The 144,179-nt window shown below is 37.7% G+C and overlaps 6 protein-coding genes across 9 annotated transcripts; 1 reads left to right on the top strand and 5 right to left on the bottom strand.

The window, feature by feature from the left end:
* Window positions 1-30,441: 30,441 nt before the first annotated feature.
* On the bottom strand, window positions 30,442-83,561 carry satb2 (SATB homeobox 2). 4 transcript variants are annotated; one of them, XM_089133175.1, is made up of 14 exons: window positions 83,468-83,561; window positions 77,824-77,949; window positions 65,459-65,674; window positions 61,431-61,613; window positions 52,691-52,817; window positions 50,530-50,653; window positions 49,732-49,834; window positions 48,561-48,602; window positions 47,896-48,473; window positions 46,998-47,210; window positions 45,495-45,581; window positions 44,553-44,705; window positions 42,165-42,359; window positions 30,442-35,740 (listed from the first exon to the last, which is right to left on the bottom strand). In XM_089133175.1, exons 3-14 carry the CDS (start codon window positions 65,628-65,630, stop codon window positions 35,120-35,122), a joined length of 2,598 nt encoding a protein of 865 aa, XP_088989301.1. In that variant the 5' UTR covers window positions 65,631-65,674; window positions 77,824-77,949; window positions 83,468-83,561; the 3' UTR covers window positions 30,442-35,119. The 4 variants fall into 4 exon arrangements, with proteins under 4 accessions (XP_088989301.1, XP_088989303.1, XP_088989300.1 ...); XM_089133177.1 differs by lacking the exons at window positions 77,824-77,949; window positions 83,468-83,561 and adding an exon at window positions 76,075-76,448; XM_089133174.1 differs by lacking the exons at window positions 77,824-77,949; window positions 83,468-83,561 and adding an exon at window positions 76,075-76,165 and having other exon boundaries at window positions 65,459-65,641.
* Window positions 83,562-99,580: 16,019 nt separating this feature from the next.
* On the bottom strand, window positions 99,581-103,458 carry dnajb11 (DnaJ heat shock protein family (Hsp40) member B11). Its single transcript, XM_039655958.2, has 10 exons — window positions 103,282-103,458; window positions 102,639-102,795; window positions 101,594-101,691; window positions 101,187-101,319; window positions 100,905-101,047; window positions 100,745-100,827; window positions 100,586-100,643; window positions 100,355-100,466; window positions 99,978-100,137; window positions 99,581-99,848 (listed from the first exon to the last, which is right to left on the bottom strand). Exons 1-10 carry the CDS (start codon window positions 103,353-103,355, stop codon window positions 99,784-99,786), a joined length of 1,083 nt encoding a protein of 360 aa, XP_039511892.1. The 5' UTR covers window positions 103,356-103,458; the 3' UTR covers window positions 99,581-99,783.
* Window positions 103,459-103,807: 349 nt separating this feature from the next.
* rabl3 (RAB, member of RAS oncogene family-like 3) lies at window positions 103,808-105,776 on the top strand. Its single transcript, XM_039655280.2, has 8 exons — window positions 103,808-103,915; window positions 104,184-104,275; window positions 104,388-104,517; window positions 104,632-104,746; window positions 104,905-105,055; window positions 105,144-105,215; window positions 105,357-105,395; window positions 105,596-105,776. Exons 1-8 carry the CDS (start codon window positions 103,870-103,872, stop codon window positions 105,650-105,652), a joined length of 702 nt encoding a protein of 233 aa, XP_039511214.1. The 5' UTR covers window positions 103,808-103,869; the 3' UTR covers window positions 105,653-105,776.
* Window positions 105,777-112,444: 6,668 nt separating this feature from the next.
* LOC120467250 (granzyme B) lies at window positions 112,445-114,371 on the bottom strand. Its single transcript, XM_039656069.2, has 5 exons — window positions 114,074-114,371; window positions 113,719-113,869; window positions 113,412-113,574; window positions 113,071-113,331; window positions 112,445-112,982 (listed from the first exon to the last, which is right to left on the bottom strand). The coding sequence occupies exons 1-5, from the start codon at window positions 114,162-114,164 to the stop codon at window positions 112,833-112,835; spliced, it is 816 nt and encodes a 271-aa protein (XP_039512003.1). The 5' UTR covers window positions 114,165-114,371; the 3' UTR covers window positions 112,445-112,832.
* A 385-nt stretch (window positions 114,372-114,756) lies between these two features.
* gzm3.4 (granzyme 3, tandem duplicate 4) lies at window positions 114,757-117,253 on the bottom strand. Its single transcript, XM_039656071.2, has 5 exons — window positions 116,475-117,253; window positions 116,087-116,234; window positions 115,792-115,939; window positions 115,461-115,718; window positions 114,757-115,378 (listed from the first exon to the last, which is right to left on the bottom strand). The coding sequence occupies exons 1-5, from the start codon at window positions 116,518-116,520 to the stop codon at window positions 115,223-115,225; spliced, it is 756 nt and encodes a 251-aa protein (XP_039512005.1). The 5' UTR covers window positions 116,521-117,253; the 3' UTR covers window positions 114,757-115,222.
* A 140-nt stretch (window positions 117,254-117,393) lies between these two features.
* Window positions 117,394-122,426, bottom strand: ercc1 (ERCC excision repair 1, endonuclease non-catalytic subunit). Its single transcript, XM_039656095.2, has 9 exons — window positions 122,259-122,426; window positions 121,099-121,470; window positions 120,406-120,509; window positions 118,938-119,037; window positions 118,699-118,775; window positions 118,499-118,598; window positions 118,318-118,389; window positions 117,851-117,919; window positions 117,394-117,671 (listed from the first exon to the last, which is right to left on the bottom strand). Exons 1-9 carry the CDS (start codon window positions 122,319-122,321, stop codon window positions 117,606-117,608), a joined length of 1,023 nt encoding a protein of 340 aa, XP_039512029.1. The 5' UTR covers window positions 122,322-122,426; the 3' UTR covers window positions 117,394-117,605.
* Between the last annotated feature and the right edge of the window lie 21,753 nt (window positions 122,427-144,179).

Below are 144,179 nucleotides of genomic sequence, written 5' to 3'. Positions count from 1 at the left end.
TAATTTTTCACCCAAAAAAAAAAAAAACGTAAGGGGTACCACTGTCGTTTTTTTTTTTTTCGGGCCGAATTTTTGAGTTTCGATATCTCAGCTCTGGAAGGGGCTAGAGCCTCCATTTTTGCACTCAGGTCTAAGTCTCATGGCCCTCTATCAGAATACAGAGTTTTGGGAAGATTGGAGAAACTTAATTTTTCACCAAAAAAAAAAAAAAAAACGTAAGGGGTACCACTGTCGTTTTTTTTTTTCGGGACGAATTTTTTGAGTTTCGATATCTCAGCTCTGGAAGGGGCTAGACCCTCCGTTTTTGCACTCAGGTTAAAGTCTCATGGCCCTCTATCAGAATCCAGAGTTTTGGGAAGATTGGAGAAACTTAATTTTTTTTACCCAAAAAAAAAAAAAACGTAAGGGGTACCACTGTCGTTTTTTTTTTGGGCTGAATTTTTGAGTTTTGATATCTCAGCTCTGGAAGGGGCTAGAGCCTCCATTTTTGTGCTCAGGTCTAAGTCTCATGGCCCTCTATCAGAATCCAGAGTTTTGGGAAGATTGGAGAAACTTAATTTTTCACCCAAAAAAAAAAAACGTAAGGGGTACCACTGTCGTTTTTTTTTTCGGGCCGAATTTTGAGTTTCGATATCTCAGCTCTGGAAGGGGCTAGAGCCTCCATTTTTGCACTCAGGTCTAAGTCTCATGGTCCTCTATCAGAATCCAGAGTTTTGGGAAGATTGGAGAAACTTAATTTTTCACCCAAAAAAAAAAAAACGTAAGGGGTACCACTGTGGTTTTTTTTTTTTTCGGGCCGAATTTTTGAGTTTCGATATCTCAGCTCTGGAAGGGGCTAGAGCCTCCATTTTTGCACTCAGGTCTAAGTCTCATGGCCCTCTATCAGAATACAGAGTTTTGGGAAGATTGGAGAAACTTAATTTTTCACCAAAAAAAAAAAAAAACGTAAGGGGTACCACTGTCGTTTTTTTTTTTCGGGACGAATTTTTTGAGTTTCGATATCTCAGCTCTGGAAGGGGCTAGAGCCTCCATTTTTGCGCTCAGGTCTAAGTCTCATGGCCCTCTATCAGAATCCAGAGTTTTGGGAAGATTGGAGAAACTTAATTTTTTTTACCCAAAAAAAAAAAAACGTAAGGGGTACCACTGTCGTTTTTTTTTTGGGCTGAATTTTTGAGTTTTGATATCTCAGCTCTGGAAGGGGCTAGAGCCTCCATTTTTGTGCTCAGGTCTAAGTCTCATGGCCCTCTATCAAAATCCAGAGTTTTGGGAAGATTGGAGAAACTTAATTTTTCACCCAAAAAAAAAAAACGTAAGGGGTACCACTGTCGTTTTTTTTTTTTCGGGCCGAATTTTTGAGTTTCGATATCTCAGCTCTGGAAGGGGCTAGAGCCTCCATTTTTGCACTCAGGTCTAAGTCTCATGGTCCTCTATCAGAATCCAGAGTTTTGGGAAGATTGGAGAAACTTAATTTTTCACCAAAAAAAAAAAAACGTAAGGGGTACCACTGTCGTTTTTTTTTTTCGGGACAAATTTTTGAGTTTCGATATCTCAGCTCTGGAAGGGGCTAGAGCCCCCATTTTTGCGCTCAGGTCTAAGTCTCATGGCCCTCTATCAGAATCCAGAGTTTTGGGAAGATTGGAGAAACTTAATTTTTCACCCAAAAAAAAAAAAAAAACGTAAGGGGTACCACTGTCGTTTTTTTTTTCGGGCTGAATTTTTGAGTTTCGATATCTCAGCTCTGGAAGGGGCTAGAGCCTCCATTTTTGCACTCAGGTCTAAGTCTCATGGCCCTCTATCAGAATCCAGAGTTTTGGGAAGATTGGAGAAACTTAATTTTTCACCCAAAAAAAAAAAAAAACGTAAGGGGTACCACTGTCGTTTTTTTTTCGGGCTGAATTTTTGAGTTTTGATATCTCAGCTCTGGAAGGGGCTAGAGCCTCCATTTTTGCACTCAGGTCTAAGTCTCATGGCCCTCTATCAGAATACAGAGTTTTGGGAAGATTGGAGAAACTTAATTTTTCACCCCAAAAAAAAAACAAAAAAACGTAAGGGGTACCACTGTCGGTTTTTTTTCGGGCTGAATTTTTGAGTTTTGATATCTCAGCTCTGGAAGGGGCTAGAGCCTCCATTTTTGCGCTCAGGTCTAAGTCTCATGGCCCTCTATCAGAATCCAGAGTTTTGGAAAGATTGGAGAAACTTTTTTTTTTTTACCCCAAAAAAAAAAAAAAACGTAAGGGGTACCACTGTCGTTTTTTTTTCGGGCTGAATTTTTGAGTTTTGATATCTCAGCTCTGGAAGGGGCTAGAGCCTCCATTTTTGTGCTCAGGTCTAAGTCTCATGGCCCTCTATCAGAATCCAGAGTTTTGGGAAGATTGGACAAACTTAATTTTTCACCAAAAAAAAAAAAACGTAAGGGGTACCACTGTCGTTTTTTTTTTCGGGACGAATGTTTGAGTTTCGATATCTCAGCTCTGGAAGGGGCTAGAGCCCCCATTTTTGCGCTCAGGTCTAAGTCTCATGGCCCTCTATCAGAATCCAGAGTTTTGGGAAGATTGGAGAAACTTAATTTTTCACCCAAAAAAAAACAAAAAACGTAAGGGGTACCACTGTCGTTTTTTTTTTCGGGCTGAATTTTTGAGTTTCGATATCTCAGCTCTGGAAGGGGCTAGAGCCTCCATTTTTGCACTCAGGTCTAAGTCTCATGGCCCTCTATCAGAATCCAGAGTTTTGGGAAGATTGGAGAAACGTAATTTTTCACCCGAAAAAAAAAAAAAAAAACGTAAGGGGTACCACTGTCGTGTTTTTTTTTTTTTCGGGCCGAATTTTTGAGTTTCGATATCTCAGCTCTGGAAGGGGCTAGACCCTCCGTTTTTGCACTCAGGTCTAAGTCTCATGGCCCTCTATCAGAATCCAGAGTTTTGAGAAGATTGGAGAAACTTAATTTTTCACCCAAAAAAAAAAAAACGTAAGGGGTACCACTGTCGTTTTTTTTTCGGGCTGAATTTTTGAGTTTTGATATCTCAGCTCTGGAAGGGGCTAGAGCCTCCATTTTTGCACTCAGGTCTAAGTCTCATGGCCCTCTATCAGAATACAGAGTTTTGGGAAGATTGGAGAAACTTAATTTTTCACCCCAAAAAAAAAAAAAAAACGTAAGGGGTACCACTGTCGGTTTTTTTTCGGGCTGAATTTTTGAGTTTTGATATCTCAGCTCTGGAAGGGGCTAGAGCCTCCATTTTTGCACTCAGGTCTAAGTCTCATGGCCCTCTATCAAAATACAGAGTTTTGGGAAGATTGGAGAAACTTAATTTTTCACCCAAAAAAAAAAAAAAAAACGTAAGGGGTACCACTGTCGGTTTTTTTTCGGGCTGAATTTTTGAGTTTTGATATCTCAGCTCTGGAAGGGGCTAGAGCCTCCATTTTTGCGCTCAGGTCTAAGTCTCATGGCCCTCTATCAGAATCCAGGGTTTTGGGAAGATTGGAGAAACTTTATTTTTTTTTACCCCAAAAAAAAACAAAAACGTAAAGGGTACCACTGTCGTTTTTTTTTCGGGCTGAATTTTTGAGTTTTGATATCTCAGCTCTGGAAGGGGCTAGAGCCTCCATTTTTGTGCTCAGGTCTAAGTCTCATGGCCCTCTATCAGAATCCAGAGGTTTGGGAAGATTGGACAAACTTAATTTTTCACCCAAAAAAAAAAAAAAACGTAAGGGGTACCACTGTCGTTTTTTTTTTCGGGACGAATTTTTGAGTTTCGATATCTCATCTCTGGAAGGGGCTAGAGCCTCCATTTTTGCACTCAGGTCTAAGTCTCATGGTCCTCTATCAGAATCCAGAGTTTTGGGAAGATTGGAGAAACTTAATTTTTCACCCAAAAAAAAAAAAAACGTAAGGGGTACCACTGTCGTTTTTTTTTTTTTCGGGCCGAATTTTTGAGTTTCGATATCTCAGCTCTGGAAGGGGCTAGAGCCTCCATTTTTGCACTCAGGTCTAAGTCTCATGGCCCTCTATCAGAATACAGAGTTTTGGGAAGATTGGAGAAACTTAATTTTTCACCAAAAAAAAAAAAAAACGTAAGGGGTACCACTGTCGTTTTTTTTTTTTCGGGACGAATTTTTTGAGTTTCGATATCTCAGCTCTGGAAGGGACTAGACCCTCCGTTTTTGCACTCAGGTTAAAGTCTCATGGCCCTCTATCAGAATCCAGAGTTTTGGGAAGATTGGAGAAACTTAATTTTTTTTACCCAAAAAAAAAAAAAACGTAAGGGGTACCACTGTCGTTTTTTTTTTGGGCTGAATTTTTGAGTTTTGATATCTCAGCTCTGGAAGGGGCTAGAGCCTCCATTTTTGTGCTCAGGTCTAAGTCTCATGGCCCTCTATCAGAATCCAGAGTTTTGGGAAGATTGGAGAAACTTAATTTTTCACCCAAAAAAAAAAAAACGTAAGGGGTACCACTGTCGTTTTTTTTTTTTTCGGGCCGAATTTTTGAGTTTCGATATCTCAGCTCTGGAAGGGGCTAGAGCCTCCATTTTTGCACTCAGGTCTAAGTCTCATGGCCCTCTATCAGAATACAGAGTTTTGGGAAGATTGGAGAAACTTAATTTTTCACCAAAAAAAATAAAAAAACGTAAGGGGTACCACTGTCGTTTTTTTTTTTCGGGACGAATTTTTGAGTTTCGATATCTCAGCTCTGGAAGGGGCTAGAGCCTCCATTTTTGCGCTCAGGTCTAAGTCTCATGGCCCTCTATCAGAATCCAGAGTTTTGGGAAGATTGGAGAAACTTAATTTTTTTTACCCAAAAAAAAAAAAAAACGTAAGGGGTACCACTGTCGTTTTTTTTTTGGGCTGAATTTTTGAGTTTTGATATCTCAGCTCTGGAAGGGGCTAGAGCCTCCATTTTTGTGCTCAGGTCTAAGTCTCATGGCCCTCTATCAGAATCCAGAGTTTTGGGAAGATTGGAGAAACTTAATTTTTCACCCAAAAAAAAAAAACGTAATTTTGAGTTTCGATATCTCAGCTCTGGAAGGGGCTAGAGCCTCCATTTTTGCACTCAGGTCTAAGTCTCATGGCCCTCTATCAGAATACAGAGTTTTGGGAAGATTGGAGAAACTTAATTTTTCACCAAAAAAAAAAAAAAACGTAAGGGGTACCACTGTCGGTTTTTTTTTGGGCTGAATTTTTGAGTTTTGATATCTCAGCTCTGGAAGGGGCTAGAGCCTCCATTTTTGTGCTCAGGTCTAAGTCTCATGGCCCTCTATCAAAATCCAGAGTTTTGGGAAGATTGGAGAAACTTAATTTTTCACCCAAAAAAAAAAAACGTAAGGGGTACCACTGTCGTTTTTTTTTTTTTCGGGCCGAATTTTTGAGTTTCGATATCTCAGCTCTGGAAGGGGCTAGAGCCTCCATTTTTGCACTCAGGTCTAAGTCTCATGGCCCTCTATCAGAATACAGAGTTTTGGGAAGATTGGAGAAACTTAATTTTTCACCAAAAAAAAAAAAAAAAAACGTAAGGGGTACCACTGTCGTTTTTTTTTTTTCGGGACGAATTTTTGAGTTTCGATATCTCAGCTCTGGAAGGGGCTAGAGCCTCCATTTTTGCACTCAGGTCTAAGTCTCATGGCCCTCTATCAGAATCCAGAGTTTTGGGAAGATTGGAGAAACTTAATTTTTTTTACCCAAAAAAAAAAAAAAAACGTAAGGGGTACCACTGTCGTTTTTTTTTTGGGCTGAATTTTTGAGTTTTGATATCTCAGCTCTGGAAGGGGCTAGAGCCTCCATTTTTGTGCTCAGGTCTAAGTCTCATGGCCCTCTATCAGAATCCAGAGTTTTGGGAAGATTGGAGAAACTTAATTTTTCACCCCAAAAAAAAAAAACGTAAGGGGTACCACTGTCGTTTTTTTTTTCGGGCCGAATTTTGAGTTTCGATATCTCAGCTCTGGAAGGGGCTAGAGCCTCCATTTTTGCACTCAGCTCTAAGTCTCATGGCCCTCTATCAGAATACAGAGTTTTGGGAAGATTGGAGAAACTTAATTTTTCACCCAAAAAAAAAAAAACGTAAGGGGTACCACTGTCGTTTTTTTTTCGGGCTGAATTTTTGAGTTTTGATATCTCAGCTCTGGAAGGGGCTAGAGCCTCCATTTTTGCACTCAGGTCTAAGTCTCATGGCCCTCTATCAGAATCCAGAGTTTTGAGAAGATTGGACAAACTTAATTTTTCACCCAAAAAAAAAAAAAAAAAAACGTAAGGGGTACCACTGTCGTTTTTTTTTTCGGGCTGAATTTTTGAGTTTCGATATCTCAGCTCTGGAAGGGGCTAGAGCCTCCATTTTTGCACTCAGGTCTAAGTCTCATGGTCCTCTATCAGAATCCAGAGTTTTGGGAAGATTGGAGAAACTTAATTTTTCACCCCAAAAAAAAAAAAACGTAAGGGGTACCACTGTCGTTTTTTTTTTCGGGCCGAATTTTTGAGTTTCGATATCTCAGCTCTGGAAGGGGCTAGAGCCTCCATTTTTGCACTCAGGTCTAAGTCTCATGGCCCTCTATCAGAATACAGAGTTTTGGGAAGATTGGAGAAACTTAATTTTTCACCAAAAAAAAAAAAAACGTAAGGGGTACCACTGTCGTTTTTTTTTTTCGGGACAAATTTTTGAGTTTCGATATCTCAGCTCTGGAAGGGGCTAGAGCCCCCATTTTTGCGCTCAGGTCTAAGTCTCATGGCCCTCTATCAGAATCCAGAGTTTTGGGAAGATTGGAGAAACTTAATTTTTCACCCAAAAAAAAAAAAAAAACGTAAGGGGTACCACTGTCGTTTTTTTTTTCGGGCTGAATTTTTGAGTTTCGATATCTCAGCTCTGGAAGGGGCTAGAGCCTCCATTTTTGCACTCAGGTCTAAGTCTCATGGCCCTCTATCAGAATCCAGAGTTTTGGGAAGATTGGAGAAACTTAATTTTTCACCCGAAAAAAAAAAAAACGTAAGGGGTACCACTGTCGTTTTTTTTTTTTTCGGGCCGAATTTTTGAGTTTCGATATCTCAGCTCTGGAAGGGGCTAGAGCCTCCGTTTTTGCACTCAGGTCTAAGTCTCATGGCCCTCTATCAGAATCCAGAGTTTTGAGAAGATTGGAGAAACTTAATTTTTCACCCAAAAAAAAAAAAAAAACGTAAGGGGTACCACTGTCGTTTTTTTTTCGGGCTGAATTTTTGAGTTTTGATATCTCAGCTCTGGAAGGGGCTAGAGCCTCCATTTTTGCACTCAGGTCTAAGTCTCATGGCCCTCTATCAGAATACAGAGTTTTGGGAAGATTGGAGAAACTTAATTTTTCACCCCAAAAAAAAAACAAAAAAACGTAAGGGGTACCACTGTCGGTTTTTTTTCGGGCTGAATTTTTGAGTTTTGATATCTCAGCTCTGGAAGGGGCTAGAGCCTCCATTTTTGCGCTCATGTCTAAGTCTCATGGCCCTCTATCAGAATCCAGAGTTTTGGAAAGATTGGAGAAACTTTTTTTTTTTTACCCCAAAAAAAAAAAAAAAAACGTAAGGGGTACCACTGTCGTTTTTTTTTCGGGCTGAATTTTTGAGTTTTGATATCTCAGCTCTGGAAGGGGCTAGAGCCTCCATTTTTGTGCTCAGGTCTAAGTCTCATGGCCCTCTATCAGAATCCAGAGTTTTGGGAAGATTGGACAAACTTAATTTTTCACCAAAAAAAAAAAAACGTAAGGGGTACCACTGTCGTTTTTTTTTTCGGGACGAATGTTTGAGTTTCGATATCTCAGCTCTGGAAGGGGCTAGAGCCCCCATTTTTGCGCTCAGGTCTAAGTCTCATGGCCCTCTATCAGAATCCAGAGTTTTGGGAAGATTGGAGAAACTTAATTTTTCACCCAAAAAAAAAAAAAAACGTAAGGGGTACCACTGTCGTTTTTTTTTTCGGGCTGAATTTTTGAGTTTCGATATCTCAGCTCTGGAAGGGGCTAGAGCCTCCATTTTTGCACTCAGGTCTAAGTCTCATGGCCCTCTATCAGAATCCAGAGTTTTGGGAAGATTGGAGAAACGTAATTTTTCACCCGAAAAAAAAAAAAAAACGTAAGGGGTACCACTGTCGTTTTTTTTTTTTTTTCGGGCCGAATTTTTGAGTTTCGATATCTCAGCTCTGGAAGGGGCTAGACCCTCCGTTTTTGCACTCAGGTCTAAGTCTCATGGCCCTCTATCAGAATCCAGAGTTTTGAGAAGATTGGAGAAACTTAATTTTTCACCCAAAAAAAAAAAAACGTAAGGGGTACCACTGTCGTTTTTTTTTCGGGCTGAATTTTTGAGTTTTGATATCTCAGCTCTGGAAGGGGCTAGAGCCTCCATTTTTGCACTCAGGTCTAAGTCTCATGGCCCTCTATCAGAATACAGAGTTTTGGGAAGATTGGAGAAACTTAATTTTTCACCCCAAAAAAAAAAAAAAAAACGTAAGGGGTACCACTGTCGGTTTTTTTTCGGGCTGAATTTTTGAGTTTTGATATCTCAGCTCTGGAAGGGGCTAGAGCCTCCATTTTTGCGCTCAGGTCTAAGTCTCATGGCCCTCTATCAGAATCCAGAGTTTTGGGAAGATTGGAGAAACTTTATTTTTTTTTACCCCAAAAAAAAAAAAAAAAACGTAAAGGGTACCACTGTCGTTTTTTTTTCGGGCTGAATTTTTGAGTTTTGATATCTCAGCTCTGGAAGGGGCTAGAGCCTCCATTTTTGTGCTCAGGTCTAAGTCTCATGGCCCTCTATCAGAATCCAGAGGTTAGGGAAGATTGGACAAACTTAATTTTTCACCCAAAAAAAAAAAAAACATAAGGGGTACCACTGTCGTTTTTTTTTTTTTCGGGCCGAATTTTTGAGTTTCGATATCTCAGCTCTGGAAGGGGCTAGAGCCTCCATTTTTGCACTCAGGTCTAAGTCTCATGGCCCTCTATCAGAATACAGAGTTTTGGGAAGATTGGAGAAACTTAATTTTTCACCAAAAAAAAAAAAAAAACGTAAGGGGTAACACTGTCGTTTTTTTTTTTCGGGACGAATTTTTTGAGTTTCGATATCTCAGCTCTGGAAGGGGCTAGAGCCTCCATTTTTGCGCTCAGGTCTAAGTCTCATGGCCCTCTATCAGAATCCAGAGTTTTGAGAAGATTGGAGAAACTTAATTTTTCACCCAAAAAAAAAAAAAAACGTAAGGGGTACCACTGTCGTTTTTTTTTCGGGCTGAATTTTTGAGTTTTGATATCTCAGCTCTGGAAGGGGCTAGAGCCTCCATTTTTGCACTCAGGTCTAAGTCTCATGGCCCTCTATCAGAATCCAGAGTTTTGGGAAGATTGGAGAAACGTAATTTTTCACCCGAAAAAAAAAAAAAAACGTAAGGGGTACCACTGTCGTTTTTTTTTTTTTTTCGGGCCGAATTTTTGAGTTTCGATATCTCAGCTCTGGAAGGGGCTAGACCCTCCGTTTTTGCACTCAGGTCTAAGTCTCATGGCCCTCTATCAGAATCCAGAGTTTTGAGAAGATTGGAGAAACTTAATTTTTCACCCAAAAAAAAAAAACGTAAGGGGTACCACTGTCGTTTTTTTTTCGGGCTGAATTTTTGAGTTTTGATATCTCAGCTCTGGAAGGGGCTAGAGCCTCCATTTTTGCACTCAGGTCTAAGTCTCATGGCCCTCTATCAGAATACAGAGTTTTGGGAAGATTGGAGAAACTTAATTTTTCACCCCAAAAAAAAAAAAAAACGTAAGGGGTACCACTGTCGGTTTTTTTTCGGGCTGAATTTTTGAGTTTTGATATCTCAGCTCTGGAAGGGGCTAGAGCCTCCATTTTTGCACTCAGGTCTAAGTCTCATGGCCCTCTATCAGAATACAGAGTTTTGGGAAGATTGGAGAAACTTAATTTTTCACCCAAAAAAAAAAAAAAAAAAACGTAAGGGGTACCACTGTCGTTTTTTTTTCGGGCTGAATTTTTGAGTTTTGATATCTCAGCTCTGGAAGGGGCTAGAGCCTCCATTTTTGCGCTCAGGTCTAAGTCTCATGGCCCTCTATCAGAATCCAGAGTTTTGGGAAGATTGGAGAAACTTTATTTTTTTTTACCCCAAAAAAAAAAAAAACGTAAAGGGTACCACTGTCGTTTTTTTTTCGGGCTGAATTTTTGAGTTTTGATATCTCAGCTCTGGAAGGGGCTAGAGCCTCCATTTTTGTGCTCAGGTCTAAGTCTCATGGCCCTCTATCAGAATCCAGAGGTTTGGGAAGATTGGACAAACTTAATTTTTCACCCAAAAAAAAAAAAAACGTAAGGGGTACCACTGTCGTTTTTTTTTTCGGGACGAATTTTTGAGTTTCGATATCTCATCTCTGGAAGGGGCTAGAGCCTCCATTTTTGCACTCAGGTCTAAGTCTCATGGTCCTCTATCAGAATCCAGAGTTTTGGGAAGATTGGAGAAACTTAATTTTTCACCCAAAAAAAAAAAAACGTAAGGGGTACCACTGTCGTTTTTTTTTTTTTCGGGCCGAATTTTTGAGTTTCGATATCTCAGCTCTGGAAGGGGCTAGAGCCTCCATTTTTGCACTCAGGTCTAAGTCTCATGGCCCTCTATCAGAATACAGAGTTTTGGGAAGATTGGAGAAACTTAATTTTTCACCAAAAAAAAAAAAAAACGTAAGGGGTACCACTGTCGTTTTTTTTTTTCGGGACGAATTTTTTGAGTTTCGATATCTCAGCTCTGGAAGGGGCTAGACCCTCCGTTTTTGCACTCAGGTTAAAGTCTCATGGCCCTCTATCAGAATCCAGAGTTTTGGGAAGATTGGAGAAACTTAATTTTTTTTACCCAAAAAAAAAAAAAACGTAAGGGGTACCACTGTCGTTTTTTTTTTGGGCTGAATTTTTGAGTTTTGATATCTCAGCTCTGGAAGGGGCTAGAGCCTCCATTTTTGTGCTCAGGTCTAAGTCTCATGGCCCTCTATCAGAATCCAGAGTTTTGGGAAGATTGGAGAAACTTAATTTTTCACCCAAAAAAAAAAAAACGTAAGGGGTACCACTGTCGTTTTTTTTTTTTTCGGGCCGAATTTTTGAGTTTCGATATCTCAGCTCTGGAAGGGGCTAGAGCCTCCATTTTTGCACTCAGGTCTAAGTCTCATGGCCCTCTATCAGAATACAGAGTTTTGGGAAGATTGGAGAAACTTAATTTTTCACCAAAAAAAATAAAAAAACGTAAGGGGTACCACTGTCGTTTTTTTTTTTCGGGACGAATTTTTGAGTTTCGATATCTCAGCTCTGGAAGGGGCTAGAGCCTCCATTTTTGCGCTCAGGTCTAAGTCTCATGGCCCTCTATCAGAATCCAGAGTTTTGGGAAGATTGGAGAAACTTAATTTTTTTTACCCAAAAAAAAAAAAAAAACGTAAGGGGTACCACTGTCGTTTTTTTTTTGGGCTGAATTTTTGAGTTTTGATATCTCAGCTCTGGAAGGGGCTAGAGCCTCCATTTTTGTGCTCAGGTCTAAGTCTCATGGCCCTCTATCAGAATCCAGAGTTTTGGGAAGATTGGAGAAACTTAATTTTTCACCCAAAAAAAAAAAACGTAAGGGGTACCACTGTCGTTTTTTTTTTCGGGCCGAATTTTGAGTTTCGATATCTCAGCTCTGGAAGGGGCTAGAGCCTCCATTTTTGCACTCAGGTCTAAGTCTCATGGTCCTCTATCAGAATCCAGAGTTTTGGGAAGATTGGAGAAACTTAATTTTTCACCCAAAAAAAAAAAAAACGTAAGGGGTACCACTGTCGTTTTTTTTTTTTTCGGGCCGAATTTTTGAGTTTCGATATCTCAGCTCTGGAAGGGGCTAGAGCCTCCATTTTTGCACTCAGGTCTAAGTCTCATGGCCCTCTATCAGAATACAGAGTTTTGGGAAGATTGGAGAAACTTAATTTTTTAACCAAAAAAAAAAAAAAACGTAAGGGGTACCACTGTCGTTTTTTTTTTTCGGGACGAATTTTTTGAGTTTCGATATCTCAGCTCTGGAAGGGGCTAGAGCCTCCATTTTTGCGCTCAGGTCTAAGTCTCATGGCCCTCTATCAGAATCCAGAGTTTTGGGAAGATTGGAGAAACTTAATTTTTTTTACCCAAAAAAAAAAAAAACGTAAGGGGTACCACTGTCGGTTTTTTTTTGGGCTGAATTTTTGAGTTTTGATATCTCAGCTCTGGAAGGGGCTAGAGCCTCCATTTTTGTGCTCAGGTCTAAGTCTCATGGCCCTCTATCAAAATCCAGAGTTTTGGGAAGATTGGAGAAACTTAATTTTTCACCCAAAAAAAAAAAACGTAAGGGGTACCACTGTCGTTTTTTTTTTTTTCGGGCCGAATTTTTGAGTTTCGATATCTCAGCTCTGGAAGGGGCTAGAGCCTCCATTTTTGCACTCAGGTCTAAGTCTCATGGCCCTCTATCAGAATACAGAGTTTTGGGAAGATTGGAGAAACTTAATTTTTCACCAAAAAAAAAAAAAAAACGTAAGGGGTACCACTGTCGTTTTTTTTTTTTTCGGGACGAATTTTTGAGTTTCGATATCTCAGCTCTGGAAGGGGCTAGAGCCTCCATTTTTGCGCTCAGGTCTAAGTCTCATGGCCCTCTATCAGAATCCAGAGTTTTGGGAAGATTGGAGAAACTTAATTTTTTTTACCCAAAAAAAAAAAAAAAACGTAAGGGGTACCACTGTCGTTTTTTTTTTGGGCTGAATTTTTGAGTTTTGATATCTCAGCTCTGGAAGGGGCTAGAGCCTCCATTTTTGTGCTCAGGTCTAAGTCTCATGGCCCTCTATCAGAATCCAGAGTTTTGGGAAGATTGGAGAAACTTAATTTTTCACCCAAAAAAAAAAAAACGTAAGGGGTACCACTGTCGTTTTTTTTTTTCGGGCCGAATTTTGAGTTTCGATATCTCAGCTCTGGAAGGGGCTAGAGCCTCCATTTTTGCACTCAGCTCTAAGTCTCATGGCCCTCTATCAGAATACAGAGTTTTGGGAAGATTGGAGAAACTTAATTTTTCACCCAAAAAAAAAAAAAAAAACGTAAGGGGTACCACTGTCGTTTTTTTTTCGGGCTGAATTTTTGAGTTTTGATATCTCAGCTCTGGAAGGGGCTAGAGCCTCCATTTTTGCACTCAGGTCTAAGTCTCATGGCCCTCTATCAGAATCCAGAGTTTTGAGAAGATTGGACAAACTTAATTTTTCACCCAAAAAAAAAAAAAAACGTAAGGGGTACCACTGTCGTTTTTTTTTCGGGCTGAATTTTTGAGTTTCGATATCTCAGCTCTGGAAGGGGCTAGAGCCTCCATTTTTGCACTCAGGTCTAAGTCTCATGGTCCTCTATCAGAATCCAGAGTTTTGGGAAGATTGGAGAAACTTAATTTTTCACCCCAAAAAAAAAAAACGTAAGGGGTACCACTGTCGTTTTTTTTTTCGGGCCGAATTTTTGAGTTTCGATATCTCAGCTCTGGAAGGGGCTAGAGCCTCCATTTTTGCACTCAGGTCTAAGTCTCATGGCCCTCTATCAGAATACAGAGTTTTGGGAAGATTGGAGAAACTTAATTTTTCACCAAAAAAAAAAAAAAAAACGTAAGGGGTACCACTGTCGTTTTTTTTTTTTTCGGGACGAATTTTTGAGTTTCGATATCTCAGCTCTGGAAGGGGCTAGAGCCTCCATTTTTGCGCTCAGGTCTAAGTCTCATGGCCCTCTATCAGAATCCAGAGTTTTGGGAAGATTGGAGAAACTTAATTTTTTTTACCCAAAAAAAAAAAAAAACGTAAGGGGTACCACTGTCGTTTTTTTTTTGGGCTGAATTTTTGAGTTTTGATATCTCAGCTCTGGAAGGGGCTAGAGCCTCCATTTTTGTGCTCAGGTCTAAGTCTCATGGCCCTCTATCAGAATCCAGAGTTTTGGGAAGATTGGAGAAACTTAATTTTTCACCCAAAAAAAAAAAAACGTAAGGGGTACCACTGTCGTTTTTTTTTTCGGGCCGAATTTTGAGTTTCGATATCTCAGCTCTGGAAGGGGCTAGAGCCTCCATTTTTGCACTCAGCTCTAAGTCTCATGGCCCTCTATCAGAATACAGAGTTTTGGGAAGATTGGAGAAACTTAATTTTTCACCCAAAAAAAAAAAAAAACGTAAGGGGTACCACTGTCGTTTTTTTTTTCGGGCTGAATTTTTGAGTTTTGATATCTCAGCTCTGGAAGGGGCTAGAGCCTCCATTTTTGCACTCAGGTCTAAGTCTCATGGCCCTCTATCAGAATCCAGAGTTTTGAGAAGATTGGACAAACTTAATTTTTCACCCAAAAAAAAAAAAAAAAACGTAAGGGGTACCACTGTCGTTTTTTTTTCGGGCTGAATTTTTGAGTTTCGATATCTCAGCTCTGGAAGGGGCTAGAGCCTCCATTTTTGCACTCAGGTCTAAGTCTCATGGTCCTCTATCAGAATCCAGAGTTTTGGGAAGATTGGAGAAACTTAATTTTTCACCCCAAAAAAAAAAAACGTAAGGGGTACCACTGTCGTTTTTTTTTTCGGGCCGAATTTTTGAGTTTCGATATCTCAGCTCTGGAAGGGGCTAGAGCCTCCATTTTTGCACTCAGGTCTAAGTCTCATGGCCCTCTATCAGAATACAGAGTTTTGGGAAGATTGGAGAAACTTAATTTTTCACCAAAAAAAAAAAAACGTAAGGGGTACCACTGTCGTTTTTTTTTTTCGGGACAAATTTTTGAGTTTCGATATCTCAGCTCTGGAAGGGGCTAGAGCCCCCATTTTTGCGCTCAGGTCTAAGTCTCATGGCCCTCTATCAGAATCCAGAGTTTTGGGAAGATTGGAGAAACTTAATTTTTCACCCAAAAAAAAAAAAACGTAAGGGGTACCACTGTCGTTTTTTTTTTTTTCGGGCCGAATTTTTGAGTTTCGATATCTCAGCTCTGGAAGGGGCTAGAGCCTCCATTTTTGCACTCAGGTCTAAGTCTCATGGCCCTCTATCAGAATCCAGAGTTTTGGGAAGATTGGAGAAACTTAATTTTTCACCCGAAAAAAAAAAAAACGTAAGGGGTACCACTGTCGTTTTTTTTTTTTTCGGGCCGAATTTTTGAGTTTCGATATCTCAGCTCTGGAAGGGGCTAGAGCCTCCGTTTTTGCACTCAGGTCTAAGTCTCATGGCCCTCTATCAGAATCCAGAGTTTTGAGAAGATTGGAGAAACTTAATTTTTCACCCAAAAAAAAAAAAAAAAACGTAAGGGGTACCACTGTCGTTTTTTTTTCGGGCTGAATTTTTGAGTTTTGATATCTCAGCTCTGGAAGGGGCTAGAGCCTCCATTTTTGCACTCAGGTCTAAGTCTCATGGCCCTCTATCAGAATACAGAGTTTTGGGAAGATTGGAGAAACTTAATTTTTCACCCCAAAAAAAAAACAAAAAAACGTAAGGGGTACCACTGTCGGTTTTTTTTCGGGCTGAATTTTTGAGTTTTGATATCTCAGCTCTGGAAGGGGCTAGAGCCTCCATTTTTGCGCTCAGGTCTAAGTCTCATGGCCCTCTATCAGAATCCAGAGTTTTGGAAAGATTGGAGAAACTTTTTTTTTTTTACCCCAAAAAAAAAAAAAAAACGTAAGGGGTACCACTGTCGTTTTTTTTTCGGGCTGAATTTTTGAGTTTTGATATCTCAGCTCTGGAAGGGGCTAGAGCCTCCATTTTTGTGCTCAGGTCTAAGTCTCATGGCCCTCTATCAGAATCCAGAGTTTTGGGAAGATTGGACAAACTTAATTTTTCACCAAAAAAAAAAAAACGTAAGGGGTACCACTGTCGTTTTTTTTTTCGGGACGAATGTTTGAGTTTCGATATCTCAGCTCTGGAAGGGGCTAGAGCCCCCATTTTTGCGCTCAGGTCTAAGTCTCATGGCCCTCTATCAGAATCCAGAGTTTTGGGAAGATTGGAGAAACTTAATTTTTCACCCAAAAAAAAAAAAAAAACGTAAGGGGTACCACTGTCGTTTTTTTTTTCGGGCTGAATTTTTGAGTTTCGATATCTCAGCTCTGGAAGGGGCTAGAGCCTCCATTTTTGCACTCAGGTCTAAGTCTCATGGCCCTCTATCAGAATCCAGAGTTTTGGGAAGATTGGAGAAACGTAATTTTTCACCCGAAAAAAAAAAAAACGTAAGGGGTACCACTGTCGTTTTTTTTTTTTTCGGGCCGAATTTTTGAGTTTCGATATCTCAGCTCTGGAAGGGGCTAGACCCTCCGTTTTTGCACTCAGGTCTAAGTCTCATGGCCCTCTATCAGAATCCAGAGTTTTGAGAAGATTGGAGAAACTTAATTTTTCACCCAAAAAAAAAAAAACGTAAGGGGTACCACTGTCGTTTTTTTTTCGGGCTGAATTTTTGAGTTTTGATATCTCAGCTCTGGAAGGGGCTAGAGCCTCCATTTTTGCACTCAGGTCTAAGTCTCATGGCCCTCTATCAGAATCCAGAGTTTTGGGAAGATTGGAGAAACTTTATTTTTTTTTACCCCAAAAAAAAAAAAACGTAAAGGGTACCACTGTCGTTTTTTTTTCGGGCTGAATTTTTGAGTTTTGATATCTCAGCTCTGGAAGGGGCTAGAGCCTCCATTTTTGTGCTCAGGTCTAAGTCTCATGGCCCTCTATCAGAATCCAGAGGTTAGGGAAGATTGGACAAACTTAATTTTTCACCCAAAAAAAAAAAAAAAACGTAAGGGGTACCACTGTCGTTTTTTTTTCGGGACGAATTTTTGAGTTTCGATATCTCATCTCTGGAAGGGGCTAGAGCCTCCATTTTTGCACTCAGGTCTAAGTCTCATGGTCCTCTATCAGAATCCAGAGTTTTGGGAAGATTGGAGAAACTTAATTTTTCACCCAAAAAAAAAAAAAACGTAAAGGGTACCACTGTCGTTTTTTTTTTTTTCGGGCCGAATTTTTGAGTTTCGATATCTCAGCTCTGGAAGGGGCTAGAGCCTCCATTTTTGCACTCAGGTCTAAGTCTCATGGCCCTCTGTCAGAATACAGAGTTTTGGGAAGATTGGAGAAACTTAATTTTTCACCAAAAAAAAACAAAAACGTAAGGGGTAACACTGTCGTTTTTTTTTTTCGGGACGAATTTTTTGAGTTTCGATATCTCAGCTCTGGAAGGGGCTAGAGCCTCCATTTTTGCGCTCAGGTCTAAGTCTCTTGGCCCTCTATCAGAATCCAGAGTTTTGGGAAGATTGGAGAAACTTAATTTTTTTTACCCAAAAAAAAAAAAAAACGTAAGGGGTACCACTGTCGTTTTTTTTTTTGGGCTGAATTTTTGAGTTTTGATATCTCAGCTCTGGAAGGGGCTAGAGCCTCCATTTTTGTGCTCAGGTCTAAGTCTCATGGCCCTCTATCAGAATCCAGAGTTTTGGGAAGATTGGAGAAACTTAATTTTTCACCCAAAAAAAAAAAACGTAAGGGGTACCACTGTCGTTTTTTTTTTTTCGGGCCGAATTTTTGAGTTTCGATATCTCAGCTCTGGAAGGGGCTAGAGCCTCCATTTTTGCACTCATGTCTAAGTCTCATGGCCCTCTATCAGAATACAGAGTTTTGGGAAGATTGGAGAAACTTAATTTTTCACCAAAAAAAAAAAAAAAACGTAAGGGGTACCACTGTCGTTTTTTTTTTTCGGGACGAATTTTTGAGTTTCGATATCTCAGCTCTGGAAGGGGCTAGAGCCTCCATTTTTGCGCTCAGGTCTAAGTCTCATGGCCCTCTAGCAGAATCCAGAGTTTTGGGAAGATTGGAGAAACTTAATTTTTTTTACCCAAAAAAAAAAAAAAAAACGTAAGGGGTACCACTGTCGTTTTTTTTTTGGGCTGAATTTTTGAGTTTTGATATCTCAGCTCTGGAAGGGGCTAGAGCCTCCATTTTTGTGCTCAGGTCTAAGTCTCATGGCCCTCTATCAGAATCCAGAGTTTTGGGAAGATTGGAGAAACTTAATTTTTCACCCAAAAAAAAAAAACGTAAGGGGTACCACTGTCGTTTTTTTTTTCGGGCCGAATTTTGAGTTTCGATATCTCAGCTCTGGAAGGGGCTAGAGCCTCCATTTTTGTGCTCAGGTCTAAGTCTCATGGCCCTCTATCAGAATCCAGAGTTTTGGGAAGATTGGAGAAACTTAATTTTTCACCCAAAAAAAAAAAAACGTAAGGGGTACCACTGTCGTTTTTTTTTTCGGGCCGAATTTTGAGTTTCGATATCTCAGCTCTGGAAGGGGCTAGAGCCTCCATTTTTGCACTCAGGTCTAAGTCTCATGGCCCTCTATCAGAATACAGAGTTTTGGGAAGATTGGAGAAACTTAATTTTTCACCAAAAAAAAAAAAAAAAACGTAAGGGGTACCACTGTCGTTTTTTTTTTTTCGGGACGAATTTTTTGAGTTTCGATATCTCAGCTCTGGAAGGGGCTAGAGCCTCCATTTTTGCGCTCAGGTCTAAGTCTCATGGCCCTCTATCAGAATCCAGAGTTTTGGGAAGATTGGAGAAACTTAATTTTTTTTACCCAAAAAAAAAAAAAACGTAAGGGGTACCACTGTCGTTTTTTTTTTGGGCTGAATTTTTGAGTTTTGATATCTCAGCTCTGGAAGGGGCTAGAGCCTCCATTTTTGTGCTCAGGTCTAAGTCTCATGGCCCTCTATCAGAATCCAGAGTTTTGGGAAGATTGGAGAAACTTAATTTTTCACCCAAAAAAAAAAAAACGTAAGGGGTACCACTGTCGTTTTTTTTTTTTCGGGCCGAATTTTTGAGTTTCGATATCTCAGCTCTGGAAGGGGCTAGAGCCTCCATTTTTGCACTCAGGTCTAAGTCTCATGGCCCTCTATCAGAATACAGAGTTTTGGGAAGATTGGAGAAACTTAATTTTTCACCAAAAAAAAAAAAAAAAAACGTAAGGGGTACCACTGTCGTTTTTTTTTTTCGGGACGAATTTTTGAGTTTCGATATCTCAGCTCTGGAAGGGGCTAGAGCCTCCATTTTTGCGCTCAGGTCTAAGTCTCATGGCCCTCTATCAGAATCCAGAGTTTTGGGAAGATTGGAGAAACTTAATTTTTTTTACCCAAAAAAAAAAAAAACGTAAGGGGTACCACTGTCGTTTTTTTTTTGGGCTGAATTTTTGAGTTTTGATATCTCAGCTCTGGAAGGGGCTAGAGCCTCCATTTTTGTGCTCAGGTCTAAGTCTCATGGCCCTCTATCAGAATCCAGAGTTTTGGGAAGATTGGAGAAACTTAATTTTTCACCCAAAAAAAAAAAACGTAAGGGGTACCACTGTCGTTTTTTTTTTCGGGCCGAATTTTGAGTTTCGATATCTCAGCTCTGGAAGGGGCTATAGCCTCCATTTTTGCACTCAGGTCTAAGTCTCATGGTCCTCTATCAGAATCCAGAGTTTTGGGAAGATTGGAGAAACTTAATTTTTCACCCAAAAAAAAAAAAACGTAAGGGGTACCACTGTCGTTTTTTTTTTTTTCGGGCCGAATTTTTGAGTTTCGATATCTCAGCTCTGGAAGGGGCTAGAGCCTCCATTTTTGCACTCAGGTCTAAGTCTCATGGCCCTCTATCAGAATACAGAGTTTTGGGAAGATTGGAGAAACTTAATTTTTCACCAAAAAAAAAAAAAAAACGTAAGGGGTACCACTGTCGTTTTTTTTTTTCGGGACGAATTTTTTGAGTTTCGATATCTCAGCTCTGGAAGGGGCTAGAGCCTCCATTTTTGCGCTCAGGTCTAAGTCTCATGGCCCTCTATCAGAATCCAGAGTTTTGGGAAGATTGGAGAAACTTAATTTTTTTTACCCAAAAAAAAAAAAACGTAAGGGGTACCACTGTCGTTTTTTTTTTTGGGCTGAATTTTTGAGTTTTGATATCTCAGCTCTGGAAGGGGCTAGAGCCTCCATTTTTGTGCTCAGGTCTAAGTCTCATGGCCCTCTATCAGAATCCAGAGTTTTGGGAAGATTGGAGAAACTTAATTTTTCACCCAAAAAAAAAAAAACGTAAGGGGTACCACTGTCGTTTTTTTTTTTTCGGGCCGAATTTTTGAGTTTCGATATCTCAGCTCTGGAAGGGGCTAGAGCCTCCATTTTTGCACTCAGGTCTAAGTCTCATGGCCCTCTATCAGAATACAGAGTTTTGGGAAGATTGGAGAAACTTAATTTTTTTTACCCAAAAAAAAAAAAAAAAAACGTAAGGGGTACCACTGTCGTTTTTTTTTTGGGCTGAATTTTTGAGTTTTGATATCTCAGCTCTGGAAGGGGCTAGAGCCTCCATTTTTGTGCTCAGGTCTAAGTCTCATGGCCCTCTATCAGAATCCAGAGTTTTGGGAAGATTGGAGAAACTTAATTTTTCACCCAAAAAAAAAAAACGTAAGGGGTACCACTGTCGTTTTTTTTTTCGGGCCGAATTTTGAGTTTCGATATCTCAGCTCTGGAAGGGGCTAGAGCCTCCATTTTTGCGCTCAGGTCTAAGTCTCATGGCCCTCTATCAGAATCCAGAGTTTTGGGAAGATTGGAGAAACTTAATTTTTCACCCAAAAAAAAAAACGTAAGGGGTACCACTGTCGTTTTTTTTTCGGGCCGAATTTTTGAGTTTCGATATCTCAGCTCTGTAAGGGGCTAGAGCCTCCATTTTTGCACTCAGGTCTAAGTCTCATGGCCCTCTATCAGAATCCAGAGTTTTGGGAAGATTGGAGAAACGTAATTTTTCACCCGAAAAAAAAAAAACGTAAGGGGTACCACTGTCGTTTTTTTTTTCGGGCTGAATTTTTGAGTTTCGATATCTCAGCTCTGGAAGGGGCTAGAGCCTCCATTTTTGCACTCAGGTCTAAGTCTCATGGCCCTCTATCAGAATCCAGAGTTTTGGGAAGATTGGACAAACTTAATTTTTCACCCAAAAAAAAAAAACGTAAGGGGTACCACTGTCGTTTTTTTTTTTCGGGACGAATTTTTGAGTTTCGATATCTCAGCTCTGGAAGGGGCTAGAGCCTCAATTTTTGCACTCAGGTCTAAGTCTCGTGGCCCTCTATCAGAATCCAGAGTTTTGGGAAGATTGGAGAAAGTTAATTTTTCACCCAAAAAAAAAAAACGTAAGGGGTACCACTGTCGTTTTTTTTTTCGGGCCGAATTTTGAGTTTCGATATCTCAGCTCTGGAAGGGGCTATAGCCTCCATTTTTGCGCTCAGGTCTAAGTCTCATGGCCCTCTATCAGAATCCAGAGTTTTGGGAAGATTGGAGAAACTTAATTTTTTTTACCCAAAAAAAAAAAAAAACGTAAGGGGTACCACTGTCGTTTTTTTTTTGGGCTGAATTTTTGAGTTTTGATATCTCAGCTCTGGAAGGGGCTAGAGCCTCCATTTTTGTGCTCAGGTCTAAGTCTCATGGCCCTCTATCAGAATCCAGAGTTTTGGGAAGATTGGAGAAACTTAATTTTTCACCCAAAAAAAAAAAACGTAAGGGGTACCACTGTCGTTTTTTTTTTCGGGCCGAATTTTGAGTTTCGATATCTCAGCTCTGGAAGGGGCTATAGCCTCCATTTTTGCACTCAGGTCTAAGTCTCATGGTCCTCTATCAGAATCCAGAGTTTTGGGAAGATTGGAGAAACTTAATTTTTCACCCAAAAAAAAAAAAACGTAAGGGGTACCACTGTCGTTTTTTTTTTTTTCGGGCCGAATTTTTGAGTTTCGATATCTCAGCTCTGGAAGGGGCTAGAGCCTCCATTTTTGCACTCAGGTCTAAGTCTCATGGCCCTCTATCAGAATACAGAGTTTTGGGAAGATTGGAGAAACTTAATTTTTCACCAAAAAAAAAAAAAAAACGTAAGGGGTACCACTGTCGTTTTTTTTTTTCGGGACGAATTTTTTGAGTTTCGATATCTCAGCTCTGGAAGGGGCTAGAGCCTCCATTTTTGCGCTCAGGTCTAAGTCTCATGGCCCTCTATCAGAATCCAGAGTTTTGGGAAGATTGGAGAAACTTAATTTTTTTTACCCAAAAAAAAAAAAACGTAAGGGGTACCACTGTCGTTTTTTTTTTTGGGCTGAATTTTTGAGTTTTGATATCTCAGCTCTGGAAGGGGCTAGAGCCTCCATTTTTGTGCTCAGGTCTAAGTCTCATGGCCCTCTATCAGAATCCAGAGTTTTGGGAAGATTGGAGAAACTTAATTTTTCACCCAAAAAAAAAAAAACGTAAGGGGTACCACTGTCGTTTTTTTTTTTTCGGGCCGAATTTTTGAGTTTCGATATCTCAGCTCTGGAAGGGGCTAGAGCCTCCATTTTTGCACTCAGGTCTAAGTCTCATGGCCCTCTATCAGAATACAGAGTTTTGGGAAGATTGGAGAAACTTAATTTTTTTTACCCAAAAAAAAAAAAAAAAAACGTAAGGGGTACCACTGTCGTTTTTTTTTTGGGCTGAATTTTTGAGTTTTGATATCTCAGCTCTGGAAGGGGCTAGAGCCTCCATTTTTGTGCTCAGGTCTAAGTCTCATGGCCCTCTATCAGAATCCAGAGTTTTGGGAAGATTGGAGAAACTTAATTTTTCACCCAAAAAAAAAAAACGTAAGGGGTACCACTGTCGTTTTTTTTTTCGGGCCGAATTTTGAGTTTCGATATCTCAGCTCTGGAAGGGGCTAGAGCCTCCATTTTTGCGCTCAGGTCTAAGTCTCATGGCCCTCTATCAGAATCCAGAGTTTTGGGAAGATTGGAGAAACTTAATTTTTCACCCAAAAAAAAAAAACGTAAGGGGTACCACTGTCGTTTTTTTTTCGGGCCGAATTTTTGAGTTTCGATATCTCAGCTCTGTAAGGGGCTAGAGCCTCCATTTTTGCACTCAGGTCTAAGTCTCATGGCCCTCTATCAGAATCCAGAGTTTTGGGAAGATTGGAGAAACGTAATTTTTCACCCGAAAAAAAAAAAACGTAAGGGGTACCACTGTCGTTTTTTTTTTCGGGCTGAATTTTTGAGTTTCGATATCTCAGCTCTGGAAGGGGCTAGAGCCTCCATTTTTGCACTCAGGTCTAAGTCTCATGGCCCTCTATCAGAATCCAGAGTTTTGGGAAGATTGGACAAACTTAATTTTTCACCCAAAAAAAAAAAACGTAAGGGGTACCACTGTCGTTTTTTTTTTTCGGGACGAATTTTTGAGTTTCGATATCTCAGCTCTGGAAGGGGCTAGAGCCTCAATTTTTGCACTCAGGTCTAAGTCTCGTGGCCCTCTATCAGAATCCAGAGTTTTGGGAAGATTGGAGAAAGTTAATTTTTCACCCTAAAAAAAAACGTAAGGGGTACCACTGTCCTTTTTTTTTTCGGGCTGAATTTTTGAGTTTCGATATCTCAGCTCTGGAAGGGGCTAGAGCCTCCATTTTTGCACTCAGGTCTAAGTCTCATGGTCCTCTATCAGAATCCAGAGTTTTGGGAAGATTGGAGAAACTTAATTTTTCACCCCAAAAAAAAAAAACGTAAGGGGTACCACTGTCGTTTTTTTTTTTCGGGCCGAATTTTTGAGTTTCGATATCTCAGCTCTGGAAGGGGCTAGAGCCTCAATTTTTGCACTCAGGTCTAAGTCTCGTGGCCCTCTATCAGAATCCAGAGTTTTGGGAAGATTGGAGAAAGTTAATTTTTCACCCTAAAAAAAAACGTAAGGGGTACCACTGTCCTTTTTTTTTTCGGGCTGAATTTTTGAGTTTCGATATCTCAGCTCTGGAAGGGGCTAGAGCCTCCATTTTTGCACTCAGGTCTAAGTCTCATGGTCCTCTATCAGAATCCAGAGTTTTGGGAAGATTGGAGAAACTTAATTTTTCACCCCAAAAAAAAAAAACGTAAGGGGTACCACTGTCGTTTTTTTTTTTCGGGCCGAATTTTTGAGTTTCGATATCTCAGCTCTGGAAGGGGCTAGAGCCTCCATTTTTGCACTCAGGTCTAAGTCTCATGGCCCTCTATCAGAATACAGAGTTTTGGGAAGATTGGAGAAACTTAATTTTTCACCAAAAAAAAAAAAAAAACGTAAGGGGTACCACTGTCGTTTTTTTTTTTCGGGACGAATTTTTTGAGTTTCGATATCTCAGCTCTGGAAGGGGCTAGAGCCTCCATTTTTGCACTCAGGTCTAAGTCTCATGGCCCTCTATCAGAATACAGAGTTTTGGGAAGATTGGAGAAACTTAATTTTTCACCAAAAAAAAAAAAAACGTAAGGGGTACCACTGTCGTTTTTTTTTTTCGGGACGAATGTTTGAGTTTCGATATCTCAGCTCTGGAAGGGGCTAGAGCCCCCATTTTTGCGCTCAGGTCTAAGTCTCATGGCCCTCTATCAGAATCCAGAGTTTTGGGAAGATTGGAGAAACTTAATTTTTCACCCAAAAAAAAAAAAAAAAAACGTAAGGGGTACCACTGTCGTTTTTTTTTTCGGGCTGAATTTTTGAGTTTCGATATCTCAGCTCTGGAAGGGGCTAGAGCCTCCATTTTTGCACTCAGGTCTAAGTCTCATGGCCCTCTATCAGAATCCAGAGTTTTGGGAAGATTGGAGAAACGTAATTTTTCACCCGAAAAAAAAAAAAAAACGTAAGGGGTACCACTGTCGTTTTTTTTTTTTTTCGGGCCGAATTTTTGAGTTTCGATATCTCAGCCCTGGAAGGGGCTAGAGCCTCCGTTTTTGCACTCAGGTCTAAGTCTCATGGCCCTCTATCAGAATCCAGAGTTTTGAGAAGATTGGAGAAACTTAATTTTTCACCCAAAAAAAAAAAACGTAAGGGGTACCACTGTCGTTTTTTTTTCGGGCTGAATTTTTGAGTTTTGATATCTCAGCTCTGGAAGGGGCTAGAGCCTCCATTTTTGCACCCAGGTCTAAGTCTCATGGCCCTCTATCAGAATACAGAGTTTTGGGAAGATTGGAGAAACTTAATTTTTCACCCAAAAAAAAAAAAAAAATCGTAAGGGGTACCACTGTCGGTTTTTTTTCGGGCTGAATTTTTGAGTTTTGATATCTCAGCTCTGGAAGGGGCTAGAGCCTCCATTTTTGCACTCAGGTCTAAGTCTCATGGCCCTCTATCAGAATCCAGAGTTTTGGGAAGATTGGACAAACTTAATTTTTCACCCAAAAAAAAAAAAAAACGTAAGGGGTACCACTGTCGTTTTTTTTTTTCGGGACGAATTTTTGAGTTTCGATATCTCAGCTCTGGAAGGGGCTAGAGCCTCAATTTTTGCACTCAGGTCTAAGTCTCATGGCCCTCTATCAGAATCCAGAGTTTTGGGAAGATTGGAGAAAGTTAATTTTTCACCCAAAAAAAAAAAAACGTAAGGGGTACCACTGTCGTTTTTTTTTTCGGGCTGAATTTTTGAGTTTTGATATCTCAGCTCTGGAAGGGGCTAGAGCCTCCATTTTTGCACTCAGGTCTAAGTCTCATGGCCCTCTATCAGAATACAGAGTTTTGGGAAGATTGGAGAAACTTAATTTTTCACCCAAAAAAAAAAAAAACGTAAGGGGTACCACTGTCGGTTTTTTTTCGGGCTGAATTTTTGAGTTTTGATATCTCAGCTCTGGAAGGGGCTAGAGCCTCCATTTTTGCACTCAGGTCTAAGTCTCATGGCCCTCTATCAGAATCCAGAGTTTTGGGAAGATTGGACAAACTTAATTTTTCACCCAAAAAAAAAAAAACGTAAGGGGTACCACTGTCGTTTTTTTTTTTCGGGACGAATTTTTGAGTTTCGATATCTCAGCTCTGGAAGGGGCTAGAGCCTCAATTTTTGCACTCAGGTCTAAGTCTCATGGCCCTCTATCAGAATCCAGAGTTTTGGGAAGATTGGAGAAAGTTAATTTTTCACCCAAAAAAAAAAAAAACGTAAGGGGTACCACTGTCGTTTTTTTTTTTTCGGGCCGAATTTTTGATTTTCGATATCTCAGCTCTGGAAGGGGCTAGAGCCTCCATTTTTGCACTTAGGTCTAAGTCTCATGGCCCTCTATCAGAATACAGAGTTTTGGGAAGATTGGAGAAACTTAATTTTTCACCAAAAAAAAAAAAAAACGTAAGGGGTACCACTGTCGTTTTTTTTTTCGGGACGAATGTTTGAGTTTCGATATCTCAGCTCTGGAAGGGGCTAGAGCCCCCATTTTTGCGCTCAGGTCTAAGTCTCATGGCCCTCTATCAGAATCCAGAGTTTTGGGAAGATTGGAGAAACTTAATTTTTCGCCCGAAAAAAAAAACGAAAGGGGTACCACTGTCGTTTTTTTTTTTTCGGGTCGAATTTTTGCTTTTCGATATCTCAGCTCTGGAAGGGTCTAGAGCCTCCATTTTTGCACTCAGGTTAAAGTCTCATGGCCCTCTATCAGAATCCAGAGTTTTGAGAAGATTGGAGAAACTTAATTTTTCGCCCAAAAAAAAAAAAAACGAAAGGGGTACCACTGTCGTTTTTTTTTTTCGGGTCGAATTTTTGAGTTTCGATATCTCAGCTCTGGAAGGGTCTAGAGCCTCAATTTTTGCACTCAGGTTAAAGTGTCATGGCCCTCTATCAGAATCCAGAGTTTTAAGAAGATTGGAGAAACTTAATTTTTCGCCCGAAAAAAAAACAAAAACGAAAGGGGTACCACTATCGTTTTTTTTTTTTTCGGGTCGAATTTTTGAGTTTCGATATCTCAGCTCTGGAAGGGTCTAGAGCCTCCATTTTTGCACTCAGGTTAAAGTCTCATGGCCCTCTATCAGAATCCAGAGTTTTGAGAAGATTGGAGAAAATTAATTTTTCTCCCGAAAAAAAAAAAAACGAAAGGGGTACCACTGTCGTTTTTTTTTTCGGGTCGAATTTTTGAGTTTCGATATCTCAGCTCTGGAAGGGTCTAGAGCCTCCATTTTTGCACTCAGGTTAAATGTGACCTGTTTTAGAGACATACATTGAGCAGAGAAAAGCCAAACAGTTTGAGAGGAAGCACACTCTGGGTATTAGCGTGTTTATCAGTGTGTGTATTAATGTGCAGGAGTGAGATTAGGGGGGTGGGTAGCAAGCGTGCCAACGGGAGACCACAGGTGTGTGTTTGCACTTCACCCCGCTGAATTCTGGGTAATAACAGGCATTGGTGCACCTGCGTCCTGTGCCGCCCCCTCTCTCTCACCTCTAATGGCCCCTAATCACGCTGCCATCAGGCCCTAATACCCCAGCAGCAGTGCCCTGGCAGCTGCCCCCTCTCCCCTGGCAGAGACCTGTCAATCTCAGTTCATCTGTTTTCTGTCCATCACCCTCCATTCTGCGATCAGCCGCTCAGTTCCCATCTAAAAGACACACAACATCAGAACTCCATAAATCTCCTTGACTAGATGTGTATTTGATGTCATGCAATCCCATAGTGTTGCAAACCATTGTTTTCCAGGATGTTTTTGTCACTTAATCAGGAAATACGAGTCCCTGGTACAATTTAAAAGGCATTAACGAGGGCTCATACAACAAACAGAATCAAATTATTTGTCAAAAAGGCCACACACAGACCTGCTCACAGGCACATTGATGTAAACACAAAGCAACAAAGTGAAACCGCATATAGCCACGACCTCACAGCTCTCTGTCACATGGAGTGCGACATCTAAACCTTTCCCACAGAAACAATGATGCATTTAATTGTGTCCGCTTAAATCCTTTGGCCACATGGGCCCCTTGAGTTTCCTCACACGCACTTTTCTGTGGTTTGATAATTACAAACAGACAGCGCAGTTTTAGCAAGTTTAGATGGTGCTTTGGTGGGCCAATATTTATTCAGGGGTGCGTGCTTCGCTCATTGCCCAAGTGATGCCCAGTTACCCAGAGGGCCTGACCTGATTATCATATCCACATGATAAACTGAAGAAGTTGCTATGATCCCTCCAAACAGTGTCCAATTAAGCGTAATTTTGTAGAAATTTATTGAAGTGTTGTTTATTTGTTAAAGCCATTTAATTGCTTGTCAAAGTGTCAGATGTCGCAGACCCTCTGGAATTAAACATCAATCTTGCAGCTTATACTTTCCAAGAACCACCTACTTAGGAAGACAGGTCATAATGACATGTAAAGCGACCAACCACAGTTACATGCTTTTAGATTATGCTTCAATAGGCTGCATTCGATAATAATTGCAAATTTCCTTAAAAGTAGACGAAAAACAGTATGTGAGTAAGCAAAAAGTACCCGGATGACCTACTTCTTCCAACGAGAAGTGTGCATATGATGGATTCTTTACTATGCCATGAGGCCAGAGGAGAGGATTTATGAATGGCTGTGAAGCGATGCAACTGATCTCTGGTAGGTCACATGATAATGACAGCATGGAGAATGGAGTATGTCCAGATTACATTCATTCTACACACTCATACTATATTTTTAGCTGTCGTGAAGCAATATTTTTTTTCAAAATAAGTACAGATTCAAGACAGCCCGTATTTTAATTATTTTTTTCCCCCCAAAATATATATTTGTTTAAATATTCTATGTTTAGGGACGGGGTTGGGGTAGGTCATATATTTATATATACAGTAATTCAATGGCATTCATAAACATGCTGAAAAGTGATTATGCGTGTTGACACACTGTAAAAAAATATTTTCATGATTTGTTATCACAACATTTTTTCTTTTGTCAAATCAACTTAAATGATTTATATAGTTCAGATAACATAATATTTTGAGTGTCTGATAATGATCTCTTTCATTGTATTAACTCTTTTTTTCTATTTCAATGAACTTAAAATTTTAAGGCAGCCAGGTTACTTAATTTTTTAAGTTAAACCACCAATATTTTTTTTTGCAATGTAGCACACCAAAAATGGAAATACAAATTGGCATGTCACACATAAGCCATTTCATGAGATCAGTCTGGTATTGCAAACAATTTTGCTGATACTGAGGTTGGATACGGGTAAGGTTCGGGGTGGGTAGGTTTAAGAGTGGGTTAAGGGGGTAAGGAAATTAATTTCTTATAGGTGTAATTACATGCAAGTATTTTTTAAAATATAAATACAATGCAAAAACAACAAAAAAGTGCATTGTATCAAATGTTAGTGCATAGTAGTTAAAGAAGACACTTAATATGAAGTGGGACCTAAATGCCAATTACAAGGCTATACTCTTATATTCATTTGCCACATGATAATATCCATACAGTCATGGAATAACTCTGTCCTATTGATATGCGATGAAGAGCATCTCACAGATGGCCGTTAAAATGTTTACATCAGAGAGAAAGAAACAGAGAATGAAGGAGCAGAGAGAGAGAGAGATCCAGGTCTCAAAAGCTATCAGCTGAGACTAAAACTCATCAGCCAGAAAACAAACTGGGCCACACATCCCTGTCTGGGTGGTCTGGCTCCACTGCACTCATAGAATGAGCGCTGACTCTCTTCCAGCGGATGCAACTGCAAATCCTGCCAGGGACCACGGGTTTATAGCTACACCCCTCCAGCTCCTGACGCTCTCGCTGCGACCGAAAAATCCCCTGGCTAATGACATACAGGCCTGAACCTGGAGGGGGAGAAAGGGTTAAAGCAAGCCAATTGAGCGAATAATAAGTTCAATTTAGGAGATTGGAGGGCTGGTGTGGAATGAAAACCAGAGGACACCACTGCAAGCTGTTCTGCAGAGAAGGGAACCATGGGATGGAGCAAATCATGGCAGGTGGCCAGAGACAGGACACTGAGTTAGTTCTGCGGTACTGCATAAGGTCAAGGAACGGATGGGCCTTCACGTAATTAATCCAATTCTTACCATTTCACAAAATAATAAATAACAAAAATTGTCATACATGCTGAGGCAATTCAGTGGCGTTAACGCCAGTGGAAGTTTATCACTTGTATGTAAATGTGTATTTCATAACCCACAATAAGCCCAAGAGAGCACACAATGGAATGAATGCGAAGAAGCCTCCAGCAATCACGTTGTAAAATGCAATAAGGCGTGGAATTATTGATGCAGGAAACTTTTCCTCAGTGTAGTTCTTGTTTATTGTGTTGAAATGAAAGTCATGTTTTGTTTTCAGTTGGGACAAAATGGATATTTTGAATAATGTCTGATTCTAAGGAATTTACTTATGCAAGTGTGATTTATAGAGACACTTCAGATAGACATCGAAGCAATATGCTAGAATATTTTTCATTACTCACTAGATTGCAGTATCAAGTGGTTTATTTATTCAAATTCTCCTAAATGGATAAGCACGAAACACTAGATTGCCATTTCCAGTAACATTTTTTCCTATTATGGTTTGTTTGATTGCTTTAATGTACAAGCAAAACTGTATTTCGTTTCTTTCCACTCATTTGTCTCCACTTCTAATCCCTCTACTAAATACAACATAGCACTGTGCATTAGTCACTACTTTCTTTTAACTTTTGTGACTGTAATGTGGACTAAGGATAAAGCAATTTGAGCCATAGACTTGTAGACCACCCAGCTCAGTCAAGAGTTTGCAGGTAGAACAAACACACACGCAATAGTTCTATAAATCTTTGAATGCACTTTATTTAAACAACAGCATTTGAAAAAACAAAATCAAAGAACAAAACATTGTCATACAAACAAAGAAGCCAATTGATGCACATAAGTTAATTATCACTTAGTGATAATGACAATGCATTCGATTGACAAGGAAAGTACCAATTCAGGAGTGGCAATCCTGATTCACATTGTAGGCGTTTATGAGTACAAAAACGATGAAAACAATGATGAAAATTATGAGATCGTCTAATTTTTGTCATCTCCGAAGCAAAGAACTGGAGCATTGTGCTTAGTTCAGAGGCACTGTAAGATAAACGAAAGCATTAGCAAGACGAGCAAGAGCATCCTTCCTCGCAAATCCATATTGAAAATGCATTTTCTTCCTCTTTTGTACAGTATGTGATATTCTTGTGTACCTGTACATTTAATATCTAAGTCACACATTACAAACACAAGGAAAATCAAAGTTAGGAACATTGTCCAAATCTGTATGTGTGTAAATATTAGAAAGTGGCAATGGAGACCTTCAGCTTTTCCACCCAAAACTTTGAAAGTCAACCTAATGTTATAGTGACTTTGTACTGTAGATGAACAAAAGCCTTTGTCTTAACTGCAACACTTCTCAGACATGCCAATCCAGGAGTCTGCTGCCTCTCAAGAAACTACCCTCGCCAGAAGACATGATCACCTCCGCTTAACCTCGACACCACAGCATGAGAGACAACGATTACTTTCCCGCCTGGTGAACGAGAAAATGAGGGAACCGCGAGATGGTACAGAGTGAAAATGAAAGACGTGGATAATTGGGCAGTGACCTTGACCTAGTGCTCATCAGGGACTCTTGGAATCTTCTTTGTTTTCTCTTTGGCGTCACTCTCACCACTAACTCTGACAAAGATGAAGAGGAGGAGGAGATGGAGTAGAAGAAGTGCGAGGTTGTTCGCTCCCGCTGAGTGGTAAGCCACCCCCATAGTAGGTCAAACACCAGTCTAGGACACACAGACACATGCGTGCACACGCACTCATCATTTATGAGGGTAATTTGAGAAGTGTATATGGACGGACTCATCAGAAGTGCTTGTCTCCAGCTGATCTTGGCTCAGCAGGGTGGCGGGATTTGGAAAAGATGCACGCAGTGTAACGAAAGAGGCGGTACAGGCCTCCCAAAGTGACTGATGATTGACGGGCTTAAGTAAGGTGTAGATTAAGCAGGCAATCACTACCGTATTATTAAAGACCTTTTGCAAAACCTGCAGGTATCCAAGATCTCCCAGCGAATATTGTGCATCTTGAATTAAATGAATTTGTTTCATTTAAAGTTCAGAAGAAGACAAAGCATTTCGACCGCTTAGAGGGGAGGATAATACTTAAATGTAACAAACTTTAAAAAGTTTAAAAGTTATAGGGTGAAATATCCTAAGAGACTGTAGACATGCCAAAAGCCACGTTGCCTTGGCTTTTGGCTTGCTTAGTTTGGGACATTTAATATTCAACAATTTTATTGATCTGTGTTGTATTATTTTCATGTTACCACTGTGAAGCTGCTTTGATACAATCTGTATTGTAAAAAGCGCTATATAAATAAAGGTGACTTGACTAGACTGCTGTCAGTGAACAAGATTTTTAGGGGAACTACGATGACAGACAGGGACGTGCGCACTGTAAGGTTTATAACCACTTATGATTGATAAAGACCCTAAAGATCCTAATTGGGCAAATGCAGACCTGGGTGAGTGCAATCGAAACAAGGAGACAATGCAGATGGGTAAATTGGTTGGAAAATGGCTAGAAGAATTCAATCTCTCTAGAGAAGTGAGCAGCAGAGAACCACAACACACTCTTGGGCTGTCAATAGTTGCCAGGTAAGTACACCAGGCTCTTGTGTCTCTAACACTTTCATATGAATTATTGTCACTCCCTGATCTTAAGTCTTTAAGGCCTTACTCTGTTCTTCACTTAGAAAATATAGCACGTGAAATCATAACAAGGTACAAATGATCAACGGTTAAACCAATCTCAAGGTTATATACTTACAATACAACCCAACAGATACAACAGTGTGATGTTTATCCTTGTGGTTGGGATGCCATCTTCTATAATTTCTGATAAAAATATGTTTATACCCATTTTTAACTAATGTTCTGCTGGAATGCATTACTCATACGTATGTGCAGGTGTGGACACTGTGCCTATGTGAAAAGGGGCTTCCGCAACGGGAACTAGCAACCAGGGTGGTTCCCCGAGAACTAAATATTCCCCTAGGGTGATGCATTCGCACTAACAGTAGGAACTCTGAAGTGACGTATACCGCACTTGTTGACTTTTATTTTGACGGTTATTAGATAATAAGTGTTATATAAATGGTATATAAAAATGTATTAGTGTTGATATCCAATGTCCAATACAGGTCCCCTCAAAGTCATGTTTTTCTCAGCATAAAGGTAGAGTTCAAGTTAGTTTGTGGAGTAAATATATAGCCTATAATCTGTGTGTGTACATGGATTTTAAAAATGGCAGGTGCTAGTGTTTTGTATGCACTTGGCCAATCGACGTACAGTTACGTCACTGGTAGTTCCTATTGTGCTGGGTTAGACCCTTCTCTGAAGTATAGGAGCTAATTTAGTTCCCCACCAAAAGGCATTCCTAGAGCTATCATCATTCCCAGTTCCTACGGTGTGAAAACGGCAAAAAGCGGGTACTTCCACCATTAGTTTTAGGAACTAATGAAAAGGTTCCTCCGGTGTGAAAGCCCCTATAGAGTCAGGATGCTCAAAGTAATTGCAAGAACTACATCAGCATTTTGCACATTACAGATTCTAAATAAAACATTTCCATTTGAAATAGACAAAACATGGACATAGACCACAATTATCACTTGTTTAAAACAAAGTTTAAGGGTTAGCATATGGTTAACAACAATATTTTGTCTATTATCTGTGAAAGAGCAAGTAGCAGCTGATTTTTTAAAAAAAAACCAAATCAGAACCCTGGATCCAAGTGTTTTGCCATGGTGTCATGGACGATTTGCAACAGGTGGCCATGTTGCCTCAAGTTACACTGATCAAATTTTCAATCAGAATGCAGAGTTCATGCTTGCTGAGTTCTGATTGGCTCAAAAGAAGGATTGTCATCGTATGCACAAAAAGATCATAGAAATTCAAATGATTCCTCGTAATTCTATTGTTTTAATATTTAACGCCTCATCTGCCAAGTGCTGTTCTCTTTGGAAAAGTACATAATGCTGATAGAATTGACAGTATATATCACATGATTCACTCAGTAACTGCTTCTAATTCTTTCCTCTGTGTTTGGCAGTGTTCTTTCTTTCACAATGTCTATCATCACCATCTGCTGCAAGTCAAGAGCTGATACCAGACCATGAAAATAGAACTAAAAATAACAGCAAGAACAACCATAATAACAATAACAACAATAATAATTGAGGGTGAAAATAGCAATAAATAGTGCTGTGGAGATGGGTGTGGCTAAGTGTGGTCAAATCAGGACACTGTGGGCAACAGTCAGTAAAAGAGAGAGCCGTGGGAGGTGACTGAAGAGAGAGGGACTACCGCACTTTCTCACAAGCGCGTTTGCTTGAAATGGTTCATTTTTCTCCACTAGGTCAGAAGCAGATGCAGTTTGTCCTTCTGTCAATAGCAGTCAGTCCATCTGCCTTTTACGTTTTATTCTCTCTGTCTCTGAGAGAGCAAAACTGTAATGAAACCAACAGTTTAAACAGATCTGTATAAAGCAAACCTTGCGGATTAGTGATGTTGTGCGCAGTCCGTGTTGGGTGTGCATAGGTGGTGGGGGTAAAGGAGGGATTTCTTGAACTGTGTGGGACTGCTTGGAATGATCGTTGTGGCTGGTTGTGGGAGGGATGGCGTGGTCTTCAAAAGCGCCATTGCGCTAACTGTAGACCTTTCAGCACACCACATGTTTATAGTAGGGTTCCTGGGCTGGGCTGATGTGTACACCCAAGAGATCATCTGTACCTCCAACCCAACTGACTGCTTTAGCAGTCTAGCACAACCCCTCCGTTGGCGACCGACAGAATGCCCCATCATGGAGGGGAAGATGAGGACAGCCACAGCCGCCCACTAGACTCCCTGATTGGGAAGGAGTAAAGTTGTTTGTGTCCTATAGGAGATCCATGGCTCATCTAAAGCTCTGTCCCTGCCATTTTAACCCTGTAGAGGTGAAGAGGGGTCATGGATAGTGGTATCTTATAATAGATCTGCTGCTTTCTGATTAGAAAAGAAATACTTGGTGAAAGACTGGCCTTCTTGACATTCTTAGCATGCAAATTTGAATGCTTGTGACAACATGGGGTTATGGCAGCCGTCTTGAAACCTGCCGTAATTTGACGATTTACATCTAGTAAATGAAAGCTTTCCAGCACGCCAAATACTTTCCTTGTAGTACACTGTAGGGATACTGTAGCCTCTGTACCATCACATCCCTGCAAGTAACTAGTGAGGTATGAGGCCAGGAGTAGCTCACAACCAATTTCTCAACATCAACACTTTACATACCTCCTTAATCAAAATGCAGATCTTGGTTAGGACACTGTCTTTGTCAGTCAATTTCTAATCTATCCGGTACACTCTCCTCTCCAACAGAATAGTTGTAAGTGCCCACTCCTTGCCTCTACCCACCAACAGTATAGTCTTTGTGGAGGCTGTTTTATCTCTGATATTCTGCCTGATCTCGGGGACTTGAGGATGAACCACATGGGGGCAGGGAGCTGGGTCTGGCTGACCCCAGAGGCAGGCCTTTGTCTTTATTCTCATCTTGGCCAGAAGAAACAGCTGGAGTTGAGACAGAGTTGGCCCCTCCGGCCGGCACACTCTCATGCCCACCGTAGATCTCCTCGTGTCCATCTTCACTGGACTCTGCATCCTCTGAACTGGAGAGCAGCTCCTCATCGCGGTATTCGGACACGTCTACACCGCCGCCCTCAGATCCAAGCTCCTTCAGTCGGCCATGATGCTTCACGTGGTAGCGCTGGTTCTGGAAAAACTTAACGATGGTGTGTTTGGGCAGATCCAATTGGGCTGAAAGGGTGTGAATCGCTTCCTGGTCAGGGTAGAGGCCCACATCTTGGATAAAGCTCTGTAAAATGCCTAGAGCCTCTAGTGAGATCTTGGTGCGGGAGCGAGGTTTCTTGGTAATGTTGCTAACCCCTCCACTGTTGCCTGAACCAGCATTAGCCTGAGGGTTCTCTTCGGCTCCAGAACTGGGAACAGGTTCCTCTCGGATTGGAGAGTGGTCCTTTAGCGGCTGCATGGGCTGTCGGTGAAGTGCCTAGTGAGAAAGATGAGAAGTTGTATTAGTAAACTTATAAACAAGAGTCAGCAGTATGGAATAATTGAAAACTGCTTAACAGTTCAAAGTGTCCTTTCAATGAATGTCTCTTGGAGTTAATGTCCTCTCTGCACTTAAGTATGCGATCAACTCTGGTAAAAATCCAACCAGACTGCCCCAGGCTATGATTGTTTAACTTTGTATATTGTACACATAATTCCACAAGATTGAATATTTTGTGTTTAGAGGGCATCAAGGCAACTAACAGCATCCGAGCTGACGTATCAACCCCATTTTAACCCAACAGAGGAAGAAGCTAAACAAATACTCACCAAAACCAAAATAAATTGCATCAAAAGAATCAGTTATGAAGAAATGTGTTTTAAAACAACAGTACATTTGATGTAGTGACAAGTTGGTTTTCATGTAATTTTGACAGGGATACATCCTAAATTTAACAGAAAAAGTCATGCAAACACCAAAACAAAGACAGCCAGAAACGACACTTTTGACTTCGACATGAGATGTAAAATTGTTAGCATATGCAATATGATTTTGTCTTGTACAAACACAGTGTAACTATTAGCATTTTCCACCAAGTTAATAGGCTATCAGAGCTACACTATTGTTTTTACAGAGGTTCTGAGGCCCTCCATATGTTTCATATGTCAGTGAATCTGCCATTTTCTTCTTGTGTGGGTGGCAAAATATGTAGGTGTAGGGAGAGGCACGGAAGGGGGATTGGGGGAATAGTGCAAAACAGTGGTAAAATAGGATTAGGAGTACATAGTATATATTTAGTACAGGAAAGAAAGAGGTGGGCTATCTGTGAGCTCTGATACAAGGGAAGGTGCAGTGTGTCACAGCTGAGCTATCAAATACTGTGGCGCTGTCCTGCTGAGTTTATGACCAGGGTGGGGTGCCCAGTGCCTCCACACTGGAATGCTAAGCTATAAATCTGCGGTGCATTAAAATTAAAGGACCTACATAAAGATAATAGTCATGCGCCTCTCTCTCTGTCTCTCTCTCTATTCCCTAAATAATAACAGGGTATTTTTTAAATAATATTGAGGGCAGGCCAGACCATGGAATTGCTCCGATTTCACTTGTGGGGGCTGTTTTGGGCTGGCGCTTTACAGGAAGTGTGTAGGTTTGTTCTTTTTTCTTCTCTATTTCTCCATAATGTATTACTTTCCATGTCTCAGAGAAACAAACAGAGGCCACAAGAAAGGATGAGAAAAAGAAATTTGAAGAAGTTTAAAGATGGTGAATAATTAGATTGACCACAAGGCATAACAGCACAAAATACTCGTTAGCTTAGCTAAAGAGACCACACACACACACACACACACACACACACGCACGCACCTTGACAAACCCATTCATTGTGAATATGTTTTCTTGTTGTGTATATTATTTTATGAAATTCTGGGAACAAGTTAGTTAAGTTTCAAAGAGACATGAACAGTACAATCCAAAATGCACAACACACACATTTAATAGCAACTTATAGCATTGTTTTGGCTTCCTAAGGGATATTTTCAAATTCAGGGATGGAGCGTGAGTCCTCTAAAATCCCAATCATAGTAAATCATCTAAGAGGCCTGTTCCTGTGCACCAATGTGGACGCTAATGAAGAGTTGGTAACACTTTATAATAAATGCATGCTATTAATCATTTGTTCAGCATGCGTAAACAGTTAATTCATCATTTATAAAGCATTAACAGTCATTAATAAGCAGTTTAGAAATACAGCTATAAATGTTTTTTTTCTTGATTTATAAGGACATCTATGTGTTTAGTAATTGTATTTTCATACTTTGTTAATGATCAATTAATAATTTCTAAATTAATTATAGCATAATTTACAAACCAGTTATTTAGGAGTTGTCAGTCATTCATAAGAACACTTAGAAAGTGTAAGTAAATGTAAATTCAGGTAGCTATAAAGCATTTAGTAGTGGTCAGTTAACTATGTTTGTGAGCTCATCTAAAGTGAGGACTATTCATGCCTTGTAAAGGATTTATAAAGGAGATTTAAAGGCTGTTAAATATTTCTATGTTCTGTATCACTGTGTTGTGTTTGTTACATTTGACTGTTTAAAAGATTGATGCACCTTTAAATCTCCTTTATAAATGCTTTACAAGGCATGAATAGTTCTCACTTTAGATGAGCTCACAAAACATAGTTAACTGACCACTACTAAATGCTTTATAGCTACCCGAATTAACCCGGAATTACAGCATTAATACATGTTAATAAAGCATTTATTAACACACTAAGTAACCATCACTATATGTCTGATTAATAAGATGTATGAATGTACATTTAAATAGTTTATTAGTCATTTACTTGCATGTTCTAAGTAATCTTATGAACCACTAACAACTCTTAAATAACTGGTTTATAAAAAATGCAATTCTTCATTTAGAAATGATACATTTATCATTAATAAAGAATGAAAATACAATTATTAAACAAATTATAAATATGCTTTTAAATCAAGAAGAAAGCATTTATAGCTGTATTTATAAACTGCTTATTAATGTATATTAATGCTTTATGAATGATGAATTAACTGTTTACTCATGCTCATAGTTACTATAAAGTGATACCGAAGAGTTTATCTACCGATCACCTCCAACGTCCAATTCATTCACATACTCAGGTCTTAAACAAAGTCTTCTCAACCACTTTTTTTCTTTCAATGTTCCATTTTTCCCTTGAAACTTTTTTTTTTTCAGTGTTCATCTCCATCACTTCCAACTTTTCTAATTCCAAGGACGGGTCTCTGAATTCATTGCATTAAGAAAAAGTTAAAAAAAAATTCTTTAAACACAAATCAAGGCAAATTATGGTGAAGTATGAAAGAATTATAGAACATTAAAAATTCAGTTGATTCTTAATGAGGACTGGACCTCGTGGGGGCAGAGGCAGGATTAAGTGGGGCTGTGTTGCCACTGGAGATGCCATTAACAGGCAGATAAATATGTAATGATGAGAAAGACACTTTCCTGTTGGTTTGCTTTTGCATGACTTCACCTTCTCCAATTATCATGTGCATCATAATTTTTCTTTGCTGCATTGCAATACCTCAGGAATGGGCGAGTCATGTATGTGTGTGTGTGTCTTGATATTATTTTAAGAATAAGTTTAGGCAATCCACAAAAATAAAAGAAACAGGCAACAAGTAACTAAATATAACACGATGATTAAACCCTATTTATCAACACAGCACACATTAATCACTCATCCTAGTATGAAAGCATGTTACTGCCTAATAAACTTAAATTTTATCTCAAAATGTATATGATTTTCTTTGTAAATGTATATCTCGTAATTGTGACTAGTACTTATTTCAAACTTTCAAATCTTTTTTTTTTTTTTTTACTTTTTCACACTGATGAAGAAACAGGCTTCCGTACCCTATACTCAATCAATACTACATTATATTAAATAAAATAATTGATCAAACAAAAGCTGCAGGACCAAACTTGTTCACTGAGCTCTGAATAAGGCCTTAATATCTTTATTAGAGGGTCAGTGCTGTCTGAGAAAATGTTTGCCATGCTAAGTGTGTGTGTAAGCAAGCAAGTACAGTATGTGCATTACTCGCTCTTCTCCAACCCCAGCACTCAATTGGGGTCCCAATCCACATGGCAGGGTCTAGGGGCACTCCAGTGCACATCGCAGCATCCAATTTAGCAAAAACAAAGGAGAAATTATTCATAAGAAATGTCCTGCCAAATGAGCAAAGAGAGGCACTTAAGACCACGCACACACACAGCAGATAGTGTGAGGACGATCTGGGACCAGGTCAGCCATCTAGATTGTGTTAGTGTGACTGAGTTTGTCCCTAAGGTAAGATAAGATGCACCCAGGGGCTCACATGGACCCATCCTGGAATGGTTGAAACCTATAAAAAAAATTCTCCATGATTCATTTTTTAAAAAAATGGGATGTGGCTTCCCTTTGGGGAGGTGTGGGGGGGGGGGGGGATATGGGGGGGGGGCACAATAGGTGCTAGGGAGTCTGCAAAAAGGACATAATTTTTCTTTGATTTGATAAAAGTCAAAGACAAAACATAAAAGAGAATGACAACATTCTTTATAAAACTGCTTTGGAACAATATTTGTTTATAAGTTTGAAAAAATTAGAAAAAAAAGAAAAGTTTAAAAATGTGTCTGTTTAAACGACAATAAAAAATTCTAGGATATCCATGTAAACACCAAGCATTGTTTTACTGTATGAGACAACACAAATAACATGCTTTATTTGGTCTGACATGTGAATGTAACAGGATTTCATGATTTAAACCAGAGGAGGACTTGTGCTGGATCTTTGAGTTATGTTTGATTATCTTATCTTAAGGTTAAAATAAATACATCAGTGTAGTCTGTTGGACACACTGAGGTGGTATCTGCTAAATAAACTGTATACATGTATGTGTTGCATGTGTATACATTCATTAACATGCTCAAGCATGAGCAGCTGGGACACATGTGCTGACTGTGGTGGCAGGCAGGCTGGAGCCGAGGGGGCTGCTTGGGATCTAAAGAGGGTCCTTCATAACTACATCAACAACATGTACTGTATGGCATTTACGTGTTGACACAAAACAATATTGTCAAACCTGTCTAATTTTTTTATTTCCTTTAGAAATAAAATAGTCTGTACACAAAAGTGTCAACAATGGCTCAGTGAAGTGTAATTTATGAATTTATTAAAATGATCAATACATTAATATTACATCACATTAAAAAAAAATACTTTAAAAAGTGTATATATGTATATATTAGGGCTGTGCAAAGATTAATTGCGATTAATCACATCCAAAATAAAAGTTTGTGTTTACATGTATGCTGTGTATAATTATTTTGTATACATAAATACACACACACATGCATGTGTATATTTAAGAAAATTTGTTATTCATACATAAAATATTTATATTTATATATAATATAGATTATGTATTTAGTAGTTACATGCAAATAATTATATATATATAATAACTATGAAAAAAATAATTATGAATATAATAACGCTGTAGTAAATGCTGACTTTCCTTATGTTTTTATGATTAAAGTTGTGCAAGAGTTCATGACCAAAGTCATGTGGAGTTTCTAAAGAAACCTGAGTCATTACACGCGCGCGTGTGTGTGTATATGAGATTTCTGAGTGTTCCTTCTCTTCCCGTAATTATTAATATCAGGGCTGTGGTGGAACTGTCTGTCAGGGTGTGTCCTAATGGGGCATTTCCTTCTGCGCCCAAAACACATGAGTATATTTACACACAAACACATGCTGCCAGCAGACTGTTTATTCCACTAACATAAAAGAGAAGGCATGCGAGAGAGAAAGAGCTGCAATGGGCAAACACAGTAACTGAGAGTCACTGTGTCTCCATTTGTTAGTACTTAATCTTAATACGGCTGCTTAACTTAAGTTAATAAATGTTAATAAACAGCAATCATTGTGAGTGAATTAAACTGCAATGCTTTACTGACAGGGTGAGAAAGAAGAATAGGTTAACAGAAGGTTGAAAGCATTGATCCAAGTGTTTGCAGATTTATGTGTATGCAGTTGGTGTGCGCATGTATTTACATACAAGTATTAGTGTGTAGATGTGTGTGCATACTGTGAATGAATACGTGTCTATGTTAATACTGGAAAAGTGTGTGTCCACGGTCTATATTATAATGACCCTGGCTGGCATAGGGGAAAGTCCATTTAATCAGTAGTGCGTTATTTGGAATTCTGTGTATGTGTGCGTGTGTGTGTGTGTGTGTGTGTGTGTGATTAAAGAGGTTGGGGTGTGCTGGGTTATTAGCTGTTGGCAGGAATGCTGCATGAATGATGCTGATATTAAAAATGAAGTCTCAAAGAAGTGTGCATTCACACAATGAGCACACATTCATATTATCTTAAGAATTATGCTTAAAATATTTATGTGGAATTCGCTTTCCCTCCACTTTTAACACAAAAGTCTTATACACTTAGGGGTCAAATTATATATATATATATATATATATATATATATATATATTAATATTAATATTTGGGCAAAACACAACAGGCAATAAAGAGAACTAATAAAATAAAATAAAATAAAATAAAAAAATGTGAAAAATAAAATGAAAAGTTAGGGTCAGATTGTTACAAATATGTTTTTTGAATAATAGACTGAATATCTGGTTTTGACATAAATGCAGGTGGTTTTGTTCATTTCATCTGCCTGTCATCAGAAAGTTATAGAAGATCAAAATGAACATTTAATAAACGGCCTATCTGTACAGAGAGGAATCATGTAACATTTCATTTCTCAAAATATGACCATCCAGCAGTGCGAATGCCACATTCAACTGTTTTCTTTTGCCATATGTATTGGAAGTATGCAATTTGATGTTTCAAAAAACTCACCTGAGGATCAGTGGGCAAGTGTAGTACAGTGTGCAGCCGTTCGCTGTGGTGATGACGGGACTCTTCTTCATACACAAGATCCCTGTCTGTCTGCGGAAGGCTCAGAAACCTCCTGATAGTACACAGGTTCTCCCAGAGAGTCCTGTTCTCTGGGCTGGGACTCTCTTTCCAGCGAAGCAGCTCGCATAGCCAACCCTAAAGAAAGAAAAAGGGTTCATTGCATATCTTGTTAGCTGAAGGTATTTTTTCCAACAATATCTCTAAATAGTATCACTAAATCATTTGGCATTTACTGTATGTCACTTTAATAGGAATGATGGGCAGAATGTGACGCGAAACAACCCTCATTCATGTTTTTTATGACTAAAGTTAACAAGTACCACCACAATGCATCACAAGTGCACTGAGAGAGCTGAGAGTGTGTGAAAGAGAGAGTGAAATGGTGAGAGATTAGGAAGATTTAATTATCTCTGCTAGACTGGTCCAGTCTTTGACACCAGCTGTTGTGTGCAGCCAACCTCTTCCAGCACACATTGTTAATGACCTGAGCATCTCTCTCTCTCTCTCCTTCTCCCTCAGCTCCTCCTGGCCAGCTGCAGCAGATGGACGCGTTCAGCCGTGACCCCCCACCCGACCCCAGACCTGTGAGACCTAACCACATCTGTCACACACATTCGTATATATATACACACACCACCAGAGAAGCACTTTGCTGACACATCTCATACACGCAAACAAGCAAAGATGCCCCTGAAACATGCCTTTAGATGAAGGGGTCACACTTGCAAAGCCATGCCACAATGACACAGAGTTCCTCAGTAAAGTGAGCATCAGAGACCAAAGCTCTCTCAGGCTATTACATGGTAAGAATTAGGCGCAGCTGGGAGTGGGATCATATTTGACTAAATCAATTATCTCTCTTTGAACTAAATGAGACAGAGACAAACAAATGGTCCAATAGCGTTTGAAAAAAAAATCTTTATCAACACTCTGAAATGAATGCCTTTTCTAGCTAAAGAATAAGCTAAAAGAAAATTAAAGAACTACAGTATCATTGTTGTCCTTTGCACTCAAGACAATGTGGCCATTAACGTTTTTCTATACCTGTCAATGAAAAGTGAATTTAAAACAATTGGATATATGGATGGATAGACAGATAGATACACGGATACATAGATATCCACTACTGTTCAGAAGAAATGTCCCCAAGGCTGCATATTTGATCAACAATCATTCGAATATGCTCATTTACAGCTCAAGAAACATTTCTTATCATTAGGAATGTTGAAAACAGGTGCGGTGCTTAATATTTTTGCATTTATTTTTTATGTATGGCAAAGGAAAATAGAAATTGAAATTGCTCTTTTTATTTGCTCACCAAAGCAAATAAGAAGTGGGTTTTGCCAGGTGTTAATTTTGGACTCGGGACAACTTTATGAATAAGCTTAAAGCTTATAAAACAAAATATTTGAGATTTTAAAGGCCTCAAAAGCACTGACTATTGCACTTGTTTGACATATAGTCACAATATTCTGCATTCTTTATATAGCTATGTGGGAACAAGTGTCAATGTAAAAGGAATGAGGACAGTAATCAGATCACTCTATGGAACACTGCATGCACGTCTGGATCACAACATAATTCACGATGACTCATTGGACAGAAGAGAAAAGCACTGAAAGAAAGATTGAAATCCTTTGGCAGGATCTGGAATGGTAAGCCAGAGATGAATAAATGGAAGGCATTTATCAGACTATCTGTTGATGTTGATGTTTTTTTGTTTATCAACTACAGAGACGCGCCAGAATCAGATATAAATTACTCCACAGACGGAGACGGACACCGTTACTTCCCCTACACTGACTGAGAAAAGAACATGTAAGCTAAGTGTGAGCTTAGTCTTTTCAAAATAAAACAAATCACATTGAAATCATGGTCTCAAATGTCCTAGCCTTCAATATAAGCACACAAAAATAGATTTTTTAAAATTATATATATAAAAGGGTCCCTCAATAAGCTATATAAGTTCATAAATCCATCAAAAGCAGAAGCACCTGAAAGCACCTCAAGTAACCAACCTCACTTTTACAGTGTACACTTTTTATTAAATGCATTAAATGTATTAACAATTATCATATGAAGATACCAAGTTGATTCATTTCTCCAGCACAATGACATAGAATGGAAACTTATGTATAAGATGTCCTTGAAAAGTAGAAGTCTGTGTATTTGTCATTTGAAAATAGTTAACCGAAATTAGAACTAGCTAGTTCAGTTGAAGGTTTAGTTTTGCCATTATGTTTTATATGTATATGAATGGATGGAAACAGGTCAGGATTATGAACAATTACGTGAAAATGTGTAAATAATTACTGAATCAGTTCTTACTTGGCTCTTATTGGCTGCCACCTTGGCAAAAAGTGCCTGAGACACTTTTGCGCGTTTCATCTCTTGCTGGATTTCATCGTAGACGGTTGAGGTGATGTTAACCAGTGGCTCCAGTTTCAGGGAAAGGTCGGGGTTAGGACCACAAGTCTTGGACTGTGAGGGTCCAGCGGTCAAAGTTAAAAGTAACAAAGAAGACAGATTGGTTAGATATATATATTCATACTGAAATTGTAACTGTAAACATTCATGGATGATATTTCAGACCCTTGCCTTGTTTGTACCTACAATGTACTGAGATTTTAGCAGATAAATCATTAAAGCATCCATAAGTAAACTCTTTGTAGTACATGTTTGAAGTATGGTGTATTGATTTTAGAGTGGTGTGTTTTCTCATTCAATGTTTGAAGTTGCGCTGCAGGCACAGGCAAGTAATCTCACATTCCCCAGTAAAAACGATTGCAAGATAAACACATACAGACATAATAGTAATGATAATACACAACCACATTCCCAAAGACCAAAGAATGAGAACTTTGTTCTCGTATCAGGAGGATTTTTATTATCTGCATGGGTTCATTCACCAATGGTCCTGAGGTTGGAAGCAGATGCATACTTCATACAAGCAAGTCCACGCACCAGGTTCCAGGTCATTTAATATAAACATGCCATGACAGGAGCAAAGCCATGCTTTCCAGAATTTGTCATTTTAGAGAATCAAGGACAAGAGCTTGTGAACCTGAAGTTTTAATTGGTGTGTGAACCCTGTAATCTCTAACAAACATTAGTATGAACCGTATAAATTTGACCTTATGCAGTAGCTTGACTTATTGAGCATTTATTTTCAAAATTGGAAAAGTGTAATGCCTACTCAGACAGATCATGGAAGTCTCGGATGAGGTACACTCAATGAGGAAATTAAGTGAGTGATGATGTAATCCTCACCGAGTTTGTGATTTTGGTCTTATTCTTCCAAATAGATGCCCACGCGTCAGGAGTTAACTGTTCATCAATGCTGCGCTCCCACACTTTCTGCATTGGGAGGTATGGTGTGACATTAGCAATAGGAAGGTAGCAATCTGATATACGCTAGCTTAGAGGGTCTTTCTTGAAAGTCATAGTGGTTGTTTAAGTGAATTATCCAAATTGTTATTCTCAGTATGTCAATATGTATTAATATTCCATATAATGTACATCATACTAGAATAATAGCTGCGGTAAAAACACTGACTTAAGGCTGGAATACACTACATGACTTTTGTCCAGATTTTTGCCAGACTAGTTGATGCTAGTTGCCAAAAATCAGAGCCACTCAGCAGATTTGGGGCAGTTGGAATTAACATATTAATATTTTAACATATTAATATTTAATAATGCAAAATTCTGTGAATAAAAATTTATATTTATATACATGATATAATAGCATTTGTGAACCTGTACCACAAAACCATCCATTAGAGTCCATTTTGAAATTGAAGATTAGATTGAATAAATAAGCTTTCTATTGATGTATGGTTTGTTAGGATAGGACAATGTTTGGCCGAGGTACAACTATTTTCAAATCTAGAATTTGAGAGTGCAAAACTATTCTAAATATTGAAAAAATGGCGCAAGTTGTCCAAATAAAGTCCTCAATTTTGCTGCATCCACTCACAAATATATATATATATATATATTTCCTACCGTATATATATATATATATATATATATATATATATATATATACGGTAGGAAATTTACAAAATATCTTCATGGAACATGTTCTTTACTTAATCTCCCAAAGATTTTTGGCAAAAAAAGAAAACTCTCCCAAAGATTTTTGGCAAAAAAATAATTCTGACCCATACAATGTATTGTTGGCTATTGCCACAAATATACCTGTGCAACTTATGACTGATTTTGAGGTATCACATAAGCACAGACTCAAATTTATTAGCTCCAGACTATGATTCCATCCAGTCGGAGGATATATTTTCGGATGTTTGATATTTTGAGCTAAATTTTGAGTTTGTTGTGTTCTGAACAACTTGAAAGTCTGGTAGACTGTGAATGTTTAGTATATCAAGCCCAGTTTTTTTTTTATAACTATTTAGTTGGCACTTGTGTGATGCCTAGTATTTTAAAATCTCTTCAGATTTTAAAAGTCATGTAGTATATTCCAGCCTTCTTGTATTTAAAAAAAAAAAAAAACTTAGCTGTATAACAATACGGATACGGATTAAAAAAAAAAAACAATTAAGTGTAAGCCAAACAAAACAAGTAAATAGATCACATGAGTTCAGACAAGAAACAAAAGCAATCTCATAGGCCTACAGATAAACAATTCAGAATCAGACACAACAAAAGATTTCAGGTATTTTTACAGAGGGACAATAATACACACAAATGCAACAGGGGAAGAGGGATTTGTAGGGGGCTGAACCTAGTCAAGTGTGAGATCGTGGGTACCTGAGAGATGCGGACGCCCCCAGGGCTGGGGTTTGTGCTTGGGGGCAGACTCACAGGGGGGTTCATGCTGCGTTCTCGCTCTTCCTGGTAAATGCGGTCCCTCTCGCTCTCATGTAAGTTCAGAAAGTTCTGCATCGCTTTGAGATTCACCAGCAAGGACTGAGATGCCGAGCGTGGGTCTTCCTCTTTTCGCAAGATCTCTGACAACAGGCCCTGGTGTACACACATAAACACATACGTAAGCACAGAGGAAGCATTTTGTAACACATTTTTGCAGTTACTTCACCTGCACCATGTAGGACTCTCTACCCACACTTTGACTGACTGTGCACGATGTTTGGATGTAATTGAACACAATTTAGACCTGCAGTGACTGTGAATTCACCAGGTGTGTTTTTCGCTGAGAGGGTGTATAAACTTCTGGATACCACTGACACGCTCAAAGCGACTCATTGATCTGAAACCTCCAACAGAACAACTTTGACACCTTGATGATCCTCTTGTATTTAGTTCAGTGCCAAATTAAACTTGATTAGTCCTGATTTGTACATAACTTAGTCTGTATATGGGATAGTGACCAGGGCTAGCAATAAACCTTATAGATATTATATTGTGCTAATCTTTTTTTGTGATAGATGTTTGCTGACATTCAATATATTTCTCAATATTTATGTACTTTGCATTAGTCTTTACAAAAAGACCATTACAATTAAAAAGTGCATTGTAATATTCATGTTACACAAGCCAAATCATTACGAAAACATCATGAATATTCAATACATTGCCCCACCCAAGTGATTGGTATGTTCTGAAGAAGTTCTCTATTATACTTAGTGTACGTTCTTTGAACTGTCTCCATCCTGTGTACTATTTCAGCACCATGCTGTCGGAACTGTACCTGTGTACGGTTGAAGGCAACTCGAGCGAACACTGCCTGCGAGACACTGGCCCTTTTCAGCTCATCGCGCACCAGTTGGTAGATATCAGATGAGACTTCTGCAGCCGAGGGGTTGGACCCGGGTTCTCCAGGGCCACCAGACTTGCTAGGCCGCGGGATGGGTGGGTGATTGAGAAACTGCTGGTTAAGAGCCTGCGGGTGCTGATGCAGGAGGCGGCTGACGGCCAGCTGCTGGTTGATAAGATGGGCCATGGCTAACTGCTGTCTCACCAGCTGTGGACTGAGCTGGGGTGAGAGAATCCCTCCAGGTGCCAAAAGAGGTTGCAAGGAGGCAGGCGGAGGTGGAGGAGGCACCTGTGGCCGTAATGGAGGACTGTGATGGAGCTGCCCATGAGATGATGGAACTTGCGGCTGGCCTTGGGATGGAGGCTGAGACTGGGCTGAATTCTGAGGTTCTCCTGAGCCAGCTTTCACAAGAGAGCTGGTGCTGTTCAACGGACCGAGCTGTGCCAGACCAGACAGGTGAGGGGGCGGACGCTGGGCTAATACACAGAAGTCAGCAATACTGTCCCTTTCGACTGTATAGAGGGATGGATATGCGTATCAGACACAAGAACAAATTCTGTAGTCTTTTCCCAAACAACCATCAAAATGTAGACGCTTACCCTTGATTTCCGAGCTCTCCCGCCCCTGCCACAAATAATCCCCTAAAACAGACAGAAGGAACACATGGTAAATGACAAAAGCTTTCACTTACGCTTACAATAAAACAGCCACATTCTTTCATGAGTAGAAAGTTTTACAACTTCGGCTTACAATCGTATGACTGACACGCGAGTTATCCAATGGGGTCTCGCCGCACTGGCACACACATCTGGCAATGCGGACTTAGTGTTTAGCTCTGGGAGGCAAAGAGCAGAACTAATGGAGGGGGAACGGTGTAACTCAACACCACTTACTCTGTCAGCGTGCAGAGGATCGCTTTATTCTTTGTTGGCGCTCACTCTCTCACTGCACTTGGGGTTTAGCCCCCACTTTGATCTGTCCTGCTGTGTAATTATTTCACTTTTTGAAGAGGCAACGAGAGGAGGAAAATTGTCACAGGCATTTGGATGCTAAGAGGCTTAAACAGCGGAGCTGTGGGGCAACTCCCAGTAGGACTTGCCGCTGGAGACCCCCTGCTGAATTTTGGGGGAAGAAACAGTGGTTTCTATTAAGAAGTGAGGAGGCTTAGGTTACCCCATCCTGTGTAAGGAGTCATTAAGAGATAATGTATAAAACGCAGCACAAAGCTCAAGACTTGCTCATGACCCTGAACACCTTACCACGCTAGAAATAGGACATCTCATTAAAAAAAAAAAAAAAAAACGCATTCACTGTGTCTGAATATGACTATTTCCCGCCTATATAGTAGGCGAAGAACAATGTGTTGAAAAGAGTAGTATGTCCGAATTCATAGTATTCACAAAACAAGAGTCAAAAAGTATGTGGACGACCTATTGCTTGACAAAGTACCCAGATGATAGGCGAAATTCTGAAGTGAACATTTAAGGGCCAGTTTACTACTCAGGAGTCGGTAAGTCAATTGACAGTGGATATGTGGTCAATTGACAGTTGATAGTGGACAACATGATGGATATAGTATGTCCGGCTTTCATTCAAATTATACATATTCATACTACATAGAACATAGTTTTTAATGGTTACTTCATCAAATAGTTCTTCATCAAATGTAATACCTACTCTGCTGTGCTGAAGTCAGCTTAGCCTTTTTTCCCCACTTGTTTTACCATATAACAAAAATATAACCAAAAAAGTAATTATCACAAGCCTTACCTTTAATTTTTTTGTATTTCTTGTACCAGCGACCAAACTCTTGGCATTTTGCAGTTGAGACGTTAGCATAGTAGGAACTATTCACTATCGAGGAGATCATACTCTGGAAAAAGTCCAAGAAATGAGAGAGGTCAGAAAGGAAGAAATAGGAGTAACGATAGAGGATAACGGAAATAAACACACATGGTCAAGATCTTAAAATTGCAATGATAAATGGCCTATAAAACACATTGCTGCGGAAAGCCACCCAGGCAAAGCTGATCGCGAATGCCGCGACAAGCTTCAAGCCGCAATGACACAAGTAGAGATGAAGAGCCACACACATATGCAAACAATTGATATGAGGATCAACACCCACACAGAGCTCCACTTAAACACATCATGCACAGATATCACATAAATCTCAAAGATTGCTTGCTTACTTGGAAATGAGCACAGCAAGAATCTCGGATGCACACCCACATAGACACACACGCATACTCTCTCTCTATCATGGTGAAGTCATTTCTGGGTTTTAGAAATGGCCCATGAATGCGGGGAAATGAATGAAACACTCTAAGACAATTTAGGCTACATTAAGCATGTACTGACGCTATAGATTGGAACAACTGTGCAATATTGAGCCTAACACTTCCTTATGTGTTATACTGCTAAAGTTGGTCGTTTTGGCATAGATGTACTGTACCTGGAGGATATGTTTTAAATATCATCTTAAATGACATGTTTTACAAATCCTCTTAAAGCCAAATCTTTGTCTGTTGGATTTGAAAAAAAAAAAAAAATGGGTAGCAATTGTACCTGTGAGAGTGGACATTCTTTGGCCAGGGTGCTCTGGTTCATCTCTTTGAGCAGTTCTTTGAGGGCGTTGCGTACTGTAGCGTGGTTCCACTGTTCTGATGGGAGGTCCTCCAGTTTTGAAAAGCTGTATACATAAAACATTATTACTCATCCCTCCATGAACGTAATCATCTTCAATTCCAAATCAATAAACCATGCAGCAGGCCAGGTCAACAATAATATAATCATGAAGATACAGGGAAACAAACCTGGATAGTACACAACTACACAATGCCTACAATCATCTTTTTTGAAGCCTATGTTTATTTCCCCAGAAGTAAGCTGCAATCAGTAGGCATGAAAGAGCTCATTGAAAAAGTGCAGATAAAATTTGACCTTGGCCTACAGTATCTCCTGTTCTTATATATGCACAGAGCTTTAGATGCTTGCTCAACATAGTCAAGTCATTTTATGAAAAAAGGTTGAACAAATTGCAACAGAAGCAAACTCAACTGATTTTGTATCCTCAATATGTCCTGAGTAAGGAAAAAAAATCCCAGAAGAATCCCATTAGGGGAACGTTTCGAAAAAGACCCAAATATATCCCATTCATTCGCCTATTCATTCTTTTTCTCACGTGAAAAGGGTAAAAATGTAACCTTTAGATATCATCATGAAAATCACTGAGTTGATTACTTTCATCAAGACAAACTAAAACTGTATTACAAGTTTTTCGAAATTGTTTGTTAACAAGTTTAAACGGTGCATAAATAAATAAGTATTAGCTAATTTGCATTATTACCCAAACAGATCTATTATTGACAAAATAAAAATAATGCCCTAATTATCTGGACACTTGAAATGTTACAATACATATTGAAAACGGAAACTTTTGTACGTGTTTCCTCAATGCACAGAAAAAAAATAGCAATAATACAAGATATAGTATAACACTTAATAATTTGTATTAAAGGAGCTGTATGAAAGATTGTGGTCAAATTAGGGCGTATCCCCGCCTTCCTCCATGACTCGAGTTTGCTAGATATGCTGCAGGTTCCAGCAGGAATGTAGGCTGCTACAAGAAGCTTCCAATTGCAAGTGACAAGTCCTACACAGTGAGTTTTTTTTCTTTTTTTTTTCTGTTAATTATTTATTTCGGACTTTCTAACAAAGTATTTCGGATTCACATCGAGTTTTGGAGGGTTTCACAATGTTAGAATTTTTGTTTTTGTTTTATCCGATTCTGAAATATTCATATCAGCAGCTGTGGTCACTAGAGAAGAGCTGGCAACCCAAATGCTGCAACACTAGAGAGTCCGTGATTGGTAGATCGGTGGAGGGTGGAGCATCAGAACAAAACACAAAATGACAACATCAACACCAGTCAAGGGCTGCGACTTCACTTTTTAAATGACAATATCCTGGCTGGACAACTGTTGTCAGTGATATAAGTATTTGAAATGAACATGATTTCTTAATGTCTAGTGACATATCAGGGAAAATGTATGATTAATTGAAATAAATTTCTTGCATACAGCTCCTTTAAATATAATATATTTTATAATATATTTAATATTCATAAAAAGTTTTAAATTATATATATATATATATATATATATAGGCCTATCAGTTTTTTTTTTATAAATAAATAAAATATATTATTTATTTATTTAAAAAAAAAACATACAACCATTAAGATTATTGATATTCAGAGGGGTCTCAGCAGAACCAAGGGACTTTTGAAATACTTTTATTTTTAACTCTTTCCCTGCCAGCGTTTTTGAAAAAAGTTGCTTTTCTAGCTTCATGCATTCTTTTATTATGTAGCAAAAAGCTGAGAAAATAGTGCTTTTGTCAAAGCGTCTAGATGGGATTCACAATGATGATCAAAACACAGAAGGAGTAGATCGAGTCCATCAAAACCCACGAAGAATTGTTATGTTGATGATTAGGTTGTTTTACATATGATATCGCCAGTTGTCTCTGCTTCTTCTTTTGCTGTGTTTTGATCAGGAGATTCTGACCTCTTTCAGAAGATGCTTTATAGCGCCCCCTATCTTATAACAGTGAAAACATGGAAAGTCTGTAATTTCCATCAATGGCTGGGAAGTGTTGTCCTACAAATGATGGAAATGTCAGTCAATGGTGGGGAAAGGATTAAGAGTGCTCTGTGGTCTCGTACCTCTGTAGCTGGATGCGTAGCGTGACCATGTGGTAAACGTCCAGCAACATATCAGCAACTGTTGCCTCTGGAGCATCTGTCAGGTAATGGATGGGCAGGGGGTTCCAGCGGCCCACCTTAATAATGCCTGTAAGAAGGAAGCAGAGAGAGAGAGCGGGAGTCGATTAACCCCACTTGATCTCATTGTGCCGCAAATTTGTGTAGCATATTTCCATGACATCATCAGAGATGGCCTCATGTCAATGATGGCTGTAATGAAATCTCAATAAGAGAATAAGTTAGGAGGGGCTCCACTACACTGAGTAGGCAGCTCCACCAAACCAGAACCAAAGCTGGCACATTACATCATCACACCAGCACCCACTTAGAGCAAAAATCAACATTAGCGGGCATACAAAACATGATGATTGAAAGACAGGGAACAAGGAGTGATTGTAAAGAGGGGATTGATGTAGGTGGGAAACCAACATGATTGACTGCATATGGCGAAATATATGATTATACATAAGGTATTTAAGTGACAAGGAAGCATAGTGGGAAGTCATTTGCGAAATAATTTAGACTACCTGTGGGTTATTTCATCAAACAATTTGGAAAACACACATTTCAGAGGACTTTGTTTCCTCACTTCTTGTTTTCTGTGGTGCTTCATCTTGTGCTATAAAAGCAGACAGCAAAGGAACAATAACACCAATGATAAGGCTTTATCTATTAAATACTTATCATCAGGTCAGGAAGAAGCATCTCTCATGCATACTGAGGGCCACACCAATAACTACGGGCCCAAGGGGCGCCTGTGGATGTTTTATAACCGAGGAGTATATATAGGAAGCAGGCACTCGTCTAGCGCATCGCAGCCTCTGACAATTACGTCCACCCCCAATTCCCCCCCACCCTCCATTAATGGGCCATCATAAACACAGGTCAATGATTGTATGATTAACCCAAATTGACTGTTATAAATGCCTCTTGTTGTGCAAAGGAAGAGACGAGCATTTATGACTGAAGCGTAATCTGTAATCGGGGTGTCATTGTGAGACAAAGCCATATTTATGAACGATGCCTGATCTGATTGTTTTGTAAATACTCCAGGTAACTAAGGCCATCCCACTACGACCTGGGTGAAGGTACGTCAATTGCTTCCCATTTTAAAGGGATAGTTCGTGGAAGTATGACAATTCTGTCCTCGTGTCATTGTCAATCTGACTCTTTTTCTTCTGCACAACACAACTCATGCAGTGAAAGAGTAGTTGCAAATAACATTGGACCTCACTGGCTATTATAGTGTTGACAAAAAAAAAAAACTAAAATTAACAAAATATCTTCTTTTGTGTTCCAATTAGAAAAGAAAGCAATTCAGGTTTGGAATAACATTAGAGTAAATGAGTAGAAGATGATAGCATTTTTGAGTTACCTATCCCTTTAATGGTTAATGAGAAATGTTTTGATGTGTTTAACTATTATTAAACACAATAAAAATGAGAGTAAACTACCAAAAGTCAAGCAGTGATCATCTTTTTAGACTTTTTAACTTTTCAAATGTATTTTTAGGGCAATTTCAGTGCATTCACCTTTAAATTTTCTTCATTGACATAAATGATTTAAATGATACTGAAGCTGAAGGTTAAAAGATCAGGGTGAGGATAAAACCTAAGCAGCAGCGCTTGGCATCTACTGAGGGTGCCATAATTTTTTTCCAAGAACCACACTGTGCTATTAAAAATGAATTAGCTGAATCTATTATGCCTCCGCTCTATTTATTTCCAGATGTCGCAATCATTGTCAAGATGCGCTGTACATGTAAACTGGACCCTGTGCTCACTGCATTATTAACCGTTTTCCAAACACTGCACGCGCCCGTAAACACTTTTCAACACGCACTGCTCGTGTGCATGTGTGGTCAATGTACATCCCTTGTGCGAATGTATATATTCAACATATCCGACAACAGGACGTGAACCTGACCAAAAACCAATGGTGTGCAATGAATAGATATACAAAACACATCCACACCCACAAACACTTGCACAAAAGTATTTCCCGTGGTCTTAAGAAGGACTGACTGAAGCTGTGAAAACTAAACAATGCTAATCACATTACTATCCACTAAATGAGACCCAGACGCTACCCAGCTTCCCTCTCTTTCTCTCTCTTCTGTAGTTTTTTTTTTTTTTGTGTGCTTGCCTTTAGGCTGTTTGTGTCATCTGAAGAGCTCCAGCTGCTCAATCACACACAGACATGCTGATGGATCACTTACCTCCATCCAGACACTGTATTGCCATGCCAGTGCTGCCACTAAATACTGATTGAATGAATTCATTTTTGACAGAAACTGCTTTGGTAAATATGCAAGGGCTCCATTGTTTCTCTTAGTTCAGGGTTTGTTTTTTGACTAGCGATAACAAGACATTCTGTGTGACCCATTCCACTGTTTTCTGCCCCTATTGGCTGTTTGCTGCTTATGTGGCAGCTTTGCAGTGTCAGAATCTAAACAGGGCCTATGATCTCTGTATAATATCAGTCTTTAAATGCAAGATATTTAAAGTGTACCTAAAGTATACTTGGAATAGTTTCACTTTAGCACAATACATTGTACTTCAGCACTGTTCTGGATAACATAAGTGCATTAAGTACAAAGTTAGGTACAATTTAGCAGATTTTAAGTATATAAATTTAGTATACTAAAAGTACAATTTCAGGGTATTTATATAAAGTACATAAATATGTAAATATATTTGAAGCATACTTAGCATAAAATAATGTATTTCAAATACATTTTAGTATATTTATTTCACTGTAAATACATTTTTACAGTGTGGTACATACAAATAAAAAGACAAGTTTTTTGCAAATAAAGAAAAGTGTGCATTCAGTAAAACATGTAAGCAAGAAATATGGTACAAAAAATATGCATAAATAAAGTTAATAAAAATATTGACAAAATATTAATACATATTTAATCAATATAATTTCTCACAGACATTATAAAACAGATTTATCCAGATTTATCTAGCTTCTCATACAGTATTTGTCATCAGCAGTGCTTGAATTCCTTCCCCATATTATTCTTGAGAAAGTGTGACAAGCCTTATGCTTTAACAGATGCTGTTTCTGTCATCCAAAAGTGTTTTAAACATTAAACGTTATAATGTAATCACTGTTAGACTTGCTATGCATTTGTTTCATAATATTTCATTTATAATTAAATCCATAATTTCATGCATTCATCCCGCATTCATCTCCATGTACTGTATGTTGGACCCTAGAGAACCACAACATGACAGGCCGTCCCTGCTGGTGACCCTTTTAACTACAGTGAACTTCTATCCTCTGAGACACAATCTTCTAGTCTTTGTTCTAAAGGTATTTGTGGAGATGTATTCCCCAGACAGTGAATTAAAGAAGAGAGGCAAGTCAGACAGATGAAGACAATTTGTGTGATTGTGCCCCGCCCACCTTTAGATCTGTCCTCCTTCTTCAAGTCTGTGTTTATATTACTGGTTTTGCTATGATTTTTGAGGAACACTGCTGTTTTGTCTTATTGTGCAATGCTGAATATATGCCCACAACAGACTTCTTGAGTATTCAAGACATATAAGACAGATGATTCCAACTTTGAGCAGTGTCATCAAATTTGACTGAACTGATATGCTCTAAATGTACTTTAAAGGGATAGTTCCCCCAAAAATGAAAATTAGCCATCCCAGGTGTATATGACATTCTTCTTTCAAACGATACAATCTGAGTTATATTAAAAAAACATAAAAAAAAACATGTCCTAGCTCTTCCAAGCTTTATAATGGCAGTGAATGGCCATCTCTGTTTTGAGAAGTCCATAAAAGTGCATCTATCCAGCATACAAGTGACCCACATGGCTCCGGGGGTTAATAAAGGCCTTCTGAAAAGCAGCGATACGTTTGTGTAAGAAAAATATCCATATTTTAAACTTTAGAAAGTAAAATAACTAGCTTCTGGCCAAACGAACATACGGATTCCGCTTAGATTCAAGCACAACTTATGAAAGTAATGCAACCTACTGCTGATATTTACAATACGCCATGACGCACTACACTACTTGAGACTTCACAAGACAACTCTGATTGTATTCGTCTGAAAGAGGAATGTCTGTCATATATCCATAGTATGACTTGAGGGTGAGTAAATCATGGGCTAATTTAAATTTTTGGGTGAACTGTCCCTTTAAGTTATGCTCTCAATGTAAGTGATCCATTTCAACTGCTGTCGAACATTTCAAAAGCCCTGAACACCAGCGAGTTTACTCCATTCAATGTTGAACAGACAGCTCACTGCAACCAATCTGAAAAAAAGCAATGAGCTCTGTTCCAATAAAAAGCGGTAAAATGTATGCCTATTTACAGTATGAGCAGGCATCATACAGAGACTGTGGTAATGTCATTAATGAATCATTTTTAACTTGGAAAGACTCTGTTCCTTGTCATTTTCCTCCCCCAGTACAAACCATTGTTCCCATTGCCACATTAAAATTCCTCCTCCCAGTGCTGGGCTTTCATGTGGTTGGCTGGTGGCTTGGCTAAAGCTTATGTGTATCCATCCATACACACTCGCACACACAAACGCTACCTCACACACAGTCTGAAAATGTTCCCTAGCACACATACTCTTTTCGGCAGAGCTAGTTTGGATAGATGCACTGAACTCCTAATGCTTGCCGCTCTGAACGATTTGACTCCATTGGAAGGGACGCCTCACTTGTGAAAAACATCTCTATGGTGTCATTATCAATCATTAGTAATACACACAGGAAATGATAAAACAGGAACGGCAGGCCTACAGAAATACTTTCAGAATGTATTATGGTTTTGGTTTTACTATAATATCATAATATAAGCATCTTAAATCTGTTATATCAGTATTTTGTTGGAAATCCATAAATTATCTTTTTGGGGACCCAATTAAAGGGATTCACCAAAAATGAAATGTGGTCATCATTTGCTCACCCAAACATGTGTGAAGCACAGATTTTTTTAAAAAAAAAATGTCTGGGTGCTTTTTGTACAATGAAAGTCATTGAGGTCCAATGTTGTTTGAAAAAAAGAAAGAAAAATATATATTTGGAAGGACATGCGGGTTTGAAAGTTTGTCTGGGAAAGAAATGGCTGCAACAACAATGGCAGAACCGACTTGTTTCTGATTGGCTGCCAGGTGTGTCAGATGGCAGATGGAAGGCTTACTCACTTTGGTCATAAATCTAAGTATATCAAAGGATTTGTTGAAGACTGAGATAGATCATCACCTAAATATTCTTCAAGAATCCCCCTGTAATTTTCCATGGTGAAAAAGCATAGAGGTTTCGAACAAAATGATGCAAATTATCTCCGAATCTTCATTTTTTGGGTGGCCTATCCCTATAAGTAAATCGTTTCTTCAAATGTCTACATTAAAAGTGGAAATAAGTTAATTGTCATTACTTAAAGAAGTGACGGTTCGGCCTCTATCAGGCAACAGAGCGTATTTTCATCAAACTGCCCCAGTTCGACCTGTTGTGGCTGCACGTCAAACGTGGCAACACAACAATGCGCTAGCGCTGTAATCCGTCACCACTGTTAATTGTCTGAAGCCTTAAAGTACAGGTCTGTCCATACAATTCTATAAAAGTACTCAGACCCTTATAATTGAAATAAACAATATCTCCCAGTTAATTACTGGTCAGGCTAATTAAAGAAAGGCAGCGGTGCTGGGAGAGGAGCTTAAATATACCACTACGAGAGAGCTATGCAGGACACAATTCAAACAGGGAGAAAATAGATGGGACTCTGTGTAATTTTGGTTGTGAACCGCAGAGGAAAAAATGTATAATTTAAGCCAGAAATTATTCATTTAACATAAACGCTTGCTTTAAAAACAAAAAGTATTCATTTGAGAGGAGAGCTCTCCCTCTTTCCTTCTATCGCTCATTCTCCGCTCATTTTAGGACTACATTGAAGTCGGCGCATAGTAAGTGCGTGAGCGAGCGCTCTTTTAGCCGTGTCCTTCACCTTTTCTTTTATCTGGCCTCATCTGAACTGATGACTGTAAGGGGGTGTGTGGATTATATTGAGTCTAAATGGTTTGTTTCCCACTGCTGTTCTCTCCTCCTCCGTGTCATTTTGATATTGTTTTGCAACCGTGCAGAGGTGACCTCTCGTGTTTCTGCGTTCAGAGGAGCAACGTCTGGGACTTCCTCACAGATGTGGCGCCATTGTGTGGGCCAGACAGGACTATTCTGCCTTTCCAATCATAACGCCGCTTCTATCAATTTGCATACTTGTTTAATTTTAAAGCACATTTTGGTATTTTTGGAGGTTACGCAAATGGCTTAAGGAGTCGCTGTGTGGGTAACATATTGATCCTGTTTTTGGCTCTTCAAAGGAATCTCTAAAGGGAGTGCTTTGAGTGAATTTAAAGACACGCTGTTGACCTGCGAGTGACTAATGTCTTTTTTTTCCTGTTTTCGTTACTGTTTATATTTAGTCGTCACAAAAAGAGAAAGGAGGCTTATTTAACATTATTTTGAATAACAAGCTGCAGTCACACTTGTAAACACAACCACGCAGCATTCAATTTTAAAAACTACAATCACTACAAAAAACGTAGCAGACATTTCATCAGCCTGACTTAAACGATCGTTTAATTAAAGGTTGAAACGTGGCCTTAAATTTTCGCTCTCTAAACTTTTAAAAAACCTTTCAATAATACGCAGCACCGTCAAATCACACAACAAACTTCTTACTAGACAGAACGTGAACTGTGACTAACACTACAAAAAAATAAGTTCACATAAAAGCCAAATGCTCAACCTATGAAGTAAATCGTGATGTCTTTTGTTACCGTGGATCAACATGAAGCAATGACCGTTTTAAATGTTCTTCAAACTTCACAGAATACAAGTAAACTCTCAATCTTCTGGGAGATGACAATCATGTGCACAACAATAAAGTAAAGCATTATGTTGCTTCTTTGGCCCACATACTCATAAACATTCTCCATATACACACACAAACACACACAGAAAACGGACACATACTATGTGAGTACAAAGACCTCGAGCAGACACAAATATGCATTCCCACAAATACCACATACACACAAATATAGTTCACACGCATCTTTTGGTGACGTGAAAGTACCGCATTCTTTGCCTCGACATTTCCTTTGTTCTTTTTTAATGAGATTTTCAGACTGTCTGTGATTTAGTTATGTTGAGCAAAAGCCCTTCCTCCTCAGTGTTCTCAGACACATAAGCCCAAAACTGTATATTCTCCTGTCAACATCTCTTCAACCAGACCTCCTCCTAGCTCTACTTGCCACTCTAATAGCTCTGAACTGTACTGGAATAGCATACTAGTGTTTTACTCCCTGCATACTGTTCCATACTGTATACTGCCTAACATATTGCCTGATGTATTTTGGAATGATACAGGTAAAATGCATCATAATATAAATATGATTATGATCACTTTTCTGTAAGTTCCATTTCATTCACATTAGTTAATCTAAATCATAATCTTATTTTAATTTATAAATAAACATAACATTATCGTTCTGTTTAGAATAAATGAACATCTACTCTGAATGAATGCCAGTTATCAACAACAAACAGTATTTGTGAATTATTATTAAACTAGATTAATAAATATTGAAAAACAATATATAATTAAGATATCAATATATATATATATATATATATATTATTAATAAATATTTTTGTTATGCATATTTCATACATTATCTAGTGATGATGAATGAATCTTATTGTAAAGCGCTTCCTCAATGAAAAAGATGTACACTTTAGAATACTTTTAAAAAGCGCACGTATTACTGAAATAATATAATTTAAATGTATCTAATTACTTGCAAACTGAATGTAATGCTTTCGGAAACGTAACTACTGCATGATATTTGCAATTAAATGAAAATTTGTTATAGTTTAAATTAATTCAATTCAAATTCAATTGTCGAATGTACTGACAAGCATTTATAGTAAACTAAAGTGTACCTTAATGTCATTTCTATTCAATTACATTTTGTACATTTAAATTATATACATTTTCAGGCAAGTTACAAACTTAAATTGCCTTTTATTTAATGAATATTATTTAATGAATATATATATATATATATATATATATATATATATATATATATATATATGAAGAGTTCAGATGCAAAAGCCTCTAAATGCCATTTGAAATTTTCTTCTTTAATGATGATTTTTTTTATCAAACTTGTATATTTAAGTTCAGTAATTTCACTTAAATAACAATTAATAGGTAATTATCATTGCCATTTAAGTGAAATCACTGAACTTAAATATACAAGCTTGATAAAAATTATCATTATAGAAGAAAATTTCAAATGGCACTTAGAGGCTTTTGCATCTGAACTCTTAATATATATATATATATATATATATATATATATATATATATATATATATATATATATATATATATATACTGTATATATATATATATATATATATACTGTATATATATATATATATATATATATATATATATAATTAAATTATTGTAAACTATAAGAGACTTTTGTAAAAACGTTTTGGCAGCTCGATTAAATAGTAAATCATAAAATGTTAAAATATCTGATATTGCTTCTGGAAATGGAAGTAGAAGTTCTTATAAGTTTTTTTTTTTCCTTCTTTTTTTTAATAAAATTGTAGACGTAAATTCATTAACTCTGTTGAACATGCACTCACCATGTGCCTGTGCTGCAGAACTATGTGAGTAGCCAAGGGCGAGAAGTGCAGTCTCAACAAGCTGAGTGAAAAGGATGTCCTTCCTGACCAGCACAAACTCAGCGTGTTCCTCCCGGCTCTCTCCATCTGATATCATCCCTCCATCCATCTGCTCCACCACGCAGAAGACTGGAATCATCAGACCTGCAAAGCAGTTTTTAAATATTAAACATTTTAAATATTAAAGTGGATATCATAAATTCCATCCACTGCTCTATCCACTGATCAAGTGTATATAGCATAATTTTGAATAGTCGCCATGTGCTGTTTACGAGAAAAGTCTTTTCATTTGAAATCATTAATGATTAATGGGTTCATCATTGCATTTGAATAAGATGGACAGGGTCAGTCAGTTGTCCACCGGCCCATGCAAATACTCAACATGGACAAACCGTCCAGAATGTGTATCAAACCAACCATCAAACCAGCTCCATTATACTCCATTATAGCTATCATTTTTTATGATGCCTCCCTCCACTTTGTCAGAGCAGCTGAGCTGATATCTCCTCAAGTCAACGGACTACATGCTAATGGCAGGGTCACTTAATAAAATTAGTTGCATGAGCCTCCAACGGATATGCAAACGTGGTTTCTCCTTGTTCGAGGTTACGGCTCATTGCGCTGTAACTTAACACATTATTTTAGAAGTGTTGACTTTGTTAAAATTTAAGTAAAAAGCGTTTATGATTAACCTGTAAAATATGTTGGCAAGTGATTTGGTGGGTGCAGAGTCCCGTCTTTTAATGGGATGTCGGGATGCATAGTCATTCACGGCTTGTTGAGAAATAGTACGCAGTACCTAATGATGCCTGAAAAACACACATCCCACCCAAGTTACCTGGTTAATCTAGGCCTAACCAATCTCCTTTGGTTTGTTCAATTTCCCTGAAGTGCTCAAAAGCCTTCAGACCATTAATTAATACCCCTCAGAAAATATAGGCTGAAAGCATGAGGCAAAATCCCAGTTGTACTAATAAGAGCAGAGCAGTACTAAACTCTCTCTCCTAATTTATACACACACACACACACACACACACACTTCCATACAAATACATATACGCATGGCTCCCAGAGCCCCTTGGTTTAATCAGTCAATTCCTATATTTCTATTTCCTTTCCATTAATCACCCTGGCTTCCAGTTTAGAATGCTCTTGTGGAGTGAATTACAGACCAGGGGCCAGTGCCAATTCAAGTAAGTGAATTTTCCCCAACAGGGAAATATAACTGTCAACACACAGCAGCTCCCAGCAGTCTCTCTCTCTCTCTCTCTCTCTCTCTCTCTCTCTCTCTCTCTCTCTCTCTCTCTCTCTCTCTCTCTCTCTCATGGGCTCATCCTTGTATACCATATGAGTACGGTTTCATCATAAGATAACAGCGTGAGTGAAGCCTGTGTCTGACTCATTTTTATGTGTGTGTGTGTGTGGGGGGGGGGGGGGGGGGTATATGTTTAATTGCGGTGCAACACTTACTTTAGTAAGCCTCTGATTGTCTGTTTTAATCCGCTTTAATACAATAACATATTTTTTGGACTTCTGTAGGACTTCTGTGTTAAAATATGTAATTTGTTAGAGTTATAGACTTGTATCTGTGGACTATAGTCTTATTATAATAAGAGTAATTTAAACTGCACTCTTAGAAAAAAGGGTTTATTGGGGTTCTACATATGTAACATAGGGTTTACTCAACTCCAAATAACCTTTTATAATAAAAACAAAGTTCTATAATGACAAGAATGAACCCTTTTGGCACAAAGGGGCTATTATTCATTCATATATTACATTATTCTGCAACATTTTGTAGTTGTAATTACAGTATTGTTTATTGAACTGTTTTAGTAACTTAATATCACCATTTTAATCATGCTGATTTTTGGAGGAGAAAAACTGAAATGGCACTCTTCCTGTGATATTGATTAACTAGGCCTACATAAAATGATATAAATATATACATTTTCTAACCCCCATATCTTGAATTTTGTGATCATTCACATGCATTCATAAATATATTTTAGGGTCTTGATGTTTGTCATTAATATGAAATATTTAATCCGGAAAGGACAAAACAAATGTTAATCAATGAACCCAAAAGGTTCCATATATGACCCTTTTCCTGGTTCCAAAGAACCCTAAAGGGTTCTCATTATTGAACCCTTATAAAGGGTTCTTTATAGAACCTTTTAGGGGTTCCAAATACTGTACGTAGCGCTGAAAGAACCTTTTAAGGTTCTTTATATAACTTTTTCTTCTAAGAGTGTGTATATAAAAATGTGACACTGCCATTGACTAATTTAACAATATTAAATATTTTTAAATATTGCATTCTGCAAATGAATGTTTTTAAATCAGCATTTTTGTTGGGTTCCCTGAAAGAATAGATAAACAGCCTATAAAATGTGTATATTTTTATAAGCCAGATAAAAGCAAAATTGCATTAGACAATAATAATAATAATTCTAATCATAAAATATTGAATTAACCTTTTTTTTAGTTTATTTTTATAGTTTGTTTTTAAGTTCATTCAACTGGCAAATTGTTTTTAAATAATTTTCTGAAGAGCTAAAACATATGATTTATTAATGCCTTGTGCAACTTTGCAAGTAAATTAACTTGACATGCTTTAGCTGGACAACAAGGCAAAAAACTAACAGATTAGGGATTGTTAGCAATGCAGGGATGTGTCTGAGTGATTCTGATTCCATGTCTGACTTGTGTGTGGCCCTGCACTCTTTATTGTTCCATTGTGGTTTGGAGAAGACTGCTTCAAGACAACCCCTTATTAAAACTAAACATTCAGCTCATCATCCAGGGCACAGGAAGAGAGAGCCCCACTACTTTCCTCCTCCACCTACACCAAAAATCTCTTGTAAAAAAAATAAATAATCTGTTGACATAGATATTTTGTCAAGACAACAAATTATACTCACACATTCACACAGTCATGAACAAACACACAGTATGTGTTGCTTGGCCCCTGAGAAATATCTAATCTATCTGATATGTGGCTTTATGATTGGCTGCACACATTGCTTGCTGTCAAGCTGAATTACAGCTTGACCTTGATGACATTTTGGCTCAATGCATAACATCAGGGATAACAAAGTGTGAGTGATGATAGAATATGACACTTGTGCTGTGGCTGTGTGTTGTTGGACACATGTTTCATTACAGGACAATATGCAACAGCTTTTTTGTCAGAACCACTTTATCTTCATGTGTAACTGTGGACATGATATATATAGTGGTAGTGTATATATATTTTTATATAATTTGTCAGACTAAAGAACTATTTAATTGACCTTTGTTTCAGGTGTTTCTCTGAGCATTTTAATAAATACTGTTAATAACTGTTAATAATTTGGCACAGATCATTTTCTCCTTTTCTCAGAGAATTATGAAGCTTGATGATGCAAGTCCAAATAAATGTCTATGAGGAAAAAAAAGAAATTGCGATATCTCACTTGTCATTTATTTCTGAAAAAAAATCCAGATGAAAACCTGAATTAAAACAGTTCATGTCCATGTTATGTGTCAACTACCTGTGTGTAAAATCATATTGAAAGCCATTCAATAATCACAGCTGTGACCATACCGCTGTATGTGGCAATTCGTTAGGATCACTGTAATCAATACGACCCCCCTTCTGATGCACACGATACTGTTGCAATCAATATCTGGCCATGGGGAATAAATCAGCACTATATAGTGCTACTTAATTCACTGAGCTTATAGTGGCCACAACACTCCTGTGAGCTGAACTACTGTGGTGTATGGGATTAAATTGATCTGCATCGTGCACTATGGGCGGCTATTTTAATAATGTCCGATAAAACTGAAAACCAAGCTGAATGTGTAGCTAGACATGGCCCATCTCGCTCACCATTATTTTCTCTCTTTCTCCACTTTACTACTATTTAAAGAGGAAAGACTAAAAAGTTAAGTAATATAATATATTAGAAATGGAGAGATAGAAAAGGTTGTGAATGTCTTACCGCTGAGAGGTCTCTGTGAGGCCCCATTGTGGCGACTGCGGTGACCTGTAGGACTGCCATTGAGTTCCAGACGGCCCATCTTTGGTGGGGGGCCACCGATATCAGGACTGCTGCTCCCACGTCGCTCGGGGCTCTCCCGCAGACGAGGGCTCTCTCCTCCGCAACGCTCCATCCCCCTCCACACTACAGAGGGAATACAAGCCAGAGGATAAGGACCTGAGAAAGAGAGGGAAAGAGTGAGAGACCTAATGAAAACAGTATCAATGCATATGATTTTTTTTCTGAGCATCATACATTGTATATCCAGTAACAAAAATGAGCAGGTAATAGCATAATGGGTTATACATTAGTTTTTCTACAATACAGACTGGTTAGTTCACCCAAAAATTTAAATTCTGCCAGTATTTACTCACCCTCATGTTGTTCCAACCTCGTAAGACCTTCGTTCATCTTCAGAACACAAATTAAGATATTTTTTATGAAATCTGAGAGCAGGATCACTCCTGCATACTAGTCCATAGGCTTCTTGAGGGATTGAAACTTGCTGGCTTCGAAAAGTTATTAAAGACATCATTAAAATAGTCCAAGTGACGATCTCAATCTTAAGTTTATCAAGCGACGAGAAAGCTTTTTGTGCGCAAAAAAACCCAAAATAATGACTTTATTTCAAATATTAATTGCCTTCTCTCTTGGCCTCGAGTCAGGGTACTAGTTTAACAGTGTATGATGTGTATACACTGTACACTGTACACTAGTTTAACTGACTAGACGCTCAAAGAGAAGGAAGTGAACAGTTGAAATAAAATCGTTATTTATGTTTGTTTTTGCGCACAAAAAGTACTCTCGTCGCTTGATAAACTTAAGATTGAGCCACTGTAGTCACTTGGACTATTTTAACAATGTCTTTAATAACTTTTCGAGGCCGGCAAGTTTTAATCCCTCAAGAAGCCTATGGACTAGTATGGAGGAATGATCCAGCTCTCAGATTTAATCAAAAATATCTTAATTTGTGTCCCGAAGATGAACAAAGGTCTTACGGGGTTGGAACAACATGAGGGTGAGTAAATACTGACAGAATTTAAATTTTTGGGTGAACTAACCCTTTAAAATGTTCTCAGATAACAACTGAAATGTTTTGGTACATTCATGTAATTGATTATGCACAATTGTCTGCTGTTTCCTGCATTATCAATTGCTTTTGTCAAGTTGATCAAAATATATTATTACTGGTTCCCTGTTGAAGTCTTACCCCTCAAACCATCTAGGCATTAGTTCCTTGCATAAGTCATTGAATGCAAACTGGTGGAACTAGTTGTCATAAATGCATTTTCAAGCATTTTCTATACATCAGGTGTCCTGAATTAATGAACTGCAGAGGTGAATTTTGAATTGACATATGAAGGGATTGGGAAATGTAAAGAGCTAAATGAACCAATGATCAAATAGTTCTCTAAAATAGCTCAGCTTAATTTGGCAAGTGTTACAAATTCTGACAATGGAAGAGCAGCAAGTAAACAAACAGGGTCAACAGCCGGGAAGAAGAAGAGGAGTAAGGATGTGTGGTGGAAGGGTACGGAGGCAAATCAGTGGAAGACGTAGAAGAGGCCAAGTCAGCAGACATGTTTCTGATGAAATAAGCACCATTATTTTGGACCAAGTTCTCAATCATGACCTTACAATGGTTGAGGCGGGTCGAAAGGCACAGCTGAATTTTGGGAGAACAACCATGTTCTCAATGATTCAAATGTTTGTAGACAGTACAGGAATGTTATCAGACAGTGTTAACTATACTGTAATATCGTTTACTTACTGTAATGGTATTGTATATTACAGTAGTCTACTTGAATTTTTCATTATACAGTAAATATACTTTATAGAGACATAATGCAACATAAATTAAATGCACATATACAGTATGTGTGTGTGTGTGTGTGTGTGTGTGTGTGTATAGTCCTCTTTTCCTTAGTATCGCAATGACATGAGTACACTGTTATACTGACAACACGACTAAGCATCTTGTTTGTGAACAGTGACACAAGGACTCATTCCGATGGCACTGATATGTTCATTGACATAAAAACTTACTTTTGAGAGATTAACAAAGGATTTTGAGAAAGTCACAGGCTTTTGCAGGTAATCCATTGTATTTTGCTGTTTGTTGGAATTGTTTTGAGAAATGCACTTAAACTGGTTTGCAAATCCTAAGGATGATTCAAGAAATGTACCAAAGCCACTGACATTATACAGTATATATATATGAAGAGTTCAGCTGCAAAAGTGCCGTTTGAAATTTTCTTTTAGAATGAATATTTTTATCAAGCTTGTATATTTAAGTTCAGTGATTTCACTTAAATGGCAATGATAATTACCTATGAATTGTTATTTAAGTGAAATTACTGAACTTAAATACAAGTTTGATAAAAATCATCATTAAAGAAGAAAATTTCAAATGGCATTTAGAGGCTTTTGCATCTGAACTCTTCATTTATATATATATATATATATATATATATATATTAAAAAAACGACAAACTGAACAGCTGCTTCTAACAGACAACAACAAAAGGACATCCAACTCAATGTCCCAAAATACAGGGAATAGTTTAAGAGGACGCTGGCATCTTATCAAGACTATCAGCAAACAGAGAAGCTGAGGCCCAGTGTCTAGTTCTGCTTCAGCGTCTAAGGGGAATGTAAACTGATGAGTATGTGTATTTATATGTGGAGCCAAAACGTCAGACCTCTAGGCAAATATACTATACGAAAGCAAAGATGCTCATATTCTTTTTTATGAATAATTAAGTTACTTCAAAATGTTCAAATGATATCTGCATGTGTGTTCGCAAACATAGTATTTTTGAATGCACATGGATGTCTGTCCAAATTTGTCTGGGCTAGGGATTTCCATGGGGACAATTTTCAGAGGTCTTTGTTTTGCAGCCAAAGCTTCAATATTGGTAATGTCCATCAGAGTCAGTGCCAGGCTGTATTGAGTCCATGCCAAAAGTTAAAGATTAGAATCATACAGTATACTCTCCACTTGAGCGCTTTCATTTATCACTCATACAGAGGGACGATAGATAGATAGATAGATAGATAGATAGATAGATAGATAGATAGATAGATAGATAGATAGATAGATAGATAGATAGATAGATAGATAGACAGACAGACAGACAGACAGACAGACAGACAGACAGACAGACAGACAGACAGACAGACCACCTTCTCTGATATTCTCCTCACAGTGGTTAAACACAGTCTCTTCTCTGGACTTGACGAGAAAAACGTCATAATGGAACATAAAAAAGTCCAATGAGAATTACAAGCTGGAGCTACATTTTCAAAATGAATAATAAATTAAAAACATTAGCCTCTGCGTGATTAAAAACCTAACTCAGGTCCAGAAATCAAGTGTCTGAATTCTTTAGCGTTTAATAAGCGGGTGGGAGGAAAAACACTTTAAAAGCATTTGAATGGAAAGAAATGTGTTAGTGTGCTGCTGAGAGAAGAACAACTGATGGGTCCACACTGTACTTTCACACTTACACGCGTACACAACAAAGAGATTAACAGAGCCTTTGAGACCGTTTAATGAAGCTCAACTGTGAACAATACAACAGTGGACACTTGTGGAAACACTTGCATATATATACAAAATTAATGGCATCCATTAAACACAGCTTTCCAATCAAAACTGACAATCCCCCAGTGCACATGCAGCTATTACCTCTCATTTCTGTTGTACCTATTCATCATGTCAAAGTTTTTTTGTTTTTTTAAATGGCACAAGGTTTGAACTGAACTGCACCTCACTAACAATAGAGGATATATGGTCCTAAAGTATAACAGATACAATGCGCTGCTGTGTAAGATCACTGTGATCCACTTCAACTCCATGAGGCGAACAGATCTGCTTTTAATTACCAGCTCGTCTGTGGGCTTGCCCATTAGACTTGCAGTCCCAGGGGTAAAATAAAATCTCTTCACAAAGTGTCTCTAGATGTTTTAGAAACTTGCACAGAACAAAGCGAGAAATCTAAAGAATAAAAATCGCAAACGGACACAATGTCCATTGTGCTTGATCTGTTCACTGCGTTAAGTGACTGAGAACTTTTCATCTGTCTGCCAAAGCTGCTCTGTATTATCAACCCTCAAAGTATTTTATCGGTCTCAGTTCATCTGGCACTGATGGGCTGTCTTTGTTCCTTCCTTCACTGGGCTTCACAGGTTCAAACCTGTCTGATTTTAATGAGTCTTCCGATCCCAATCAAGAGGTTGTCTGAATCTCTTCTCCCATCTCTATGCCAATCACACACACACTCTCTCTCTCTCTCTCTCTCTCTCTCTCTCTATGATCCTCCTCCACCCCAGCACCAAATATTTGATGGGTAGATAAAACCAGCTGTGTCTGCTGTCGATCACGTACGGAGATGACAATGGCTGTGCAAAGATAGTGCTGTAAAAGTTTCTTCTGGTCAATACACACCGGCTGTGACAGATCAATACAAGCTTACTGAGAAGAGGCACTAGTTACTTATAATACACTATTTTTGATACTTTTCCAAAAAATAGTTTTGGAATTCATTAACTCAAACGTAAGGTGAAATAAATCGTGTGATTAAGATGGTAAAAGCCCTAATTCAGCACTAAAAGATCTCATTCAGATTTTGCCGAACTAATGGTGAAATGGCTTCAACAATGCTTTATCAGCAGAGAGTGTATTCCTCTCTTTCATCAACAGATTAGAGATAAATTAGTTGTTCGAGTCTAAATTCAAATGAACTATTAGAAAATATACACTGGAGAGCTGTTAATTATTTAAATTTAAGTGTCGTATTCAGAGAAATTACAGTATGTTCTTAAGTTCTTAAAGTGATAGCTGACCCTGTAAAAATACTGATATTGAAAATATGTAGAATTCCCCCCTCCCCAAAAATATATTTTTTTCTGTTCCACAAAAGAAAGGAATTACATCGAAGTATGATGACTTTTAAAATTTTAGGTGAGCTATTTCTTCAGTTTACAATCATCATAAAATTGTGATTGGTCTTAAGTGCTGTCCTTCCGATTGGTTGACATCAGTTAAAAAGAGTAATAAATGTCTAATCAGTACAAGGTATCAGGAATATTCAACAAAAATTATGAAGATAAAAAAAAAATGAAAGCAAGATTAAGAAGGCGATTAGAAGCCTGTAAAATACAGAAGTTATAAATATGCAGTTTTTGTGCGCTAATAAAAAGCATACTAACCAGCCCTCCTGAAAAATGACACACCACATGCAACACAACAGCACCTTACTTACATATCAATGTTGTTCCAATAGTTTTTCACAACCAGATACACGGCTCCGTTTTTATTTGTAATGCTTGTAGCCACACATTACAAACATAACTAATGACTGTTATGTTTAGGGGTAGATGAGAGAAGCCAGACAAGGGAGTGGAACAGAACTCCGATCCCATGAGACTCAAATTTCCAAACTACGACGACCACACTGCAGAGACTCTCTCTTAAGCATGCGATATATACATTTTCTGCTCTTTCCCTCGCTAACCTTACACATTGCACTTTTTTCTTCGGCAATAAGAGTGGCCTCTGCCAGTTGTACCACACGCAGGAAACTGAGGGCAGTAAACGACACACTACTGATCTGACTATGCTCACACTGTCAGTCAGTATACACAGAAGGGAAAGAGTGATATAGAGAAATCCTGAGAAAAAAAGGCAGATGTTTGGGGAAAGAGAGAGAGAAAGAAATGTGGCCTACCGAGATGTCTTAAAAAAAAGGGGGGTTTCACAAATTAGGTATGGAAAAGGTTAGAGTGTCCAAATTCTTGCTGAAAACTCAAAATAATAAAAGCCTTTTACCCGACAGCAGTTAATAACAACTAATAGAGACGCGCATGCAAACGAGTAATGAGATAAAGCCGTGTGTTGTTACAGAACATGGTGGTATCGTGGTATCTCTGTGTTGACGACATGCTAAGGCGTTAACCTTATTGACCAGGGAATAGGGCTGTGATACTCATTTATTGCAGGGTTATTAAAGCATCGGCTCAGTCAGGGTACAGATAAAGCAGGTGAAGATGGTTGAGGGATTCGTATTGAAGGCCCCTCGGTGTCTCACAGGTGTGTGCGTTGGGAAGGGAAGAATGGATAGATAGCAGCTTATCACCTATGAATTTGATGTCAGATCAAACTGTAACCAAGACAGATGATTACACTGGAAACATACAAGACAAGCTTGATACTGGCACTTCCTTGGATATGCACACAAACACACACACAATATTTTATTCAGCAATAAGACCATTTAGTGTTAGATAGAAGGGAATAAGTGTTAATAAGATGATGATGAACTGATTGGTGTGTGAGTAAAGAAACATATACAGCTGCCATAATGTGGATGAGTGTGCAAATAAACATAGACATGTGCAGAAAATATGTCGAGGGTGCGACATGCAGACCTTCCGGGGATCACGTTTAGTTCGCTAATAAACATCTTATACTAAAAGATAAAGAGTAAGCAGCAGTTTATTATGTTCTCCCTAAATCTCTTGCTCTGACTCGCACAAAAAGCAGACAAACACAAGTGTACACAAACACTCAACACACACAAACCACAGAGCAGGCTCACTGCTCTGACACTTCCAGGGACCACACATTGACTCACAAAAATCGCACATGGTAGACTACAATGAGCAGGGCTATAAAACACACATGAACACACACATATTGAGTTGGTGACTGCGGTCTAGGTTTAGGTGTGTAGTGTTAAATGGTTTGATAATATATAAACATATATATATATATATAGGGGCTATAGTTGTTAAACAGTAAAGGTTTTGAGTCAAAGCTCCGCTTAAAATATTTGTTATTTCTCTAAGTGGTTTTGCAAAGTTTCAAAACACCTACTTCAAAACCCTCCTAAATTAGAACATTTTTTGTAAATTCTGTCCTTTCAAAAAAAAAAATAATAATAATAATAATAAACACAATAATGGCATTAGGCCTAGGTAAGAGTCAACATACGTAGACAGATTTAATTTTTTATTTTATTTTACAAAGCTGTTTCTAATAAATTTCAAGTTTCAAGTTAAAAAAAGAAAAAAAAAAGAAAAAAGTCCTTTATGAGTAATATTTTCTGGCCAAAGCAATCTTCTTTTTTGTAATATTTTGCTGTTTCAATAATTGTTCTGTGTTTGTATTATTGTTTTACTGTTTAATGTCTTTCAGAAAAAAAAGTAGCCTATATAAAATGACATGTGAAATGAACTGCGAGTGAAATGAACTTGTGAAACTTCCACATGTGAAATGAACTGCGTGAACTGTATTCAATGGGCAACAACGATCAAAATAATAGCTAGTCCTAAAAAAATTGTCTTTAAAAAATAAATTTACTTTGAGAAAAAGTTATATTTTGTAATAACTATTTTTTTTTTATTTAATTCTACTAATAATAAAGTTAAAGTTAATAATAAAAAACAAATTCGATTGTCGCCAAAGTGCCATGTGGTTGCGGAGAGGCGAATAAATGGCAAAGGGTGAGGCCTTGCCGAGCTACAGTATAGCCTATTGGCGGAAAATTAATAGCTATTCTACTAAACTAGTAATGGTTCTGGTCCTGCATGCGTGCTGGTATGCCAGTGTTACAATCCTACTATACACAACATAAAAACAGATAATATCTGTCATATTATGACAAAACACCTGTTAACCTTTCTAACGCACATCTGTTTCTGTTGACCTGTCAGGGACTAGCTCTGGTAGCGGAATAATATAGTTTTATGAATTTGCATATTACATATATATTAGATAGTGCTTTATTGAAAATGCATGAAATATAGTATGAAGTAACCTTTCGTAAAAGCAATAAGGCAAACAGGCAATGCTATATTGTAAATACGCAGCCTAGGTCGTTGCGTGCCATTTTTTTTTACTCTTTTAGGCTATTATTATGACATTGCGAGGCACTTCTCCTTTCATACATGTGTGTGCACATTATCCAGCAGCGGCAGGTGTCTTATGTATTAAACAAAAGAATGAACAGGTATTGTAAGTACAAGCAAAAATTGTTATGGCGCTAAACTTCCCCTGAAGTCGTAGGAGCTGGAGAAAACATGCCGTGAATAAATGTTGGATTTGATCCATTCTGATGGGCTTCCCAAAGCGCGAGATTAAAGGATCCTCAGCGGCTTCCATTTATTGCAAAATTACTGAGACCTATAGACCTCTCTGTTACGGAGACTAATTAACTTTTTTCCCCCAGCCTTTTGGTCTTGGTTAAGAAAACGTCTCCGCTGGCTATGGGGGCCAAGTTTGTGCAAATGAAAAATGGATACATCAATGTAACTTTAAAAAGAAACAGAAAGATCTCTAACGCTGGTGGCAGCTATATAGCAACCATATACCTCCCTCTTGCACAGGCATGATTTTGTGAGTGACTCTTCAAATACATTGCTCTAAAGTTTTAAGTGATGTATACATGACTCAGAGTTTGAATTGACAGGGGAAAAATATCGAATATGTAACATAATAACAAATCATGTGCACTCCCGCGTGTGCGTTTTTGTTTTTGATTTAGCCATTTACTTAGTTGAGAGTCTGAGAGTACAACTGTGGAGTGCTTTCATTTCCATGTAATGTGTATTGTATTCGACAACAGATTTCATTACTTAATTTTGAAATGTTTTTTTGTTTTCTTCAAGCAAAGAAAATTCACGAGCTCCTTGTGGAAAAAAATATCTAAATTAAATTAAGAGACTTGTATCGTAAAAAAAAAAAAAAAACGGCGACTAGATCTTTTACCCGAGATGTGCTGATTTAGCTAAATTGAGTAGACAGTTGTTTGGTTTATTTCGTCGAATTATTACAGTTTTTACTTATTTAAATAGCCTTGGAACTGGAACTGTCAGGTGATAAAAATAAATATATTGTATGGTTGTCTTAATTTATTCTGTGCGTGTGTGTTAAATTGTACGTATCACGGTTTTCCTAGAGTTTCTAGACTGGTTCTGGACATTTTAATCAAATAAATGTAATTTAATTGAATCAGTTTGAAAAAAAAAAATTAAATGTATCGAAGAAGAAAAGTGTTATTATCTTAGAAATAGCCTATCTTTGAATAATATTCTATAATATGCTCTCTCTATTGCGCAGGTTCTCCTAATAACGGCTCTTTCTCCTCATAAAAAAACCTAATTTCGCAGTTGTTTAACTACGTGAGGTAGGTACCTAAAACACAAAAGGTTAACATGAACCATCAGCGAAATGTCTCGTTACCTTTCATGTAGCCTATGATGTCATAGTTGCTAACCTTCTTAATAGGACACATGACAAGAGAATAATATGCTAATGTTGTTAAATTTAAAAAAAAAGTTTGCAGTTAAACAAATCATAAGCTAAGGGATCAAATTTACACGACACACTGAACATAATTAATAGCTTTGTTTTTATTTTGTTTTTGTCTTGTTCATTAATTTTACTAAATAGAATAGGCTATAAGCATGGCATTTTCGATATCAAGTCTCAGATTCCCATATCTTAGAAAATTAGGATATCACATACAATAGGTATGAAAATGTCCATTAACAAAATAGGCTACACACACACACACACACACACACACACACACACACACACACACACACACACACACACACACACACACACACACACACACACACACACACACACACACACACACACACACACACACACACACACGGGGGATCAGACCAGATTAAAAAAGTCAAACACGTGTGAAGCTAAACGTGAGGCCTATAATCATGTTGGGACTGTAATAAAACCGAATTTCCCCGTAGAAAATCTTTCAGTATGTCTCATAATGATGCATTATTTCGCTAGCCCTTTGAAATGTTTGAATAATAAAAAAAGCTTACAATTATATTTAAAACAAGCTTCACTTCGAGGCCTTAAAAACCTCTCGTAGAGCGTGATAATTTATTAGAGAATATAGACAATCTGCTTTATTAAATAACTTGAACCGAAAATAATATTCTTTAAAGAAAACGACAGTGCACAGGGTGCATGACTTTAGTTCTCTTGTCCTAAACATTCATGACTATTTGAGTTTTAAACTCAACTGAACAGTGCCATAATTCATGTATCACCCTTTTTTAAATTAACTTTAGGCCACAGGAAATAAATCTTAAATTATTATTATTAGGTTGTTCAATTGGTGAATATCAAAAATGTAAATGTTTCATTGGCAAAAGTCTCCCTCTTTTACTCGTTCAACGTCAATTACCATCTAAGCTAAGTTCAATAACTTTGGGCAAATTACTTGTTAAATAAAGAAAAATAACGTGACAAAGGTGTTGCACGTGTCTTAATGACAAGTAGGCTGTTATTAGGAATATGTTAATGGATTCTAAACTGCTATTTGGGCATATATTTATTTTCTTTATAAAGGCCTCAAATAATTCACTTTCATATTCAAACACAATATTTATGTTATGTCTACATTTGGAATAGGTATAGTTCGATTTTGAGATGTTGCAATATACGAACAAGTTCTTACTGTAGCAGTTACATGAATGCTCTAAGCGTCGGATGAGAGAAGACGAAAGTTATTTTCTGTGGCACTTACTGCTTATGGCGTGTCGGTACCTCGGTTGGCCGTTGAGAGGGCTCTGTCCATTGATTAAAAGTATTGAATCCAGGGCTGGGCTTCTCGCTGCCTCGCGGAGGGCTGAGTACGGCAGGGTTCGGTGTTGGACACTTGGGCTCCGTGCGCTGAGACTGAGCCACAGGAACTGAGAGACTCCGAGCTGAGGGGTACAGGTAGCAGGAGACAGACAGCATGAAGAGAGAAAGAGTGCGCGCGAGAGAAAATAGAGATAGAGAGAGAGGACAGTGCACGAGACTGAACACAGCACAGAGATTCCGAGAAGTTCCGAGAAGCGACCGAAGACAATCTCTCCTGTAGTGCGGAATCTTGTTCACTGTTTACCGCGAGTTTGAGTCACGAATGTCCGTGGCACTGAAAACCTCAGCAGCGGGCGCAAAGAGAGCATCAAAATCTGAAAGCGTCCGGCTATACGTTGCATGCATAGAAAGAGAGAGAGAGTGAGTGAGAGAGAGAGAGAAACAAAGCAAAAACAGACGTCAAGTATCTGCTTTGTGCGATGCGGACATTACCTATTACAACGGCGTAAAAATCTCAAGAGCAACAATGTGAGTGTGTCACTTTCAATCTCTCCCTTGAGCGGCACGCGGACTGACGGAGAGCCGAGAGAGGAGTGGGAGTGGGAGGAGGACTGGAGAGCAAACGTGGAAGTGACAGGGAGGGAGGGAGAGAGAGGGGGAGGGAAGGAGGGACGGGGCTGTACAAGGTAGGCTAAGTAATTAATGCATTCCATGTATAAGGTATCAATAAAGCGACATATAGTTTAACTTGTGTTTTGAACAATTATGTTTACTGCCTGTGTTAACGTTCGTTTAGAAGCTTTAATTGTAGTTAAGTCATTTATTTCTATCGATAACTTTCAGAACAATTACACCCGGCATCCCTTTTCATTGCCTATTTGATTTTACGCGTTCTGAAAGCAGAAAGCATCGCTGCCGTGTCAGTTCACTTGTTGTTAAACTGACTGAAAATGATACAGAAATGATGCCTGATCTGCTCGACAGACGTAAAACAGGATGAGACTGTGTTAGATAATGACATACAGAAGAAAGTATCGTGCATTCTTAGGGAAAAAAATACATGGAAGGCTGTGTGGGTTAATGGGTTTAATATTAAAACGGATAATGGAAAAATCTTGTTTGGAAATGATTCAAGATGCACTCTCACGTGAACACCGACTGCTTAAAATGCAGCTAATTCAGTTTCCGTGTCTTTAGGCTATAGCGGAGTTGTTGTTGTTGTTTTAACGGAATCACCATCAAATTGTGGATTTTTTTTTTCTATCATATCATTGAAAGTGACAGAGTCATTTCGTGAGATAGCGTTGGTAGAGATGACAAATCAAAGCACAAATGACACCAACTCAAGAAGCTGTAAACACAGAATGGAGATCTTCTAGATTTTGACTGCATGCTTATGATGTGCTCTGGCAGCGCTATAGTGTCCAAGAGGAACGAGCAGGATCACGGGGGAAAAGAGCATGGTGCATGTAGCTCAAGCGGGTATCACCAAGCTGTCAAAGTGCAACAAAACTTAGTACTCGAAAACAGAGACAATATAGTTCCTAAACAGATCATTTACAACAGTTTGTTCATTTCTAACCCTGAGTTTGGCTGTCTTTATCTCAGAAAGCTATAAGCTGCATCATGTGAGGGTTTAAAAGCATGCATTTACAGGTATCATTCATATGCTCGTACAAAAGTTTCTTACCTTTTTCCAGAGTGGTTTAATGAGAACTCATTAGCAATGGCGCGTGCAGTTGGCTGGTCTGCTGCTTTGAGACACTCTGGGGTGTGTGTGAGCGAACGCTGGCTGATTCTCCAACCTCATTCGTCACTATAATAATATAAGATAATGATCACGACGATGATGGTGATGCAGCATTGCGTGACAGATAAATTGCAGACTGGAATTGTGTTGATAATAAGTACCTATTAAATAATACTATCGATAATTAACTTGTTAATACACAACTTGATTCTGTTACCTGCAGGTCCAACACAGAAAACACTTAAAAATATTAGCTGGATGTCAATTCTCAACAGTTTTCCTATGTGAACTTGACGTTCCTGCCGAAATAGCCTACTACCCTACTCTTGAATAGGTGAGTGCACGTGTTCCGATTTTGATGTATTGTGGCAAGGTCACTAACAAAATGAAAACATCTACAAGAACGTGTTTCCCATCAGCTAAAGTTATGCTTGTTTCATCATGCTCTTACTTTCACTCTTACAACTCCACCACATTATGGCTAAGAATACACTCTAAAAAATGCTGTTATTTCAACCCATGGTTGGGTCAAATATGGACAAACCCAAACGTTTTTAAATGTAAACGTTAGGTTTGTCCATATTTGACCCAAACATTTGTTTGAGTGTACAAAAAAATCGTTAAATAGCCTAACAGACTTTATTACAAAGGGGGGGGGAAAAAGAAAACCGCTGTAAAACACACATTATTATTATTGGTGTTGTTGTTATTAGGCTGTTATTATTAGCCTTTTATTATGATTATTATTATTATATGTCTGATTGGATATGTCTTGTTCACTTTGTATGAAAAACGGCACATTATTAAGAATTTTCATAGAAGCAAACAAAGATCCCATTCAAATTATTTGCACAATTATAATCTAAATGTTTGGGTAGTATTTCAACCCACAGTTATTAGATCGTTGTATTTTTCATCTTGCATGTTCAATTAAAAAAAAAGTTTATTATAACTCACAGAGCGCGCCCTCTCTCTCTCTCCCTCTCTTCTCTCTCGATGAATATAGTTTCTGTAATTGAATGCTTTATTTGAATCGCATTCCATAAATACGACTTCCTTGTGGAAAATTAATATTTTATCAACTGGGCCACAGCAGATTTACAGATGAGTAGGCTAAATGTGACAAATAGCATTAACTGAATGAATTAAAAAGATAGATAGATAGATAGATAGATAGATAGATAGATAGATAGATAGATAGATAGATAGATAGATAGATAGATAGATAGATAGATAGATAGATAGATAGATAGATAGATAGATAGATAGATAGATAGATAGATAGATAGATAGATAGATATTAGCCTATGTGCGCGTACTGTACAAAACTATACGGACGATATTGATGTCATTTAATAAACTTTTCTGTGTATTATAGCTTTCTTGTATTATAAGAAGGACACGTTTTTGGTTAAAATATCAGAGTAATTTTACAAGCTCATTAAGCTCTGTAAATATTAATAGTTTTTTATTTTGTATGGATTTTACAAAAGAATTAACAAATTGCTATGACACTCCCCATATTGAAGAAAATGGAACTTTAACCAAATGCGAATGAACATTAGGCTATGTGTATTTGTCGCAGAGAATGCTTCTCTAATTGATGTGAACTTCTTGTACGCAATTGCTTGGTGTATCGAGCACATTTAAATTATTGAGCTCTGGTTTTGTAAATCTTTTTTGAGCATCTTACGGTCCTCATGAGCTCTCCCTTTTCCATTTCTTGGGTAACTGGGGATCTAAAATTAGCTGACTGAGTTAAAACTACATCCAAGCAGAAATGTGCAAACCGTAAAACAATTAAATATATATGCCCAAGACTTCGAAAACAGAAAACAATTCAGGTTGAGAAAGTAAGTAAATAATAGAAAAGATGTAATTTCCCCGATGAATCTGTAAAACATGACGATAATAAGAACGCGCGGTGTTGGTGTCTCAATCTAAATCACGTCAAAAAAAATATTGTATTGTTCAAATAGGCCTAATGAAAAATACATTTTCAAAATTTTCAAAAGAAATGTAATTAATAAATAGACTTTGTTGCACAAATATCACATACAATGATTTAAATTATGCAAAGGTTTATGATTAGTTTGCAGAGCGAAAACCTAATTTAAATTCAAGGAAGATAATAGGACAATTATTTCTTTTCTCCGTAGGGCCGTTTTCGCAAATCACAATGTAAACAAATTTGAAGGTAACTAGGAATTTACACAAACTTTACCTGACAAAAGGTAACACCATATCAAACACACATGTTCTTCGTCTTGAGTGAGTGTGCTGAAAAGGGGATATAGCCTAGAGCCTGCTGGTCGTTGCTAATAGGCTGACTGGTCTAGTATGTGGAAATAGCAACGTCTAGTGGCCAGAATCAAAACTACACCAACAATTACTGTGATTCCAGAAGTTGTATTAAATTGTATTGTATGTGATTCTTTTAGGCTTATACACAGGGCTGAGGTGGAGTGGAGGTGGTGATCGATTCAAAGAATACATTAATATTGTTTTCATTCTGTACACAAACGGATAACCTACCAGTGTAGATTGAAACTCAAGTGAATTACTTAAATTTTCAAATGTGACTATGAGCAAACCGTGTAAAGAACCCACGTTTTGTTTTTTAGAATGTCTAAAATCTAAACACAATTTCCGACATTAGCTAGATTAATAAACACATTTTATCAAGAGCATTTAAGACAAATACTAACGTAGCGATTTGCCGACGAGTCAATATAAACAATTAGTAATTGATTATGCTCAGTCTATTCGTTTCGCTACCTTTGATAAATATTAATAGCCAACTGTATATAAATCAATTGTAAATCAGGCCTATGTTTACAGTAAACCTTCTGGAGACTATTCAATCCATTGTTATTCCACATTATTTCCTTAAAATTAATAATACAATACACGTGCATAACATAAATGAGTTTGCTTTAGGTAAAACAGACAAAATCACTTTGATGTATTTTGATTATTGCAAAGCCAATATGCATATTTAGCCTATGAGAATAATTTCCGATGTTACAATAATATTCTGCATGTCTGTGCATGCAACGTGACAGGCCTGAATTAAGGCAGGCTATAAATCAGTTTGTTTCATTGCATGTTGTATAATGGCAGTCACAAGTTGTACAGTGTCATTAAAGACCTTTCATTAATATGTAGCTAGTTGAGCACTAACATTTCTGATACTCTCTTGCTAAACGCATATTTTTTTTTTATATTTCAAAATGTTCATGTTCGGCATTAGTTCAGCACTTAGTCTTTTAGACGTCCTGTATCGATACACTTTAGTTCTTCTAAAGTAGCCTAAAACGTCCGATAGTTAAGATGATTTTACGTTATCGACAATTATGTGCCTTTACGCAGCAGATAAAAACAGTGAAACACAAAGGAAATCGTCACTAGAAAATTAAATACGTTTTGCTTGTACCTTTTTATTTTTTTCCTTCCGTTAGGACGAAAATAAAGGTTGTAAATGATCTCGTGTTATATTATTAATATAGCTACAATTATAGGATATACACGTAACATTAGCCAGTTTTAATAGGCAGAAACAAAACATTTTTTGTTGTTTGAAAAATGTTTAACACATGTTTTGTAAACGAAACTCTAATTGGCAGGACACTAATTGCTTCCACTCAGAGGTCACGATTCCCCCTGTATTTTCCCAATAGTTTAAATTCCACTTACGACTTTCATGTCTAAATCTTCAACAACAATAGTATAAGAAATAATAATAGTAATAATAATAATAATTTATTATTATTATTATTATTATTATTATTATTATTATTATTATTATTGTTGTTGTTGTTAAAAAGTGGAGAAAGAAAGTGAGAGGTTCATAAAAACAAAACTATTGGGGAAAAAAAATAAATAAATAGCCTAACTGCCATCGATATTCATGTGCCGAAAAAGATAGGCCTTTTCATTTCTCAATGGGCACATGGTTCTCAAACATATTAAAAACAATATGGGCTACGTTCTGCTTGTTTTATAAATTTACGAGAACGTTTCGCACGGATCGAAGTAGAAATGAGCACTGTGCGCACGAGACCCCGTAAAACACCCTTCACTACATCTAAAAACTACAGATCCTGCAGGTCCGTGCATTAATGGCATATTTACCTGAAATGAAACCCGCCTGACCTGAGACATTCACATTCATGCAGGGGTTTGGATAGCAAACGCGAGTTGTTAAGCGTGAGCACTCTGCACTATGTCATTGAGCAAAAGTATTTGACAGTTGGAATGATCTGTAAATACTTCATTAGACTGTGTTTGAGCCCCCTTGTGCCTCATGGTCCAGCTCTGGTAAGATTTACAAATGATAACATAAACAGAGTAAAAAGAAATTGATCCAGCGTTTGAAAGCGGAGGAGGGGCCCTTAAGAATGTGATCTGCCCACTTCTTGACATGAAAACCAGGACGTCTGTTGGGCAAGATGAGTTTTTGACCCACCACATAACTCGCGCAGTGCTGTTCCTAATGAATTTGTTCAAGTTCAGCTGATAAGGAACTTTGTCAAAGGACGTCGCAAGTCTGTGCTGAAGGTAAGAAATTACAGCACAGTTACTGGACAAGGGGAACCTGCAATAATGTCGAGGGCTGTCGGTGTGCTTTTGCTGATCAGCCCATCTTCAACAATGGGGAAAAATATTTTATGAAGTAGGTTAATATTCTTGCTTTTTAGAGTATTTGTATTTAAATTATAAACGGTTTTTTATATTAAAAATAGTCTATATTTTTTTTCTTTTGAGTGAAATATGCAAATGTCTTACATGAGTGTGTAAACGTGCAATTACTTAATACTTAATAATTCACTAAATTATTATTACACTAAGAAACCAAGTGATCATTCGAACTTGCAAATTTACTGACAAAATTATATTTCAATGTATGTTGCAAAAACTTAATTTTTTAATTTAATATATTTTTTGTGTTTATGTATAAATAAATATTATTATTGGACAGCAACTCTTCCTATGCCTGTTTCTTGAAAAATCACTGTACTCAGCAGTTTAAAACCGAACCCACCAAAGTCAAGCCTTAGAAAGGATCTTGTTTCAGCTATCCACTGGCCCACCCTGACAGCATTTCTCTAAACCCCAACAATTCAATCTTAGAGTCTTAAGACAAGTGGAGGTTTTCTCTGCATCTAGGAAAACCACAGGGAGCACGAGAACAGGCAAGGACTAGATGTCTAGACAAAGAACCAACATTTACACAGACACATGATGCACCAAACTCAAGGAGAACTGGCTCTTATCAAAGCTTTGTCTCAGGTGATGGAAAGGGCGGATGGGAGTTGTTTACAGCTACTGATGCTGATGCCATTCATGTCGTCACTAACTTAACAGGGACCAAAGTCCGCCAAAGCTAGTGACCAGGACAATAAACAAATTCCTAAGAATGAGGTCCACAAACACAGTCACACATCTCAAACACAGCCCTGACAATACATTGCGGCAGCAATCAGTAAAACCCACTTGTAAAGTTGGCCTTTCCACCTAATCTTCAGCCAAACATTTGGACAGATAGGTATCGAATGAAAAGGTCGTCCACATTTTTACTCACCACTTGTTACACCAGAACGCAGATGTGGATGACTCTGGGCACTCTTCATCAGGCCATCTGGCTTTTCTGACTCTCGCAGTCTTCACCGACAGCAGTTTGGCAGAAGAACGGCCTAGTCAATCAATGAAAGCAAACGGCCTGCACAAGTTTGGTTTCAAGACTGGGCGGAACTATGACACTTGGCGTGAATCATTTACTGCCACTCACCAATGAAGAACCGGGTCATTGCCAGCTAATGTCTGTGATTGGCTTGTCGTCTGTCAAACCGTCTGATTTACGGTTTGCTTTCGGTAGCTGAAGATGGCTGTTGGTCTGTTCTTGGCGAACTTCAATAAACCCAAAAGGGAGTCTCGTTCAGACCCGGACGAGGTGAATTTTCTGTCGGATGGGAACGTCGCGTGAGCAGATGAGTTTGTTAAAGAAGGGAGGGTTAAAGCAGTGAGTAGTATTACACATTACTGATCCACCTTCTCAGCTTTAAATCGTCCTTGGCTCTGTAAATTTTCCCCAAAGCTGGAATAGATTTATGTGTTTCTGATGCTCTAAAACACTGAGTGAAAGGACAGAGAAAATACAAAGAGAGAGAGGGGGAGAGAGAAATGGGGACTGGAGCCAGGTCATATTACTCTTACTTATTAAAATCTCAATCAGGTCTGAGAGCTCTGGACTAGAGCAGCCTGTCAGACTCGGCTGAGAGCAGTACCACAGAATTTGATCCTTCTCTTTCTCCGTGACATGTTTGTAGTCTACATTTCAGTTCATTTACAATTATGACTCAGTGGCATGCACAAGAGACATGTTTTGATGCAAAGTATCGCAGATTTGAAGAAAACGGCTACATAATTTGGCTGCAAACATCACAGACATTTAGTATCCTTCTTTTCCCATTATTTTTGAAAGTCAAAATGGATATTTAGTATTATTTTATTTTTTGTTGTTAAAGAATTTAATTCAAAACTGTTTTTTTATTGGCTTGTTGTAATGAAAATGAAACATTACATAAAAATACCTGACTATCTCTTTCTTATTCTTTTTTGGGGTCTTTGAAGTTGTTCCGTTTGATAATAATCTATGTGGTGTTGGGCAAGGGCTCTGAGGTCAGGGGTCGCACTGGTTCTGTGATCCTGTGTTTGTTATTGCTATGCTGCCCTTGGCCAGGTTAACACAGCGCCGTCATCTCAGACGTCTCACTGTGCGCTGCGGAGGGGGAAGGTGGAGGTCGCCCTCTTAAATGTGTTGATGGGACCTGGGGTGGCTAATCTAAAGTGGTGAAATGTTATCCCACTAAAGAGGGGGAAATGAGATTTCAAAGCACACTTACCACCATTGCGCCTGCTTCCCTTGTCAGAAAGACTGCTTGCCAAATCGTTGCACTGTTGAACAGGATAAGTGACAGCTGGAGGGAGCTCTCACACTTCAGAGGCCAACTAGAACCAAAACTCTGTAAAATCATTAGAGTAAATCTTAGAATTTAGAGTTGAATAGAAAATGAATTTAAATTGAATGGATTATGTACATGACTCTTAAAACTTCGACAATATTATGCCTTGCTTTAAATAAACTAAATTTGTTGTCGAGCTCCTTTTCTTTTATTATTATTATTATTATTATATATTTGTGCAACCAAATAAACTAGAAAAATAACAAACAGATACTAACTTAAATAAATATACAAAGTCTATGACCTATTAGGGATATTGATGATAGCAATGATATTACAATTCAGTCCGATTATGTTATGGCAGATAACCATTGAATGGTACATCATTAAATTCTATACTTTTTTGTATAAACGAATTAAAAATAAATCACTATCCTAAAAATCAATCTTTCAAAAACCATCTCTTAAAGTCTAGAAGTGTATAGGCATCATCACATTATATTGTGCAGTAAGAAAAATCATAACAATCAAAGTGTTTTTTAAGATTAAAATTTGATGGCAAAGGTAACCTAAATGTAAAAATAAATACATTGAAAAAAATTAATTAAAAAAATCTTCCAATATTATACTGATATATTATACAATATATATATATATATATATATATATATATATATGAAGAGTTCAGATGCAAAAGCCTCTAAATGCCATTTGAAATTTTCTTCTTTAATGATGATTTTTATCAAACTTGTATATTTAAGTTCAGTAATTTCACTTAAATAACAATTAATAGGTAATTATCATTGCCATTTAAGTGAAATCACTGAACTTAAATATACAAGCTTGATACAAATTATCATTCTAGAAGAAAATTTCAAATGGCACTTAGAGGCTTTTGCATCTGAACTCTTCATATATATATATATATATATATATATATATACATATATACACACATACATATATACATATTATGCAATATTATACTATCCTGGATGCCAGCCAGTATGACGAAGTCAGGCTAGTATCTTGCATCACTATGGCGTAAATTTTCAAACAACGATGGCTACTACTGCACGTCACTAATGGCATCTGAGTTGTTGATGCAGTGTAAAAAGTGCCTAACTTAAACAGAGCAGTTAGAGTGAATGCATTTGCATCTATAAAGACTTGTGTTGATAAATGTGTTTACTTAGAGTGACATATTTATGACTGCTCACAACATAATATATCTGCCACATTTCCTTTGAATCCAGGCAGTTTAAGTCTGTTCAAATGCTTATCAAAAGATGTTTAAATCTATTAAGCCCTCTTTTATTGAGGGCTTCCTCTGGCTCATGGGACCAGTCGCCTTGATTTCTCAGTCCTCTTCAGTAATACTAATGCAGAACACATTTAGGGCCATAGACCTCAGTCCCAAGCAGCGGTAAATTGGGCTAAGAGAGCTGGCGCAGCCACTTAATCAGCCATTATTTATGGGGCTCAGTGGTTTAAATCAACAAGAGCAGGAACTGGGGCCAGACCTTATGGGTTTATAACTGCTGTCAAAATAATCACATACAGATATATTCATCAGAGTGCAAACCAGATCAGTTTAGCGCCCTCCCCTCGATGTTAGAGCCCCCTTTTCCCTAGCCTTTCACATTCTTGACACTTTCCTCTTCTCCGGTGCTCCATCTCATGATAACCTTCCTTCCCAGCAGTGCCCTCTTGCTGTATGTATTGGCTCGTCCCCATGTTCTTTTCACTCCCAACACTTTTTTTTAAGTTACACTCAGCTCTTGGACAATGACAGCATTCCAACAGTTCATTAGAGAAAATGATTTTGGCAGGATTGAGCTGCAAGAAGAGGGAAGGAGGAGCCAGAGCCATATTTAAAAGGAATGGAATCCCTGAATGAGTAATACATGACCGTTGGATCTGCCTGGTTTGGGAACAGGGGTATTTGGGGCACTGACACTAAAGAACTGAGAAAAGCAGGAATGGCAAAGAAATAAGACAATGGGATGAAAACTGCATGAGACTGAGATTCTGGGTGATCCTCATTCTCCATGTGCCATTAATTAACTTAATAGCGTTCAAGCTATTTAGAGGATAAAGACTCTCAGATGAAGGGTGGGGTCCAGCAGCAAGTACATTAATGGTTATGCAAAAAGCTTGACTTTGGTTCAGCATGATGCTGTATATCTAATAAAATGAACTAAATGAGTGATGGCACTGATTGGACACTCTGTAACATACAACATTGTAAAAAGTAAGTGAAAAGCTTTCTTGTGCAAGACATGCATAATTAAGTGTTGGATGTGTCAAAAAACTTTGTTGTATTCCAGCAAATGACAAATATAATCTTGGAGTGGTAATTAGGAATAGTAATGAGCATGAACCTGACTCCAAATTCTGTCAGGACCACTATCATCAAATACAATTGACGATTACATACAGTTAGGATTGACGGTATGGTTCTGTTCTGCCTTGCATGGATAAGAGCAGGGAGAGCAGCAATGAATGTATTGCAGATATCATTTATTCAAGATTTTAAAGTGCAACATCATTTGAGGGGAATCAAAATGCCATACTGACCGGGCGAGAGGAGGAGCCGGGGATGGAGGAGGGTAATTGGCTTCTGAGAAACGTGATAGCTGCTGATAATACTGAAGGAGCTTATATGTATACAGTGATAGGCGTCATATTCCTAAACAACGCATTCTCACCCCAAGGCGTCACCTTTGACCATGCTTCAATATTTGACGTTTTAGGCGCCCTTTAGCGTCACTTCCATGACGCGATCCTACGGCGTCATCTAACTGACGCTAAAGGAAAGCGTCTGTTAGAGGACGCGGTTAGGTTTAGGTGTGGGGTGGGGGTAGGGTACACGCGATCCTAGGGCGTCATCTAACTGACGCTAAAGGGCGCCTAAAGCGTCAGATATTGAAGCATGTCCAAATGCTTCCCAAGGCGTCAGTTAGGTGACGCCTTGGGGGTGAGAATGGGCTGTCCTAAAGGTAGACGTGGATCAGCTGAGAGTCAGACCTGCCAGAACTTTGAACTTGCATTTTGCTAATGTGATCTCAAAAGAATTTTAGCGAATCCTCACGGATAGACTCAAATAATTATTTACTAACTACGGATAACCAATTTGGCTTCAAAAGTAAGCATGGCACTGATCTATATACAAAAGAAGTGGTTAGTAAGTATAAGGGACATAATTCCACGGTTTTCTTTTGTTTTTTAGATGCATTTGATCAAATCAATCTAACTAAGTTATTTATAAAACTGCAAGAAAGAGGGGTTGCCCCATATATGATAATAATTTTACATTTATGATATCAACGCATTCTCATCCCACCCAAGACGTCATATACTGATGCTTTTGCCATTGCGTATACATCCAACACACATGGCACCCTTTAGCGTCAACACGCACAGAGTATGGTTTAGGTCTGGGGTAGGGTTAGGGTTAGACCACTAGGAGGTGCCTTCTGGCCCATATATCTGCGTCTCATATTGACGCTAAGTGCGTTGGATGTATACGCATTGGCAAAAGAGTCAATATATGATGCCTTGGGATGAGAACGGGCTGGGTATATACATCAAACCTTAAAAGTTCGGTGGGGGAAGAATGTATCGGAACCCTTTAATATGTCGAATGGGGTTTGGCAAGGGGGTATATTGTCACCTCTTCTTTTTAACATGGATGGTCTTTTTTATAGAGTTAAATGATTGAAAGACTGGATGTGTAATAGGTGATAGTCTTATTAACCATCTGATGTATGCTGATGATTTAGGTATTGTGTCTCCTTATAGTGCAGGATTACAACAGCTGCTTCGAGAATGTTCAAGTTATGGTGTGCAGCATTATATTACAGTGTTGTAGTACTCGAGACTCGGACTCGTCTCGGACTCGGTCTCGAAACCATATTTTAATGGTCTTGGTCTTGTCATGGACTCGTGTCCATTTGGACTCGGAATTGACTCGTACTCGAACATTTTTTTTTAGGACTCGGAATTATTCCCGAGTCCACTCGAGTTCAATTAAAAATATTTTTCATGATTATTAATGTATGTTAATAAAATATTTCTTTAAATTGATTGACACGCCCAGTGATTGGTGATTTTCTAGTGGGTAACTGCGCATGACAAATTGTAATAAAATTACTTTTAACACCACCTATGTGGCCTTTTTACCCTAAACTGATCATATTTTTCAAACTCTAAGTAAATTCAGTAAAAAAAAAAGGATTTCTCTAAGTAAATAAAAGTAAATTAGATAATCAACCCTCACTGGTCTCGGTCTCGACCGTCTCTGGTCTCGGACTCGACTCGGACTCGACTCTCTATGGACTCGGTCTTGACTCGGACTCGACTCTCTCTGGTCTCGGCGTCGACTCGGACTCGAGTGAGGTGGTCTCGACTACAACACTGTTATATTAAATTTAATATCAAAACGATTGTGGTCATGATTGTTAAAACCAAAGAGGACCTTATTCCTTTTTTAGTTTGAAATGTGGTAACTAAAGTTAAATACTTGGTCACATTATTAGAAATGATTTAAATGATGTGCAGCGATGTATGGGCAAGCTAATATGTTGGCCCGTAAATTTAATATGTGTACAGATGATGTTAAAATAGCTCTTTTTAGGGTACACTGTACTTCTCTTTATCCAGCCCACTTGTGGTGTGAATATACTAAAGCTAAAATGAAAAAAACTCCAGGTGGCATATCCCAAGGTGGACAAGTGCTACAATTCAACAATGTACCCACTTCGCATGCTGTATTACGGAAGTATATGTACAACTTCACGTGTCGGTTGAGTGATTAAAAAAATAGTATCATAATGGTCTTACATAATATTACAGTAAGTGATACAAGGTATTGTATATTTTCTATTTTTTTTTTATATGGACCCATGGGTCTGAAATAAATAATAATAATAACAATATTTGACAATTCACCTTCTTCATTTGATAACTCATCTCATTACACATCTGGTGATCTGATATTTGTTCTTTAACTGAAAAGTTATAAATTAACAATATGGCATAGCCTATAGTTTGAAAAATCTGGTAAGTGGTTACGCAAATTTTTGGTTCGACTAACTGCCAAATTTGTAATTAACTGCAACTGCATTTATTGTTCAGCATGTGCCTGTGAAACCTGTCAGAATGATTAATGGTGACAGTGTTTGTTAGTTACAATCAATGTGGCCACATGCAGTTCATAAATAACTTACACAACAACTCATGTGACAAAGATGCAGTTAGAGTCATTATGTTCTGAAATGAAGTTTGCGTTTAAATGTTCAATTATTGGGGGTAACCCAAAGTTAGCAGAAATCAATCCAGAGCTAGTTTGGACAAATATAAAATGTCTTAACTTTGCATATGATTTGTAGTTGCAAAACATTTTTTAAGCTGCCTACGCAACAGACAAAAACATCAGGTCCTAATAACCTGAAGTCGTCGTAGAAAATGTGCCCATTCGATAAACCGAACTGGACATTTTCCACAATGTAATTTGCACGGTGCAATTTTGACGTCTCTGATGTGACTTGAACTGGAAAGCAAGGAATTGAAAAAGCAAGTGGAAAGGTGATAGCGCAAATGATCCAAGTAGTGGGAAATGGCGTACCAGTTCCAGGGGTGAAAGGAGAACAACAGCCAACACTATTTCAGCCCCTGTAGCACCTGGTTTCTCTCAGGAAGACTGTTTGGGGAGAGGAAAAGGGAATGGTGGTGAGCTCAGGGGTCTAGTCAGGGACAAGGCCAAAGCTGTCTCTGCTTTGTGCAGCTCTAGGTGGAATCAGAGCTGCAAGGTGGCTTGTGTTTGCAGGCTTGGGGGTCTGGCTAGAAGCAGCGTTTGGAGTTTTCCAACTGATTGGGATCTAATTTGTTGATCTGACTGCAGGGAACTTTTTCCAGCCTCCACCCTAGGGAGTCTGATACGGGAGCCCTGGAGCACGCTGACTGACAGCCTCTGCAGCCGTAACCAATGCCAAGATCTGGGAAATGGGGCTGCGGAAAAGGGTGTGGAAGGGATCAATGAGCTATGATCGATGAAACAAAAATAAAACACTTTGCTTCGACCCATGAAAAATAGAGAGCTCTAAACACGTGCGTAGTCACATTAAAACAGCATTTCCACTCTGGTGATTTACAAGTAATCTATATTTAAAATTCTGTAGTCAAAAAGCAATATAATGTACTAATGTGTTATTGTTGTGTCTGACAATGTGCTTACCAAACCTCAGCAATTGTACAAGTAGTGTCCAGCTTTTTTTCCTATACAAAAGCAGTCACCTTGTTATCTGTAGCAGGATCAGATGGTATTAGGAATGGGACCAAGCAAACAGCTGAAGGCCGGGGTTCCCTGCCTGCATGCGACTTTATCTAATCTGCACACTTGAGGATGAGCTGGACTTTGAATCCCAAACAGACAGTGTATAGCCTGCTTTGTTTGACTACAAAATAAAAGCCATTCGACTCAGGTTGTCCTCATCGGGAGGTCATTGTAAATCTCGGCCAAAGTATCAATTCACACCTCAGAGAGAATCAACAGAAAAGCATTTTGCATTTTCAGCAGCAGTCTGCTATTTCTGATGACTAAAGTTAAAACTAAAATATACTGTAGGACTACCTGCATTGTACAAAATACCCAGTTAATTGGATGGCTAAATAGAGTGGCAGCTAATTGCCAATTAAAAAAAAAATAATAATACACTTCCCGGCCAAAAAGAAAGTCGCTGTTTTGGATTTAAATAGGCAAATGCTTAAGAGTCTATGACTGGATCATTATTGCTGTGATTGTTATGTTTCTAGCATGTTATTTGTTTGGTAACAGATCTTCTAACCCTCATTGATGGAGTGTGTTTCATTTCTTAAACAACCATGTAGGAAGACACATCATGGCCATATTCCAGGATGACAATGTCAAGATTCATCAGGTGCAAATGATAAAAGAATGGTTAGGAGAGAGCAAGAAGAATAATTTTCACACATGAATTGGCACCTCTTAAAGAGTCCAGACCTTAAATTCATTAAACGTCTTTAACATGAGCTGATATAGACTTACCAGAGTGGTTGACTTTTGCATTATCAATAGAATATAATACAATATTAAATATCACAACATTTGAAGAGTTCAGATGCAAAATCCTCTAAATGCCATTTGAAATGTTCTTCTTTAGTGATGATTTTTATCAAACTTGTATATTTAAGTTCAGTAATTTCACTTAAATGGCAATGATAATTACCTATTAATTGTTATTTAAGTGAAATTACTGAACTTAAATATACAAGTTTGATAAAAATCATCATTAAAGAAGAAAATTTCAAATGGCATTTAGAGGCTTTTGCATCTGAACTCTTCATTTATTTCTATCAAGAGGTACATCAATTTTTGGTTAAGATTTTTTTTTTAATAAACTTAACTTACCTAACACTAAATAATTTAAACATCAATAACATAAAATGTAACATGAAAAACTCCAATGTACATAACCGATTTATTTTAACAATCATTTTAAATTAGATTAGCCTATATATAAAGCATCTTGCAGGGCTTCCTTTTACTTACTTTCCCCCCCAAAAAAAATGTACAGTAAAAGTACATTTTTCAAATTTTTCTTGTTTTCTTGTACTACATCGATTTAAAATTGAAATGATTGGGTAATTCATACTTTCAGAGAATTTAGTACAATGCTGTGTTAAACCTTTTACATTTTTTCACTGCATAAGGTAAGGTAACTTACAGTATCAGTTAAAATAAAAAACTGATACTGATACAACTTAATTAACTTGTTTACAGTGTGAGACATTGATTTAAATCATGTATTCAGTGTATTCACTGAGCCAAATTATTGATCCCGACACCTTGGTTTCATAGTGTTGCCTGCAATGAAGCCTGCTGCAGAAAATGCTAAATGGTGGCATGAATTAGTAAAGCTCATGAAAAAAGAAAAAAAGCTCATTAAAGCATCCTAATCTCAAAAAGATATTGTAAGAGTCAAATAAAGCGAAACGAGCAACACCATTTTTTTTCACCCCATGTTTAAGGTCACGATCCTGGTGCACACGGGCACGTATTCACACACGCACACACACAAATGTGCGCGCGCATGCACAACCTCTCAGTCTCAATCGGCCAGAGCAAGCTCTGTTCATAGGTCCTGCCTGCCCAGCATCAGGCTAAGTGCTCTTGACAGCAGACCGCACAGTTATTAACTGTGATCCGCCACCACAGGGCCCGGGCACCGCGGCTGCGGGGAGGGTGTAGGATGGGCTCCACACCCACACAAAGACTGCTTTCAGCATTCCAGTCCTCAAACATCTCTAATGCACACTTGCTGTACTTTCACATACATACATTTGGTCTCATTTTAAAAAATCCTGCTGAACTTGTGGGTGTTTTTGAAATTAGATAGCAGTTAATTCCACTAACAACTCAGGCAACGGCAACCTAACAACGTAACAAAAAAAAATACTGTGGTGTACCATGGTATCAAATAGTGTTTCCAATGGTTATTTTGAACATATGAATGATTACCATATTCAAGTACAATGTTACTTCAAAACCATGTCACTGGTGATAAAAGATGAGGGGGTAAAATGGGACAGAGTGCCAATCTCAGTTCAAGTTAAACGCAAACCATTATGGGATATTAGTACAAAGTGACCCTGTACATTTCTGTACAGTAGCCCGTACGTGCCTGTGAGGAATAAATGCTCTACTTAACCTTGTGTCAAATGCAGTCCTTCTAATCAAGACCGGTGGTCTGAGCGCTGTTTGTGTCTCTGGTTCACATGACTCTACCACCTCTTCCTGAGGATGTGGATGCCGAAGTCCAGCTTCAGCCCCCACAGCGACGCATTAGCCTGTGAAATGGGGATCCAGTATATTTGAGACATTCTAGACTGTCCATAATGACAGTCATCTATGTTTAGCCCTGAAAATATTTCAAAATACAGCATCTTGTCCTCACAAACAGATGGACTGAAAAACCCCAAGCCACTCTTTCCTGCCTGCGTTTCCCATAATTAGAGCCCACAACTCGCTGTTAAATAGTTGAGGCTTTTTGCCTTTGAATCGACAGTCTTTTATATAGTAGCACAGCGTACACTGGCTCTCTGCGTCGTGGGACGGAGCTGGCCGTCCACAGCCGCCTTCAAAGCACCAGTGGGATGAAGACGACTGACATGTATTATTCTACACAAGCGCTGCCTTTTGTTCACTTCAGGCTTCTAGCCACAAAATAGCTATCCATCAAGCACTGCTATTTTGGATACCCTGTTTTTCCCATCTATGTGCCTTCTATATGTTAGTGGAGCACTGATAACCACGTGCAATTAATCATGAAATAGATTTTTATTCTCATAGCTGAACCCTTGCAAAAAATGTTGGTAACACTCCCTTTTACGGTACAGTACTTACGTGTACTTACGTTACCTAGATAGTACTGGCTAATATAAGGCAAATACATGGGTTAGGGTTAGGTTTAGGGGTAGGTTCAGAGATAGTACCCAGTTATTACCCAGTAATTGTAACTACTATAATAAGTACATAGTTTGTACATGGGTAACTGGACTGTAAAAAGAAGCGTTACCAATTTTTTAAAAATTATAATAATAATATATTTGATTATTATTATCATTATTAGCAATTAACCTATATTTATCCTGCTGCGTTATTGGGTTTATTCAACTAAAATCGTAGATTAAATACAACCTATTTTTATTTAGTAAAGATATCTAAACTGCATATTAAAGGTTATCCCATTTCAACTAAAACATTCTGTTGTGGCTCAGACTCAAAATGAGCAAAATTAGAGACAATTAACCAATTCAAACCATTAAATCCTTAACAAAGCATACTGCAAAAGTGAAGCAAAGTGGAAGTGCTAGGTGGCTTTGACCCAGCACTGCCAGGAAGCCTCTGCAATTGTGCCATTAAAATCAACAGTTTTAACAGGATTGTTTTGAAAAAGAAAGAAGAAGAAGAAAAAAAACTATTGTGCGTATATGTGTCTATTGTGAAAATATTAGTATGGATTTAACATATATCATAAAAAACAACAATTAGTAAATTATAAAAGCCTCTCCAAATCTGTGTGCAACACAACAGGAGGATTTCTAGACTCTGATGATCGCTGTAATGCAAGGACAATGAATGAGGACTGCTACTAACAAAAATATACCTATTCCAATTTCATTCGATTGTTTTTCTCTCTGTCCAATGGGCTGTTAACGGTTGTGAACGGATCATTGTGATTAGGATCAGTCTGATTCGTCTATAATTAATTCAATCAAAAGAATTGTTTGTTAAGAACTAGACATATACGTTTCTTATAAGCGCACTGCGGTGATTTAAACAAATATCAAGATTTGTGACATTTAGGCCACAGTATATGCTGAATATTTCAGTCTATCTCAAAAAAAAAAAAAAAAAATATATATATATATATATATATATATATGTATATATATATATAAAAGAAAGCTAAAAATTAATTTGGACAACTTTTACTGAGCTTCAGCTTTTGTGTTCTTTTTAAAGCTTGAATGTCAAATTAATTGAGCAACCAATATTTCACTCTTTTTATTTGTGTGGAAGCAAGTAGCCCAGTTAAACATGTCTGTAGAAACATGAAGGTAATAAATTATGACAGAATTGTATTTATTTATTCATTTTTTTGGATGAACTTATCTTTTATAGAACTATAACTAATATATTGCTGCACGTATGCATAAAGATATAATGCCATATTTAATTGATAAGAAAGTGAAGACACTTATCAACTCAGTATGTTTGAGCGATATTCTAGTGAGTGCTATGCCAACCCAAATTCAAAAAGTCTTAGGACATGTGGTGGACCACCAGCAGAAACTCCCTCTCCTTTACTAATATCATTGTGGGAGTGCAAAACATATACTCACTAAGAGTCAACCAAAAGGGGCGTTAAAAATCTATTCTGGAGGCCATTTGGGAGGGGAAACAGAGGTAAAGGAGCATAAGTCTTGGTTGAGTATGATTTGAAGGAAACCCAAAGCAGGGTAAATAGCAGGGTAAATGGAGAAGTCTGTGGCTAGGAGTTGTGGGATGAGGGAATGACTCTACAGAGCAGATGCAAAGGAGATGTTTGAGAAAGACCCCCCATATACTCCATGCATACACTTTTTATCCTGCTAACAAGACCCTCAAGGAAACGCCTTATTTCATCCCTTTAATTACAAACGCTCATAACACTCATATACACATTTGGTTTGACTGTCCCTATACATTCAAACGGATTCTCTTCATCCTTGTCACTTCATCTAACAAACATGTGTACATTGTTCTCACACAGGCTCAGATATACACAGAGGGAAATTCACAACATGTAAAACCACACTGTAAAACATTCATACAAACAGATGCCTCTAATAGTTCCAGGCCACACCCTGAGCGACGACCTCCCCAAGATAGGCGACCACCCGTCCTCTCACCCTGGACACGCAGAGTGAGGCTCAGGCCTGACTCAGCTCAGTGGCCTCCAGCATAGTGTAAGTAAAACCACCTGCAGCGCAGTCAAGAGGTCATAACCACTACGGTAATGGGTGAACCCATGTCAGACACATTCGGCTCTGAATGACACCACACACACTGTATTATCAGCAAACATGACAGTGATTAATAAACACACACACACACACATGTTCAATAAGGGAGCTTATTCCTTCCAAAAGGTCACGTGCACACAATAAATTCACAAGCACAGTAGGTCTTATAAAGCTGGGTGGGATTCCATCGCATGATTAAAGACAGCAAAGGCCTTTGATCTGTAATGAGCTGTAATTAATGCATCCTATAATGTGGGCATTAATAACTGCTCTAAAAATGTAGGAATTCTGAAAAACAAATGCAGGTTTGCCTTCCTCTTTGAATTTGATTTGGTTTAACATTAGCATTTTTACTTCTTTAGGAGAATAAAAGGTTAGATGTTGAATTAAATGATAATATATTTTATATTTATTCAATATTTTCTTCACACATCCACGATGGAGAACTAATGAAAACAGACACACACGTCACATGCATAGCATCATGTTTAGGTTTGATTGTAATGTTGACATAATTGCAAAGAAAATTACACTTCAGTACATGAAGTAAATTGCAAAAATGCTAAATTGTTGCTGTAATTAAGATTTTATAATGTCTAAAACAAATTTAAATGATAAACTTGGGAATGGTATAAAAGCATTTGAGTGATCCTCTGCTTCCATCTAGTGGCAGTAATTTAATATCTAATTTAATATTTAAGTATTTGTTTTGCAATAGATGGCAGCGATCTTCCACTTAACCGTGGCACTTTTTCAAAAATTGTTGCTATATTATATAAATGTATCTTTTTAGATGATTACAAATTGAGGGAAATGAAAAATACCATAAAGTCCCCCAAACTGCACAAATTTAAAGTAAAAACATTTATTTGGTTATATTACGTTTGTTTAAAAACAACAAAAAAAAAAAAAAACAAACAAAAACATTATTATGTTACAAAATCAGTTTTTGTCTGGTTAGTAGGCTACATGAGCTAGTTGGACAGAAAAAGGAATGTTGTTGCCCTATGTGTATAGCAACCAACATAGCATAGCATAAGTGATATTAGTCAGTTTTATTGTAGGCTACATAATATTAGGCCACTCGTACTAACGCCATGAGTGATAGCGGTAGGCCTAGGCCTTCATACCTTTATTTTTTTGCACCGTCCCCTCTTTGTTTTCCTTATTTAGGCTCGTGGTGGAGGCAGTACCTTCTTATTTCTTTTCCCATCATTTCAATTTGTTGATTTAGAACTTTTCTGGAATCGAGGCGAACCCCTGCTCCTCCGTCCTGAGTGTGTAGCCTAGTTTCTATTAGGACGAACAAACTCCGAATCCTGAACAAACAGGTCGAATGAATTACCCACAAGGTGACATTGACGTGATGATGGAAAAATTAAAAATGAGCGTTAAACCAATTGTTAAACCCCTTTTCCCCGTCAAGATGGTCATTGCCCATACCAAAATTCTACACTGTATATAAATATATAATTAGCCTATACAATTTTAAAGTGAATTAAAATTCATTTTTAATTTATTATTTTTTTGTGTGAGTAAAATTATTTTTTTAGTTTAACTACTGACGTTTTTTTTGTTTTGTTTTGTTTTTTTTCTTCAGAATTTTAAGTTAAAACCTTGTTATTTAGGCCTAGAGTGTTTATTTGAAGAAAATGTCAATGGTCAAAATAACAAATAGATGCCATGTTTTCAGAGGTCAAGAAAACACGCATATATCCATCTTAAAACAACACCATAGCTACTAACTTCAGAAGAGTTCAGTGATTTCCAATCAGTTTTCATGCATCTTGGGATGCTTGTCTTTACCTTCACATTGCTAAGGTAACAATCACTAACCAACAAGAGGTTTTCAGTGGGATTCAGGTCAGGAGTTTGGGCTGGCCATGACATGGTCTTTTTTTTTTTTTTTTTTTTTTTTAATGTGTCATTTATTACAAACAAATGCTCTAAATTACCATATTTGAAATTGGGAGGAAATTGTCAGTAGCTCAGAGAATAAAACAAAAATGTTCATTTTACTCACATACATACAAATAGAAAATTATATTATTTTTCTAGAGGCTATAATAATAATGCATATTTAACTTGATATGTAAAATAGTTTATATAAATTACCAATCCTAAAAACTCAGAGAGGACTAATCTCGTAGATTATTATTTGCTGCCATCTACTGGTCAAATCAGTTGCTGCCCACCTAACAGAATGAAATACTGTACATTTTCCCTGTAATCCCTTAATATTAAACAAATACAGCTAAGCAATATAAAAATGTAAAGCCATAAAAAGAAATCATCCATAATAAACAAATACTCAGTTTCCATATTAAGTTATTATTTTTTTAATAACTTAAATTGTTTTTAACAATAATTAGAAACTTTTAATTTTCAACTGAAAATGACAAATTATATTTCCCCGACTCGTGCACAAGTTATCGTTAAATGTTGTCCTGTTTTGTCTGGTGCGGTTCAAAAACCTGCAAAGGAAAGTGACAAACTAGAAAGAGACCCAGTGAGCTAAGAAACAAGTTAAAGAAACAAGAAAGTGAGTCTGTCACATAAAAAATTCACAGGAAAGAGCTGAACTGTATAGTTGAAGAGGTCTTCTGTTTCAACTTCAAAATGCAAGTAAATGCCCCAGAGAAAACAGACCTGACACCAGATGGCAAATCTGAACCAGGCAGTCAAAAACTCGCAACAACACACACACACACACACACACACACACACACACACACAAATAGGATTTGTAGCTTGATTTACAAAAACTACATCAACTGCAAGAACCGTGATAAATCTGTTTTTAAAACAAGCAGACCAAAGACTGACGAGTCTAAGTTGAGAAAGTTCAATGAACTTACATTCATATAATCATTTCTTTTTTAAAACACCTGAAGGGAAAGGTCTTGAAGACATACAGTGCTGAGACAGGTGTTTAAATTGTCCTCTGGTTTAAAGTTTCAGTCCTGTTTTTGTCGTAGGTCTCAGGTCAACTGGCACTAAACATTATGCTGATCCATGAGTGGATGGTGGTTGACAGGTCAAAGCAGAAAGTTAGTGTCCAACACTTGAACTGATGGGGGGGGGGGGGGGGGTTGCATGTTCAGTCAAATAATAAAAATAAAAAAAATCCACGCTTTTAAAAAAACTTAAATGAAGGAGAAAAAAAAAATGTATTAAAAAAATAAAATAAAAACATTAACATCAACCCATCCGGAGAACAATCAGAAAAAAAAAACACCCCATTACTTGTTCCTCAGTGTGCAATTAAATGTGTGTGTGTGTGTGTGTGTGTGAAGGGCAGACAGGGACAGGGCAATCAGTCCTGATTTACTTGGCTGGTTTGTCAGTATCCCTGCAGTCCATTATAAATCTTTTGAGATGGTGCCTGTTTCAGAAGATGTCTTATACCTGAGATAGAGGGGGGAAAAAAAGCTAAGTTGAATATATTAACTACCAAAAGCACACCACAGTAGTCACACAGAAGAGGGACAATTTTAAATAAATCCCATTTTTAATATTTTCTAGATGTTCTCTTACCATTTTTCTGTTGGTCATCAAGCTGTTCCTTTGGGAAATCTACATCAAAGGTGACTATGAGCGATCCACGGATATTGTTGTTGTCAAAATTTGGTAGGCCCTCACCCTTTTTCCAAATACGAGCTCCTGGCTTAGTGATTTTATCTCTCACAATGTGCACCTACAAGACCACAAGATGAGTCTCTGTGAGTTCCTGAACAGCCTTATCTTATACAGCAAATACAACGACACATAACAACAGGATGATATTAGGGATGCACATTATTCAACCAATCATTTTTAAGTAATCTGTACCTGTCAATACTAATATTTATTATGTTATGAATGTATATCCAAAGCCAATCTGTTGAAAGTAAAATCTGGGAAATTAAACATGCCTTGTGGCCATCTAAATGAGTGATGTCCATCTCAAAGCCGACCAGAGCCTCTACCAGAGAGATGGTGACGTTTGTGTAAAGGTCGTCACCTCTGCGCTCAAACAGAGGATGCCTGGACAAGAACAAATTTACATTTGACAAACTGAAACCGTTTTAAGTACAGGTACATTAATTGAAAGTATATTATTAAGAGTTCAATTAGTTGTTATCACAATAATACTTTACTCTTACTTCAAAACTTTGATGCGGAAACGCAGATCTCCAGGCTCACCATCAATGTGAGGTTCACCTGTGGTCAGTCAAGCAGCAGATACACACTTCATAAATCATATGTTGCAGTATCCATCAAGTGTTACTGTACGGAGTTATCTACAGAATTATTTCCTATACCTTCCCCAATGAAAGGGTATTCCATCTCATCTCTCACACCCTGCTCGATCTCCACCTCTAGTGTTCGCTCCTCATTCACAAGCCTGGAAACAATGATTCAGTGTTTAATAGAAAACCATGAACCGTCTTGGGGAGTCAAAGTGAGATCAGGCAAACTTACTTGATATTGGGGCATTCATCACAGACTACTTCCTGTGTCATCTGGAAGCGACCTGGTCCTAGTTGTGTGGTTCTCATTTCCTGCCGGCAGTTGCATTTTCTTTTGCCTGGAGCTTCTTTTGATACAGGTTTGTTTCGTACCACCTGCGTGTTGAAGAAGAGAGGAAACGCAGGAAATTACTTTACATAACCATGTGACCATGTACACTGCCAAACAAAAGCCTATAAAAGAAGACAGAAGGTCTGAATACTACAGTACATCAGGAAGGAAATGGAAACTCACCTCCACAAAATTCCCTGAATACACCTCTTCTAGGGTTACTTCAAGGTCCAGTACAATGTCATTACCCCTGGGAATATCCCGGCCGGCTGGCTGCCTATTTCCACCGAACATAAACCCAAAGTCGCCGAAGAAACTTGCATAACAAAACAAAACAAAAAAAACATATAAATATCAGTGCAGTCACATAGTGTAGATTGAATGTACAGTTACAGTGAACACATTTGTTTTTCAAACAGACATGCTTCTGAAACTACATAAACAACTATGCATCAGATTTTTAAAAATCTTTAATACAAGATCATATTTGACAAATCATACAACGTTAGTGAAAAAAATTCACAAAAATATTAGCAAATAACTGTTAAAGAAAATGTTAATTAGATGGGTGCCATCTTAATATTTTTTACCTGGAGAATATATCACCATGTGAACTTTGATGGCCTTCCTTTAACCCCTCCTCTCCATATGCATCATACTGTTTCCTTTTCTCCTCATCTGAGAGCACCTGCGTTTAAAAAAGCACAATAAGAAAATAGTATTTTTACCCTGGAATACATAATTAACTCACTTATAGCCAATGTAAAAAGATAATAATAATAACTTTGCCACCTGAAGTTGTTTTTCTTATTTAAATGAGATCATTTTATTTTTTGAAGAACAAATGACACTTTAGTTTATAAAGCCATGATTAGATATTATGAAATATACAAAATGTGTGATAGCAGATGAATAAAGGGAATTTTTGCCAGAACTGCCACCACATTTTAAATTGCTGGGGTGTTTTTGTAGCTTTCTGTATTATTTTTTTGCCCAGGCAAGCAACCCTGGATTAATTTATTGTTTCTTTCTTTTAAGTATCCAGCTGGAAAAGCTCAGATGTACAATCATACTCATATTATATGCTCATCCTTAATTTAATATATAAATATTATTACTGTTGCATGTTATATTTAAAATAATTATTTATATATATTTACAAAATTGTTTGCTATAATGCAGTAGACCAATCCCTAATTTGCTTTAAACAATAAACATTTACTGTGTAAAAATTAAACTTTGTAATATTGCAGCCTACAATGTGCACAAGCTACACTCATCATATGAATGACAATAAGCAGATGTTTTAACCAATCAGAGGCGGCCACACATTTCTTGCAACCAATCAGATCGCTCGATTGGTTCGTTTCTAACAACAACGCTCATGCTGGTCATCATATTCACTGGCATTATACTGACGTTTTGTTCAGAAATAATAAATATGTCTAGCGATGCTTTAGTGACACAAAGCATAGCCAGTTCAAATATTTGCATTATAGTTAGCATAATATTTGCATGGAAACTAAGTCCCATCAATTTTAAAAGTAAAATTGTGTTTATTCAACATATGAGGCGTAGTCAAAACGAATAAAAAGACCCCAGTGAAATTACTTAACATAAACAGCCATAACCTACCTCGTAAGCTGCTCCAAGGTCTGCAAATTTGTCTTGGGCATTTGGGTCATCTTGGTTTCTGTCTGGATGAAGCTGCAATGCCAGCTTTCTGTAGGCTTTCTTAATATCTTTAATTGATGCTGATCTACTAACCCCCAAAATTTTGTAGAAATCCCTCCTGAAAAATACACATTATTTTAGAACTTTAGAATCACACATCAGTTCATACATTCAAATTATTGACGAACAGGCAGCTGCATGGATATACGGATGTCTTTAGCATGCAAGTTATACATCTTGACTTGACGAGCAAATCAGCCAAGGCACAATAAAAGCATCAGATATTTTTAAAATGTAACGTTATATAAACATGTGGCATCGTCGATGACAAGCTGCAGCCTTGTTACAGCCATTATCGATAGGTACTTACAATATATAAAAATAAAACAATGTCCTATTTATAAAAGAGCAAACCAGGCTTTAAATGAACGCATTAAATTACAATAAATAACGAGGTTATATAAAGTAGTTTATGGCGAGATTCACCAGCATGATGCATGAACAGTGGCGTAGACCAATCACAGTGAAACATGTGTACCAGCCAGAGTAGTGAGTTTATAATGCACTGAACCTAAACAATGAAAATAACGCGATATTCACTTACCCAGCCAGCACTGTCACTATCAAATATAAAAGCAGAAAACACACACTCGACAGTTTCATTCCTCTAACAGCCATGGGTACTTGTTTCTTTCAGAATTCCAATAAAACACACCGGCTTTCGGTGATGTCTATCAAAAAGCTTCTTCCTGCTCTGTCACAAGTCCCGCCTCTTTATAAAAAGGAAGTTTAATAAAAGTTCTATCGAAAAAAGTCTCACTCAGTCAAGAAAACGGCAGTAAGTTATGTTGTGTTGTGTTGTGTTGTGTTATGGTGTATTGCATTGTATTGTATTATAATATGTTATTTAGAACAGTAAACATTAATATTATATTACATTATATTATATTGCATTGTATTGTATTATAATATATCATTTTGTTTATATTGTATTATATTAAAGTAAACATTCGACAGAATATCACACAAGAGCTACTACTATATATAAAATGGAACTTTATTTATTTGAATTTATACTTTTCTCAAATACAAATATTTTCTTTTATTATCACTATTTCGTTCTGCACGCAACTTTTATTTTGTTTTCATAAACGTACAGTGACAGCGTTACACAGTGCACTTCCGGAAAGAAATGGCATCTTTGGATAGGGTGAAAGTGTTGGTCTTGGGAGATTCTGGTAATAAATATAAACTAAATAATCAATCGACCTCCATTTCTGTAACCTATAATAAGAAAGTACATTTAAAATGTAAGCGTGTTGTATAATATTCGACTCAAGCTGGAGGTATTAGCCTGCCACATTAGCTTGGATTTCTACAATACAGTATTATATTTACTATTATATATATCACGAGCAACTTTATCCACTGAGATGTTGTACAGAAATACTTTGTGAGCCTAGATATGTCTCATCTGATCAGTTTTAATGTAATGTCTTTTGACAGGAGTAGGGAAGTCCTCTCTTGTACATTTACTTTGCCAGAATCAAGTTTTGGGGAATCCTTCATGGACTGTTGGCTGCTCAGTGGATGTCAGGGTACAGTGAAAATTATCAGTAATTATTAGTAATTAACTATTATTAACATAATTAATTATTATGTCATTAATACTCATTATCATTTGAAAATCTGTCTTGATTCTTTGCACAGGTACATGACTACAGAGAAGGCACTCCAGACGAGAAGACGTACTACACTGAACTCTGGGACGTTGGAGGATCTGTTGGCAGCGCCAGCAGTGTTAAAAGCTCTAGAGCTGTCTTTTACAATTCTGTAAATGGTTAAGTATCAGACACACAATTTTAAAGTTGTATGTTCATGTGCACAAAAATAAAAAAAAAATGCAATGACACTTCTTTAATGCTAAATCACTATGTTTGTCTATTTTCTGCAGGTATTATTTTAGTTCATGATCTCACCAACAAGAAATCCTCCCAGAATCTGTACCGCTGGTCACTGGAAGCACTGAGCAAAGACTCCTCTCCAACTGGCATCATTGTAACAAATGGGTGAGTCAAGGTTAACTTCTGATTCTGTTTAAATGTCTGCATCAAGCATTTATTCAGCACAATGCTTATATTTTACAGTAAATGAATCAGAATACAGTGAGCGATTATTTGATTATGTCTAGATATGCTGAAATAAGTGAATTCTTTTGCACTTGCAGAGATTATGATAGAGAACAGTTTGCTGAGAACTCAGTTCCTCTCCTGCTAATTGGCACCAAATTTGATCAGATCCCGGAAAACAAGAGGAACGATGTCCTGACCCGCACTGCCTTTCTTTCGGAAGACTTTAATGCGGAAGAGATTAACCTTGTGTGTGCCTTTTAAAATGTTTTTACCTAAACTTATATAATATTAAGTCACAAAAAAACAAACAACTTTTTCCTGATTTTCTTCTCAGGATTGTACAAATCCACGGTATCTTGCAGCCGGATCATCAAATGCTGTTAAATTGAGCCGTTTTTTTGACAAGGTAGCGACTTTTATTAAAATAAAGTCTGTATTTCTTTTCTGACCCTAATGATTCTCTGTCATTTTGTGAGTACATGTCTGATGGCAGTGTATTGTTAGCATGTATACATACATTGTGAGTAAACACTTGTGTCTCTTTTAGGTAATAGAGAAGAGATACTTCACAAGAGACGCTAGCCAAGTGAGTGTGTGCTTTTCTTTACATGTGACTGTATTTGTTTTGCCACAAATGAGCATATTTGAAATAATGTTTTTTTGCAGTAGTTTTAGATAATTACTGATAAGATTATTAATCAAATTGCTGATGTAATTCATTTATAATTTATTTTATTGTAGAATAATTATTTTGTATTATTTTCTTCTCTTTTTTTTGCTCCTAAGATGCAGAGTTTCACAGACAGGAGGCGCTTTAATTTCAAGAGTCTGCACAGTGATTGAGTGTACACTTTAGATTGGTGGGTTTAGTCCTGTTTGTAATCTGAATTATCATATGAATATTCTTCTGCCATCATGTTGTTCTGCAAAGACCAATTAGTTTGAGGGAATGTTTTTTTTTTTTTTTTTTTTTTGCAAAAAATAAAATAAAATAAAAAAATAACATTAACATCCAGTTTACCATGACAGAAATATTTATGTGGATTGATCACCTGTATCTCTTATTCTGAGATTGTCTGTATTTCCATATGTTATGTTAAATAGCAATTTTAAATCCATTTGAGGATAGGTGGACTGATATGTCTTTCTCAACACGATAATCCTAAATTGGAAATATTCTATTTTTTTCCCCCTTCTCATGTTTACTGTTTGTACTAATGAGGTGACATGGGCCCTTGTTTTCTTTGGTAAAAGGCAATCTAGTATCATCTAAGTTGAGATGGCGGAGTTTTTTGTTTTGCTTTTTAATTTAATGAACCATTTCTACTTAATCTTTAGGATCATCTGAAAGGAAAACAAGTAATTATAGATTTACAGTTTTTAATGTTGATCATTGTAAATTTAAAAATAATAAGCCTTTGCTATATTAGCAAGCTGTTAATACTGTGCATGTACAGAACTCTTTACTTGAGACAACATTAAATAAAGATGCATTTGAATAAACTCTGTTTGTCTCCTCTTTTCCACTTCTTTATAGGCTATATAGTATAGTGAAGGGTGTGAATTTTGGAATAAACTGCTCCTTCAATGTATATGTATATATTCTATGAGGGAATGGCAGTTTGAGAGTGACCAAGTTCCTGCAGCACCCTTGATGCACTTTATCCTGGTTAGTTAGTAGCTTACTAGCTAGGATAAAGTGCATCAAGCGTGGAACATCTTCACATTAGCTGGCAATGTTCCATCCCTGTTTGAACAGACAATAATGTAGTATGTAATTTTCTTAAATCTTAAACATTTACAGTCAGATTTTTTATTTTATTAACAAATGTAGAAATATTTTGTTTCATGTTATTACCAACCTCAAAATGCTTTGTAATTCAGTCAACTATCAGATAAGAAAGCATGAATCACATTTTACTTCATGTGATAACCTACTGTATAAACTTGGATCATCTCGCATATTCATCTGAAATTTTTTAAATGGCAATGTAAAAACTTGTTGAATCAGCTTTATCTAAAGTACTTAAGAGTAGTTGTGAGTGACAGGATACAATTTCAAATAAGACAGAACAACATGTAAAAAAAAAAATACATTTCCTTCGAGACGGTAGTAGACATTGACACCTAACTAGAATAGTCTGGCTCTAACACACCTCCTAACCTCACCACAAACTTCAAAAGGGCTTCTTTGGGGGACTTTTTACGCTACTCAGATCAAAGAAGTATGCAATCACAAGAGCAACAACTGGTTTTAGCATCAGACTAATTTAAAAATGAAACAATGGCACACTCTCACCCAAAACCCCGCACAGTTAAAGTAATTATAAATTAAATAATAATACATGAAGAGTTCAGATGCAAAAGCCTCTAAATGCCATTTGAAATTTTCTTCTTTAATGATTATTTTTTATCAAGCTTGTATATTTAAGTTCAGTAATTTCACTTAAATGGCAATGATAATTACCTATTAATTGTTATTTAAGTGAAATTACTGAACTTAAATATACAAGTTTGATAAAAATCATCATTAAAGAAGAAAATTTCAAATGGCATTTAGAGGCTTTTGCATCTGAACTCTTCACATTTATTCTATATAGCGCCTTTAAAAGTTTTTCTCAAGGCATTTTATATGAAGCTTTACAAAAAGTCAAACACAACAATAAAAGGACAGTAAATATAATAAAAGGCAGATAACCAAAAACAACACAATAGAAAAACAAATCAAGTAAAAACAATTCTAAAATATATTTTTTTAAACCAGTTTTAAAAATGTGTAATGATTTTGCTTTCCTGATGTCAGCTGGGAGAAATTTACACATGTTTTGGAGCATATGTTGAGAAGGACATGTCACCCCTGGAAAGAAGGCGCATTTTGAGAACAACTAAGAGACCACACTGAGAAGATTACAGCATTACGATTTCAAAATCTGCACGACCTGACAGGAATCCAATGTAACGTCTCCAAAATAAGAGCTATAATGGTCACCAACCCTGGCCCCAGTTAAAAGAAGTGATGAGAGACTAAAAGACTAGCTGCTGAGTTTTGCAGATATTTTAATCTGTTAAGAGAAGATTTGGATACTCCAATTAAAGAATTAATCAATCTTTCAGAAACAGAAAAGGACAGCATAGGCCAAATACACGCAATGTTTCTAAGATGGAAAACCATAAAAACCAGAGGTCTTAACCATATTCTGTACAAAAGGCACAGAGTAGCATCAAAGATGACTCCAAGATTTTTTTGTTTACTTTGTAACTCCAAGGCAACACCATCAAAATCTATAAAAAACAGTATTGTGCAGTTGATGGTGAGAGCCGAAGAGCATGACTTCAGTTTTAGAGCTACAGATACAGAAAATTGTTAGGCACCCACGAATTCGATACATTTGAAAAGATGAGAAACATCCACAATTGACCAGACTTGAAATGCTTTATGTCATCAGCACATAAATTATAGCTGAAGTCAAAAGATCTTAATAGCTGACCAAGAGGGTAGATGCTAAAGTGCAAAGGACCAAGAACTGAGCCCTGTGGGACAGCAGTACAAACAGGACCCCCCTCAGATCTAAAACCACCCATGTAAACAAATTCATTGTGAAAATGACCTATAACCATTCTAAGTCAGTCTCAGATACATCAACGACAGTTTCCAATCAGTTAAGTAAAAGCATATGTTCAGCAGTGTTGATAGCCAGCCCATTCTCACCCCCAAGGCGTCACTTAACTGACGCCTTGGGAAGCATTTGTGGCGCTTTTCCACTGCATAGTACGGTACGGTTCGGTTCGGTACGGCTCACTTGTGGTGCTTTTCCACTGCATGGTACGGTACAGTACGGTTCGCTTCAGGTCGCTTTAAATGGTACCTGGTCTGTTGAGGTTCCAAGCGTACCGTACCGGTACTAAAATGTGACGTGAAACACTGCAGATCACTGATTGGTCAGACAGAATCGTCACTACCAGCGTCACTACTAGCGTCATTGGATTTGCGACACGAGACACTTTTTTAGCAGAATTTTTGTTTTGCTGCCATCAGCCTCATTTTAAACACATTTTTCCGTCTAGCAGTTAAAAACAACCACATACCGAGAATCAGGAACACCATCCCCTCGATAGTCTCCATTGTTCCCGTGTTGTGGGTTTGAAAATGTGGCGCTTTTAAGATGATGTAAGTAAGTAAGTACATTTATTTGTCCTCGTGAGGAAATTTGTTTGCATAGCAATCAAGTAGGCATTTCAACATACATACGACATACATCATACACACACACAAAAAATAAATAAATAAAAGAAAAAATACAAAGACACATACTACTACACTTAGCCCATAATTCCACATACCCTACACTTATTAACTACCTATTTGATTTAAGCAATACCAGACCAGCTGAGTATCCTATACCTATGTAACTTAGCTATTTAAAAGCTTAATTGCTTGAGGCACAAATGAAGACTTTGATCTATTTTTAGTGAATAGAGGGAGGCAGTACCGTCGCCTAGAAGGCAGTAGTTCGAATGAAGAGGCAAGAGGGTGCCTCTTGTCTCCCACAATGGTTTTTGCCTTGTTCATTACTCTTTCCCTGTAAATGCATTCCACACTTGGTAACGTGATCCCTAATAGTTTACTGGCCAGTGTTACTGTTTTCCTTACAGACTTCTTCTGTGCCTCAGTAGCATTTCCAAACCAGCAGATGATGCAGAAGGCCAACACACTTTCAATAAAAGAAGAATAAAACATCTGAAGCATTTTGTTGTGAACATTAAAAGATGACAATTTCTTTAAAAAGTACATTCTTTGTTGAGTCTTAGTACTGATGAGGTCAGACCACAGATCCCATTTAAGCTTATGGTCAATCACTATGCCAAGATATTTATAATTTGTAACCGATTGTATAGCCTCCCCGTTAATAAAAGTTAAATTTGATGATTGTGTCATTCTAAAATCAATGGACATTTCTTTTGTTTTTGTGGTGTTTAGAAGGAGGCTTGACTTTTCACACCAATTTAAGAAATAGTCAAGAACTGGCCCATGATCCTCCTCATCATCATACAGTAGACTCAACAAAGCAGTATCGTCTGCATACTTAATAAGGTGCCTGTTTGGTAAAGTGCTGGTACAAGAATTCGTATATAAAATAAACAATAAAGGAGATAAAACACATCCCTGAGGAGAGCCTGTGCAAGTAGACATCTTGACCGAGAGAGAAGTTCCTGTCCTGACCTGCTGGATTCTACAACTAAGAAAATCAACAATCCAAAGAATCAAGCCAGGTTCAAGTGAAAATTCTGAGGCCAGTCTATCCGCCAAAATACTGGGCTGGATAGTATTAAAGGCCGAGGAAAAGTCCACAAATAAAATCTTAGCGTGGGTCTTTGGTTTCTCAAGGTGAGTGTGCAATAAGTGCAATAGTGTCCCAATGGCATCTTCAACTCCCCTGGAGGCCTGATAGGCGAATTGCAAGGGGTCCAAGAGATGCTGAGTTTCAGATACAATGTACCTCTTTACTAACTGCTCGAAGCACTTCATGACCAGCGACGTTAGTGCAATTGGTCGATAGTCATTTGGTCCAGTGGGTCGCTGAGTTTTTGGCACTGGTATAATTATGGATGTTTTCCATAGTGTTGGGACCTTGTGAAGGTTAAAAGAAGATCTAAAAAGGTCAGTGAACACTGGTGCTAGCTGTTCAGCACAATGTTTTATGACCCTTCCACATATGTTGTCTGGTCCTGAGCTTTTCCGAGAATTACATTTCCTAAAAAGCTGAAGGACTTCTGATTCCTTGATGGTGAAGTTAGATGAGAGAGGGAGACAAGGGAGTGGAAGGGGTAACCCAGTGGTTGCTTCCATACTATTTCCCCTCTCGAAACGACAAAAGAATGTATTTAGCTGGTTTGCCAGATCAGGTTCATCACTCTGCAAAACCAGTGGAGAATTTCCCCTGCCCTTGTGTGGAACATTGGTCATAATTTTAATTCCTTGCCATGCCTCTCTAGGATTACCAGATGCCAGAGTGGCCTCTATCTTTTGTTTATAGCTATACTTATCCAGCTGTATTTGTCGTTTAATCTGCCTCTGTGAGTCCCTTCTCGCTGTTTCATCCTGATTTCTAAAAGCTTTTTTCTTTTGAATTATAAGATTCTTTAGTTTGTTTGACACCCATGGCTTGTCATTAGGAAATACTTTAAAAGACTTAGTAGGTATCACAGAATCTACACAAAAGTTAATATAATCAGACACTGCTACAACATGATCATTAATATCAGGGCTCTTAAAGACATCCCATGCTGTACAGTCAAAACACCCCTGCAGAGCCATAATGCTGTCATTGTTCCACACTTTGACAGACCTTTTTTGAGGCTTCTCCCTCTCCAGTAACCTCTTATAGACAGGCCGAAGATGAACCACAGTGTGATCAGATGCCCCTAGTGGTGGTAGCTGGGATGCTGTGTAGGCGTCTTTGACGGTTCCATAACACATGTCTAAAGACTTATTTTTCCTAGTAAAACACTTAACATACTGATAGTATGTGCGTAGATGTTTTTTAAGGGAACATGTCATGGCAGTAGAGGCGCGCAGATGTCATGGCAGTAGAGGCGCGCGCAAATAACGATCAATCCCACACACTTTGAAGGGGTACTACTGCAGTGGAAACGCAAAGCGAGCCGAACTGTTCCGCGCCGAGTCGAAGCGTACTGGGCCGAACCGTACCGTACTATGCAGTGGAAAAGCGCCTTTGGACATGCTTCAATAGCTGACGCTTTAGGCGCCCTTTAGCGTCAGTTAGACGACGCCCTAGGATCGCGTGTACCCAACCCCCACCCCACACCTAAACCTAACCGCGTCCTCTAACTGACGCTTTCTTTTAGCGTCAGTTAGATGACGCCGTAGGATCACGTCATGTAAGTGACGCTAAAGGGCGCCTAAAACGTCAAATATTGAAGCATGGTCAAAGGTGACGCCCTGCGATAGCTGATCTAAGATCTAAGATCAAGGAGCCAGAATCAGAAGCTAATAATAAGTCATTGACGACTTTAACCAAGGCTGTTTCATGCATTTTCCTAAACCCAGATTGAGGGGGCTCGAAAAAATTATTAATCATTAAATGATTGCGCAATTGAGACGTAACAACACCCTCTAAAATTGTAGACATAAACGGAAGATGTGAAATTGGACAAAAGTTGCAAAAACTGTTTTAAAAAAATCACTGTTTTGTTTTTTTTAATATGTGACAGCAGTTGTATGTGCTGCTGGCACAATCAGTAGACGAAGAGTCACAGTTAGAACAGGGCACAAATAACCCAGCCCATTCTCACCCCCAAGGCGTCACTTAACTGACGCCTTGGGAAGCATTTGGACATGCTTCAATATCTGACGCTTTAGGCGCCCTTTAGCGTCAGTTAGATGACGCCCTAGGATTGCGTGCACCCTACCCCCACCCCACACCTAAACCTAACCGCGTCCTCTAACTGACGCTTTCCTTTAGCGTCAGTTAGATAACGCCGTAGGATCGCGTCATGTAAGTGACGCTAAAGGGCGCCTAAAACGTCAAATATTGAAGCATGGTCAAAGGTGACGCCTTGGGGTGAGAATGCGTTGAATAACCGAGACAAGATTTAAATAAATTAAAAGACAAGTAACATAATTCTTTTATTTATTTTTATTAAGTGAAAGCAATGTATTTTATTCTAGTATTCCCATTTAAAAGTATTTTAAACAAAAGCTGTAAAAGAGTGAAGTATACAATACTGCAATCAGGCTTCTTTTCATTGTTAAACTGTCTGTCTTATTTTAAGGGGTTTTATGACAGCTGATATTGTTTCTGATTCGGGATTTGCTTGATAAGATTATTTTAACTTTATGCAAGCTACTGTATATCATAGAAGATCTTAATGGACCCAGATCCTCCCTGAAAATAACCAAGGAGGCAATACAGACAAATAAATTATATTACATATAAACAAACCAAAACTGGAAATAGCAGCAGGGAGTAGCCAAAAATAAGAAAATGAGATGCTATTACAATCACTTAATGTTCTTCCTAATCCACGGAAGGAAGGCAGATATTTTTATGTAGAGTCCGGGATACTTCTTGGATGTACAGCTTTCAGGATCGGTGTATGCAGCCATTCCTTGAAGTTTAGAGTCACAAAGAAGAGGACTGCCAGAATCACCCTAGAATGAAACAGATGAAAGACTCAAATGTATTCTGCCACTATGTGAATTCTTTGTTAATCATCTAGTGACTTTTCAGTAGGCCTACCTGACAAAAAGCATGTTTCCCATCTGAAACACTACAGATCATTCTCTCAGAGTTGAAGTATTGCTGCCAGCTTTCTTTACATTTTGAGTTCTCCTGCAGTATAAGAGTGACTTCCCGCATCACATTCGATCCCACTACTCCTTTGGGAGTTGTTAACCCCCAACCAGCAATTGAGCATTTAACATTAGCTGGTGTTGTTTCTTTTTTCTTAGGAAGAGGCATAACTTTCACAAATCTATTCACCTTGGCTTTGTTCTTCAGCTACAAATAACAAAAAAATAAATAATTTAAAGAGAGCAAGCAAAGCGCATAATATAGTCACAAAGGTGAAAAAAAAATACCTTTAGTAACATGATATCATAGCTGATGTCCTCAGTATTATCAGATTGATACTTAGGATGTTGGATGTATTTTAACACTTTGATTCTCTGCTGGCTTTTCTCATCCTGGTGGATGTTGTGAGCTCCCAGAACAACCTCAAAGTTGCCCCGACCAGCACTGCGGCTGCAGAAGAAATGTAAAAACAAGTGTAAACCTTGAAGCATTTAGATAACTAAAACACAAATTTATAGATAAACTAAAAGTCTTGAGGCTATAACTTTTTGAAAAGCATCATAAATAATCCTTCACACGCATCCTAGCACATACTTCCAACAGTGGGCCGTTGTCAGAACATAATCCTCTCGGATCAGCATCCCTCCGCATGTGTGATGTTTATTTTCAAGCTGAATAGATGCCATGTATGGTCTGGAATGAGGTTTAGAAACTTTTCCACCAATAATACCACTCTCCATCCCACCTGTGATATAAACAGAAGTAAAATTCCTTTACCAGACTAGGGAGGTATTGAATTGAATCGTTTCTACAATTTGCATTCTATTTATATTTCAAATTTATTTTAATATATTTTTAATTTTCAAAATATTTGAGTTTTCAGATGCTATGCTCTTGTAAAAGGATGCACAATGTGAATTCAGGAAGAAAGGAATGAATAATATATTACCCGCCAAAGAGATACCAAGGAGAAGAAGAACAGCGTAAAAAACCATGGTGCAACAGCCTGTGGTAACGCATTCGTGTGCATATGCTATCATACACTCAGACCCACTCACTACCCTCACTAGTTGTATCTCCTCCCCCTTACCTCAAACCACAAAATGTGTGTACAAAATCGCAAGCCCCCATTACTTAGGAATCATTACCAAATTTGAGTTACAGAGTATAAATACTCTACTCACTTAAGTGTACTGTTTTAAGAAATTAAATACAATAAAAAGTAAATTGTAAAAAAAAATCCAAATCTCATGTTTGTTCAAATTATTCGTTGGTTTATTATAGTGTTGGTGTCCAACACTATCTCACGACCAATTCGTACGAATTCGACGCATGATTAAAAAGTGGCTAATTCGTACTAATTCGTACGACCTCACTCGTACTAATTCGTACGATTTGTCTAAACCCACGTGATGGTTATGTTTAGGGGCGGGGTAAGGGGTAGGTCATTCGTACGAATTCATACGAATTGGCCAATTCGTAAAATATGTACGATTTAGCAAAATCGTATTAATTCGTACGAGTGAGGTCGTATGAATTGTTACGAATTAGCCACTTTTTAATCATTCGTCGAATTCGTACGACTTGGTCGTGAGATCGGGTTGTGGTGTCATATAGAGATCCCACACTGACTGACTCAGTACATAGTATTTTTATTCAGTCAATGACTGGACATTGGTTGTGGCAAGCATAAAACATCAATGTGTGACATTAAAGTTACTGGCTGAAAAACAAACAAAACAGGTCAAAAAGAAACAATTTTATAATAGAGGACATATTTCTAAAAAAAATGGGATAGTCTCTAGCACTACGACCCTAGAATCAAAAAAATGTATAGTATATATATCAACAATGAACAATGTTCCATAGCTTCCTGTGAACCAAAGTTCGACAGCTGATTTTGTTTCTGGTTTAGGATTTGCTTGATAAGATTATTTTAACTTTATTCATACAGTATGCAAGCTACTGTATAGAGGATCTTTGTGGACCCGGATCCTTCCTGAAAATAACCAAGGAGGCAATACAGAAAAATAAATGAAACAAAACAAAACTGGAAATGGCAGCAGGGAGTAGCCAAAAATGAGAAAATTTGATGCTGTTACAATCGCTTAATGTTCTTCAAAATCCACGGAAGGAAGGCAGATATTTTCATGTAGACCTCAGGATACTTCTTGGATGTACAGTTAGCAGGATCTGTGTATGCAGCCATTCCTTGAAGTTTAGAGTCACAAAAAAGAGGACTGCCAGAATCACCCTAGAATGAAACAGATGAAAGACTCAAATGTATTCTGCCACAATGTGAATTCTTTGTTAATCATCTAGTGGCGTTTCAGTACCTGACAGAAAGCCCTTTTCCCATTTGAGATACTACAGATCATTTTCTCAGAGTTGAAATAGTTACGCCACCTATTTTTACATTCAAAGCTGAACTGCAATTTGAGGCTGACTTCCAGCAGAACCGTTGATGCTTCTCCTCCGGGTTTTTCCATACCCCAGCCAGCAATGGAGCATTCCACGCGGGCAGGAATATCTTCATTGTTCTCAGGTAGTTCGATAACATCCACAAACTCATTCAGCACAGCCTTGGTCTTCAACTGTAACATATCAATCAGTGAATACCAGAATACAAAAATTCACTCAAAAGAACAATCTGAGCACCATCACTACCTTCAGTAACATAATATCATAGGTGAAGTCGTTTCTTGTATAATTGCGATGTGGGATGTACTTCTCAACTTGGATTATCTGCTGGCTCTTCTCATTCTGGCTGATATTGTGAGCTCCCAGAACAACTTCTAAGTAGTTGGTGGTCTTACTGTGAAAATAGTTTAATAAGGTATTTTAAAGCATAATGTCAGTACATTGATACAAACAAATTAAAGGGTAAACTATTCCTAACTTTTTAAAATCAGTTTAATAATCTTAACTGTCTTTGAATACATATTACCCAGTGGATACTTACTCCAAACAGTGGGCTGATGTCAGCACATAATCATCCTTAATCAGCATCCCTCCACACTTATGTTGTCTTTTATACTGGAGAGACACCATGTAAGGTCTGGAATGAGGTTTAACCTCTCTTCCTCCAACGATACGACTCTCTAACCCTCCTGTGATAATGAGACAAGAGGATGTCATGGGAACTTTAGAGTTAAAACTTTAGTTTAGTTTAACTTGAAAATGACAAATTACAGAAGTAAAATGGTTATCAGTTTATTATTATTGATGTATTTCTCCAAATATTTCACAATGATTTAAACTGTTTGAAAGCCATTGGTACAAAAATGTGGATACATAAGTCTAAAAAACTAATTGGATCTCTTTAAAATATTGTGAAGTGAATGTCTTACCGGACAGAGAAAAAACAGAAAGCAGGATACAGACACTGAGCAGCATGATGTATAAATGTGCTGATACAGGAATGGAACATGAATGGCATTTGACCCTCAGCGTTGCCTTTGTACTGTCTGATGGTGGCTATATTATTCTCGGTTGCATATGAAAGTATACAACGGAAAGGGGTAGGGGAAAGTTCTGACACAGTCAGTTCTCAGGTAAAAAAGTACCGTGAACCACACTTAAAGGGGCAGTTCAAAAAAAAATGAAGGTTCTCATCATTTATTTACCCTAATGTTGTTCCTAACCTGTATTAATTTACTGTACTTTCTTCTGTAGAACACAAAAGATGATATTTTGAAGAATGTTGGTAACCAAGCAGTTTTAGTGAACATTGACTACCATTATATGGACAAAAAAAACACTTGTTTTTTTTTTTTTCAAAGTATGTTCTTTCATGTTCCACAGAAGAAAGTCATACAGGTATGGAACAGCGTGAGTAAATGATGAAAGAATTTTCACTTTTGGGTGGACTATCCCTTTAAGGATAATGCAAAAAAATATAATGCTCACATTAATGCAAAAGAGCTTTGAGAAGATTCCTATTCATCACTGTGTAGTATAAAACCTCCCACTAGCTTAGTTGTGATTTGACATGAATGGGTTTGATGATATTTTCTGTGGCATATGTGATGGCCATCAACTAACATCCCACAAACTGCCACAAACACATTCATACTCTGAGTAAGTTTGACCATATAGTCTATTCACTATTTCTATTCTTATTTGAGTGTGACCACAGTTTCCATCCATTTTTTTTTTTTCGAATATGACAGGTTTATACAGGTTTTGTTCCAGTTGCAATAAGAATCATGGGGGTTATAATGGAACGTCACCTCCCACCCTAAAATATCAACATACAGTAAAACACAATTACTAATAAATATTATTGATATTTATTGAACTTTTCATGAACACAAATGATACAAATTGAAGAGACTGTTTATGCCCCACTTGAAGGCCACATATCATCATAGACAAATTCTCTAAGACACAGTGATATTGTTTCAAACTTTATGAATGTAGTTGTCCACTTTCTGCAGTGTAAAGATACTACAATTGTAAATATTGTAAACAGCTCATATTTATCCACTTTCCTTCTTCTTGGTCTTTACAAAGGGTTGGTGCAGTACATCATAAAGCCTTCTTGCCTAAATGAATCACAATCAGGAAAAGTGATTAAGACACATACCCTCGGATTGGTTAAAAGAGTCAAATGCAGTTATTTTTGAAAAAAAAAATAAAAATAAATAGTTTGCGTCAAAGTACGATGCAACGTTACATATAAAGCCAACAGTTCAAAATATGATATCAAAGTGTCTCTACACACCTTCTGTGGACCGAGTCCTGGGCACAAAACTAGTTCCTCCTTAGAAGCCTTAATGATGCCCTCCAGAGACTAAAGAGGTACAATACCATCATTAAAGAACATAAAAGTATTTTAAGATCACTAATTTAAAATAGGCAAAGGTTTTTATGTACATTACCATCCAAAAGAGGTCTGTAAGGTTTTTAATATTCTTGAAAGAAATCTCTTAAGTGTCACATGATCCTTCAGTAATCATTCTAATATGCTGATTTGCTGCTCAAGAAACATTTCTTATTATTATCAGTGTTAAAAATAGTTGTGCCGCTTAATATTTGTATTTAATAATTCTTAATAGTACTTCTTTGAAATCAATTTTATGCATCCTTGCTGAATAAAACTAATAATTTCTTTCTGAAAAAAAATATCTTTTGAATGGTAGTGTAAGTAATAATAAGATGTGCAACATTTAAAGGAAAAGTATTCCTTACAGAAAAAGTAGACAGCAGAGTCATGGCATCTGTCTTATTGACAGACTTTACGGTGGTTAAACAATCTGTAACCTGTCAAATAAAAAGAAAGTGCCTTTATAGAAATTATGCCATAGGTGCTTGATTAAATAAAACCATACATAATACTTTCAGATGTATACAAAGATTTTTGGGCTCTAACCTGGGACAGGTAATTTTTCTCCACTTGTTCTTTCAGAAGATCTGCAGGTTTCTTCTCGTAGGATTTAAATGTCTCAAGGTACCGACCTGCTTCTTCAGGACTTGCACATACAAACAGGTAAGTTTAGTTAACAACTAATATTTACACAAGCCACAAAGGAAATTCCCCTTCAGCTTGATTATTAATAACTATACCCTTACCTCCAGGCCAAAATGAGGGTACAGTCAGCCATGATGCATATTCGAGCAAGCTCTTTCAGAGCATGATGAGGGTCTTTCTGATAAATGAGGAACACAGAAATGGGACATGAACATCAGCAGTCTCAAACTGAAAAAAAACAGGCACTTAGAAGATATTTATTACCGGCCATCGATTTTAGAGATTTAAATAACACGTATGAGAAAGGACAAAGAAATGTGAGTGAAACAGACAGACTCACCACATCGACCTGGACGAGCAACACTCTGAGGGTAAAAGTCTGTCCCAGCTGTTTCAGACGCTCATGGATGTAGTTTGGGTTCAGATTATGGTAACGCACACTGTGGTCATGAGAGAGAGAGAAAGAGAAACTAAAACATCCCATATAGTACTTGTATGTTTGGTTAATATAAACACTATTAAAAAGTGAATGTCTATTTGGCATTTGTAATTCAGTCAAATGAAATCACTGGTTAAGGTACTGAAAACTTCTGCATTGATTAAACACAAAAAGCATAATCTTGCCATATACAGGTACATCAAATTAAAAATACAAAATGCATTTGTTGCAACATATTCTATATTGTGTATTGTCACACCAATTAGCCACAACATGTTTACTTCCTGTAATTCTCAGTAATTTTCTTTGCAAAGAGAGATGATGATGTGGTTTCACACCTGACTAAGTGAGAGAGGACATTTTCACATAACACTTACAAGATGAGTTTAAAGTGCACATACACTTGCAGGAAACCATGTTTCTATAATTTGCCACTCGATTGGCCATTATAAATTAAGTATTATGAAATATGATCTAAGATTTCTTGGCAAGAAAAGATCTGCACAGACGTTCAGTAATTGGTTTGATAACAAAAGCCACACTTCTCACACACACAGAAAAAACAACATTTTGAAGTAGTACTTTGTCTTAGATAAATGTTAAACTAAGCAAATAAAGGATAGAGCAGAGCTGGCAAGATTTATTAAAGTGGCATTTTCATAAACTTAAAGAGGACCTATTATATTTCTTTACATTTTCAACTTTCTCTAGTCTGTAATATAAATTTCTTTAGTCTCAAAAAGGAGTTATTCTCTATACCAGTAAGCACTGTTTCTGAACTCCTTGAAACGCTTCCAATGTAGTCTTCTTGACTATATATATCCTCACTATTCACTATATTCATCATTTAAATAATTTGAATAGATTTAATTAAATAATAACCAAAACACACTTGAAACGGTCACTCGAATCACAAAACACGAGTCCAGTCAGAGCCCATTGTGCTTTTTTGGAACGAGGGGCTTCATAGAGACAGGAACTAAAGAGTGTTACAACAACGTAAAAATATGTAAAAAAAAAAAAAAAAAAGACGACAACAACAACATTCTGTTAAGGCCCCAAAGCAAAATCAAAGGCATAATATGGCCTCTTTAAATATGCAAATCTGGTGCAGGTTTTGAGATCAAACAAATATAAATGTACTTTCTTTCCCCCATGATTGAGTGCAATAAAATCCAACAAGACGTGAGCAATTGGGCTCAAGTGTGCACAAAGAAAACAGTGACAGCACTGCTTCCACATTTATCTCCGTCGGTGTCCGGCTGAAGCTTCTAGCTTTTCAATATGTACATTTAGATTCCTATTTTGAAGAAGAAACATTGGCAACTGTAAAATTAGAAATAATCTTACTGTGGGTACTTTAACCAACCTGAGAAAAAGAGCACACGTTGTCCGTCCCAAAACATAGTCTGGCACCACTTCTCCAAACTCCCAAGGAACATTTCTCACAAACTTTAGGATGGGGTTGCCTCTCTGTATACAGATTAAAAACATATCTTAATCAAGTTCTACATTTAATTGTTATATTTAAATATTTGTTATATTAAAAAATCAATTAAAGTTGCATTTGATTTGATTTACACTGCCGGTTAAAAGTCAGTAAGATTTTTTATGTTCTTGAAGTCTCTTATGCTCACCAAGGCTGCATTTACAACAGTAAAACAGTAATATTGTGAAATATTATTACAATTTAAAATAAAGCTTTTGAAGCATTACTCCAGTGTCACATGATCCTTCAGAAATCATTCTAATATGCTGATTTGCTGCTCAAGAAACAATTATGATTATTATCAATGTTTAAAAAAGTGTATTTCACAATATTCATAGTTTTACTGTATGTTTGATTAAATACATATAGCTTCGATTAGCATAAGAGATATTTTGTACTGACAACATGAAGTCGATTTATTATATGCTGCTACTCCACACAAGAGTATTTCTAATTAGTACTATACATTTCTTTATATGTAAGAATAAAGAAGGAATTTCTTTGTAAGAAAAATACTGAGCGTTCCTTTTAAAGATAGGAAAATGATAGATAATGAACATATGTAATACAGACCTGTCGAGGACTGACAATAATACTGTTCCCAGATCCTAAGAGATGAGGAGGAATGATACGATTCTCCAAACTCTGACCCTCCTCTTTTGTCTGATCTTCCTCTGCTGGCCCCTGCTGTTCAGTCTCGGGTTTTCCTGAGTCTGTGAATGACGTAGTAACTGAGGCGCTTCCACCTGTGTTTACACTGCTTTGTCCTGCAGCATCGTTCCTACATTGGGCAGCAGAAATTTGTTTCTCTGATCCATGAGCTGCTCCCTGAAGCCCCTTGTTTTTGCTCTGAACAACAAACTCAGCATAGGACAGTGGTTGGCCAGGAGCTGGAACAGTTGAAGCCTCTACTTGACCATCTTTGGTCTTGAACAACGATGCTACCTGTGAGAATAAAAGGAACCAGGATACTTGTATCATTTCAGAGACAATACCATCTGAATAATTTAATGTAATCTTAAAGGTGCCATATATTTGTGGCATCATTTCCATCACACACACACACACACACACACACACACACACACACACACACACAAAACATTTCCACAATCCACAAGTTACTGTTGCCTATTTGTTTCCTATGGAGACAACTGTGTCAGTCAAAAACATGCTTGATATCAAAAAAGAGATAGAGATTTGTGAAAGGAAAAAAAAAACTAAACATTCTAGTAGGAAAATTAAGTCAAAATAACGAGGGGCGTTTTTAAAAAAAAATAATACATTAGGGCCTCCTTGTGTAATGCGAGGATCCTCCAACTTTTATGATCCACTGACTGAGGAAAATGGTCACGTGTTTAGAAAGGATAAATATGGGGGTAAGTAAATTATGATACAACTGTAATTTTGAGGGTAATGAGGGTAACTGTAATTTTATAAGTTCTGTCTTCAGTGTTGCACTAACTGATCGTTAGACTGTTGCAGTCATCAACACGCAACACCTTGTTATGGACAAACCATTAGGGGACAAACTTGCAGAGAGAGTGTGAAAGTATCTCATCAAGTTGGTAACGTTAGATCGTGCTTCTTGTTTAGTGACGAGTGTCTTAACTTACCTGGTTTAATGTGGTGATAGTTCATGAATGGAACTTTGGTTTGAACCTCCATCCTCACAGAGACCTCTGATACAACACACCATACTAAAACAATCATAGTAAGGAAACAAAACCCACCGGACTTCTTTCTTTTGTGAACGCAGAGTCGTCCAAATTGATATTGAATTTCTTTTTTTCCATTTATAAATTATCAGTGACTGCACAAACCATAGAAACCATACTATGAAAACATACTAGCCCATCTTCCGCCATCGCAGAGAAACAAACCAGTGTCAGACAAATGTATTAAACACAGAAACATCGATCGATACCGAGACGCTACTGGTACTATCCGACAGATGGCGCCCAAACCCGGAATTTATTACATTTGCTCACATTATCCAAAAGATGTCGACATTTCAAAAGATTTTAATACTTTTCAGGATGCTTTTCACACACGGGGTCTCAAATGTAGCCTACCGATTTGTAATGTTGTTCAAAAATATATTTAGCCTATTAATATTTTAAACAATATCGTTCCGCCGTTTTAAACATTTTTGATATGGTATTGCCTTTATATCAATACGGTCATTTAGTCACTTGTTAGACTGAAGCTTGCGACGTCATTGTTTCACCCAAATAATACCATTTTATTTGACATTTTATTTTTATACTAGGCTATTACTAATTTTACAAATGTTTCAACATATTTAAGCCCTATGTTTTAAATAAAGACACTGACAGAAATTAGACTGTATTAAACCCGTACAGATATAGACTTTGTGACTATAGACTACTTACACGTGACAGCTAGCCCCAGTGACTCTATGATTGGCAGTTGGCACTTTCTTGTCGTTTAATATAAAAATGTTCATTATGGACATTGACTAAAGTCTCATTCATGATTTATTTTTTTATTTTTTCATCTCATCTCAGTCCTCAGAACATCATGTTCAATGTTTTTTGTAATGTTAGAGGTTATCCAATTAAGAAACCCAAAGTCTGACAGACATCTGTGTATTTCCCATTTAACCCTGTTTGTGTGTGTATGTGGATGGCGTTTCGGGACGTCCTGCCACTGTGCCATAGCATCATGGGTCCCACAGACAGATGGTGCCAGCTTCTTTCTGAAGACATGTTCATGCCCTCCAAGAGATGTGATGTATTCACACAATACACACAAACCTTTGGCATTACACCAATGTATGTCAGTCACCTTTCAGGACATATAAGACAAGATCATAAATTGAAAGTATGCATGTGCATAGACGCACAAACACTTTCACATACATATGTGAGCAGCCATGAAAGATTTGTCTAGTTAAGTAGGTTGTGACAAGGACACAGTTAGAGTTTTAAGGTGAGTATATATCCAGCCTGTGGAGCAAAGGACTGTGGGTAAAGACGTCAAGCCAATTAGCTGCTCCATGGGTATAACCTTAAATACGTGTCCTCATATTGAAATCATAATAATTATAATTTCCAGAAAAAGTATTTACTTGATTTTATACAGGATACCCATAACGATGGAAAAGGATTTTATTTTACTTAATTTCATGTATGTGTGTATGTATTTGTGTGTGTGATTTTTTTATTTATTTTTTACATATATTTTAATATATATAAAACCTGTAATAAATTATTACAGGTTATTTATAAGTATATAAATTATTATAACCTGCAATAAATTCTTATATATATATATATATATATATATATATATATATATTAGTGATATTCTATAATTGCCTACTTAAACTATAACTAAATATTTCTAGAATAGAATCTGCTTAATCTTACTTTTGATAACCTAAAAAAAAAGCTAGATTCACCATCTCATTTTAAATTTTAGGGGCATTTTCAGTAACATTTTTCCCTAAAGGACTAGTGTTTGATACACATAAGATGAAAACTTGCTGCTGTCCTGTAAATGTTTTTTTGGGGGAAGAACACAACCAATCACACTCCACACCTCTGTAGACCTGAACTATAGCTCAGTTTGTTATGGCAGGAGATATGTAGGATCTAACCAACACTCATTTTCACATTCTTATTAATTTTCTTGTCCAAAAATAGGAGAGGAGGGATGCAACAGCAAAGTTACAGATGCACTAGTGCTTTTTAATAGTTAGCTGGTATATCTAGACACTGTGTTTTCTGTTTTGCTGTCTCCTCTGTCGCTCTTTCTAGCTTTCTCTCTCTGTCCATGTTGGCAGTGAGCCTGGCTTTGGCTGCAATAATGGCCACCTCCAGACCTCTGGCCCCTCCCTCAGGTCTCTCCTCCCCTCCCCTAGCAGACCCCATGCTAAGCCGGCTGTGTTGAGCTGTCAGCCCCCGGCTGCGGGCTGCTCCTGGGCTCCCAGTGTGGGTGTGTGTGTGCGTGTTGGGGCAGAGGGGTAACGGTCGGGTCCGTAGTGGCCGCTTATCTGCCCTGCCATCGCTGGGCAGGCGAGAGGACAGATTGGCCCTCCAGCTGTCTGACTGAAGGACTCGCAAGACCCCTTACTGAGGAAACCACATGCCCTGATACACAACACGCACATACACACACATATCTTATTGAGATCACCACATTCCCTGATACGTACACACACCAAGTCACCCTCAGCTGTAACATATGCGTTTCAGCAGCACACTGACTCTACCATCCTGTGCCAAATGAGCCAAACTACCCATTAGGTTCAGAAAAAAAAATGCTGAAATTTTTCAGTATGAAAGCGCATGGCATTCACACAGTATGTCAGCACCGCTCTGGCGTCATTTAAGATTAAAAGATGAAATCTTAAACCAGCCTAAGATGTGTAGCCTACTTTAAGATGGTCTCAAGGGCAAAGCTGAACTTGCTGGTCTCCCAGTCTGACCAACTAAAAAACAGCTTAGGCTATAGTTTAAGTTGCCTCTTTTTTTTTCTTTTTTCGAATTTATGAACTTAGAAATGGCATTGGCTACTGCACTCGGCCCTGTGTGGTTGAAGAAAGCCTCATTTTTAATTACAAAGTACTGGGAAGTTCCATAAGTTTCATTTCAACCTCATCTCAAATTATGTATTATTTGAAAACAAAATGCAAACATATTTGAATCATATTTGAATCACATATTTTATATATTCATACAGCTTAAGCTTAAAAAGTCTGCTGTGGATGAAAAGACACTAGGACAATTAAATTATTGTTGAAAAAATGGTGAATTACTTTTACACAAGAAATGTTGAAATGGTTTGTTTATTTAACTCTTTGATTAGGTTATGACAGTTCACATATTTTTATTCTGGTTTTCCTTAGTTGAACATCTGAATCTGTGAGAAAAGAAAAACTATACAATCTATGTTAAAGGAATAAAAAAAAAATAAAGAGATAAAAAGACATTTCAAATTTGATCTTCAAATATCACTTTTTTTTTAATATGTTGTAATATTTTTTAATAAAAAAATCCACAAAATTTGATCTTCCAATATCACTTTTTTTTAATATGTTGTAATATTTTTTAATAAAAAAAATCCACACCTGGGACATGAAAGTTTCCCAATTTAAAGAAATATCCTCTATGTATTTGAATAAAATGAAGAAACCCGTGATAAGGAATGGTGTGTACTGTTTATATATTTTATTTTATGTATTCATTTATGCATTAAAGTTGATTGTCAAAACCTCTAAAGCTAGAGCATGATAAGTAATTATATAGTGTTGGTTTATTAGCTAAAAATTAGGTTTGCATCACACCATGCAAGTAGAAACATATATTTTCTTTTTCTACAGTTTCTGCCACCATTATCATGGCATTTGTCTCCTATTGCAGCTAACACACTAGGTCAGGAGCCCTGTTGTTATCTACAACATTAATAACCTCTTCTCTTAGCACATAGACACATAATGAAGTGTGTTTTCTCAGTCAGGTTACAATACATTGGTCCCCACGTCCCAATGCCACATATTATGAGAATTCCCAGTCAGGCTTCGTTACACTATCTTACCTCCCCCACCCTCTAATCCTGGGACCAGCAATTCCCAAAACTGCCTGTTAGCTACAATATCAATGCACAGTTTTTCATTGGCCCCTGGTGGCTCCGTCTTGTGTACGTGTAAATCTGTACACACACATAGAGGGAGTGAGCAAGAGAGAAATTAAGGCGATTCTGTGTGCTATACGAATATAACTTAGAAAGTAAAGATTTACATAGAAAATAGAGTTAAATGAGTTTTAAAAAATGCTTTCGTATCTACGTGTGCACTTGTGTTTGTTAATATGGCCTTCGGGACAGCCTGGCCGTCTTGAGAGCCTCCAGGGGCTGATGGTAGCAGACTGCATGCTGTCTGTGTACGGTCTGTTCTCCAGTTGTGACAGGGAGCAATTCCTTATGAGCGCAATTAACCAGAGAAAGGGTGCAGCCAAGACAACAAAGATGTACCTTTAGAAAGGACAAGACATACCTTTCAAATCTTTTTTACCTTTTAAAATCTTAGCTTGGTGGGAATTAAGGTAGCTGAAAAAAAGACTGGATCAGCTTGGACGAGAAGGATTGGTGGAGCCAGGTGTGGAGAGAACCAGGACGCAATTAACAAAGACACTTAAAATGCCCACTAATGAGAATACAACCAAATCCCAAGTGGGGAAGAGTGAGGGCGAACACTGCCCACTGGATTTGAGAGGTCGTCAAGGTGAACATCTTGGGAATACTTCCTCACCATCCACTAAGCTTCAAATATATATGATGTTCCATAACTTTCACAAATCACGTGCACTAAATGACCTCGTCTACCCACAATGCATCTCCGTCCAGATCCAGGGCTTCTTCCCATGACCTACTTCCCCCCCTCGTGTGGTGCATTGTTGTGTGTTTGCGGCTGCTGAATGCACCCTTCTTTTGTGGCTATTTGTGAGACCAGGGGGTTAAGACCCTTGTGTTCTCCCCAGTCTCCAAAACAGGCCTCTAAACAACCGCAGCAACAATAACAACAAAAAAAGCAAATGTTGATGGCAGCCGAACTAGGAAGCGGGCTGTGACGGCATTGCGCCAACACAGTGCCGCCTTTGTCAGCGCTCACATGCCGTATTGTGTGGCACGACATCATCGCCTCCCAGCAGCTGTTGCCGATGGAAACGAGCATGACTGTCAGCCATGCTGGATTGTGTAATGCTTGGGCATCAGGCACGATGACTCAATGCGTGTGTGAGTTTAGATTGGGTTGCCGTTTTTGCCAAGGTTTCGTCTGGTTTAAGACGTATGTTGACATTCAATCACATTTTTCAATCTTAGTCCAGAAACATGCTTTGTGAAAGTATCCAAATAGCACACATACGTCTCAAAAATGTCTGCTAAAGACCGTTTCATCTGAAAAACATCTGTTGTGTAGAAATATCTGATAATCTATTTTGATAATCCGCCCAAAAAAGTTTCTCATACATTCTAAATCAAAATAATAGTATTACACAGGTAGGCAATCCAAACAAAAAAAGCTGGGAACAAGGCAAACGGATAATCGAAAGGCAGGCAAAGAGTCCAAAAACCCAAAAATATCGGTTAATGATTAACAGCTGTATGTAATCATGGCTGATAAGTCCAGGCAAAGGATTATGGGGAATGGACAAGGGGGTAATCCATCGACCGGAAGTTGAAGCCTCACGGGAGCTGCCATCTTGTAGCAGAACTTCACTTGCGTTAGCATTCCCATTGACTCCCATTCATTTTGGTGTCACTTTGACAGCGAATAACTTTACATCTGAGGCGTTTGAAGACCCCATTTGTCCTTTATATATTTCTGAAGAAACACGACAATGTATTAAATGCTCCATTACCTTGTAGCTTATGTTATGGCCCCGTGGAAGCAGTTTTAGTGGAAGTAGGCTAACGATTGCGTCATACCCACACGACTCTCTGTCGCACGTAGAGAGATTACCGTATGGACAGGAGGAGAATCTTGCGCGCAATCTGTGAAACGTGGAGGTAAAATGACAAAATAATTAATCAGAATACCTAGGAAAATTGTCTCCTGCTCCTCGCTCATGGACAGCTCCTATTCACACTCTCTGCCTCTGCAAGTTTCGGAAGGGAATGATTCAGATTTATCATGCCACAGCACTAGACGACAGACGGGTTGCTCTCGTCACGACTACGTAGTCAAGCTCTGTTTGAGTCTGCGCGTCAGGGACGGAAGTGCTAAAAAAATCGCCCAAAACGGGCTTCAAACGTCTCAATGGAGTTCCAATGAGATCGGTCTGTCCATTTCTTTTACTGTCTATGGGAATGGAGTCTGTGAAGGTGTGGTAATAGTGGAGTGCCTACTATTGGAGTGTCCTCATCCCGGGTACTCTCACTGGTGATTGTTACAATATCAGCAGGTATCAAAAGTCTAGATTCATCATTCAAAAATGAAAACCGAAACTATAGGCTACAGATTGTAAACAAAGCATTCCACAACAATCATGCTGATCAATTTATGATGATATAAATATAATAACAAATTTCGGCAGGAGCATGTTCAGATAATCAAACCAATTAGCACAAAAGCAGCTCTTAACTATTTCTTAAGTCCCCTCTGGAACCATGGGGAAACACACCACAAAAACTCACCTGATAAACACTAACCTTGAAGAGAATCTTGATTAAGTGAGTTGAGTTGAAATTAATTAATTTGTTGATATGTTTATGTTTATCTACCTGAAAAACAACAAAATTTTAAGTAACTCTTACAATTCATCCCAAAGGTGTTCAATGGAATTTGAAAACACATAATTCCTTAGAATGTCATTGTATGCAAAGCATTAAGATTTGTCCTTTCTGGAATAGGCAAACGTAGTAATTAAGGGGTGAACACATAATTTTGGCCATGATGAAATGAGTGCATCAATGGTTTCAAGGAATTGCATAGTTTTGTCAATGGGTGCCATACTTTGGATACCAGCATGTTATGAAATGCACACACCTTACTTTCTCCTCTCTTTTCCCTATCAATGTTTTTGTCTTCCTTCCTCCACCCTTAATTGCCCATAAATGTTGGAGTTACAGAGTCTCCAATGTTCTTCCACCAAATTAACCCATGTTCCCCCTACATGAACACACATACACACACACACACACACACACACACACAATTAGCTCTCCTGCGTGGACTCAAAGTTGTTCATTAGTGTGGATAAACACCCAGAATTTGAGTTAAATCACAAAACACACCTGACAACATTTATTTGAGCAGATCATCCCCCCTGCCTCTCGCCCTGTGAGTGTGTGTTTTAGAGAGAGGAAGAGATACTCACTTGGGAAATTAACCCCTGTCTCACCTTGTTATTTTTGCTGTTGCTTGCATGCATGGTGCCAGCCCTGACTGCCTTTCTGAACTTAGGTTTCAAAATGTTGCCCTATTTACAAGCAGCTAATGCATAATCAACAGTTTGATTATGGAAGTGAAAATCCCATACATTTTCTTCATAGGGAAACTGATTTGAAATGTTAACATAAACCTTATAGACAGACCTACATTAAGCAATCATATATGCAACCTCAGTAGCAGGTAAAGGTCAGTAAGCTGGGCTAAGTTGTGTCCGGATAGAGGGGGGTGTCGCCAGAGTCACTGTCGAGCTTTCTTGAGGTGTCGTGGGATAGTCGACGAAACACTGAGGATGGAAGGTGTCCACTTGAAAACCCTAGAGATGTCCCCTACTCGGCTTAATCCAGACGGTTGTCATGCTGGTCCACTGGGGAGACCACACTGTACACTCTAAAAAAATGCTGGGTTGTTTTAACCCAATTTTGGCTCAAATATGGACAAACCAAGCCATTGGGTTCGATTTTTAAATGACATTTTTTATCCAATGGCTGGGTTTGTCCATATTTTACCCAAAATTGGGCTTAAACAACCCAGCATTTTTAGAGTGTAGTTGCAGACACGCCAAATACACTGCAGCCGTTAACGCTGGACAGAAGGAGATTCACATCACCATATGGAAAGAAGCGTAAATGGATGGAGAAGCTAACACAGTCTCATCCCAAGACGTCATTCAACTTACGCTTTTGACCATACGTCAACATCCGCCGTTTTAGGGTACCCTTTAACGTCAGTTAGATGACGATCCTGGGGCGTCATCCAACTGGCGCTTTACCTTTAACGTCAGTTACACACACACACACACACACACACACACACACACACTCACACACATGACCAGTGTTGGCCAGTAATGAGCCTACGTGTGAATTACAACCCTGAAGCGCTTTGCTGTTACTATGTGAACCATCTCGAGGCCCACAGAGAATGAAATTAATTCTTGAATTTTGCACACAAAAAGTATCCTCATTGCTTGATAAACTTAAGATTAAGCCACTGCAGTCACTTGGACTATTTTAACGATGTCTTTAATAACTTTTCTGGGCCAACATGTTTCAATCCCTTAGAAGCCTATGGAGGAGTGATCCAGCTCACAGATTTTATCAAAAATATCTTAATTTGTGCTCGGATGATGAACGAAGGTCTTACGGGAAAATGAATTACTTGTTCAAGCGTTAATTATTCAATCAATTCCCCTTTTGACCAATTATTTTCTGCATTGTTCAGCAGATACGCCCAATATTTCCATAGAAGACTTTGGTGCCAAAAAGGCGTATTTGACGTTTTTGCTATATATATATATATATATATATATATGTATATATATATATATATATATATATATATATATATATATTTTTTTTTTTTTAAGTTTTAGAACATGTTTATTGTGTTAATATGCCATACATTTTTTACTTAAATACTCATTCATGTAAGTATGCCTGTGGTTGCAATGTTTGTGCTTTAAGGTTAATATAGAGGCGATAGATTTTGTCTCTCCTGTAAAGTTTGTCAAAAGCCACTTACGACCACTCTGGCTCCAAGCCCTCGATATATGCTAAAAGTTAATTGCAGATATTTTGAGATAAATCAATTTAACTTAAGTTTTAGATGCACTACATACAGTAGCCTTTCAAAGTTAACACAAATGATGGAGTTTGACTTGCTCGCACTGTTTTTTATTGCCCTGACAGTATTGGATGAGAACAAAACTTGAACTGAATTGAGCTGGATGATGAGACCACTGTTTTCTGCAGTGCTGCTTTATAGCTGATTAATTTCATAATTGACATCAACTGAATCAAAGTGAACACTATCTACCTAGGTGATTTGAACTATTTTCATAATTGATTAATTTCACACATTGAACTGATCTGAATCAACACTGTACTGACTTTTTTAGAGCTGCTTTACAGCAGAATTTAATTATTTTTGCACCATAAATCATTCTTTTCCTGTTAACAATCTGTATTATATAAAGTGCTATAGAAATAATGGTAACTTGACTTGACAAATGGACTTAAAGCTACAAAATTCTACTTTTAATAAAACTGATTTCTCCTAAACAGGAACTTTAGATAAAGTGTGAAAGCAAGAAAGATGCAGGTGGTATCTTGTTGCCTAGGTGATGGTTGGTGCAGTCTGGGGGTTTCTATCCCTTTACACCCTGTTCACAGCTGTGTGAGAGAGAGAACCTGCTGGAAAAGACGCGCACACACACACAAACACAGCAATAATGAGCATCTTAGTGAAAGATGGCTCCATAAGCTCTAAGGACTGACAAACACGCTCTCTCTTCTCACTCATGCTGTCTCTTCTCTGTCCTCTGTCACACAGTGGCGTCTCTCTTCTCCAATAGCGTTTCAATACTCTACTGTCACGCCTGCTGTATGGGGACCAGATCTTATTGTGCCGGCTTAAGACGCACACATTGAAAAAGAGGGTTTGTGTCAAAGGGAGAAACAGAGAGAGAGAGAGAGAGAGAGAGAGAGAGAGAGAGAGAGAGAGAGAGAGAGAGAGAGAGAGAGAGAGAGAGAGAGAGAGAGAGAGAGAGAGAGAGAGAGAGAGAGAGAGACTTGACTTTAAGATCACTTTATTTACAAAAACATTTAAGGTATAATATCTTTAGTAATTTTTTCCAATTAAAAAGAGAGCATTAAAAAAAAAAAAAAAAAAAAAAAAAAGTTAAGGACTCCTTTAGCGGACTAACTGTGAGCATTATACATTCATTTGGAGACAGCCATCAGAGTCAACATCACAAAGACATTTCTCTATGCCCCATTTACCTCTGAAAACATCCAAGTCATTAACAGCCTTGTAATAGCAATACTCTATATTGATTCGTGATTGTATTAACCCCTTTAACACACCGACTACATCAGTTGATACACCATCATTTAATTTTCTTTTTCGTGACAACCAAATTGCCATTTTAGCTTGTCCATATAGAAAATTTAATAAAACGTGAACTTCTTTTTTTTTTCTTGTTGTAGGCTATTTAGGTCCATAAATAAAAAAAGTGTGCACAAAAACTTCCCCCAGGGTCTGGCACCACTCTTCTAATTTGTGAAATAAAAGCTTTAGCCTTAAACAATTAAAAAACAGATGAAAAACTGTTTCCCTCATCCCACAAAAAGGACAATCCTCCCCAACCTGCGGATCAAGGTGTGCTCTGTGTCTGTTTGTGGCTATTATCCCATGCACTACTCTCCACTGAAGGTTTAAGACGCACACATTGAAAAAGAGGGTTTGTGTCAAAGGGAGAAACAGAGAGAGAGAGAGAGAGAGAGAGAGAGAGAGAGAGAGAGAGAGAGAGAGAGAGAGAGAGAGAGAGAGAGAGAGAGAGAGAGAGTTAGAAAGGAGAAAAGAGCCCAGCGGGTTCTCTATGATATCACTGCACAGGGAAGAGATGCGTTCCATTGTGATAAACTCTTGGCAGGAATACAATCTGCGATGTAATGCTTTGGGCCGGTCAGGTGTGCGTGTGTCGGCGCGTGCACGCGTGTGTGTGCGTGAGTCAGTCACAATGTTTGTACTGTGGGGGTTTGTTGACAGATGGTCAGGCTACTCATAGCTGCTGTGGAACAGACACGTCTTTGTATCAAAAGAAAGAGAGCGATTGTCATTTTGTAACACTTTCCATCCATCCATCCATCCATCCATCCATCTATCTCTTCATCCATCAACACTCAAGTTCTTTTTACAAAGTTTTTTAAGTTTCACTCTTTCACCTTTCCATGTGAATTAGAAATATTGGTTTTAAACAATCAGGTTTGCAGACCCAAATCACTGTTCAGATTTCTTTAACATCTTGGTTGTATCTGTGATGGAATTATATTTTTTTTATAAATGTGAAAAGGCCATTTTACAATGTGACATGGAAAGTGAAGGATCTTGAAAAAGGATTAAGAAATTGATTTAAGGAAGATAGTAATCATGGTACCATGGGTTTTAATGGTTACTCTTCTATTATATTTTACTCAATTCCAATGATTTAAAATATGATGTTGAAATGTTCTGTGCCCAGAGGTCATTGAAAACTTGTCAAAAAATAGCAGGCTCTGCGTTGGTGTAAACATAACCCATTTGTAATGTCTATCTAATCTACAAATACTCTTGCACATGAACACATGCGTGTCTGCAACTTCAATATTTTAACATACTGTACATTTTAACATTTTTTTGATTGTTGAGTTGCAATGCTGTCTGAATTGACTCTCAGATAAGTCAGATAAAGAACCTTAAGTCAGATCAAATTATTTTGAAAATGTCTATGACATTTCTTATTGATTGGAGACTAAGTCTAATTCTAAGTCTCTTGAGAAAAAGACCACAGTAATTTTACATTTGTCTTGTCTAGGTTTTCAGAAGATACACTGTCATTCAAAAGTTTGGAGTCTGTAAGATTTTTTTAAATATTTTTGAAAAAGTCTCTTATGCTCACCAAGACTGTATTTATTTAACCAATACAATACAGTAACTAAAATTACTGTTTTTACAGTACAATGATATTGTGAAATATTATAAACAAATTATATTTTTATTATTTGACATTTTTTAATTTAATATTTTGAAATATTATTTATTCCTGTAATGGTAAAGCAGAATTTTCAGCATCATTACTCCAATCTGTCAGTCACATGATGTTAATATGTTAATATTACACTCTAAAAAATGCTGGGTTGTTTTAACCCAATTTTGGGTCAAATATGGACAAACCCAAAATGCTGGGTTAAAAATGTAATGTAAAAATTTAACCCAACGGCTGGGTTAGTCCATATTTGACCCAAAGTTGGGTTAAAACAACCCAGCATTTTTTAGAGTGTATTATAATATGTTAATTTGGTCCTCAAGCAACATGACATCATGACTTTTGCGTAAACATACACGCCACTTTCAAGTCAAGTGGCGTGTTCTCTATACGCATTTTGAGCTATCCGCGTGTATCCGTGTATGTCTACGCCGTTAAATATCAGAGTGAATCCGCGTGTATATACATGCCGTTAAATGTCCGAGCGAAACGAAGCAAAATGTAGATCTACATCTGGGGAGTGATATTTTTTTTCCTAGGATATGGGAAGACTCATAAATGGTATTAACCAGAGGTTTAGGGACAGTGTTGGGGTAGGTCCTATATTTATATACAGTAATGCAACGTTATGCGTGTTATGCGTGTTGATAGCACGCCAAAAATGGAAATACGAATTGGCATGTCATACATACGCCATTTCATGAGATCAGTCTGACTCAAGAAACATTTCTTATTAATCAATGTTGAAAACAGGTGTGCTGCTTATTATTTTTGTGGCAACCTTGATGCATTCTGGACACTGGTCACTACCTCAGGATTAATTTTTGGACCCCACCTCTTTTTTTGCATATACGCTAAATCACTGGGACCCATTATACAGGCACATGGTTTCTCCTACAATTATCTTGATGACACACAGCTTTACTTTGTTCCCTCCCTGTTCTAGCTTATACTATCTTGAATGATGACTGAAACTTTGCATCACTGGCACTTCTCGTGTTTATTGCCTTTTTGAGATGAATCGCTTGTTGTATTGCTCAGCTGAAAGTCGCTTTGGATAAAAGCGAAAAATGAAATGAAATGAAAAAATGTCACTCTAGATTCAGGATTTTTGATACGTAGCCTAGAATAGTAAATACAACTGACGCTTTACCTTTAACGTTGATTAGGTGACGGGGTAGGTTTAGGGGTAGGTTTAGGTCTGGGGTAGGGTTAGGATCCGATAACGTCATCTAACCGACGTTTAAGGGTACCCTAAAAAAGCGGATGTTGACGTATATGGTCAAAAGACGTCCCAAGACGTCAGTTATATGACGTCTTGGGATGAGACTGCGCATATATATATATATTTCCCTATTTTATCAATTTAAAGAACCTTGTTAAATAAAGCTATTAAAATCTTACATTACTGTTCAAAAGCTTAGGGTATCTCAACATTATACAATTTTATTGCTACATTTGCCAAGACAGGAAAATCTATTCTTAAATATAATTCTCAATGTTAAGATGCACTACTGTTTAGGGGTTGTAAGAGTTTAAAGGAGTCATGGAGGACAGGAATATGCTAATACGGGACAGTCCGGGCAGAGCTTGAGCAATATGACATCATAAAATAACTCTTTGAATGAACATAAAAAAAATCATGGATTTCCACATGATTAACCTGCTTTATTTCAGCATTATCCAATTATGTTATTCCAATTTATTGTATTTACGTTGTGTCAACTTAATTCATTAGGTATGATTCATTCAACTTATTTACTATGTTTGGGCACAGCCTAATTTAATAGTGTCGGTGAACTTAAAAAGGCTCCCTGTCCCCTAACATGATTCAGGTACCAAACAGCTTGATTATTGAGTGTTTAGACTTTTTTGAGGATTAAAAAAAAGGAGTGAATGGATTTTTTTTCATAATGTGGTGGTTGTGTCCACACACTGCTGACATATTAATATGCAAACATATAAAAGTTAATTTTTGCATCCGATGGCCCCTTTTATTCAGCAAGGCTGCATTAAATTGATAAAAAGGGTAATAAATGTTTTTGCACTTTCTATTTACTATTCTACTTATCAAAAAATCATAAATGTGTAATGGTTTCCACACACACACACACACACACACACACACACACACACACACAAAAAAAACATATTAAGCAGCACAAATGTTTTCAACATTGATAATAGAAAGAAATATGATCATGGACTTTTTTTCATTTCTTAAAGAAATATTTATTTTTATTTCTATATTTTTCTATAATTTCTCATTTTTGTATAAAGAAATATTTATTTTTATTTCTATATTTTTCTATAATTTCTCATTTTTGTATAAATATTAAATTTATCTGATTATATATATATATATACATTTGAAATAATGTGTTTCCAAGAATCTTCATCTAAATCAAACCCCGCATTGTGCTGAAATGTTTCCTCCCTCACTTTGTAATATTTAGTGTTTGTGTGTGTTTCACACCTGTGTGCGACCCATGCTGTGCTACAAGCCTCCCTGTCCAGAGACACACCACGGCAGTAAACAAGCATCAATGTCCCTCAGCAGGAGAGGACAAACTCAGAGAGAAGGTGAGAAAGGGAGGGCATAGACAGCGAAATGTAGTACATCCTGGAATTGAGAAATAAATAGATGCTTGGCTACTTATCTTGTTTTAAGTCTTTCTAACTCCTTTATGTCCTATAATGTTCATGCATTTACAGTAGGCAAGCATTCCTGGCAGTTTCCTTTTGAGGTGGGACTACTTTTCTAGTTGTATTCCTGGAATCTTGCACATAGTATCTTGCATAGATATGGTTAGCATTAATGGATCCCAAATCATTTAAAATCGATTACCAAAGGTGACAAAATGAGTAGATTTTCAAAGTGTGGATGCTGCTCTAATATTGCCCACAAAAGAGTTTGTAAAGTTAATGTTCATTAAATTCATTCATGGTGGTCCATGGTTTTTAAGGAACACTTTTATAATGTGTGTGTAAGTATGTCCCAAAAATGTATACTTTTCCATCACTAAGGACAGGAAAAGTAATTTTACTAAAAAAAAATTTTTTTTATGTTACTGTTTATTTGCATTAATTGTTCACTTTTTCTCTTTTTTTGTACAAAACGAATAGACGATTTGCAATTGGATACTGTAATCCTGGATACTGATATACTGTAAATAACTTGAAATATATATAAATAACAAAAATTCATTTAAATAGTTAAAACATCATATGTTTACTCTTTTTCTCTTTATCACCCTGTCTCTTTTCTGCATTTAGAGCTCAAACTGGCAGCATCTCTCTGTGTGTGTCTCTCTCTCTCTGTCTCTCTCTCTCTCTCTGGTTTTGGGTTAACTCCAACTCTCTGACGCTGTCTGACAGTATGCAAATATATGCAAACAAGGCTCTAGTCAAGCCAAGCAGCACCTGCGGACCTGACCAGTCGAGACCAGTAGTGACCTGTGTGTATGTGTGTGTGTGTATGTGACCGTGCCCTTCCAACAGAGGGCTTTTTTTACACCACCCACTTTTCTCACTGCCCTCCGTAAGCATAAGGACATTTGTACACAGGCTGAATGAAACGACTTTATAATCAGCACACGATATGTACAAAATAATAAAATCATCTGGAATTGAACTCTTATTGAGCTGAGACAAACTAAAGTTGACTTCATCATCAATAGCTGGGTCCTCATATTTTTATATATTCATTGGGATATTGCATACATTTTTAGTAAGTACACATACTTTAAACACAAATAAATTCCTACATTCCTTAGAGTACTTTCCTTAAAGTAGTTCACTTTAAAAAAAACTTTTGCTGATAATTTACTCACCCCCATGTCATCCAAGATGTCCATGTCATTCTTTCTTCAGTCGAAAAGAAATTAAGTTTTTTGATGAAAACATTCCAGGATTTTTCTCCATAAATGGACTTTACTGGTAACCAAACGGTTCAAGGTCCAAAAGACAGTTTCAGTGCAAACTGCAAACTGTTCAAAGGGCTTTAAACGATTCCAGACGACGAATAAGGGTCTTATCAAGCAAAACGATCGCTCATTTAATAAATAAATAACAAAGTTTAAGTTCTATAAGCTCAAATGATTGCCTTGCTCTGTTCTGTGATGAGCGTTCGTGACTCTCCTCTTCAAACTCATTTATCAAAATGAACAAATCTTTTTCCGAGTCAATTTGTTCATTTCATTCGTTGAACGCGGAAAAAAAAAAATTTGTTCATTTTAATCGGGTTCTCAATAAAAAAAAATACAATTATAGGATCAGGGCTTGATTTGTTTGTTTTGTTTTTTGTTGGGTCATTGTTGTTTGCTATTATTGCAATGTCATCTGGGTGACAGGTTGCTGTATATATATATATATATATATATATATATATATATATATATATATACAAATTAATAGCTACTAAAAATGTAAAATATATGCAAAATGCAATATAGGCCTATATGTTTTTTACTTTTATGATTTTATTTCAGCTTAAAAAGTTTTTAAATCAATATTTTTTTTTTCTTTTTGTTCAAAACATGGCATATGAACTTTGATTAATGTTATTCCCATGTATTAGAAATGTTGGTAAACCACAAACATTTGTTAAGTAGCAAGTCATTTTATACACCTGCAGATTTGAGTCCATTTATGAATTCTGCAGAGCGGTGCGCTTTGATCCTGCCTGCTGGTTTTGGCATTCCAGCAAGCTGGAGAGGAGAGAATCTGACCCCTCTCCTCCCTCTCTCCCTCTTTCTCCTCATCTTTCTTTCCTTCCCTCCGCTGCCCTTGTGCCGATGTGTCTTTAGGTTTGTGCTGGTCAGCACAACGTCTGTCCACCGTCTGGCTGAGTTCTGCTGTCAGTACAGTTCCAGAGGGTGTGTGTGTGTGTGTGTGTGTGTGCGTGCGTGTGTGTACGTGCTGACGCTTGGCATGGATGTCAGTGTTTCCCAAATGAGGAGTGGTGTGCATGTTTGGTTGGGGTGGTAGGGTGGGGAAATTCTGAGATAAGGTGGCTCATGTCCAGACCTTGTCTATAAATGACACAAACCCTCATGTCTCTCTTACACACACACACACATACACACACAGCGTTTGCCCTTCCCTGTCTCTGATCAGTGGCAGAGTGCACAGGGGAGAAGGAAGAGGGCATGACAGCATCACTCACACTGTGCGAAAAGCACATGCTTTGCACACACACACACACATATGAAGGACTACTGTGGGGCTGGGTTTCTACTGTGGGTCATGCCGAATACAATGAGAAATGCACTTTCAAAAGCACGTCATTGTGGATCAGTTACTTGTAATGACACACAGACTATAGTAGGCTATAGAATGACAAATATGGACCATGCTGAAAGCACTAATTTCAAGTTTAACATTTCACAATACATTCGATTCAGTTTTGAAACAAAAGATACTGACCCTTTCTGGTTGTCAAGTGTTTGTATACTGAACAGTGAGTTACTCGAAGACACCTGTGTGAACATCCACAACGCATTCTCATCCCAAGGCGTCACCTTTGACCATGCTTCAATATTTGACGTTTTAGGCACCCTTTAGCGTCACTTACATGACGCGATCCCACGGCGTCATCTAACTGACGCTAAAGGAAAGCGTCAGTTAGAGGACGCGGTTAGGTTTAGGTGTGGGGTGGGGTGGGGGTAGGGTACACGCGATCCTAGGGCGTCATCTAACTGACGCTAAAGGGCGCCTAAAGCGTCAGATATTGAAGCATGTCCAAATGCTTCCCAAGGCGTCAGTTAAGTGACGCCTTGGGGGTGAGAATGGGCTGACATCCACTATAATTCCCTTGACACATGTTGGTTAAAAGTAATTGCAAAAACAGCAAAGGATTCAGAGAGAAGGTCTTGCATCATTTGTTTGCAGATGTGAGTTGGCTTGATATTCAATGGCATTCAAGGGTGACTTAATTATGTCAATACTTTGCATTGTTAATACATGTATGATTTTCTTTTAATAATTTCCTCATAGTTTCTATACATTACTTAACAATTAGATTAAACACTTTAAGGTTACACTTTACAGTGAGGTTTTACATTTTAACATCAGTTAGTTAGCAGAAAGGTAACATAAGCTAACATTTATTACGTAATCCTAATGTTAATTTTTGCTAATGCTAATACATTTTTAAAATTAATAGCTGATGTTAAATGATAAAGTTAATTAATTACAAACTGGCAATGGCTACAGTACAATGAACAATAGTATATTTTTAAATGAACATTATATTTTTCAGAGGTTATTGAAATCTTGGTTAATTTTCATTGTTACTGCATAATACATGTTAACATTGTAAACTAAATGATCAATTGTGTAATTGCATATGAGATGACCAACCCAATTTAAAACCAAAAATATTCAGTGATTTGTTGTGAAATTAAACTGAATGAATGTATATTACATATAATGTTTTAGGAGGCGTCACGTACGTATGTGATTAGGCTACACACACACACACATACACACACACACAGTGTTTACTGAGCACTTTTATTTGGTCTTTTGTCTGAACAGATATGCCTGCGAGCCTCTTGTGGTGAAGTATAACTGCACTTAGAATCATCTTGAGAGAACTTCGACTCAAATGAGGGAGATATTTATAGTGTTTGCTTTAGCTGTTAAAAGCTAAGGGCTCTTTTTTGCAGCCCATTTTAAAGAAAAGAAACAATACATTTTATGTACACACTACATAACCTTTCCATTCATTTATATAATCAGCACATTTTTGCTATTTTAACACTAGAAGAGCCAGAACTCCATAACTAGTAGAACTGCCACAAGCAAATACTGACTGCTAGATTGCAAACTCTATATCTTTAATGAAAAAAAAAAAATCTTGCTGGTACCTGACTTTTCCTAAAAGTGTTTGTATTTTCATTTTAAATGTTTTTTCATTTAAATTACACATAAGGTAAAAAAATACAAAAAAAAAAAAAAATTGAACATATTTACCTATTTTGGCCATAGACTGTCATATTGACAGACAGAATATCTAAATACAACACTTTTAGTTGTTATTATCTTGCTCTGAGTTACGTTGAATGGATATGGCAATATAGCATGTTGTGAATATGAGATAATTCAACCCGGTCTCATCCCAAATCGTCATATAACTGACGTTTTGGGACGTCTTTTGACCATACGTCAATATTCGCCTTTTTAGGGCCCCCTTAAACGTCGGTAGATGAGGTTATGGGATCCTAACTCTACCCCATACCTAAACTTAACCCTAAACCTAACCCGTCACCTAACTGACGTTAAAGGTAAAGCGTCAGTTGTATGACGGCCCGGGATCGCCATCTACCGACGTTTAAGGGGGCCCTAAAAAGGCGGATATTGACGTATGGTCAAAATACGTCCCAAAACGTCAGTTATATGACGATTTGGGATGAGACTGTGTTAGATAATTACGGTAGGCTAATGATATTATTTTTTTTATAAATGTATAATTAAACTTGTTTTGGTGTGGTTTTGTTTGTAAAAGATATCCTAATTAAATAAATGCATCAATAAAATTCAAAAAAGGTCAAAATGGCAATTATAGTGTTAAATCATCAAATGTCTGCAGTTTGGTTTAGTTTAGTTTAGTTTAGTTTAGTTTAGTTTAGTTTAGTTTAGTTTAGTTTAGTTTAGTTTAGTTTAGTTTAGTTTAGTTTGATTTCCATGGCCTGTCAGAGAATTGAAAAACATTGTTTTGGTAATATTTCACCACACTTTACATTTTTATATCAATAGCACAACTTAACCAGAAATTACATGGTAATGGTAGTTATGGGCAACATACCAGAGTTACTGCATTTTTTCCTCATAAAATAAAATGTTGCTGATGGAATTTGATTTGCTATGTTTATTGGGTATTCACTCCTAAAAAGCATTATATTATTTTCCTTACCGCTCTCCGTCTCTATCGCTCTGTGGAATATCTAGTCAAGCAGCACTAACAGTGAAAAACTAACCCATCTAGTGGAGCACAAAGAGCATCTCACACACTCTGTGTGTGTCTATACACACATACAGACTCCCCACGCTGTGGCGGCGGGTTGACAAGCCCGTCTGCCAAACAACTCAATTAAGCAGAAAAGAGGAGGAAAAAGAAAGAGAAGGAACAGAGGAGAGAGGGAAAACGAGAGAAAGAGAAAAGCCTGTTCCCTGTCAGCTGCGCGGCCGCCTCTGTGGGGCAAGAAGGGCAGAACACGTCGGAGAGAAAGAAGAGAAGAATAAAGGGAGGGTGTGAAAAGGGAAAGCTCTGTGATGTGTTAACTGGCATTCTGGGCCCCAGGGCAGTGATGGGGCACAGGTCAAACTAAGAGCCACTGGGTCATTGCCACGCCGACAGGGACGCCCGGCCCAAACAGCGTGTCTATGTGTGAGAGAGAATGATTGTGAGTATGTGTATGTTTGCTCTTCTCTTCAGTCTGGAGAGAACTCTCTCTGTCCCAAGAGTGCGAGTGAGTGTGTATTTATATTGCACTTCACAGACTCTTCTGAGAACTGAAACATGATACATTCTTGCTCCGAAGGCAAAAACGCACCGTGATTCTTAACCCTAAGGAGTTTATAAATGCTTTTTCCATGACATATTAGGTCATTCAGGGTTTTTTATTTTTTTTATTTCTGTATGTTTTGTGGCATATATATGGCAGTATAGAAAATATTTTATTAAATTAAAATTGTATCACATTAACATGTGACAAAGAGCATCTCACACACTCTCACACATATCACATGTGACAGTCATTGCATTACATTAAATATCAAGTGGGATATTATATCATAGTATATTATTTTAAAATATTGAAAAGATGTTTCAAAATTAAGACAGCAAGTATTTAGACACTTTCTGTTTGTGAAATGCTAGTGAAAACAAAAGGACAAAAAACTAATTTACCAGTAAAATGAACTTGAGATTAGTTGGTTAGTCATTTATTTGTTATAGTCAGTTCTCAGAAAATGCCACTTGGTTTTATATTTTGTTAGGTAATGCTATGAAATGTTGGTTTGAAAATTAAAGTCCAAATATACCTTTCTTGTGGCAACTTTATTTAATTTTGTTGAATACAGGAGAAACCAGAATCAATAGGCCTTAACTAAATGAAAATAACATGTCTTCAGATATCTTTGGCAAGACCTTGAACTCTCTTTTCTAATGTGAGTGTGTTTGACTGTTAGGGTCTGGTTTGTTCCCATGCCACACCACCCTGAAGCACTCACAGTCTTCAGGGGCATAAGGGTAATGAGACTCTGTTATGGAAGCCAATAAATCTGTGTTTGTGTGTGTGTGACAGAGAGAGGGTGTGAGAGGATCGGCAGGTTAATGGCACAGGTCATTACTGGGCCCAGTAAAGTGTGTGTACTGGGCTGATCTGGCCTGGAGAACAGTAGGCAGGAATTTTTGGGTGGGGGGATGAGGGAATACAGGAGGTTTAATGCTTGAGGAGATAAATAAGAGGGGTGGGAAGAGGAGAGGGGGTCCCCTGTTACACCCGTCCCTCCCACTCTCTCTTTCATTCACATGTTCCAATTTATGGCTCAGCATTTCCTATCTCCAAGACTCCCCACGTTGAGAAGAGAGAGAGAGAGAGGGAGAGAAAGCAGAGGAGATAAAACCTTGATTTTGTGAATATGATCTTAATTGAATATCATTTAAAGTGAAACAATTTTATTTATATTACTTTTGCATTTTTTTTATTTTAAATAAATTATTTAATTTTAAATAATAACTAAATTACTAAGATGTTCTATATGGTTACTAGGGTGTTGAGATGCTAGAGTGTTCAAGGTCCTATAGTATTGTTACATAGGGTGTTTCTATGTGGGTAATACTTGCTAGGGTTATGGGTGGTTGCTTACTGACCCAAGGTACATGAACCCTCCCCAAGTTTCTTTTCAATAAGTCAGCTGCAACATTTAAGGCATCGTTAATGTTCTTGACAGAAATTGCACATTAAAGTTTAGAAATAGGAAGAGTGGTGCTTATAATGCATAGTGAATATGAACATAAAAACACGATTAAGAAATGTAATGTTAAAAAATGCATATGTTTCTTTGTGTGTGTGTGTGTGTGTGTGTGTGTGTGTGTGTGTGTGTGTGTGTGTGTGTGTGTGTGTGTGTGTGTGTGTGTGATATTGATGACTCTCTAACCCTTCATAAGTCACAAAGAGATTGGTGTTTTTTTGGCCGGGT

This window comes from Pimephales promelas, chromosome 7, assembly GCF_988280905.1.
Source record: "Pimephales promelas chromosome 7, fPimPro1.hap1.1, whole genome shotgun sequence".
In the NCBI taxonomy this organism is placed as follows: Eukaryota; Metazoa; Chordata; class Actinopteri; order Cypriniformes; family Leuciscidae; genus Pimephales; species Pimephales promelas.
This window is presented reverse-complemented; position numbering and strand designations above follow the sequence as displayed.

Bases quoted from the DNA above. Each gene is read 5' to 3' on its own strand.
- satb2 (XM_089133174.1), bottom strand. The intron at 50,654-52,690 runs GTACGAGACCAC...TTATGTATACAG, and splicing joins CTACGCATCCAGCTACAGAG to CTTTTCAAAACTGGAGGACC. The intron at 44,706-45,494 runs GTGAGGATTACA...GGACCCTCACAG, and splicing joins AGACCAAAATCACAAACTCG to TCCAAGACTTGTGGTCCTAA.
- dnajb11 (XM_039655958.2), bottom strand. From the start codon at position 103,355: ATGGCTGTTAGAGGAATGAAACTGTCGAGTGTGTGTTTTCTGCTTTTA. The intron at 102,796-103,281 runs GTAAGTGAATAT...TGTATTTTTCAG, and splicing joins ATAGTGACAGTGCTGGCTGG to GAGGGATTTCTACAAAATTT. The intron at 99,849-99,977 runs GTAAGAGAACAT...CCTCTATCTCAG, and splicing joins TGATGACCAACAGAAAAATG to GTATAAGACATCTTCTGAAA.
- rabl3 (XM_039655280.2), top strand. From the start codon at position 103,870: ATGGCATCTTTGGATAGGGTGAAAGTGTTGGTCTTGGGAGATTCTG. The intron at 104,518-104,631 runs GTTAAGTATCAG...TATTTTCTGCAG, and splicing joins CTTTTACAATTCTGTAAATG to GTATTATTTTAGTTCATGAT. The intron at 105,216-105,356 runs GTAGCGACTTTT...TGTCTCTTTTAG, and splicing joins TGAGCCGTTTTTTTGACAAG to GTAATAGAGAAGAGATACTT.
- LOC120467250 (XM_039656069.2), bottom strand. From the start codon at position 114,164: ATGATAGCATATGCACACGAATGCGTTACCACAGGCTGTTGCACCATG. The intron at 113,870-114,073 runs GTAATATATTAT...TTTATATCACAG, and splicing joins CCTTGGTATCTCTTTGGCGG to GTGGGATGGAGAGTGGTATT. The intron at 113,575-113,718 runs GTATGTGCTAGG...TTTCTTCTGCAG, and splicing joins ACAACGGCCCACTGTTGGAA to CCGCAGTGCTGGTCGGGGCA.
- gzm3.4 (XM_039656071.2), bottom strand. From the start codon at position 116,520: ATGCTGCTCAGTGTCTGTATCCTGCTTTCTGTTTTTTCTCTGTCCG. The intron at 115,940-116,086 runs GTAAGTATCCAC...CTATTTTCACAG, and splicing joins ACATCAGCCCACTGTTTGGA to TAAGACCACCAACTACTTAG. The intron at 115,379-115,460 runs GTACTGAAACGC...GTTTCATTCTAG, and splicing joins GGAAAAGGGCTTTCTGTCAG to GGTGATTCTGGCAGTCCTCT.
- ercc1 (XM_039656095.2), bottom strand. From the start codon at position 122,321: ATGGAAAAAAAGAAATTCAATATCAATTTGGACGACTCTGCGTTCACA. The intron at 121,471-122,258 runs GTGGGTTTTGTT...TTATTCTCACAG, and splicing joins TCACAAAAGAAAGAAGTCCG to GTAGCATCGTTGTTCAAGAC. The intron at 118,599-118,698 runs GTAAGGGTATAG...TGTATGTGCAAG, and splicing joins ACCCTCATTTTGGCCTGGAG to TCCTGAAGAAGCAGGTCGGT.